Raw genomic sequence first — 121896 nt, forward strand, 5'->3', positions numbered from 1 at the left:
CAGCAGTTATTATGACTCATTGAACTGCTTACGTTTTTAATCATAGACTCATGCCTACCATCCTTCCCTTGTTCTCAACTAGCATCACACTGATTATCTTTGCATCAATTTTTCTATTTTTCTTTTTCAATTATTATATATCTATTATTCTAGTGTGCGTAAGCAGTTCAATGATTCATAATTAACTGCTGCTCGAATATGAGACCTTGCCTTTAAAGTCCACCTTTGTGTTTCTCCCATAGCACTCTACTGGTGTTAAGTGTTGTTATCAGAGATATAAAGTAGAGTTTAAGCTGCGTTGTTTGGCAGGAAGTTGTAGATAGGCATAAAAGTCATGAGCAGGTACTGTAGATGGAACTCATCTTGAAGGGAGGGCAAAATCTTCAGATGACCCTCCTCTGTCAAACATTGAAACAAATAATGAAGGACTTCAGTGTCCCACTGATGAAAGGTAGGGGAGTCCTGACTGGAAGAAAGGCTTCATTATTGCGGATAGGAGCAGCGGCATCTTCTTGGCATCAAGTCTATGGAATTTACAGATCCATTTCTAGACAGAACGCAAAGTCTTACATAGCCAGAGGTGATCCACCAGGGAGGAAGAATGAGGAGTTGCGGCGTGAAAGTAAGCGCTAAAATGTTCTTTCTCAAAGAGTGCCAGCTCCAAAGAAGTACAAGAAAACATGAAGGTGGAGTGAAACCAATCATTAATGTGCCTCATGCCACAACTGACTGTCATATAACAGAGGTTCAACAATCCTAAACCTCCCTGAGCTCTTGGAGAAGCAAAGCAGGGTAGAGACATCTGGGCCTGCTTGCTCTGCCATAGGTAAGACTGTAGTAATCTATGTAGCAAACTCTCATCTGAAACTCACAAGAACAAAGGTAGCATTTGAAAAATATACAACCATTTAGATACAATGAGTATGTTATACAAATGAATATGCCCCTCCCACCATACCTTAAGCGGAGTTTGGTGTATGCAAATAATGGGGTTAATATTTAACTTGTATAGCAGAAATAAATCAGCAAGAAGGTCCACCCCAAGATATTGAATGAAGGTATCAACCCATTGAAGTGGAAATGGACCCACCCAAGAAGAACGTACAGTGGGAGTAGAGGGCAAAGCCAGAGACTTACTCAAATTAAGAATAAAACTTGAAAGAAACCCATATTCTTCTATGAGCTCCAGTGCCAATGGAAGAGAGTGCTGAGATCTGTTAAGACCAACAGCAAGTCATCTGCAAACGCCAGAGCCTTAAGTGTATGGGAATGAACCGTGAAGCCCTGAACCCCCTCCTCCCTTTGGAGCATATACAACAAAGGCTCTAGAGTAAGCAGAAATAAAAGAGGGGAGAGGAGGCAACCTTGCCTCTTGCCTCGTTCAATGGCAAACAAATCCGTGTAAATGCCATTCACCAACAAGGGTTGTTATATAAAGTGTGAGTAGCCTCAGAGAACCACCCCTCTATACACATATAAGCCAATGTGTGATACATAAAGGTCCAAGTAACCTGGTCAAAGACCTTGGCTGCATCCAGACTAGCAAGCAAGAGAGGGACACTCTGATGTTGGCCATAAGTTAGTGTGAAAAGCACTTTACGTACATACATTCAAAATGGATTTCTGCTCCTGCACAAACAGAACCTGATCATCAGAAATCACAGTAGCAATGTGCTGAGAGAGGTGATCTGCCAATATCCAGAAAACAATTTAAGTCAACATCAATAAAGAAAATGGGCTTACCCTACCTCTCCCAGTAAGGACTACTCCCTGTACCCCAACTCCCCCCCCCCCCCAGTATGGTCCCAGGCTACCTTTAGTATCATTGATGGTATAAAGGATCCAGTGGTCAGGAGTGAAGCCTACTTGCTCCTGCCACTCACTGCTCTGGCCTGAAAATAACTACCACAACCTCTAGACCATGAATGAGTTGAATTATGCAATTTTATGAAGAACCTTGGTCAACAACTGGTCATGAGACAGTGGAAGTAGCATTGATTAGGGCTATGCAGGCAGAAAATCTTGCTTTTCATTTCTTTTTTTTTTTCTTAATTTTGTTTGGTTTTCATTTAATTTTCTTTTAGTGTGTGCTATTTATTTCATTTTAGCATATACTAAACCTATTTTTTTTTTTTTGTTACATTTGTACCCCGCACTTTAAAATATAAAGGGCAATTCTATAACTTGGGGCCTGCAGATAAGTACCTGTTGTGAGCATGTGTGGGCCAGAAGTAGAACTTGGAGGTTATTAGCACCCTAAGCGCTATTTTACTTTATATTACAGTTGTCTCTTATATTCTGCTAACACCAATTTGTTCAAAGCAGATTACTAGAAAAGACCGGGACAGTAACCCAGCAATTATATTAATTCAAAACAGTACCATAAAATAGTTACCATAAATTTACATCCAATATCTAAGTCTCAGCTAGAAAATCATCGGTCCACAACACATTGTCTTTGTATATGAGCTGGTATTGCATTTCAAGCCCTTGCCGCTAGGTAAGAGAAAAATGAAGTTATATATCTTTTATAATTAATTCCATTAGGACTCGGAAATTGTAATGTGGAACAATTTCTGTTGACCATCTGTTAGATCCAAAGAAGAAATAAATCAAATCACACAGGGGTCCTTTACTAAGCTGTGGTAAAAAGCGGCCCACGGTAGTGTGGGTTTGGATTTTGGGTGCGTGCTGGGTTATTTTTTTACTGCAGCTGGGGAAAAAAAGGCTTATTAATGGGAGAAGTAAATGGCCATGCACTAAAATTAAAAGTAGCGCACGGCTATTTACTGCCTGAGCCCTTACCGCCACCCATTGACCTAGCGGTAAGGGCTCATGCGCTACATGTTGTGATACTCATGCAGCACGCACCAATTTGGCCGCGCTGCTGATTGCCACCGGAATGCCTCCCATGGTAGAATCTGAAAATATTTTCTACCGTGGGAAACAGCGCACACCAACTTCGAAATTATTGCCAGGTAGGCGCACAAACCGGGCGGTAGTGTTGATATGACGTGCTCTACACATGCGGTAGCCCTACCGCCGCTTTCTAAAAGGACCCCGCATTTTATCTAGGTGCATGACCACTGAAAATCTTAAAGAGCATGCAACATAATTTATGTAAAACCCTTGCTTCAATTGGCAACCCATGTAATTGCATTTTTAAAGGAGTTACTGTATTGCAGGGGTTCTCAACCCAGTCCTCGGGACGCAAGCCAGTCAATGATGAATATGCATGTGATAAATTTGCATGCATTGCTTCCATTTATGCAAATCTATCTCATTCATATTCATTGTGGGTATCCTGAAAACCTGACTGGCTAGATGTGTCCTGAGAACTAGGCTGAGAAACCCCTGCTCTATCGTATTTTGTTTGAATGAAAATAAGTCTGATTGGCAGTGTTCTGAATTGTTTTGCAGCCCTTTCACCAATGATTGCACAGCCTAAATAAACAATGTTGGAATAATCCAATTGTGACAGTAATAAGGACTGCACCACCAGTGTAAACTGTTCAAAATGAATATAATGAAGTGTGTGAGTTCTATGGTGTGCAAATGAGAAGAGGCGAATATGAGTGGGACACAAGTGTGTCTTCCAGCAGTAACGTACCAAGGGCGGGGCAGTGGGGCTGGTCCACTCTGGGTGCAGGCAGCAAGGGGGTGCACGGAGCAGTTGTGCGGCTGTTGGCGCCGCTGGTTCCCTGCCCCCTCTGACCTTACTTCCTCCTCTGAGGCAGGGGACTGGCAGAGCCGACAACCGCGGAACTGCTCTGTGCACCCCCAGGTGGTGAGGATGATGCGCTTCACGGGGGGAGGTGGGTGATGTGCTTTGGGGGGAGGGGGTGATGTGCTTCGGGGGGGGGGGGGAGTGGTGCGCTGGGGAGGGGCATAGCGGTGACCTGCCCTGAGTTGCAGCCAACCTAGGTATGCCACTGTCTTCCAGTAGTATGCACAACTTATAGAATACTATAAGTTACATGTGCCCTTGTTGTATATAGGTGTGTTCAGTTATACCAGCTATATGGCTAACAAAAGTAGAAACGGTTCATATTTATGAATATCTTTTGGAAAATACTGAACAGTTGCCGTTCATTAAAAGTAGGAGGTTTTTTTTACCTATGATGATTTAAGGGTTCTCCCTTATGTTAGTCATCTAACGAAGGAGTGTTTCCCTTTGAATTGAGGTTTTTTCTCCTAATGAATAAACACATTTCAGGATTATCTGAGGATATCTTGTATTGTTCTATGAACATAAGCAATGATGTGATTATGTTCCTATAGCTGACCACCTCTTCAGTTGATCCAATACCATCTTGCTTAGTCAAAAATGCAGTCTTTTACTTCCTCCCTTTTATCCTTCTAACGATCATTGCAGGTTTTATCCCTGGTTGCTGGAAGGAGGCCTGGTCCGAACACTATTTAAGAATTCTAAACTGGATCCTTTCATCATTTCCCACTATTAACAAGTTTCCATTCTCCCATTCATTTCAAAAAGTTTGGAGAAAGTTGTGTTTGGACAGTTGCAGAGTTTTCCCAGAAAAACTATTACGCTTTATCCTAGACAATCTTGTTTCTATGCAGGTCAAAGCATAGAGTCTACCTTACTGTCATTGATGATATTCATGTGTTTTGATTCGGGTTCATCTGCAAAGCTTGTTCTTCTCACTCTTAGCTCTACCTTTGATCTGATAGGTCATTCAGTGGTCCTTTTACAAAGGTGCACTAGCATTTTTAACACGCGCTAATGATTAGCGTGCACTAAACTGTAGAGATGCCCATAGGAATATATGGGCATCTCTAGCATTTAGCGAATGCATATTTAACGCACGCGCTAAAAATGCTAGCGTGCCTTGTAAGAGGACCCTTCAACTTAACTCAAAGTGATTGGTGTTGGAGGTACAGAGTTTGATTGGTTCAAACTGTTTCTGCAGAACCAGACCTTTCAGGTTCATTAGATCTGTCATCACTTGTAGTGTTCCTCAGGAGTCTGTTATGGTCCTTCTGCTGTTCAACATGTTTATGTCACTTTTGCTGACTGCTATGTTCAAGTAAATTCAATTCAACTGAGGGCTTATATACCGCTAGTCCAGGTTCAGTGTGGTTTATATGGTTTAGGGTGTAATTAACAGAGGGATGCAGTGGAGTACTTGTAATAAAGATTTAGGTCTTTTTACCACCATCCCAATATTCATACATATCCCGGGAAAAGATTGGAATGATAAAAGACCAAGGCCATGTAACGTATGAGAAAAGCAATTTATTAACTTACCAATAGAGTGTACAGAATAAAAACATTTCTCATAGGAGTACAGTTTGCTTATACAAAAGTATTGGCTAAAAACTGTCTCAAACATTTTTTTTTTGTTACATTTGTACCCTGCGCTTTCTCACTCATGGCAGGCTCAATGTGGCTTACATGGGGCAATGGAGGGTTAAGTGACTTGCCCAGAGTCACAAGGAGCTGCCTGTGCCTGAAGTGGGAATTGAACTCAGTTAGGTGTGGTTAGGGTGGGGGTTGAGGTTGAGGATGTGAGGAGTGAAGCAGTGGTAGTGGATTAAGCATTGAGTTTAGGGAACATAAGGGTTTTTAACTTCTTCTGGAAAATGAGATAATTGTTCTCTAATCTAAGTTCAGTGGGTAAGGAGTTCCATAGGAAGTGCCGACTACTGGGAAGGGTGAGTCGAAAATTCTTTGGAGTTTGGTTCCTTTGTAAGGCTGAGAGGAGATAAGTAGCTGGTCTGTCAGTCTCTTAGAGTGGGCCAGACAGCACCTAAAATGTTTATGGTGCTAGTGAATCCTGCTCAGAGTGCCAGATACTCTGCTCATCTTGTTGGACAGACTGGATGAACCGACTAGGTCTTTATCTGCCGACATTTCCTCTGTTACATCCTAATGATCTTGAGTTCCTCTTACACTCTCTTTCACCCTTATGCTTCCGAGGGTGTTGCCCTCATACTGTCTCCTTTAATTTTCAGTTTGCAATTTAAATTCTGCCTGTTTCAGACACATTAGATTGTGCAGACTGTATCAGACTTGGCTTTGCACAGGAGTCTAGTGATATTCTTCATAGTTCCAGTTTATGGCAGATGAAAATGAGAGCTGCCATCATAAACTATTGGATTTACCTTATAGAACTTCTGTTAGTTCACCTGCATCCCGTGTCTACTCTTTCTATCCGGAAAGCAATGGAATTCTTGTAATTCTATTGATTCTTTTATACTGACAGTTCTGCAACATTGTTTTTCTGGTTACTAGTGCTAGGGTTAAAACCCTATGGTTCATGATCTCTGTTTTTTTCCAGACTAATACCTAGACTTACAAACAGTCTAGGCATGTTCTCTTGTTGTTGTCTTCTCCTACTTTTTATTTGCATAGGTGACTGTGCTCCTTCTCTTTGGCCCAGAACCCCTTAGTTTCTCAATCTCCAACTAGCAGTTATTAATGATTCTAGTCTGCTGGTGGATACATTCCAGTGCAGTAGAGGTTGGCTTCATTTCTAACACAAAAAAAAGGGAGAGAAATATAATTACGTGGATAGCCTGTGTGCCCTCCCACATAATTTGTTTCTCTTCCTCTTCCTGTTGTTTGTATCTGCTCAAGTGGTCGCTTTCATATTCCGCCAAAAACTTTTTGGCACGTGGCGCTAACTGAGCGGTAACTGACATTGTACGCACGTAGACCATTACTGCCTGGTTAACGCGTGAGACTTTACTGATAGATCAATGGGTGGCGGTAAGGTCTCATACCCAACATGGATGCGCGCCAAAATTTTATTTTGACACACGTCCATTTTCAGCCAAAAAAAAAAAGGCCTTTTTTGCAGGCGCGCTGAAAAATGAACCTGCGTGCGTCCAATACACGCGTCTACACCAGCGCAGGCCATTTTTCGGCGAACCTTAGTAAAAGGACCCCTGTAACAACCTAACTGAAAATAATTTGCACTGCCTCCATTGCATGGAAATGTATCTCATGAATATTCATTGTGGATATACTGAAAACCTGACTGGCTGGGGACATCTAAGGGAGGAGCAGCACTAAGCTTGACAGTAACCTGATTAGGGCCTAATGTTACAATATAATAGAGGTAGGACAAGAAGTGATGACCTTTTAGTCTCTTTTTATTGTATTAGCATTTATTGCTGCATGTTACCATTTTTATGTATGTTTGTCATCACTGATGTCTTCCTTTTTATTTCAGTTATGAATCAATGTTTGTTCTGTTGGGAAGTTGCACTGGTGCTCCATATACTATTTTGCAAGAGCATTGGAGGTATAGTATGTCGTTTTCTACAGTATAAATACTGATTTTTTAGAAGGACATCATATTGCAATGCTTCTTTTCAACATAGTTATTTAGCCATACATGTTAAAGTGACAAGTCCATTTTTATGGTGGGATAGTTTGTTGAACATATCATTCATAAGAGTGCCAAACATAAACTTTGTATGACATTTACTCACGGATATTCAGCCAGTGACAGTCAGTAATTTTTAAAGTGCTGACCCTGGCCCCAGATATTCAATGCTAGGAACCAGCACTGAATATCCAGGATCATGCAGGCACGTGCTGGCCACCAGCTCTTATGTGAATCCTGGCTGAATATCAGGGGATATCAGGCCTTCTCACCCACCTTAACATGATCCAACCCCCCCACCTTCCCAACTAAAGGAGCACACCCCAAAATAATCCAACACCCCTCCTGACACCCCAATCAGAGAAGCATCCCCCAAACTCATCTGATCCTCCTCCTGACCTCCCTAACCAGAGATGCCCCCTATATCTTATGGTACTACCTCTAGGATCAGCTCCCTAGTGGTAATAGCACAAGACTAATGCTAGGGGTTGAAGCTGACATTTTTCCACCAGAACTCCAAGGCGCAGGAGCATGTGAGGTTTGCTTCTGTCCACCTTATCCACTGGACCACCAGAGATGGTCAGGTAGGCCCAGGGATGTTGGGGTGGGCGGGGGAGGATTTCTGGTTGGGGAAGTTGGGAGGATGGTCAGATCAGTTTGAGGAGTGCTTCTCTGGTTGGGTGGTGCTTCTCTGGATGGAGGCTTGGGAGAAGAATGGGATCCTGTTGGAGGGAGGGAGGGAGGGGAGCAGATTGAGGACTACAGGCCAGTATCTGGAAGCTACGCAGGTGCATTCGGATATTCAGTGACAGCAAAGCAGGCAAAGTTAGGACTATGGTTTTTGTATGGTCCTATCTGCCCGATTTGCTAAGTGGACACTGGCATTTAATATTGCCAGTACCCTCATAACTGCTGGCTCTTTCTGTGACTCTGCCCCCATAATTCCCCTCTCCTGCCTGAATTTAAGATGGCCGGTATTTAGTTCTGATATTCAACGGCACTGCCCGGTTAAATGCCACTGAATATCGGAGGCCTGCCCACTGAGTGTGGTGGGGAGGAGCCTCTTCTGTCTTCTTAAATTGCTTGGAATATTGACTCCTTTAATTCACAATTTTGTTTAAAACTGATAGTGCATTGGTGCGCATGATCTTAAAAACATTTACAGTAATTCCTTTTTTATACCTGGCAGTTGTCAGGTCAGTTAGAATGAGGGTTGGGATCTGGTACTATGAACCTTTATTCAGAACTACTTGAAGATTTTCCCCTTATGTTATTTCTTTCTGCTCACTCAGTATACCTATAGGAGGCATATTTTCAAAGCACTTTGGGAGGCTAAGTTCCATAGGTTTCTATGGAACTTTGGGAGGCTAAGTGCTTTGAAAATGAGCCTGCTAGTGTGGTCATTTGTGTGACATACCTTGGCGGGGTACCTTCCAATCATGAGCCCTGAATCCAGCCACTATGTGCCACTTAAAAGGAGTGAATATGACTCCTCCCAAACCCAGGGCTTGTGAGTACTCCCCCTCCCCCCCCTCCCCCACCTACCTGTACTCCAGGGAGAAGAAAACCCACTTAAGGGACTGAGCCAGGGTTTTTTTGCATGGCAGTGCATACCACTAGTACTGAGTCACCAGCAGATAGGGTCCCACAATAGGTATGGCTTTTTGAAGAAAACGAATTAGTTGAAGTGCTCATGCTGGAGCTTTTACTGTTGTTGAATCTGTTTTACCAATTTACTTTCTCTCTCTTTGCAGGTATTTTAGATTGCAGTGGTTTTCTGTGGACTGAACCAGCCCCAGTTGTACTGATGGGTTCTAATATTTCCATATTTTGTACATCTACAAAACACAACAGACATTGTTCACAAGGGACATTTGTTTTCTCTTTAAATAATAAACCTCATAGAAATCAAGCGCACTGTATAAATGATACTACGGCACAGCTTCAGCTTCATAATGTTGAAATCCATCACTACACTGTTATATGCGAATTCAAACCTAATGGAAGTACTAAGGAATTAGTATGTGGAATGACCTTCTCATTAGGCTGTAAGTATAATTACTGGCTGGAAATATACACTAACACAGATGCTACAGCAGGCTTGTTCAATCTATATCCCGAGGGCTAGAACCCGGACCACCAAGTGCTTTTTTCTGGCCCTCGAAAGCTTGGTAATTCTTGTGCTGCTTACAGCAGGATTCTGTCATGGCTGTGGCCATGCCCTGCATCCAGATTCACTTTTTTCCCAGTAATCTGGCTCTTTGTTGTCTCCGGCCTGCCTTTTCCCTGCACGGTTGCTTCTGCTGCCTGTTTCCCTGTTATCCAAGCCTCGCTCTGCTGTTCCTGCACCCAAGCCTCATTCCTAATCGTGACATCATCAGCAAAGTCCTTTATAAAGCACCTTGGAACTTTCATGGTTTGCCTTTGCAGCAGGTCTCTTAACCTTGTCTTTGTGTTCCCTGTTTGGATCCAGTTCCTGCTTGGCTTTATTCCTTCATGTCTTGATTCCTGTCTAGCTTTGTTCCTGTGAGTCTTGTCTCTGAATCTTTGTTCCTGTGTGGCTTGCCTGTGAAGCCATGTACCTGAAAGCCTTGCTTCTAAACCTTGTTCCTGAAGCTTTACTTCTGGGTGGATTGTTTTTAACCCTTTATTTATGAATCTGTTGTTTGAGTCTGTGTGAGCTGCTCTTCCATTTAGCTGTGCTTTCTACCACAGCCTTGAGAAGTCCTCTCTGTGTGGTTCCCTTTAGCTCTTATTTGTTGAATTTGTTGTTTGAGTCTGTGTGGACTGCTCTTCCATTTAGCTGTGCTTTCTAGCACAGTCATGAGCTGTCTCTCTGTATGGTTTCCCTTTAACCCTTTACTTGCTGAATCTGTTTGAGTCTGTGTGAGTTGCTCTTTCATTTAGCTGTGCTTTCTGTCACAGTCCTGGACGGTCTTTTTGTGTGGTTTCTCTTTAACCCTTTACTTGCTGAACCTGTTGCTTGAGTCTGTGTGAGCTGCTGTTCCGTTTAGCTGTGCTTTCTAGCACAGCCCTGAGCTGTCTGTCTGTATGGTTTCCCTTTAACCATTTACTTGCTGAATCTGTTGTTTGAGTCTGTGTGAGCTGCTCTTTCATTTAGCTGTGCTTTCTGTCACAGTCCTGGATGGTCTCTTTGTGTGGTTTCCCTTTAACCCTTTACTTGCTGAATCTGTTGCTTGAGTCTGTGTGAGCTGCTCTTCCATTTAGCTGTGCTTTCTAGCACAGCCCTGAGCTGTCTCTCTGTGTGGTTTCCCTTTAACCCTTTACTTGCTGAATTTGTTTGTTTGGGTTCCAGTTTGGCCTTGCGGCCTGTGCGCTTGGACCATTTGGCAGTATATCAAGAATAAAGAAACCTGAAACCTATAATCCAGAAGCTGTGCCCCACTCTCTTTCTCAAGCCAGCTCCAACTCCTCTGTGCTCCAAGAGATTTTAAATCCTTGAAGTTCAAAATTAAACAATAGGAGTATCATTGTTGCTCATGTGGGAGGGGCTGACTTGATCCTTTCTCTTCCCCTGCCCTTCCTGGCTCACAGCATAGTTTCTGATTACAGCTTCTTTCTCTGACCAGGAAGAGGAAATTCCAACACTCTGGCAGGATTGCAGCACAGTTGTTTACATACTTAAAAACAGGATGAACGAGGTGAGCACCGTTTTTAGGGGCCTGTTTACTAAAGGGCATTAGAATCTGGGCTTAGCATGTTTTAACACAGGACTTTCCCATGAGCTAAACCCAGATTAAACATGGCACAATTAAAGGCATTTTTGAAAAACAATTTTCAGGTCATATGCTAATGTTCGCATTAGCGTGCATTAGCTGTAAAAAATTAACACAGAAGCACTTACCACCTCTAAGTGCTCCCACATTAACTCTTTGTTAGCATGTGCTAATGTGAACGTGCTAGCTTGTTAACACTCCCATGCCCATTCTCTGCCCATGACACACTCCCTCCAAAAATATTTTTTTAAAAATAGCTAACGCGCAAGTTAGTGCATGTTAACAGGCAAAATACCACAAAACCCTTTAATGCATTTTGCAGTCACCTGTTTTTCATGCAGTAAGCATGCATTAGAGCTTAACGCCCTTTAGTAAAAGGCCAGTTAGTGAGGGCTCCCCTCACACAATAAAGCAGCAAGACTACAACTAGGGACAAGGTGTACCATTTTGGAAAATAGTGCTACCAAGGTAGGATCACTTAAGGGATGGGGAGGTTCCATGGGTGCTGGCAGTTTCTTTTATTTAAAGGTTGCAGAATGGAGGAGACTTTTTTGGGGGGGGAGTTGTTGTTTTTTTCTTTTAATAGACTGTCAGCAAGGGGAGGCATACCAGGGAATTGGGCAATCAAAGATTATTTTTAAAGGGCTAGGGCTTGGAGGGACATGATTTTGTTTTAAACATTTGTGGACTGAGTGGAGGTACAACGAGGGGTGATATGCCCCTCACCAATAGGCCCCCAGGATATTTGCCTTGGTTGGGGTGGGTGGGTAGGGTGAAGGCTTTTATTTTTGCATGATGGGCAAGTTCCTTCAACTATCCCTGATAGTATCATATCATATGTTGATGTTCCTAGTGGTAAAGTTAGCAACATCTGTACCGGTGTTGTTAACTTTACTGGAATGAGGAAGATTGTGAATTTTGATGCAAACTGCCTTTTTTTCTATTTGCATAAGGATGAGTTGCTTTTCATGTAACACAGTTCATTGTTTTTTTATGGAGCATTGGGCCAAATTTTATTTAATTCAGCTTAGTGAATATTCCCCTAAGTTTTACCTGAGACAGTGGAGAGTGAAGTGTCTTGGTCAAAGTCATGAGAAGCATCAGTGGCATTCACACCTTTGTTTCACCAGCTTTCAGCCTATTGCTTCAAGCATTAGGTGGGTACTCCAGTGCTTTTAAAATCTGTTTATTAGCAAGTTTTCAAGCTAATCGATGTGCATAAGTGAAATATTCTAATATGGTATATGCAAATCTATTACGCAATAGGTGTCTACAACTAAGCCAGAAAAATTTAAATAGATTTTTAGAGCATTTTCTGGGAGAGCTTTACCCTTCTAAATGCATACTGTCAGAAGTGTTTTGTTTATATCTGAACTTTATTCCTTATGAGAAAATCCTCCTTCAGCAATGCATTAACTATAATGTGTATCCTTACAGATCCTCCAGACAACCCAACCAATTTAACTTGTGTCTTACATGAAAATTCATCTAATATGACATGTATCTGGAACACAGGGAAATATACCTTCATAGAAACAAACTACACTGTCCATTTAAGGAGGTAAGCTCCAGCAATTGTTGTGTAGGACTAGATTCTGTAAATGGTGCTCAAATTTGGGCAAAAAAAAATGAACGCTAAGGGGGGGGGGGGGGGGGGGGGGGGGGGTTCTATATATGGTGCCTAAAAAAATCCACACAGAAAACATTTCTGCCTAAGCATATTCTATAAGCAGAGCCTATATATAGAATACGCTTAGTTGATATCCCAGTGCCTAAAACTCTATGCATCCATTTACACCAATGAAAACATGGTGTAAATCCCAGCACGTAGATTTAGGCGCACTGGGCCATGTTCTATAACTACGTGCATAAATTTTGGAGTGCCCATGGAATGCTTATTTTCCCGCCCATAACCATACCCCTTTTTGCTTGCGCATGTTAGAACTTAGGCGCACTGCGTTACAGAATACGCTTAGTGAGTTGTGCACGTAAATTCTAATTAATGCTCATTATAGCTTGTTAAGTGCTGTTAACAATGCTGATTGGCTTAAGCCAATTAAGTTTATTTGTAGCATTTGTATCCCACATTTTCCCACCAATTTACAGGCTCAATGTGGCTTACATTTGCCGTAATGGCAGTTGCCATTTCTGGGTAGCAGAATTGCAAATGGTATTGTGTTAAGGTGCATACATACATGGTAACAAACATGGAACATAACATATATGGAACAGATCATGGTATATATATATATGCCATGTGCATATATATGGTAAAGAAGAATAAATTATGGTATTGCATGTAGGTTCCTGAGTAATAAATTGGATTGTAACATACATTAGGTCATTGACTATAGAGAGACCCTATTCAACATAAGGTTTAAAGTGGTATTGCTTGATCATTAATATCAAAGAGGTTAATCAGTTATGTGATAAGAGTTCGGTTATGCGAGTTGTGTGTCATTTATAGAATTACACTTACCCACAGATTCTATATAGCGCGGCTAGTGTTCTGTGCCAAAATCCTAGTGTATTCTATAACAGCTCGCATAACTTAATTGTTAGAGCCGGGATCCGTGCCAGATTTTGGGTGTGAGGATTTACACCAGCTGAAACCTGATGTAAATCCTTGTGTCTAAATTAGGCATGGATCTGCCATATTCTATAACACTGTATGCAAATTCTAAGAATGCCATGACTCACCCATGCCCCTCCCATGGCCACGCTTCCTTTTGGATCCACACTTAAAAATTTATACTTGCATGTTTATAGAATACTGACTGCAAAGATGTGCGCATAGCTTCTAATTGTTGACAATTGTATAATTTTTCTCCCTTTATCTGATTCTCTAGTCCCCAGAGTGGTCCACACACTCTGGGTAATACAGAGGACAATAATTCAGAAGGAAACTGCAGGTATGAGAAATCAGCTCTCAATCTTTATTGATACTCACCAAAAGCACTTATTACAAGATCATTTGTAAGCGCAATCAAAGGACATTCGTTTCTCATAGGGAGTGATCAGTCAGTGAATCAAACTGGTGTCACAGGTACTGAGATCTCCACAAGATTATTCCAGTTGTCAGTGTTTTATACCCTTTTGTTCTAACTTTAACATTTTTGGCAGTTTCGCCTTAAAATTAGTAAATCTATTTAGCAATTTTTGACCACCATGACAAATCCTGTCCTCAAGTTTTGGTCAGCCCTTTTCAAAGTTCTGTTTTTTTGCACCTGGCTAACTGTAAATCTATCTTTTGTAAAATATCACTGACCGCAGGTTCTCATTAAAGCCTAGTCCATCTGTCATTTCTACATCAGTTCTGCTATCTTTTGCACCTTTTGCCCTCCAAGCTGTCACAATCTGTGTAACAGCAATTCTGTGAAATTCTGGGTCAGACATAGTTTTATGATTTTAGAGGCCTAGTTGGCTGCTGTAAGACTCTTGACCTGTATTTCACTGAAGGCAACTGATATCAATATTCTTCACAATTAGCACCAGTAATTGATTGTTGGTGCCCATTTATTGGAGCTAATTGGTTCATTGTTCAATTAAATTGCACCTGCAAATTGGGCGTGTGCTCAAATTTACACGCACAATTTTGAGTGCCATATATAGAATTTAGGGGTTAATGTACAAATAAGACTGTCCCTCCCAGCATGCCTGTCTTAATAAATACATATTAAAATTGTAGGTAATCACATGAGGCACTTATTGTCTGATAAATACTTAAGAGTTCTTTTAGTAGGCTACAGCAAAAAGTGGCCTTAGCCGAAATTACGTGTATCCTGAAAACCTGACTGGCTTTGGGGTCCCAGCACAGTTTTGAGAAGTCCTGAGCTACAATAAATTCACCCACATACATGTATACATGAATGTATTTGCATACATCTATCTGTTCATATTATGTATTATGTTTTTAACCTAAAATTATTATCCACATTCTATATTTTCAAATTAAACTATAAATGCAAACTTTCTATTTTTGCCAATAATTAGACCCTCTTTTTTAGTTGAGTTACTATGAAATATGCTATATAATATGTCTGCTTTTCGTCTGCCCAGTGAAAGCAAAGTATACCAGGCAGAGTATCACTGTTTATACTGTAGTCTGGCTTTAGGGGGAGCTCTAGAAAACAGGAGAGCTCTGAAAGGCAGTGAGCTCTCTGGAACGCTCGGCTGATAGACCTTAGGAGCTCTGAATTGACAGGAAAGGTGCTCCTGGGGGGGAACAAGCAGTTTAGGAATTTTAATTTAATAAAGCAGCATGAGCTTTGAGGCCAAATGAAAAGAATTAAGCATCTGGTGACAATTAAGCAGCCTGCTGGTGAATGGAAGAAAAAGGCCAGATCTGTTTGTAGACAAGAAGAGAGAGGCAAGTGGGGCCAAAGTTCAGGAGGGTAAAGCTGCAAGACATAACTGCAACCTGATGATTTCAGGAGAAAGGAATATGGAAGTCGAATGCTGGCTTAGTGGACATGCTCTGAAATAAGGCAGGAGCTGAAATGTTATGACATATTAGGAAGGAATTAAGGAACTGCTGCAGATTTCTGGTTTGGGCAAGGACAGAAGGCTATATGTTGACTAACCAGCTTATTTTCGAAAGTGATAGCCGGCCATCTTCCGACACAAATCGGGAGATGGCCGGCCATTTCCTAAAACCGGCCAAATCGGTATAATCGAAAGCCAAAGTTTTGGACACACTCACCGGTATTCCATCGCGGAGGCGGCTAAACTTCAAGGGGGCGTGTTGGCAGGGTAGTGAAGGCGGGATGTGGGCGTGCTTACGAGATGGCCGGCTTCAGCTGATAATGGAAAAAAGAAAACCGGCGATGACGAGCATTTGGCCGGTTTTACTTGGTTTATTTATTTTCACGACCAAGTCTCAAAAAGATGCCCAAACTGACCAGATGACCACTGGAAGGAATCGGGGATGACCTCCCCATACTCCTCCAGTGGTCACCAACCCCCTCCCACCCAAAAAAAAAACTTTAAAACATTTCCTTCCTAGGAGGGGAAGCCAGTCGGCCAGCTCGTAAAAAAAAAAAAAAAGGATCTTGCTGATCAGTTATGTTATGACTTACTTGTTCTGGAGTGCTGTATTTTGTGATACTGTTTTGAGAAATGTTCAAGAAAAAGTTCATACAAATTTTAAAAAGTCCCTGCCATTCATTTTCCCTTGATAGCCGTCCCTGATGTGCACTTCCCTTAATAGCCGTCTTTCTCTCCGAAAGTGCACTTCTCTTAATGGCTGGCTTTCTCCCCAAACAGGGAAATCAAAACAGTTTTTGCAGTAGCACAGTAGGATTTGAACCAGCCACTTCTGCATTACAAGAGCCATGATGTAACCACTTGGCCACAGCTCCACTTACTTGGCTGTCTCTCCCTTTTGATTATACCCCTTCAGGTCTCTCTCAGCCAATCACAGTGCGTCAAGCTGTCTGTGAGTGGCTGAGAGAGACCTGGAGGGGTATAATCAAAAGGGAGGGACACCCAAGTAAGTGGAGCTGTGGCCAAGTGGTTACATCACTGGTCTTGTAATGCAGAGGTGGCTGGTTCAAATCCCACTGTTACTACAAAAAAAGCAGTATGCAAAAACTTTTGTTTTCCCTGTTTGGGGAGAAAGACGGCCATTAAGAGAAGTGCACTTTCGGAGAGAAAGACGGCTATTAAGGGAAGTGCAGGTCAGGGACGGCCATCGGCAGGGACTTTTTTCATTTGTATGAAGTCTTTCTTGAACATTTCTCAAAACAGTATCACAAAATACAGCATTCCTGAACAAGTAAGTCATAACATAACTGATCAGCAAGATCTAAACATCCAGACGTACCAGTGCACTATGAATGCTGGCCCCTCCCACGGCCAAATGCCTTGGATTTGGCCGGATTTGAGATGGCCGGTTCCAGTTTCCATTATCGCTGAAAAACAAAGTCGGCCATCTCAAACCCGGCGATCTATGGCATTTGGCCGGCCCCAACCATATTATCGAAACAAAAGTTGGCCGGCCATCTTTTTTGATAATACGGTTCCGGCCAGCTGTTGCGGTGCCGCCAAAAGAGATCGCCGGCGATCGATTTCGCCAGCGCCGTTTGATTATGCCCCTCTAAGTGAAGAGAGTTTAGTCATGGGGAAGCATTCTCCTAGTATTTTAAAAGGTTCAGGCAAGCTATCTGCACTACGAAACAGACAGGCAGACTGGTTAACCACAATGCCATTAAAATGATTTGAAGTTGGGAGTCATGTGGTGGTGGCTGAGGTGCTCTCTTATATGATCAAATTAATTGATCTGTGAGACTCTGGGTGTGGGTTATGGGGTGGCCCTGGGAATAACTCAGCCAGACAAAGTGTATAAAAGTGAAAATAAATATTTTATTCACTTGAGCCCTGGGACCTGTTACCCCACAGGCCAGGAACCTCAGATGCAACAGTTTATCTGGTTTCGTAACAGTTTTGAGTAGGCTTGCAAGTCTTAACAAGAAGCAAAAGTTGGCTTACCTCAGCCAGATAATAGCAGATAAATGTATTCTATAAAGGCGTAAACTTGGGCTTCAGGTCTTCCTTCCCTGGGCCTTCTTAGGCTCAGCCTGGCCCTGTCTTTTAAACTCCCCAATATTGACACCACCCCTCCTGGCTCACTTCCTTCTGGGGCGGGATCAGTGCTCTTGAGGTGGCCCAGGCTAGTTAGAGAGGGACTTTACTTAAGGGTGAGGAGCTGTGTTCTATAAACCCCATCACATGATCCTTAAAACTTTGATATCAAACCCTTGCTGTGCCTAAATGATACTGGGAAACTCTGCCCCCTCACACCATCACGAAGAGGCAAAACAAACCTACTGAAAACTTAGCAAAGACCCTGAAAGTTACAGAGCAGATGACAGTGCTTCAGTGTTTAGTACAAGATTGCACCTCTGTCCCCTCATGCACATAGTCACCCAAAACCCGGACTGGTGATTCCATACTTACTGCAGAGTTGGAATGAGCAGACTATTAAAGAAGGCAATGAGGGCCTGAGTGCACAAATCGTTAGCATATGAACAGACTTAGCAGCAATCTGAGCTGACATGCAGTTCATAGTGGGCTGCTTAGATCAAGTGGAACAAAAGTATAAGATGAGATGGCAGATATAAGAAAAGAACTGATCACTTTGATGTAACTATTGCTCCGCTGTCCCTAGACAATTTAGAGAACAGGTCTTATAGAGGGATCTTATCACATTGTTCAAAGGAGCGTTTAGGGCACAATTTGAAGTACCAACCGTGGTGTTGTTGCTGCAAAAATCATCAGCATAGGATATTTTTTGCAATCCCTGATGCAGGCACTTGGATGCCGAAACACGGCCCGTGTTGGGACTTTATAGTAAAGCCTACCTTTTGTCCTATTCCTGGAGGCCCATTTCTGCTTTTTGATTTTTTTTTTTGTTTTAATATAAAATATAATAAGCCTTCTCCCTAGTAGTGGCAATAATTGACAGGAATGGAATTATTCAGTTTGCTCTGCTGAAAATGCTTATAAATTGAAATGAGTTCTGTTGGAAAGTTTTATTGTTATGTTTACGTATAAGGTTTTAAACAAAGTGCACTGGAAAATGGTATGGTAATCTGTTGACTGTTCACTGAGGGGTCCTTTTACTATGCTGTGGTAAAAGGGGGCCTGAACTAGCGTAAGCGCATGCTTATGACACGCGCTGAGGCCTGCCTTTTACCGCAGCAGTTAAAGGCTGGCCATTTTTGGGAAAAGAAATGGCCGTGCAGTAAGTGAACCACTTGCTGCATGGCCATTTCAGGGGGGAGCACTTACCACCACCCATTGAGGTGGCGGTAAGGGCTCCCACGCGCTAACCCTGTAGTAACCGTTGCCCGATTAACGCTGGGTAAGCATTGGCGCTACAAAAATAGAAAATATTTTTGTAGCGCCGGAAGTGGTGCACGCTGGGGGTGGGAACTACTACCGGGCTCCTGTGGTAGCCCAGCAATAGTTCCGGATTGACACGCGGCAAGCCTGTTGCTGCTCGCCAACCCTTTAGTAAAAGGGCCCCTGAGTTATTACACTAGAGCATGTAAATACGATTCACCAGAGAATTTCCCTTGTATTTCTTTTTGATATATAAAGGAATGTTTGTGAGAAGAATGTACAATTAACTGTATATATGGTCTCTGAAGCACAGTTTGTATGTGGGCTGGGCATGTTAATGAACTGGGGCCCATGTGAATTAACTTTCTGATTAGACTAAGCATCACGGCTTAACATTTGTGCTGTTCAGAGACTGACAAATCAGGTGGAACAATTGAGAAGCCGTGAGAAAGGGAGATTTTATTGCTAGTTTGGAAAATGCACTTGAGATTAAGTTGGAAGTTTGCTATAAAGATTAATTGAAGGTTTGTAATTGCACTTGAGGTTAGCCAGTACAATGATTTGTAATGGTGTTTAAAAGTCACATGCTGTAATTTGAACCTAAGTAGGCAGAACAGCTAAGAGTAACTGATAAGCACAGCTCAGGAAAGTCCTTGAGGTGTTAGTGTCTAAGGATCTCAAGGCGACAAAACGATATGCTGAGCAGTGGCGTAGCCAGACTGCCAATTTTGGATGGGCCTGAACCTAAAGTGGGTGGGCACAAAATTTTCTCTCTATTCCCCTTCCCCAGCAAAATTTAGTCACACTAATCAGATGCATTTGTCAGTGCATCAGGTTTCAGAAAATAATTTATTTAATAGCCTAACACCCTTTTCAATGAGCTTTCAGAGCAGGGGTGTATCTGAACTGCGGCGGTAGGGGGGGCCAGAGCCAGAGTGAGGGGGCACATTATAGCCCCCTCCCCCGCCGCCATCACCTACCTTTGCTGGCGGGGGACCCCAACCCCCGCCAGCCAAGGTCCGCTTCCTGCTGCCGCTGCCTTTAAAAATATTCCTTCAGCTGGCGGGGGACCCCAACCCCCGCCAGCCGAGCCGAGGTCTTTCAAGTTCTGCTTCGTCCTCCTCGTGCTGTTCAACTGCTAAATCCAGTTTCGGAGTCTGACATCGCAGCACATTGTACGTGCAGGACGTCAGACTCACAGACTCTGTTTCTGTGAGTCTAACCTCCTGCACGTACAATGTGCTGCGACGTCAGACTCCGAAACTGGATCAGCTTTGAACAGCACGGAGGAGGAGGACGAAGAAGAACTTAAAAGACCTTGGCTCGGCTGGCGGGGGTTGCAGTCCCCCACCAGCTGAAGGAATATTTTTAAAGGCAGCGGCAGGAGGAAGCGGACCTCGGCTGGCGGGGGTTGGGGTCCCCCGTCAGCAAAGGTAGGTAACGGCGACGGCGGGGAGGGTTGACGGCAGTAGGGGGGTCCAGGGCAAAATCTGCAGGGGCCCAGGCCCCCGTGGCCCCACGCAGATACGCCCCTGTTTCAGAGGTCAGTATAATGCTGTTATGGTATCCTCTCCAGACCTAAGGAAGGAAGTATTGGTCTCTGAAACTTTATTAACACAGGTACCATATTACTTTATCCTAAATTAAAAATAAAATTATTTTCTTTACCTTTGTTGTATGGCCGTTTACTTTTTCTCATTGTGTTGCTCCCAGTCTCTAGATTCTGCTTTCCTTCGTCTTTCTCTTGCCAGGGTTTCCTGTCCATTCATCACCTATGGCTTTTCATCTTTTCCTCACCCTTGTTCTCCACATGCCCCTTCCTCTTATTCTCCAGTCTTTCCCTACTCTGTCCTCTCCCTCTTTCCATCCAGCAGCTCCCCTCTTTTTCTACCCATCCCTCCAGTGTCTCCCCTCTTTCTTTTGCATCCAGTGTCTCCTTTTTCTCCCTACCCTTCCATCCAGTGTCTTCCCTCTTTCTCTCCTCATCCTTCCACCCATCTACCCTCTCTCCTGATCCTTCCATCTAGTGTCTCTATCTCCCCTCTCCTTCTATCCAGTGTCTCTCTAGCTCTCTATCCTTTTCTGTTCAGTGTCCCCCCCTCTCTCTCTCCACATCCTTCCAGTCTCTCCCCTTTCTCTCTGCATCCTTTCATCCATCTCCCCTCTTTCTCTCCCTATCCTCCCATGTCCAGCAGCTCTCTCCCTTCCCTCCAGTCCCTTCTTCCTCTTCCTCCCTTGTCCAGCAGCTCTCCAGCCCCTTCCTCCTCTCCCTCCCATGCCCAGTAGCTCTCTCCCTTCCCGCCAGTCCCTTCTTCCTCTCCCTCCCATGTCCCAGCAGCTCTCTCCCTTCCCTCCAGTCCCTTCTTCCTCTTCCTCCCTTGTCCAGCAGCTCTCCAGCCCCTTCCTCCTCTCCCTCCCATGCCCAGTAGCTCTCTCCCTTCCCGCCAGTCCCTTCCTCCTCTCCCTCCCATGTCCAGCAGCTCTCTCCCGTCCATCCAATCCCCTCCTCCTCTCCCTCCCATGTCCAGCAGCTCTCTCCCTTCCCTCTAGTCACTTCTTCCACTTCCTCCCTTGTCCAGCAGCTCTCCAGCCTCTTCCTCCTCTCCCTCCCATGCCCAGTAGCTCTCTCCCTTCCCGCCAGTCCCTTCTTCCTCTCCCTCCCATGTCCCAGCAGCTCTCTCCCTTCCCTCCAGTCCCTTCTTCCTCTTCCTCCCTTGTCCAGCAGCTCTCCAGCCCCTTCCTCCTCTCCCTCCCATGTCCAGCAGCTCTCTCCCGTCCATCCAATCCCCTCCTCCTCTCCCTCCCATGTCCAGCAGCTCTCTCCCTTCCCTCTAGTCACTTCTTCCACTTCCTCCCTTGTCCAGCAGCTCTCCAGCCCCTTCCTCCTCTCCCTTCCATGCCCAGTAGCTCTCTCCCTTCCCGCCAGTCCCTTCTTCCTCTCCCTCCCATGTCCCAGCAGCTCTCTCCCTTCCCTCCAGTCCCTTCTTCCTCTCCCTCCCATGTCCCAGCAGCTCTCTCCCTTCCCTCCAGTCCCTTCTTCCTCACCCTCCTATGTCCCAGCAGCTCTCTCCCTTCCCTCCAGTCCCTTCTTCCTCTTCCTCCCTTGTCCAGCAGCTCTCCAGCCCCTTCCTCCTCTCCCTCCCATGTCCAGCAGCTCTCTCCTGTCCATCCAATCCCCTCCTCCTCTCCCTCCCATGTCCAGCAGCTCTCTCCCTTCCCTCTAGTCACTTCTTCCTCTTCCTCCCTTGTCCAGCAGCTCTCCAGCCCCTTCCTCCTCTCCCTCCCATGTCCAGTAGCTCTCTCCCTTCCCGCCAGTCCCTTCTTCCTCTCCCTCCCATGTCCCAGCAGCTCTCTCCCTTCCCTCCAGTCCCTTCTTCCTCACCCTCCCATGTCCCAGCAGCTCTCTCCCTTCCCTCCAGTCCCTTCCTCCTCTCCCTCCCATGCCCAGTAGCTCTCTCCCTTCCCGCCAGTCCCTTCGTCCTCTCCCTCCCATGTCCCAGCAGCTCTCTCCCTTCCCTCCAATCCCTTCTTCATCTCCCTCCCATGTCCCAGCAGCTCTCTCCCTTCCCTCCAGTCCCTTCTTCCTCACCCTCCCATGTCCCAGCAGCTCTCTCCCTTCCCTCTAGTTCCTTCTTCCTCTCCCTCCCATGTCCAGTAGCTCTCTCTCCCTTCCCTGTCCAGCAGCACTCCAGCCCCTTTCTCCTCTCCCTCCCATGTCCCAGCAGCTCAGCCACTTTCCCTCCAGGCCCGCCCATCCACATCCTTCACGTGCTGTCTGCCCTTTTGTCCTGCGGAGGCATCGTTCAGCGTTTCCTTCCTGCCCTGTCTTCTCCCCAGGCTCCCCTGCATCGGTCCCTGCAAGTGGAATCCTTCTCCTTTTCACTCGTCGCGCTGCGCTGCCATACACACAGGCAGCTTCGCTCCCCTCTGCTGTGTTCATCCGGCCCTAAACAGGAAGTGCATCAGAGAGGGCCAAATAGACGCGGCAGGGAGGAGCGAAGCTGCCTGTGTGAATGGCAGCGCAGCGCGACGGGCGAAAAGGAGAATGCACTTGCAGCAGCGCTTGGGGAAGACAGGGCAGGATGGAAACACTGAACACTGCCTCCGCAGGACAAAAGGGCAGCGACAGCGTGCGAAGGATGTGGATGGGCGGGCCTGGAGGGAAAATGGCTGGGCCTGGGCCCTTCCGGGCCCGCCCATGGCTACGCTCTGCTGAGGCTAGGCTGCATTGAGAGAGAGGCATGACCAGCAGAAGAAAGGAAGTGTTGATGCCCCTGTACAAGTCATTGGTGAGGCCCAAATTGGAGTATTGTGTTCAGTTTTGGAGACCGTATCTTACTAAGGACATAAAAAGGCTTGAAGCAGTTCAGAACAAAATGAAACACATGCTAAGGGGTTTGCGCCAAAAAACATACAAAAAGAGACTTGAGGACTTCAATATGTAACCCTAGAGGGAAGGAGGGATAGGGCTGACAGAGATGCCAAGTCTCACTGATGAGGAGTGCATCATACTCATTTGAAAGATTTCTCACTCTCACATTCGTTGAGCCCTATCTCTCACTCATCAGAACTTCACTACCAGTGTACTGATCTTGATCACTGCTTTCATGAGAGGCACGCCTTAGGAAGTAAACCAAGTGGTTCAATGAGTAGGAAGAAATCTGAGCACATCTTCCTGCCTACAGTTTCCCCTTGCCCTGTCCCTTTTCCCTTTACTGCAAGTACATGTGCTTTGAAAGCTATGAACATACTTGGGTGGAAGATGATTTTCAGCTCAAGAAAATTATCTAAATTGCTCCTTACTTTATATTCTTTCAGAGGTTCCAAAGAAAAGCCAATATTTAAGGCTGCCTTGATTCATTTGCAAAACAATAGTACACTTAAATCATTCTAAATTTATACCCTGGATGTACCCTGTGAAAAATTTCTTTGGCCTTTAGTCTCACTCCTTGGCATGGTAAATCACACTCTTTTGGATGGTTCACCCTTGGCATCTCTGGGGGTGCTATGATGCAGACGTTTAAATATTTGAAAGGTATTAATATGCAAACAACCTTTTCCAGAGATGGGAAGGTGTTAGAACTAGAGATTGCGGGGGGGGGGGGGGGGGGGGGGGGGGGGGGGGGGGGGGGGGGTCGACGTAGGAGTAATATAAGAAAGTACTCCAGCAGAAAGTGGCATGCAGGCATGGTGAAGCTTCTCAAAAACTTTTGGAAGAGTGTGGAAGCTGGAGGACCTTTATTCTGTGCATGGTCTGTTGATGACTTCACTGCTGTCCATGGAGAATACCTAGTAGCAAAAAGAGAGGGTTAAAAAAATGCAAATAAACACAACACAGAAAAAATGCACAAAGGGACCTTCAGGATTGTAACAATCAAGAGTCCTTTAATCAAAAAGAGCTGACACGGGCTGTGGTATGGCGCTCGTGCGCCTGCGCCAGGGGTCAAACGAAGGCAGACCGTCTCAAACAGAACTATGAGTAAAAATACTTAGATGTTATAAAAAAAAAAATTAAAAACCGTGTCTCGAACAAAAGGTTTTTGTGGTTTCGCTTGTCATTGACTACTGAAGATGCCTTTGACCCATTTTCTGCATGTAAAGCCATTGGTAAACAACTTGGCTTTACATGCAGAAAATGGGTCTGATAAATACTTGCATATATGAAATGGGCAAGGTTTAAAAAGGGGGAAAATTTTAGCATTGTAAATGAAAGCACAGGGTACCCTAAGTCCTATTTGCAGCCAGTTCCAGTTGACTTAGAAGCCCCAAATATATAGGAAGAAAATTGTTGTGTGACAAAGAGAAAGAAACAGATGTGATTAATATCTTAACAAGGAACTATGTGGTCTCAAAGGATTACACGCTGATACTGTATTTTGTTGATTTAACAAAAGGTCTCACAGTCTATAATACAAATATTCCATGTTTATGGAGGGCCAATATAGCTGCTATAATTCTACACTCCAAATGTGATAACTCTAATGTATCATGTTAGTGAACTTCATAACTTCTGTCTTCTTGCACCTCTAGTTTCATATCTAATCTCTCTGATGATCATTATCAACAAGTTTTATCATTTATACAAGAAGGAGTATGATGACTATGTTCCTGAAATATTCATACTACTATGTGTATGTTGAAAGACATTTCTTAACGCAAAACAACTTTTTCAATAGATTAGGGGATTAACATGTTAACCCACAGGATTTCCTTTGTGTGTTTGGCTTTTTCATGCAAATGTTAGCTACTTGAGGAACAAACATTTGCTTTAAAAGTTACTCGACTGTTTAAAAATGATAGCTATAGCCATTGACACGTAGCTCTCATTTTTGCAAAAACTAGCAGTTTTTGCATGCCAGGGTCCAACAATTTAGAAACAATTTGATTTGCATGTTTTTGCATCACAGCAGCTCATTATTTATAACATTTAAATAAATATTCACTTGCTAATTTTCAAAAATTAACAAAGTGATAGGTTTTTATTAAAATATGTTCTCAAAGTACAAGGAGGTAATTCTATAAAGTGGGAAACATTTGCACACTGATTGCATGCATAAATGATTAGAATAATGACAGATACACACATACCCACATATATGTCCAAACTCCACCTAAACACTGTTCTGTAAATAGGCACATATCTTACACAGTACATATTTTACAGGTAGGGGTATACATAAGCGGAGTTTGTGAGAGATCCACATTTACATGTGTAACTCCAGCATTGTATAGAATATAGATTTTGTTCACGACTGCCTTCATTAGTAACCGCTGAGTTCCGAATAACTCTTCCTCATTTGTTCGGGACCGCAATATCAAAGGGAGCAACCTTCCGTCTGAATTTCGGCTGCGGAACCTGAATTGGGCCCTGAACCAACCGAGTCACCTTTTCGGCCGTGAAGCAGGGCAGCCACGACGACAGCACTAGCATCACGTTTTTGCCCTTACCCCTTAGCCTTACCCAAATCCAACTCGACAGTGTTTACCTTAGCGGCGATGGCCAACCGCCGGCTGAACCCGCCTCGGGGCTGTGCCGTTGCTGCTGGACCGACTCAGCTTTGCGATCTGCTTATGTGGCGGGGGCCGCAGGGCGGTGATTTGGGAGGGGCCTGCTGCTCGTCCTCTGGTGCTTGGTCTATCCTATAGCAAACCCTGCCTGGAAAGGAGGAGAATTGCGGGCGTCCCAGCTGTGAGGATATTGAGCTCAGCAACTGTAGCGATGTATTACAGCACCTGTTTCCTGAGTGTTAACCACCGCAGAGAGCCCATTTGCGCCGACGCTGCATTGGAGGGTGTCGGAAGGCCTGTGCTGGTTGCCAATTGGCAATGCTGCTGGAACGGGGGGGGGGGGGGGGTTGTCCTCTGTGCTACCGGTTGTTGGCAGCTGGTCATCTGCGGCGGCTTTGTGTTTGGTGTGTGTTGCATGCGGAAAGGGCCCTGTTTCCTCCTGGACCGCCGATTCCATCCGTTGGTCTTCGCCTGCCTTCCTGACAGCCAGTCAGCTGTTTTCAGCAAAGATCGCATGTGGCCGGATGCTGAGAACTGTCTCAGCGAGTCAAGACCGCATTTTGGACTCCTTAATTTCTTTTCTTTTTGCTTTCTTCTCTCTGCCTACTTGTTTACTTATTTGTTTACATAATGTATTTGTATTGCGCTGGTCTGGTGATCGCCTTTCCAGTCTAATGTAAGCCACTTTGAGCCCGCATCCTGTGGGAAAAGGTGGGGTATAAATGCACTAAAATAAATAAATAATATAAATTATTGCATATCTCCAGTATTTAGGCGTGAGCATTTACACCTGCTCTGCGGGGCTCTTTTACTAAGCTGCGGAAAAAAGTGTCTTGTGCTAGTTTGGATGCGTGAAGCTGGCACACACTGGGCCATTTTTTTTACCACAGCCGGTAAAAAGGCCTTTTTTAAATGGGGCGGTAAATGGCCATACGTGGAGGGGCATAATCGAATGGGGCGTCCAAATTTTCCTGAGGGCGTCCTAGCAGGACGTCCCCGCGAAGGGGTGGGGAAACCCATATTATCGAAACAAGATGGGTGGCCATCTTTCGTTTTGATAATACAGTCGGGGACGCCCAGATCTCCACATTTAGGTCGACCTTAGAGATGGTCGTCCCTGATTTTCAGCGATAATGGAACCCGGGGACGCCGATCTCAGAAATGACCAAATCCAAACCCTTTGGTCATGGGAGGAGCCAGCATTTGTAGTGCACTAGCCTCCCTCACATGCTGGGGCACTGCAATGGACTTCAGAAAAAGCTCCCAGATGCATAGCTCCCTTACTTTGTGTGCTGAGCTCCCCAATCCCCCCCCCCCCCAAAAAAAAAAAAAAAAACCTCACTCCCCACAACTGTACACCACTGCCATAGCCCTTAGGGATAAAGGGGGCACCTAGATGTGGGTACAGTGGGTTTCTGGTGGGTTTTGGAGGGCTCACATTTACCACCACAAGTTTAACAGGTGGGGGGAATGGGACTGGGTCCGCCTGCCTGAAGTGCACTGCAGTACCCACTAAAACTGCTCCAGGGACCTGCATACTGCTGTCATGGAGCTGGGTATGATATTTGAGGCTGGCATAGAGGCAGAAAAAAATATTTTAACATTTTTTTGTGGGTGGGAGGGGGTTAGTGACCACTGGGGGAGTAGGGGGAGGTCATCCCCGATTCCCTCCGGTGGTCATCTGGTCATTTAGGGCACATTTTTGTGGATTGGTCATATAAAAAAAAGGACCAAGTAAAGTCGTCCAAGTGTTCGTCAGGGACGCCCTTCTTTTTTCCATTGTCAGCCGAGGACTCCCATGTGTTAAGCACGCCCCATGCCCGCCTTCGCTATGCTTCTGACACGCCCCTGGGAACTTTGGTCATCCCCACGACGGAAAGCAGTTGAGGGCACCCAAAATCAGCTTTCGATTATGCTGATTTGGGCGACTCTGGGAGAAGGACGCCTATCTCCCGTTTTGTGTCAAAAGATGGGCGCCCTTCTCTTTCGAAAATGAGTCCAATAGTAACATAGTAAGTGACGGCAGGAAAAGACCTGTACGCTCCATCCAGTCTGCCCAACAAGATAAACTCATATGTGCTACTTTATATGTATACCTGACCTTGATTTGTATCTACCATTTTCAGGGCACAGACCGTAGAAGTCTGCCCAGCACTAGCCCCGCCTCCCAACCACTAGCCCTGCTTCCCAACCACCAGTGCTGCCACCCAATCTCTGCTAAGCTTCTGAAAATCCGTTCCTTCTGATCAGGATTCCTTTATGTTTATCCCACGCTTTTTAAAATTCCGTTACCGTTTTCATCTCCACCACCTCCCTCGGGAGGGCATTCCAAGTATCCACCACTCTCTCTGTGAAAAAATACTTCCTGACATTTTTCTTGAGTCTGCCCCCCCCCCCCCTTCAACCTCATTTCATGTCCTCTAGTTCAACCGCCTTCTCGTCTCCAGAAAAGGTTTGTTTGCGGATTAATACCTTTCAAATATTTGAATGTCTGTATCATATCACCCCCTGTTTCTCCTCTCCTCCAGGGTATACATGTTCAGGTCAGCAAGTCTCTCCTCATACATGCAAATCCCATATCATTTTTGTAGCTTTTCTTTGCACCGCTTCAATTTTTGTTACATCCTTAGCAATATTAAAAGTAATATTAAAAGTAGCACACAGTGATATTACAAGTAGCACACAGCTATTCACTGCCTAAGCTCTTACCACCACCTATTTACTTGGCGGTAAGGGCTCATGCGTTACTCATATGATAATCAGGCAGTGAGCGCAATGTGGCCATGCTTCCAATTACAGCCAGGAACACCCCCACAGTAGAAAACAGATGATTATTTTTTACCATGGGAAACAGTGCGTGCCAACTTCGAAACTACTGCTGGGTGCCCGCACTACCCTGGCAGTAGTGTCAATTTGGCATGAGCTAAAACTTTTCTGTTAGAAACTGTAATATTTTATCTATCCTATATAATAAAAAGCACCTCCAACATTCTGAAGCTGACTCTGTGGCACTGTGGCAGTGTAGGGTTCATAAGTCTGTAGTTCAGCGTTTCATTGGCTCTCACTGTCCCCGCCCTCACGTCGAGGAAATGGAATGCTGCATAGTTGCCAAGCAAACAAACGCGACGTCACAGGAATGAAGAACCAATCAGACAGAACGGAACTTGGAGGCGGGAAGTGGAGTGGATTGAATCTCTAACAAACAATCATATACAGGGAGGTACGAACATCAGTGGAGGCAAGTGCACAGAACGGAAGGGAAGACAAACATTTAATCACTTTGTCACTCACACACATCACACACACACACTCAATCAATCAATCACTCTGTGTATCTCTCTCTTACACTGTCTGTAAAACACACTGTCACTCTCAGTCTCTCACATGGGCAACTGTATGTTGCATTCTCACGAGTAAGGAGCTCTTCTGATGTGATTGTTAAACTGATTGAAGGGCCTGAACAAGGAAAACTTTTACCACATTGTAACACAGTTTACACAAAAAATATTGTATATAAATAAATCTTACACATGTAAACAACAATTATATTCAGAATACAACCGTGGAAACATTAATGGCAGGAACTCATTACATTGCTAGCGCCCGTTTCATTGCGTTAAGAAACGGGCTTTTATTTTTTACTAGTTTTCTAATAATCTTATTAACGTACTACTGCCACCATGTATAATAGTGTGAAGAAAATATTTGCATAGGGGAAGGCAGGAAGAATGAAACTGTCAGAGTTGTTCAGTAATTTCTCATGTGCAAGACAGCACTGTGGTAAAAGTGTTAACCAAAATGGGAAAGGGAAGACAGTAGAACAAATTACTTACAGTGGTAACGCAGTTTAGAAGTCTGGCACCTGAAAACTTGAAGTATTACTGTACGGTCTAGGTGTATATGGTCAGAGAAGCAGCAGCAGCCACCACAAGCCAAGTGCCACAGAAATTTGCTAATTTTTAAAATGTTTGCGGACTGGAAAAATGTATAAAATTCTATAGCAGCACAATTTTTCAGATCAGAACGATTTCTTATCACCAAAAAATGATAGCGATTTGAGATATGTTCCCGGATATAATATTTGTTTCCATCTCAATATTTATTTGTAAGGGATAAGGGATGCAGAGTGCAGCCTATTCAAAAGGCGGCTATGGGGAGATATGATAGAGGTCTATAAAATAATGAGTGGAGTTAAACGGGTAGATGTGAAGCGTCTTGTTTACGCTTTCCAAAAATACTAGGACTAGGGGGCATGCGATGAAGCTACAATGTAGTAAATTTAAAACGAATCGGAGAAAAGGTTTCTTCACTCAATGTGTAATTAAACTCTGTAATTTGTTGCCAGAGAATGTGGTAAAGGCAGTTAGCTTAGCGGAGTTTAAAAAAGGTTTGGACAGCTTCCTAAAGGAAAAGTCCATAGACCATTATTACATTAGACTTAGGGAAAATCCACTATTTCTGAGATAAGCAGTATAAAATGTTTTGTACTTTTTTGGGGATCTTGTCAGGTATTTGTGACCTGGATTGGCCACTGTTGGAAACAGGATGCTGGCTTGATGGACCTTTGGTCTTTCCCAGTATGGCAATACTTATGTACTTATGTACTAATATCAGTGTCTGTTAGGCAGCCGATGTACGGTGCCTTAATTCTGAGCTATAGGAATCTAACTTTCGGATCCTCAATTTAAAGCACCTAAAGTTGGGCCAATTATAGCCTCACCTAAATTAGGTACCAAGCAACTAACTTTGGGGCCCTTTTACAAACAAACGGTAGGGCAAATCGACACTACTGCCCGGATAGCGTGCCCACCTGGCGATAATGTCAAAGTTGGCGTACGTTGTTTCCCACAATAATCAGCAGCATGGCCACATTGGCGCATGCTGCATGAGTACTGTGCATGTAGCCTGTGAGCCCTTACCACTAGGTCAGTGGGTGGCGGTAAGGGCTTAGGCAGGGAACAGCCACATTCTACCTTTAATTCTAGCGCACGGCCATTTACTGCCTCCATTTTAAAAAAGCCTTTTCCCCCAGCTGCAGTAAAAAAATGTCCCAGCGCAAGCCAAAAACACACATCCATGCTACTGCAGGCCGCCTTTTACCGCAGTTTAGTAAAAGGACCTCTTTATTCCATTTTTCGGATCTGCTCACTTTTTAGGCACCTAAATTTAGTTGCTTAGTACAGGTGTGGGGGGGGGGGGGGGGATTTTATTGTCAAATCTAAGGTGCCCTTTTACTAAATTTCATCGCATTTTTGCCCATGCTGCACCTTAACTGCAAAACGTAAGGTGTGGTAAGTGCCAAGCCTGTTCAGTAAATGCAGGGGACATTGCAAGCATTTAGCACACGGAGCAGACATTTAACACATAGGCCCACATGACATGCATCCATAGATAGCACACATACACCTGTGCTACCTGCCAATAAATATAATGCAGACCCCAATGTTGCCCTCAGTTAGAACATTGTAAATGCTGCAGTGGCAGTGCAGCCCTCCTCCCAATCTGCCCTAGCTCTTCACTCTAATCACCTCCCTCTAAGCAGGAACCCACCTCCCACCCTCGGCAAGACCCCCTAAAGGGCTACCCTGGCACCACCCCTGATCGCCTGAGCAGAGCCTTCCCCATGAGCAGAATTTCCCCTTCAGCTTGGAGAAGAGAAGGCTGAGGGGAGACATGATAGAGATATATAAAATAATGAGTGGAGTGGAACAGGTGGATGTGAAGCGTCTGTTCACGCTTTCCAAAAATACTAGGACTAGGGGGCATGCGATGAAACTACAGTGTAGTAAATTTAAAACAAGTCGGAGAAAAGTTTTCTTCACCCAACGCGTAATTAAACTCTGGGACTAGTTGCTGGAGAACGTGGTGAAGGCGGTTAGCTTGGCAGAGTTTAAAAAGGGGTTAGACGGTTTCCTAAAGGACAAGTCCATAAACCGCTACTAAATGGACTTGGGAAAAATCCACAATTCCAGGAATAACATGTATAGAATGTTTGTACGTTTGGGAAGCTTGCCAGGTGCCCTTGGCCTGGATTGGCCGCTGTCGTGGATAGGATGCTGGGCTCGATGGACCCTTGGTCTTTTCCCTGCCCCTCCATCCCCCTGCCCCTCTTGGGATTCACCTGGGGGTTCCCTGGTAGTGTAGTGTGGTAGCGTGGAAGTGGATCCTCTCCACGCCCACCCTACTGGCCACTGGTATTCAAAATGATGCCTGTGGTAGTTTTGCAATATGATGTAGGACAGGGGTGCCTTGTACCACCCAAGGGGTGCAGGAAGATGCCAAACAAGGTGCAGAGAAAGGGTTTGAAATCCAGTACATATCGTTTGTAAACAGTTATTTTATTCAACAACATGTAGAATTTATGTAGTACTGTAGCTTTAAGTATGACTCACTTAAAATTACTAATGTGATAACTCTAATGTATCACGTTAGTGAACTTCTTAATCTCTGTCTTGCACCTCCAGTTCCATATCTAATCTCTCTTCTGACCATTATCAACATGTTTTTTCATTCATACAAGAAGGAGTATGATGACATTAAGTTCCTGAGATAATCATACTACTATCTATATGTATGTTGAAAGAAATTTCTTAGAACAAAATAACACTACTGCAGTTAACAGTCACTAGTCGATATGTGATTCAGGAAGGGGATGCAAGGGTTTCATTGATCAGATAAAGGGATGCGGGAACCAGTAGGTTAACAAACATGTTTATTCATACAAAGAATAAACAATACATTCATACTCAAAATTAAAATCACAGCATAAGGCTAAATAAATTACAAAGGCATCTCTCTATATAAAACGCACCTCCAACGTTCTAATGAAGCCTCCACAAGTCCCAACGTTCTAAATCTGTGGTGGTGTAGATCAAATTCGCCCATGAGTGTTTGCCCCGCCCTCGCGTCCATCGTGATGATGTCAAAATGTGACGTCACGACATCACACGCTTTTTGCGAAACGAAACAATAGAGGAGAATGAGCAAAACACACGGTCAAGATTCAGGCAGCCATGTGGGGAGTTGCAGCGCGAGTGGGAGAGGGGAGGACAGACAGGCGCAGGAGGGCTGCAGGGCCGTCAGAGAAAAGAGGGGGTCAGCTGTTTGCCGGAAAGGGGGTTGGCAACGCTGTTGCGGGGCATACAGAGACAGGAACGGAGATTTTAACAGCCGCATTGGGGAGACGGTTAGGAGGAAGGGGAACGGGAGGGAGGGAAAGTGGGTGTGTGTGTAAGAGCTGCTAGCTCAGCGGCAGCGGGGCGGGGGGAAAGAGGAGGAGGTGGCTTCTGCCGGTATCTCTCACTCTCCCCCGGGGCACAACTGATTCACTCAAGGCCACACAGCAGTGGCAGCGACGCACAATGACCGGCATGCAGCCTCCCAATGATGTGACCGTGCGCGCGCTGGCTCGGCCGAAATCTGCCAGCCCCTCACTTGCCGCTGGCTGTGCCATGCCATTCCCGTTCCATTCCGCGCCGTGCTGCCAGCGATCTCTGTTGTTGGCTATCTCTGCTAGCTGAGCAGCGGTCATGGGATACTGAAGCAGACTTGGCTTGCAACCCCTTTCTTGCAAATGCCAGGACACTAAGAGGCACAGGTAGCAAGCTGTATGTTAACAGCCCTGCGTTGCACATTTAAACATATGCTTCTTCTGTTTTAAATAGTATGCAAATAACTTGTGCAAACAAAGATGTGTGCAGACAGGGGACCACGCAAGTCGCCATGGAAACATGCACATCCTTCCAGGTGTGAGTTGGGCGTAAGCTCAATGTTATGGGGGAGAATTCTAGAGAAACTTTTGTGAGGTTGTATGTATATTCGTTATGAACATTGCAATGCTGTTTTGATATTGCCGAGCGGGGAAGGAGCAGAATCAGACGGATGGGAACAGGTGGCAGGGGTGGTCCAGGGAGGGGTTTCTGGAACTAACACAGGGGAGGAAAGGGAGAAGGGAGGAAGGGGGGAAAGGCGGGAGGAAGAGGAGGAGGGGGGGGGGGGGCAAAGGGAAAGGGAAGAGTGGGGGGGGGGAGGGAGAAGGGGGGAAACACACTTTATCTCTGTCACACACACTGTATCTGCGTGAAACACACTCACTGTGTCTCACATATGCACTCGCACACAGTCATTCTGAAACACACACATTCACTCACAGATACACAACCACCCAGTATCAATCTCTCTCTGACACACAATCGCATAGTCACTCTCTCTCTCTCACACAGTCACTCTCACACACACACTCACTCAAACATACACACTACGAGGAAAACCTGGCTAGCGCCCGTTTCATTTGTTTCCGAAATGGGCCTTTTTTACTAGTATATTCATAAAAATAATAAGTGAGTGTCTGATATGTTTTGGTGAATGCCTTCTTCAGGGACTTTTTAAATGAACCAATGTAGAGATAAATCTGAGCCAACAGTACAATAGAATGTGTGTGTGTGTGTGTGCGGGGAAGGGGGGAGGGGGAATAAGTACGTACAAAAAGAAAAATGAGATGGAAAAAGGTAGAAGGTGGGGCATTTACCCACTCAAGGGTCTAAAGAGTTTTCTGTTAGTTGGGAGGCCAGAGAAAAAAGGGGGAACCCTAAGAAAAAGAAACAACATGTATAAATTAATAAGAAGGATAACAGTAGGCCATACCAAGTTTTTCATTAAAAAATCTTTAAACAGAATAATACCTTAGTGCACATTTCGTACCTAACTTTGGGTGTGAGCATTTATGCCTTCCAAAGGCTGGTGTAAATTCAGATATTCTTTGAATAAAGCATCTGATGTGAATTTTGTAGCCCATTTTTCTGCATCATCCTTCATGTCACCCCCCCCCCCCCCCCCCCCCGTGTGTGTGCCTATCTGGTGTGTTTGTGCGGAGGTCTCTTGTTCTTCTGTGGTCGTGGTATTCTGTAACACCATGCTTAAATGCTAGGAACACCCCTGACCTGCCCGTGCCCCTCCCATGGCCGTGCCCTTTGGAGTTGCCTGCTATGCCAGTAATTGATTGTTAGCACCTAATTGGTCAATTAGGGATCCTTTTACAAGTTGCAGTAGAGCTACCAAGCGGGTAGCATGCGCCAAATCGGCCTTACCACCAGGGTAGCATGGGAGCCTGGCAATAGTTCCAAAGTTGTTGTGTGCAGTTTCCTGTGGTAGAAAATAATTTTCTATCACGGAGTGCGTTCCCAGCGGTAATTGGCAGCGCAGCCATATTGCCGCATGCTGCCTGATTACTGTGGGGGTTAGCACATAAGCCCTTCTGGTAAGGGCTCAGGCAGTAAATAGCCATGCACTAATTTTAAAATTAGCACATGGCCATTTATTGACTCATTTGAAAAAAGGCCTTTTCCCCATCGTGGTAAAAAGTAGCCCAGCGCACGCCAATTTCATGTGCCAAAACTAGCCCAGGCCACTTTTTACCATGGCTTAGTAAAAGGGCCCCTAAGTTTATGCGCAGATCAGAAATCTGCACCCAAACTTGCGTGCCCAATTTTGGCCGATCTTTACTGAATTTCCCCCCCCCCCCCCCTTAGTGCATAGCATGCTTTTGGTGCTAAATGGCTTTAGCGTGCATACTAAGTTTGAGTGGATAAGCTCCATAAAATCTGCAAGTATTTAGTGGAGCAGTGAATTACATTTTTCATAACATTATTTCCGTAACTTGTGAAAGAAAACTGAAAATAAGCAAAGGGCAAATGTTACATCTCACAACTGGAAAAATCAATCTCATAGAAAAGTGATGGAAACCAAGCAAAGAGTGCATGTTCGATCCAATGGGAAGCCTGGAAACAAGTAAGTAGAATATGGCAGAAGGCAGTGTGGAATTGTATGTGACCTTTCAGGTATACAATTGCTACCCTAAAGTATTTAGAGCAGCGTTTCCCAAGTCAGTCCTGGAGTACTCCTATGCCAGTGTGGTTTTCAGAATATCCACAATGAATATGCGTGAAAGAGATTTGCATACAACGGAGGCAGTGTACGCAAATCAATCTCATGCATATTCATGGTGGATATCCTGAAAACCTCACTGGCATGGGGGTACTCCAGGACCTACTTGGTAAACACTGATCTAAAGCATACCGCATTGCAATACGTGCACTATAAATTACGCTATTTTTGGTATATTATTAACACTAGTAACATTTTGATAATGACTGACCTGATAAATCATTCCTAAATCATATAAAATTTGACTGACATATTTCTTTTTATAGTTTACAGACAAATGAAGAACGATTGTTTCTTATGAGCAATACTATTACAATAAATAAATTGCGAAAGGACAGAACGTACATAGTTAATATCACCATTCCAATAAATACATTGCAAAAGGACAGAGAGTACATAGTTTGGATTGAAGCCCAGAATGCTCTTGGTATGGCAACATCCAATCTTCTGCAATTCCAGCTTAATGAAATAGGTTGGTGAAGTATGTGCTGTCTTTCTTTAAGTTTTGTTAAGATTTAGATATCTTATTGTTGCAATGCCTGGAAAATACTTTATTTGTACATTTTGCATATTTGATTTGCTAGTATCTAGCCAGCAAAAGTGCTTTTGAAGTTATTTCCTGTGTTCCTTATGAATCACCTTCTGACACCTTCTCTTTTGTGTTTCCTGCTTCAAGAACTGTTGGGAAAAAGTGATGTCACAATGCTGTAGGGACCTCATGCACCATATGTGCCCAATTTTGGCACCATTAGGGAACCCTTCTTTAGGTAAAGGTGAGGAGACCGCTGGAGTAGCAGATACAAGTGCAAGGGAAGGGGGAAAGGCCTGAAGAGTGGCAGCTGGCGAGGTGTGTGGGGTTCTACAAAATAGAAAAGACAGAAAATATAGGGGGAGGGGTGCCAAGGTGGTTGAAGAGAATTGCTGGCACTGACAATCCTTTCCAAAGAACGTAACAGATAAAGCTGTGATGACAGGACTTTTAGGGCCAGATGCACTAAAATTAACGAGCCAGCAACGTGGTTTTTAAACTGGTTCTAGCCAGTTTAGCGAGCAAGTAGTAAACTGGGACATGCACAAAAGGGTTCTCCGAGCTATTTTCCTGTCACGGTAGCAGCTAACAAAAACGGAATACAAATGAGCTAATTACTATTATAATGTGAATGCGATGCACTATCATTTCTGACCCCATGCACTGTGGAAAACCTAACGGGAGGTCTGCACCTCTCGTTGGGGCTGTTGTGAGCGGGACCCATGCAGAGGAGGACGCCCATCGCAAAAATCGGAAGAAAAAAAAACGTCCAAGTGCTCGTCAGAGGCGTCCTTTCAAGTGCTAACACTTGGACGTCCTTCACTCAAAAATAAAAAGGACATCCCTGATGAACACTACCTGAAGAAAAAAACGTCCAACACTTGGACGTTTTTTTTCTTCAGATTTTGTGATGGGCGTCCTTTTTGGACGTGTTTTTCTTATGTGTCCAAAATGACCACTGCCGGAGAGAATCGGGGATTGGGACGTTCGAGGACGTCCAAATCAAAACTATTTGGACGTCCGTTTCGATTATGCCCCTCCAGGTCTCTCTCAGCCAATCACAGCGCGTTTAGCTGTTAGTACTGTTCTATTAGTTCTAATGGAAATGCAGGCTGGCAGGTCTGTCTGGTAGGCGGCCAAGACAAATTAACTAGTAGCTGTGTCTGTGTTTGGCAGTTTGCAAGTATAATAACAACTAATGGCCCAATATCCAGCGCTGGGCAGATCATTTATTTTTAAACACTGGTTGTGGCAGTTTTAAAAAAAATATATACGTATCTACTCGAATATAAACCTAGATTTTTTTGTCCAAAAAAAGAGCCCAAAAATGGGGATCTCGGTTTATATTTGAGTCTCTTCTTTTTCACTCCCCACCACCAGCATTTCTCTTCTCCCCACTAAGTCAAAAAGAGCTTCGGATAAGTATAACAACATTCTCAAACTTTAATGCAACTCTACCTCAGATTATATGCCTATGTGCACGCAGGGTGGTAATGATGACACCATTTAGCTCTTCACTGGCTTGCTGCTCTCTCATGTAGGTAGCTTCTTGAGGCTCTGCTCTGAAGTCCAGTCTGGTACACACTGTCAGTTTAAAGGTACAGGAACCTACTACTCCAACTTTAAGGAACACAAAAAAGAGAAACCTTTTCTCCCTCTCTAGCTCTGTGTGTCCCTATCTGACTTTCAGGCTCATTTTCGAAAGATAGACGTCCAAAAAGTGACATAAGCCAGCATTTGGACATCCATCTCACAGAAACATCCGAATCAATCAAAACCTCATTTTGGACATTTTTCTCCGAAATCCGTCAGAAAGACGTCCAAATCTCAAGGGGGCGTATCAGGGGCGTGTTCAAGGCGGGACTTGGGCGTTCCTAAGACTTGGACGTCTTTCAGCCATAATGGAACAAAGCAAAAACTTCCAGCACTAAAACTTAGACGTTTTGAGCTAGACCTGTTTTTATTATGAATAAGGAACATAAAGGTGCCCCAAATAACCAGATGACCACTGGAGGGAATTAGGGATGAACTCCCCTTACTCCCCCAGTGGTCACTAACCCCCTCCCACCCCCAAAAAGTGTGTTGAAGAACATTACTTGCCAGCCTCAGATGTCATACTCAGGCCCATTACAGTAGCATGCAGGTCCCTGGAGTAGTTTAGTAGTAGGTGCAGTGCACTTCAGACAGGTGGACCCAGGCCCATAACCCCACTACCTGTTCACTTGTGGAGGAAACTTTGAGCCTTCCAAAACTCACCAGAAACCCACTGTACCCATATATAGGTGCACCCTTCACCCATAAGGGCTATGGTAGTGGTGTACAGTTGGAGGTAGTGGGTTTTGGGGTGTTCAGCACACAAGGTAAGGGAGCAATGGTCAGATGTGTACCTGGGAGCATTTTATGAAGTCCACCGCAGTGCCCCCTAGGCTGCCCTATTGCTGTCCTGGGATGTCAGGGGGACTAGTCTACTAAAAATGCTGGCTCCTCCTACATCCCAATGGCTTGAATTTGGACATTTTTATACTTGGACGTTTTTTGTTTTTTTTTTCAAAAATGGCAGAAAAACAGACATCTAAATCAAAAAACGTCCAAATCACAGGACGTTCATAGTATTTTCGAACACAAAAGATAGAAGTCCATATTTTTGGAAAATGACCTTCTTTCCTGTTTGGAATTTGGGCGTCTTTGTAAAACGTCCAAATTCTGATTTAGACGTTTCTTTCGAAAATGCCCCTCTTTGTCAGTTTCTTCTTAGGTATAGATCATGTTCACTAGCTACTGAAACCAAAAGATGATTGTTCTAGCCTTGACTACAGTATCCCCTCTCCACTTAGCAAGCTGCTGTCAGCTTTGTGTTGTCTGAACACACCACACAAAATCACTTCCACAATCAGAACTGTATAAATTAAGGGGTCCTTTTACTAAGGTGCGCTGAAAATGGCCTGCGGTAGTGTAGACGCATGTTTTGGGCACACGCAGAATTATTTTTTAGCGCACTTACAAAAAATGCCTTTTTTTAAATTTTTGCTGAAAACGGACATGTGGCAAAATGAAAATTGCTGCGCGTCCATTTTGGGTCTTAGACCTTACCGCAAGCCATTGAACTAACGGTAAGGTCTCATGCGGTAACCGGGCGGTAATGGTCTACTCACGTCAAATGCCACTTGACTTGCGTAGCTGCCGAGTGCCAGAAAATAAAAATAGATGCGCGCCAAAATTGAAATTACTGCAAGGGCCACTCAGTAACCGGACGGTAACTCCAATTTGGCGCTTGTTGGGCACACGTAGGCGCCTACATGGCTTAGTAAAAGGGTCCATAAAGCTGTAAAAGTCTTGGAAGCACAGGATTATCAAACAGGACCTCCACTGCTTTCTCTTGTATTCACTCAGAAATACAGTTCACGTTAACTCACTTCCCAGTCCTCAACATTTCAGTTGCTGTTTCTCCCTACCAGATTGCAACATTCTATAAAACCTTCAAAGCAGAGGTGTAGTTAGGTGGGACGCCAGGGGAGTGACTGCTCCCCCAAATGGACTTCCAATGGCGCCTATTTTTCAGTCATCTGTCATGCCTATGTACTGCGTAAAAGTCCACTCTTCGCTCACCTTGGCATCGCAACCTGGTTACACTTCTGCTTCAAAGTTTATATCATAAAACCTCTTCTTATTCACAGGCTTGATCATGCTAGAGAGAATTGAATAGTTCTGAAGCTGCTCTCCTTAAACATTAAAGTTCCAGTTTTCGACTCTCATGCTGCAGAACAAGGCAACCCAGCAGAACCAGATTAATCATCTTATAAATTATTTCTGGTTTCTGATAAATCAGGCTAGAAACTAATTTAGTATGAAGAAGCTTCTGAACACCATCAATTTCTACAAGTCAGAAATCAGACTGAACCTTTTCCTGAGACAAAATGGATTTTTTTTCCTCTTAATTTCTCTTTGATTTGGTCTTCAAAGTCTGTAACCTGTTTTTGTTTTAGGCAAACATAGAATAAAGTGGGACTGGATGAAAGAGAGAGAGAGCTTTCTCGTGTTTACCACCACACTTATGGAATGAAATACCAAAAAATGTACATGTGAAGGTTAACTTTAAAAAGTGTAAACCTTTACTTAAAAGTTTTTATTTTTGTCAAGCATTTAATATTGCTGATGGAGAGGAAATAAGGATTTAAGTTCTGCACCTCTCGTTTAGACTACTGCAATCTGCTTCTTGCTGGCCTCCCACTTAGTCACCTCTCCCCTCTCCAATCGGTTCAAAACTCTGCTGCCCGTCTCGTCTTCCACCAGGGTCGCTTTACTCATACTACCCCTCTCCTCAAGTCGCTTCACTGGCTCCCTATCCATTTTTGCATCCTGTTCAAACTTCTTCTACTAACCTATAAATGTACTCACTCTGCTGCTCCCCAGTATCTCTCCAAACTCGTCCTTCCCTACACCCCTTCCCATGCACTCCGCTCAGTGGATAAATCCTTCTTATCTGTTCCCTTCTGCACTACTGCCAACTCCAGACTTCGCGCCTTCTGTCTCGCTGCACCCTACGCCTGGAATAAACTTCCTGAGCCCCTACGTCTTGCCCCATCCTTGGCCACCTTTAAATCTAGACTGAAAGCCCACCTCTTTAACATTGTTTTTGACTCGTAACCACTTGAAACCGCTCGCCTCCACCTACCCTCCTCTCCTCCTTCCTGTACACATTAATTGAGTTGATTTGCTTACTTTATTTTTTGTCTATTAGATTGTAAGCTCTTTGAGCAGGGACTGTCTTTCTTCTATGTTTGTGCAGCGCTGCATACGCCTTGTAGCGCTATAGAAATGCTAAATAGTAGTAGTAGTAGTAGTAGCAATGTTGAAGATTCTGTATCGTCCTAGTCTCTAGAATGAATGCTTCGAAAGATTGTGATTAGGTCTTTCCTATCAGATAATGTGGCGTTCCTTTTCTTTATTCAGTTGTCGTAGGGGCTCTTTTACTAAAAGGTTGCCATGCGGCAACCTGGAACTACCGCTGGCCCAACATGGGTGCTGGTGGTAGTTCCACCCGCAGTGCATGTCATTTCCTGTGCTAGCGGAAATATTTTAAAAATATTTTCACAGGGGGTTACCCGGTGGTAATCGGGCAAGTTGCAAGCTGCCTGGCTACCGCCGGGTTAGCGCAGGAGCCCTTACCGCAACCTCGGTAAGTGGCAGTCAGTTCTCCCCCCGAAATGGTCGCATGGCAAGTGCAAACTTACCGTGCAATTTCTCTTTTTTTTGGCCTTTTTACTTGCTGTGGTAAAAAGGGACCTGGCGCGTGGCAAAACTGCTGCTACCGCTAGTCCAGGGACACTTTTACCGCAGCTTAGTAAAAGGGCCCCTTATTTTTTACTTGTTAACCGCTGTGGTCTGGTCATTTTACTATTGTTATGCTGTTAACAAAATTGAAGATTTTATGTTAAACTGTACCTGCTGTACATCGCCTTGGGTGAATCTTTTCATAAAGGTGGTTAATAAATCCCAATAAATAAATAAACTGCTGTAGAAACTTTGGGATGCAGATTACACTATTTTTTGACTACAGAAATATATGTAATTTTTTTAAAAATGTGTTTATTCCAGTAATCCCAGCTGCACCAGTTATTACCAAGATTGAGACTATAGATAATTCTACACCCCATGCCATGGTCCACTGGGAAAATAAAACATCAATCGAGAATGTGCATTGTGAAATAAGATACAGAGCAGCAAAACACCCTACTTGGAGCATGGTATGTTGTGATTTTACAAATGATACCTTAATGGGGTATATTTTGTATTAATTCTCAATTGACTTGAAATAAATTGTATCTGGGTATAAACTATTAATCAATAACCTTGATTATACTATGAGGTAATAAATATGTGTTTGGTCTTGGAAATAAAACAAAACAAAAGGAGGAAAAAAACTCATGTGAACGTGAGCAACAAACAAACAAAGAAGTGAGGTAGATTCAAGGAGGATATCAAAAGGTCTTTAATATAAATAGCATAAAAGTGACCCGACATGGCCGTGTTTCGGCAGAAAGGCCTGTCTCAGGAGTCAGGTTGATCTCTTATGTTATGGCGAAAAAGCTTAACAAAAGAATAAAGGCAATGTCCAGGCTGTTGAATTTCTGTGAAATCCTCGGTAGGAAAAACCGCTGAGCTGCAACACCGTTTGACCTTGCACATGTAAACATGCTCCTGTAACTGATCACTACAGGAGTAATTTTAAAAGGGGCGGCCAGAACCTGTATAAATGGTGGCATTTTAATCATTTATGTGCATAGGTGGGCACTTACACGTGTAAATGACCTCTTATAAAGTACTGATCATCGTAAAAGTACACATCTTGTTTTCATGACTCATACTTTTACTGTGGGCTTGCAAATGGGTTAAGTTTGGGCAGAAAAACAGAGCGGGGTTAACACTCTCCACAGCAAACGAACCCACCAAGAATAGGGTGGAGAGGGCCCAATATCAAGAGATCAGTCACCGCACACAAGGGTAAGATGCTCCAAAAACCTTTATTGGGCAGAGCATGGGTGGAGCATACATATACATGCATAAATGATAAAATACTATAACCTGCACACATTCTTGCTATCATCTAGATGCAAACCACAATAATGTCCTGGAAAACGCTCACTGAGGTGCAAAAAAAAACCAAAAATAAGAGCTACTCAGAACTCTATATATGCCACATAATAATAATAACGTGAAAAGTGGCAGCTCTCAGTATGCTGACAGGCACCAGAGCCTGAATCAATGAGTAAATGAGCCTAAATAGTTCTTATTTAATCTCCCTGGTACATCCTTGAGCTGGCCCCTGAATTAAATTAAACCACATTAAATCTGTGACTAAACCTTCTAACTATATTGTGCCAACGGTGTCACAATCAAAGTTCCAATGGATCTATGTCCCCAAAATCACTCATCAAACGCTCTCGAGTCTACACAGTCAATGAACAAGAGTCAATTATCTGTGTAGACTTGAGAGCATTTTTCTTATTATTTTGCATATATGCAGAGATATGAGTAACGCTTATGTTTCTTTTTTGCACATCAGTGAGAATTGCCAGGAAATTCTTGTGGTTTTCTTCTGCTGTTTTTTCAGGACATGGGTTTTTCTTTAGTGAATCATCTAGACACAGGCATTTATACTAGCCATAGGACTGGTATAAGTGATTGCAATTTACATCAAGGTGCATTTTTGGCCACGTACGCTAATATTTTATTTTTTAAAAGTAGGCTACGGATGTAGTTGTAAGGAAGCGGAAGAGCCCAGGCAAGGGTAGCTGTATGTGTGTATATGCCAGTAAGAATTTGTGTTTATGTATATATTTTATGTTACCCCCTGGATTCTATATAGCGTGACTTAAGTTGCGTGAGCAAATCCAGTCATATTCTGGATTTGCATGTTCAACTTAATTACTTAACAAGCCTATCAGCGCCGATAATTGCCACTTAACAAGCAATTAACACAAATTGGCATTAATTAGAATTTACGTGCAGAAATGTCTACGCGTATCCTATAATATGATTTATTTATTTAGATTTTGCTCACACCTTTTTCAGTAGTAGCTCAAGGTGAGTTACATTCAGGTACACTGGATATTTCTCTGTCCCAGGAGGGCTGACAATCTAAGTTTGTACCTGAGGCAATGGAGGGTTAAGTGACTTGCCCAAGATCACAAGGAGCAGCAGCAGGATTTGAACTGGTCACCTCTGGATTGCAAGACCGGTGCTTTAACCACTAGGCCACTCCTCTGCGCATATATTCTAAGTTGCATAGTTGAAAAAGGGGCCATGGGTGTGAAATGGACAGGACATAGGCATTTCTAAAATCGATACACATTGATGTAGAATACACCTGGTCTGCGCCTAATTTAGGCGTCAGCATTTATACCTGCATAACTGCGCACAGCTAAATTTAGTCACGTGGATGGGCGCTCAGCGTATTCTATAAACTGCATGGAAGTTTAGGCTTATTCTATAAGGTATACCTAAATTTAGGCATACTTTACAGAACACGCCTAGGCGTATTTTGTCTCAATGCTGATTTTCTAGGCATGATACAGTGGTGGAAATAAGTATTTGATCCCTTGCTGATTTTGTAAGTTTGCCCACTGACAAAGACATGAGCAGCCCATAATTGAAGGGTAGGTTATTGGTAACAGTGAGAGATAGCACATCACAAATTAAATCCGGAAAATCACATTGTGGAAAGTATATGAATTTATTTGCATTCTGCAGAGGGAAATAAGTATTTGATCCCCCACCAACCAGTAAGAGATCTGGCCCCTACAGACCAGGTAGATGCTCCAAATCAACTCGTTACCTGCATGACAGACAGCTGTCGGCAATGGTCACCTGTATGAAAGACACCTGTCCACAGACTCAGTGAATCAGTCAGACTCTAACCTCTACAAAATGGCCAAGAGCAAGGAGCTGTCTAAGGATGTCAGGGACAAGATCATACACCTGCACAAGGCTGGAATGGGCTACAAAACCATCAGTAAGACGCTGGGCGAGAAGGAGACAACTGTTGGTGCCATAGTAAGAAAATGGAAGAAGTACAAAATGACTGTCAATCGACAAAGATCTGGGGCTCCACGCAAAATCTCACCTCGTGGGGTATCCTTGATCATGAGGAAGGTTAGAAATCAGCCTACAACTACAAGGGGGGAACTTGTCAATGATCTCAAGGCAGCTGGGACCACTGTCACCACGAAAACCATTGGTAACACATTACGACATAACGGATTGCAATCCTGCAGTGCCCGCAAGGTCCCCCTGCTCCGGAAGGCACATGTGACGGCCCGTCTGAAGTTTGCCAGTGAACACCTGGATGATGCCGAGAGTGATTGGGAGAAGGTGCTGTGGTCAGATGAGACAAAAATTGAGCTCTTTGGCATGAACTCAACTCGCCATGTTTGGAGGAAGAGAAATGCTGCCTATGACCCAAAGAACACCGTCCCCACTGTCAAGCATGGAGGTGGAAATGTTATGTTTTGGGGGTGTTTCTCTGCTAAGGGCACAGGACTACTTCACCGCATCAATGGGAGAATGGATGGGGCCATGTACCGTACAATTCTGAGTGACAACCTCCTTCCCTCCGCCAGGGCCTTAAAAATGGGTCGTGGCTGGGTCTTCCAGCACGACAATGACCCAAAACATACAGCCAAGGCAACAAAGGAGTGGCTCAGGAAGAAGCACATTAGGGTCATGGAGTGGCCTAGCCAGTCACCAGACCTTAATCCCATTGAAAACTATGGAGGGAGCTGAAGCTGCGAGTTGCCAAGCGACAGCCCAGAACTCTTAATGATTTAGAGATGATCTGCAAAGAGGAGTGGACCAAAATTCCTCCTGACATGTGTGCAAACCTCATCATCAACTACAGAAGACGTCTGACCGCTGTGCTTGCCAACAAGGGTTTTGCCACCAAGTATTAGGTCTTGTTTGCCAGAGGGATTAAATACTTATTTCCCTCTGCAGAATGCAAATAAATTCATATACTTTCCACAATGTGATTTTCCGGATTTAATTTGTGATGTGCTATCTCTCACTGTTACCAATAACCTACCCTTCAATTATGGGCTGCTCATGTCTTTGTCAGTGGGCAAACTTACAAAATCAGCAAGGGATCAAATACTTATTTCCACCACTGTATATAGAATCTAGTCCTAAATGCATAAGGACTGATCTTGTCACTGCTTCTTCCTCCGGGAACATCTATGCATATACCCCCGGATTGTATATATCACTTGTAGTGTTGTGTGCTGAAATCCAACCGTAGTCTATAACAATGCATGTAACTTAATTGGCTTAAGCTAATCGGTGATGATAGCGAGTCTTAATGAGCAATAATGAGCGCTAATTGATAATTAGAATGTATGCGCAAAACTCGCTAGGCGTATTCTGTAAGCACTGCGTCTAAATTGTAATGCGTGCAGCCAAAAGAGGTGTGGTTATGGGCGGGGAAATGGGCGGGGAAATTTTGGGCATTCCAAAATTTATGCACTGTAATAGAATATGCCCCTGTGCACCTAAATGTATGCGCCAGCATTTATGCCACGTTTCCCTTGGTGTAAATGGATGCGCATAGTTTTATGCACTCTGATATCAACTAAGTGTATTCTATATACCGCGCCTAAATATAGGCGCCGCTTACAGAATACGCTTAGGCGGAAATTTATTCCACGTGGAGTTTTCAGGTGCCATATATAGAATCTGGCCCATAGAGAGGTATTCTATAAACGGTAATCAAAAATCAGCACGGGAAAAAATCAGTACTAAGCAGTATTCTATAAATGGTGCTCCAAGATCAGTGCTGTTTATAGAATAGTGCTGATTCTCGTGCTTAAAGTTCAGCGCTGATATTTACGTCAGATAAAGCCTAGTGTAAATGGCGGCACTCAACACATGGCATTTTGGCACTTAAATAGTGCTATTCTATAAAATTAGCAGAATGCCCCTGACTCGCCATCCCCTGGCCCATGCCCCTTTTGAGTTGCGTGCTATGGGATTTAGATGCTCGGGGTTCTAGAATAGCTCGCAAGCAGATACATGCGCATATCCAAATGAGTGGCAATTAAGTGTAATTATTGATTGTTAAGGCCCATTAATTCATACTTGATAGCTTGTTAACTAATTTAGTTGCGCACGCATCTTGGATCTGCGTCAAAATTTCGGCCCCATATATAGAATCTAGGAGATATTTGAGGCTCATTTTCAAAGCACATAGACTTACAAAGTTATATATGTTACTATGGAACTTTGTAAGTCTATGTGATTTGAAAATAAGCACCATTGTTGCATAAGAGAAGGCACAATTTTTTCCTAGCACCTACTTATGTGCATATACCCCAGACAGCTTTATAAACCCCTACTTGAGCATATAAAATGCTATTTACACCCCCGTTACTCATGAAATTACCTCCATGAACTATGAGTAACGTAACAATAGACAGACCTTCAGTTTGAATCCCAAAGGTTCTTCTGGTGGAGTTCAGAACACCAAGGTTTAACTATAGTTATAAATCGCCTACAACTGCTTGCAGTACTTAGGAACCCTTTTACTAAGCTGTGCAAGCGTCCATGTGCACCCAGCGTGCACCAAAATGGAGTTACCGCCCGACTACCACATGGCTCATGCAGTAAATTCATTTTTGGCACATGTCCAATATGCGCGGCTGAAAAATAATTTTTATTTTCAGACACGCGTATTGGACGTGCCCCAATTGGCATTTGACGCACGTAGGTCATTACCGCCCAATTACCACGTGAGACTTTACCGCTAGGTCAATGGCTGGTGGTAAGGTCGGAGACCCAAAATGGACGTGCAGCCATTTTGATTTTGCCGCACATCCATTTTCGGCAAAAATATCAAGGAGGATATCAAAAATTTACAGAAAATGGATCGGCATGCGCCCAAAACCCATGCCTACACTACCGCAAGCCATTTTTCAGCGCACCTTAGTAAAAGTGTTTTTGTGTCAAAATTATGGGCCCTATTAAATAAAGGCTTTTCCCCATTCTTCACCAGATTCTATATATTGCGCCTAATGTTCCGCGCCAAAATGCAAGTGTATTATATAACAACATGCTTAACTAAATTGGCGTAACAAGCCAATCAGCATTTTTTAACAGCACTTAACAAGCAATAATGAACACTAATTGACAATAATTAGAATTTACACGCATAACTTGCTAAGCATATTCTGTAACGCACAGTGCCTAGATTCAAATGCACGGAGCTAAAAAGGGACATGGTTATGGGCAGGGGAAATGTGCATTTCATGGGCATTCCAGTATTTACATGCACTGCTATAGAATATGGCCCTCTGCGCCTAAATCTATGTGATAGAATTTATGCCACATTTCCCTTGGTGTAAATGGCTGCACGAAGTTCTAGGCACTGGGATATCAGCTAAGCGTGTTCTATATACCACGCCTAAATCTAGGTGCTGCTTATAGAATATGCTTAGGCAGAAATGTATTCCACGTGGATTTTTCAGGTGCCATATTTAGAATCTAGCCCTTTATGACTATGGAAAAAGATATGTATTGTATTCTTCTGCTTGCGCCAATCCATCAAAGCTAAGTTCACTGAACAGGGCCTTCTGTTGTACTCATAGGTTGAAGGAGATGAAATTCCCTCAGAAAATAGACTCCAGGTGAGGCAGAGTTTGGAACCATATACAGAGTATGAATTTCAGGCTCACTGCAGGCAAACTTTTGGCAGAAAGTACTGGAGTGAATGGAGTGCATCTTTTAAACACACAACACCAGAATCTGGTGAGATGGGAAATAGTTACTCTTCAATATTTCTTTCTAGCATCCTAGTTGAAGTAATGTTGTTGCAATGCTAGTCCACATGAATGCATGGAAATAAAGTTTAACAAACAAAAAAAAAAATGTAAGATTTCACCTTTTTTATTGGACTAACAATAATTGTTTTGCTTAAACTTGTATAGAGTGTTTAGATCCAAAAACAGAATTGTAGGTTTGTATATGCAAAACTACAATAGTATTGTGTAAAAGGCTGACTGAATGTAGGGGCCCCTTTACCAAGCTGTAGTAAAAGGGTCCTTGCGCAAGCAGCGGCGGCTGTTTTTCGCCACGTGCCAAGGCCCTTTTTACCACAGTGGGTAAAAAGCCTGAAAAAAAAGAAATGGCCATGCAGCAAGTTCGCACGTGCTGCGTGGACATTTCGGGGGTTGCACTTACCGCCACCCACTGAGGTGGCATAAGGGCTCTCGCGCTAACCTGGCGGTATACAATTTTTTAAAATTCTGGCAGCGCCGGAAATGCCGCACACTGGGGGCGGAACTACCACGGGCGGCCGCATTGGGCAGGCGGTAGTTCCGGGTTGCTGACTGTGCTGCCTTTTATAAAGTATTTATGGCACCGCAGGAAATATATGTGTAGTTGGTGGTGAGCATATCAGAAGAGCCGTTTTGCAAAAACAAACGTTCCAGAAACTGCGTCTTTCAGGCACTTTACATATGAGTAGCACTACACATAAGCGGTGATTTTGTATGTGCTGTCATTTAGACATGTGAGTAGCGATTAAGCACAATTGCACACTTGAACTGAGCCAATTAAGGAACCAAATTCCAAAACTCAATTTTTTTGAAGTACTGAACTGCCATTACAAACTATAGTATGTACATAATCTCTGTGGACAAGCTCCCTTTGGATAGCTGCTCTCTAAAGCTCAGGACAGACCCAATAGGGCCTCCTGAGCATGCTGTCAGCATTACACAGTGGTATTCAACAGGGTTTACCCACAATGCAGCTAATCTGCCAGTCTGTATAGTCTTTGTTATTAAGAGCAATGCTCCTATAATGTGTAAATGACAAGTCAACAGTTTGCAAACATCAAGACTGACATCACCATGAAGGTGAGACCAGGACTCAGAATTGTACTTCTTCCCAGAAGCCTTCAGTCAGGCTAACAGCATTGCATAGTGCTGTTCAGCAGGGTCTACCCACAATGCAGCTAACCTGTTCGCCTGACTGAAGGCTTCTGGGAAGTAATACAACTCTGACCCTTGGTCTCACCTTCACAGTGAAATAAGACGATGTCTCCCAAGTCTTGGCTTGCCATTTACATGTTATAGGAGCATGTTATGCTTTGCTTGTTCACTAGGATAGAAGGGTGGTATATCAGAAAGCTAACTAAACTATGACCTATATGTACATAGAAGAAGGGCTCTGACCTAAGTATAGATAGGGACTGATGAAATGCAGCCGAAAAGATTTGGAGGGGAGGGGAATTTGAGAATAAAGACATGACTAAATGTATGTAAATGTAGATGTTTTATTAATATTTTTCTATTGTTATTGATGCAGCACTTTCAGAAATGCTTGACGTCTGGAGATTTTTTGGCACAACATACAGAAATGGTAGCCAAGAGCTAACTGTGTTTATAAAGGTAATATCACTTTTTATAGTTACTAAGAGGTGAATTCTGTAAATCACGCCTAAAAAATTGGCGCCAAAAAAATGCTTAAGCGCTATTCTGTAAGCCGTGTCTAAAGTTAGGCGCGATTTATAGAATAGCATTTAATTCCCAGGAGTCGCACGTAAATTTAAGAGCATCCATTTGCACCAATGAAAACATGATGCAAATGTTCCCCTCCCCTAAATTTACATGCAGAACCCCCTTATTCTATAATTGCATATGTAACCCAAAACCGTACTCGTGATCTGCCCCAAACCACCCTTTGCCCTCCCATTTTCAAAAGGCGTTTGACAAAGTACCTCACTGAAAGACTCCAGAGAAAACTGGAAAGTGATGGGATAGGAGGTAGTGTCCTATTGTGTATTTAAAACTGTTTAAAAATAGAAAACAGAGAGTAGGGTTAAATGATCAGTATTCTCAATAGAGAAAGGTAGATAGTGGGGTTCCCTAGGGGTATGTGCTGGGACTGCTGCTTTTTAACATACTTATAAATGATCTAGAGATGAGAGTAACTAGTGAGGTAATTAAATTTGCTGCCGACACAAAATTATTCAAAGTTGTTAAATCGTTAAGAGGATTATGAAGACTTACAAGCGGACCTTGTAGTAAAAGCAGTTAACGTAGCAGGGTTTAAAAAAGGTTTGGGTGGCTTCCTAAAGGAAAAGTCCATAGACCATTATTAAGATGGACTTGGGAAAAATCCACTGCTTATTTCTAGGATAAGCAGCATAAAATGTATTATACTGTTTTGGGATCTTGCCAGGTACTTGTGACCTGGATTGGCCACTGTTGGAAACAGAATGCTGGGCTTGATGGACCTTCGGTCTGTCCCAGTATGGCAATACTTATGTACTTATGTACAGAACACACTTAGCTAGTTGTGCATGTCAATCTTAATTAATGCCAATTAGTGTTGATAATTGCTTGCTAACATCCAATTGACAGTTCTGACTAGCTAGTTACCCGATTAGGTTATGCCCATTGTTATAATACACTTCGATTTCTGCACCGAAATTAAGGCGCCATATATAGAATCTTGGGCATAGCGCCTAAATGCAAGGGGCACATTTAGGGATGAGGCATGGGTGAGGCTCCCACTTATATGCATACCTTAAAGAATGCTGTAAATTATGTGTGTCCCTGCAGCATTCAGGTGCTTGCAGTTCGCTACACCTCCGACACGCCCCCGGGAACTTTGGTCATCCTCGCGACGGAAAGCAGTTTGGGACGCCCAAAATCAGCTTTCGATTATGACAATTTGGGCGACCCTGAGAGAAGGATGCCCATTTCCCAATTTGTGTCGGAAGATGGGCACCCTTCTCTTTCGAAAATAAGCCTGAAAATGTGCATCGGAGGCAATGGGAGACAGTGACTTGCCCAAGGTCACACTGAATCTGGAGTTACACATATGTATCTAAACTCCATTCTGCTGGACCTGCCTGCCCCAAATTAAGCAGTCAAACTACTCTCACGCATTATGTTTATGACTGAAGCCAACCTTTTGTTTCAGGATTCGTCCCTAAAAGGACTAGCAAGACTATAAAAGCGGCCATATATAAATATATAAACTGTTAATTTGCAGCCTTTTACTCCAGACGTTTCCAGAGGAAGAATTTTAAAGTACGAAATATTCTATGAAGACCAGGGATATAAGACAACCAGCAATTTCTGTAGCACATCTGAATTGCAATGCAAAATTGTGGTGCCCCAGACAGTACACACTGTCAACGTAATTGCATATAATTCACAAGGACCTTCCAAGCCAGCAAAACTCCCTGTGGAGCTGGGCTATAATAGAAGCAATAGTAAGTGCATATAAACTTTAAAGGTTTAAAAAAATGTTGCATACTAGGTATGGAAATGGGTCTTCCATTTGATATACTTCCTTTCTGTGGTACGACCAAAATGGTTGTACCAAAATCGGAGAAAAGTATATACAGGTACTTTCTCTGTCTCTAGAGGGCTCAAAATCTAAGGGGCCCTTTAACTAAGCTGCATTAGGTGCTAACATGTGCCTAACACAGGGGTCCTTTTTAGGAGTGAAGCCTGTGAAAACTGGGAATACTTTAATCAGTGGGATTTGAATTAGAGACTTAAGTTTATGTATTGTTAAATAACTTCTGGTTTTTAAAAGAGAGAGAATGTAATCAGAGGTATTATTTCTAACTAATATTGGACAATAAATATGTTTTCAATGAAATGATTTGACTATACACTGTATTGGCCTTGAAGAAGCCAACCAGATGATCAATGTGGAATAATGAATTAGACGAGTAATATCTGGGGATAATCATGTTAATACCACATTTATTTTTCTGTTTATTGTTTAATTGATCTCCTTGTCTTGTTTCACTCTCCCTATTCAGTGGTCTAAGGAAGAGAATAGAATTACCTGACTGAAATAATTCCTACATATTACTTTCTCTGTATTTCCAGCAAGTTGTTTTATCGCTTGTAAAAATTTAAATGGTTATAAATAAAAAAAACAGGGGTCCTTTTACTAAGCTGCGATAAACGTGGGGCCTGCGCTAATGTCAGCATGTTTTTGATGTGCGCTGAGGCCCCCTTTTACCGCAGTGGATAAAAGGCTGTCTTTTGTTCTCCACAAGAAATGGCTGTGAGGTAAGTGAACCGCTTACTGCGTGGCCATTTCGGGTCGGGGGCGGGGGGAGCACTTACCGCCACAAATTGAGGTGGCGGTAAGGGCTCCTATGCTAATCTGGCGGTAGCTGGGCAGCATGCGGCGTTGCCCAATTTGATGTATGCTACCCGTGTGTTATCCCTACCGCTGCTTAGTAAAAGGGCTCCCAAGTTGGGTGAATAGCGCATAGCACCAGGATCTGTGCCTAATTTTTGGGCACGAGGACTTACACCAACTAAAACCTGGTGCAAATCCTTATACGTAAATTAGATGTGGATCCCCCAAATCCGATAATACTGCACGCTAGGAGTGGGAACTACCGTTGGGCTTCCGCAGTAGCCTGGCGGCAGTTCTAGATTGGCCCGTGCCAAGCCCATTACCGCGCACTAACCCTTTACCAAAAGGACCCCCATAGTAAAAATGGCCTAATATTGGGCGCGCTATAGGCCACCTATAGTTTTGCCACCTATGCGCACTAAGCCTGCAGTAATTATGTTTTGTATTTTGTCAGGGGCAGAGACTGGGCATGGGTGTTCTAATTATCTAGCACATGCACATTACCACTGCCTAACTCTAACAGGAGAGCCCTTGTAGTTGGTAAGTGCTCCTGTGTTACATTTTTTTAAATGGCCATGTGCTAATGCTAACATTAGCATATGGCCATTCATTAAACAAATTCAAATAAGCCTATTCTGATGGCTGCACTAGAAATGGCTTAGCATGCAGGAAAGTCCCATGTAAAGGCATGCTAAGCCCATTTATTAGCACAGTTTAGTAAAAGGAACCCAAAGATATGATAGAGGTCTATAAAATAATGAGTGGAGTGGAACGGGTAGATGTGAATTGCTTATTTACTCTTTCCAAAAATACTAGGACTAAGGGGCACGCAATGAAGCTACAAAACAGTAAATTTAAAATGAATCGGAGAAAAGTTTTCTTCACTCAACGTGTAATTGAACTCTGGAATTCATTGCCAGAGAGTGTAGTAAAAAGCAGTTAGCTTAGCGGGATTTATAAAAGGTTTGGGATGGCTTCCTACAGGAAAAGTCCATAGACCATTATTAAAATGGACTTGGGGAAAATCCACTGCTTATTTCTAGGATAAGCAGCATAAAATGTATTGTACTGTTTTGGGATCTTGCCAGGTACTTGTAACCTGGTTTGGCCACTGTTGGAAACAGGATGCTGGGCTTGATGGACCTTCAGGCTATCTCAGTATGGCAATACTTATGTACTTAAGTGTTTTTGTACCAGTCTTACAGAGAAATATTATACTTGATTCAGCTTCATAGGACCATAGCTAACATAGGGGTTCTTTTACTAAGGTGTGCTAGCATTTTTATCTCGCGTTAAAATCTAGTGCTAGATGCTGACACATCCATTATATTCCTATGAGCATCTCAGCATTTAGCATCAGCAAAAAATGCTAGCACACCTTAGTAACTTGCATACTGCTTAATCACAACAAGCAGCTATACCCACCCTATCTAACATGGACAAATAAGAGAGGAAATTCAGAGCAATTTCTATGAATACTTTTATCCCTGAAACCGCAGCCACAGGTTTAATGGGAAAAGACTTTTTTTTTTCAGTTTTGGCTAGATCCTTAAGGAGCCCTTTTACAAAGCTGCTGCAAAATGTGGCCATAGTGCATCCTTTTGCAGATCTTTCCCACGCACGCTAAGGCCACTCTTTGCCAGGGCAAATAAATGGCCGATTTTCTATTTTCTGCATTAATGTCCACATGCTAATGTTGCCATTAGCACATGGCCATTATCGCGTGGGCCCATATTGCCACCCATTTTGCTTGTAGCGCTGCCTGATTACCAATGGTTAACCGCCGTGCAAAAAATTCAAGCCCTATTTTACCCAGTGCGAGAAATGGCGCATGCTGGGGCTGGAACTACCGACGGCGCCCCCGTTGGGCCAGCAGGAGCTCCAAACTGGTGCACGGTAGCCCTTGCTGGGCTTACCGCCGCTTTGTAAAAGGGCCCCCCTTAGTGAGAAAAATTAACGAATTTGACGCAGGAAATGCAACTGTACAAAGTCAGATGATACAGTATGAGATTTTACTTCTAAAGTAGAATCTAGCCACACCCCTAGGCTTCGTACTATAAGTTGCCCTCGTAAGTGGAAGCCTCGCCTATAATGTGCCCATGCTCTGCTCTGGTGTATGTCCCCCTTGCAAATACGGGTCAGGCAAGATAGTTACATACTAGGTAGAATACTCGATTATATGTTCCTTTGAGCGCATATATGCTAGCATTCTAAACACGGACACACACACACCCTCAAATCTATAAATGGCGCTAAAAATTGTGCACACAATTTAATTGAGTAAGAAGCCAATTATTTGAGTGGAATTTAATTGAATAAGAAACCACACCTTTTTCAGTAGTAGCTCAAGGTGAATTACATTCAGGTACTCTGGATATTTCTCTGTCCCAGGAGAGCTCATAATCTAAGTCTGTACCTGAGGCAATGGAGGGTTAGGTGACTTGCCCAAGATCACAAGGAGCAGCAGTGGGATTTGAACCAGCCACCTCTGGATTGCAAGACTGGTGCTCTAACCACTAGGCCACTCCTCCACTAGGTGCTATTCTATAAAGATGCATGTGCAAATGTTTTTGCGAGCAACTGAAAAGGGGTCATGGCGATGGGAGGGTCTCGGGCGTTCACTAAAGCTGCGCGCAGTATTATCAGATTTGGGGGATCCACACCTAATTTACGTATGAGGATTTGCACCAGGTTTTAGTTGGTGTAAGTCCTCATGCCCAAAAGTTAGGCACAGATCCTGGTGCTATGCGCTATTCACCCAACTTGGGGGCCATTTTACTAAGCAGTGGTAGGGATAACACACGGGTAGCATACGTCAAATTGGGCAACGCCGCATGCTGCCCAGCTACCGCCAGATTAGCACAGGAGCCCTTACCGCCACCTCAATTTGTGGCGGTAAGTGCTCCCCCCGCCCCCGACCCGAAATGGCCACGCAGTAAGCGGTTCACTTACCTCACAGCCATTTCTTGTGGAGAACAAAAGACAAATCAACACTACCACCAGGAGAGCGTGGGCATCCGGAGGTGATTTATAAGTTGGTGCCTGCTGTTTCCTGTGGTAGAAAATATTTTTCTAATTTCTACCATGGGGAGCATTCCCGGTGGTAATAAGCAGCGCGGCCACATTGGCGTAAGATGCATGGTTACCATGTGAGTAGCATGTGGGCCTTTACCGCTGGGTCAACGGGTGGCGGTAAGGGCTCAGGCAGTAAATAGCCGCCCACTGCTTTTAATTTTAGCGCTCAGCCATTTACTGCACCATTTTAAAAAAAGCCTTTTTTCCCCAGCCGTGGGTAAAAAATGGCCCAGCGTGCAGCAATTTCACATGTCCAAACTACTACAGGTCACTTTTTACCACAGCTTAGTAAAAGGGACCTTTCGAGCACCGTTTGTAGAACAGCTTTCAGCATGGATTTTTGACAGTGCCCAAATTTGAGTGCCATTTACTGATTCTAGTCCACAACGGGTGCATAAATGTTAGCACCTAGCTTATAGAATTTTCTTAAATTCAGCTAACCCTAGCTATAATTGTCCTCTTTCATCCTCAACCAATGTTTATTTAGCTCGTGCCATTTCAGCCTGGCTCAAGGCAAGTTAAACATTTATCTCGCTGCACCTCACGCCTGGAATAGACTTCCCGAGCCTGTACGTCTAGCCCCGTCTTTAGCCGTTTTCAAGTCCAAACTCAAAACCCACCTCTTTACCACTGCTTTTGACTCCTAACTCACTTACCCTGTCCTTTATCCTCACCTCTTTATTCCCTTACCCTTAATTGTTCTGTTTACCTGTCTTATCTAGATTGTAAGCTCTTTGAGCAGGGACTGTCTTTTGTGTATGGTGTACAGCGCTGCGTATGCTTTGTAGCACTATAGAAATGATAAGTAGATAGATAGATAGATATAGTAAGTATTTTCCTGTCCCAGGAAGGCTTACAATCTGAGGGGCCCTTTTACTAAAGGGTTGGCGCATGGCAACTGGCTTGCCGCACGCCAATCCGGAACTACCACCGGGCTACCGCAGGATCCTGGCCGTACTTACCACCCCCCAGCGCATGCCATTTCCAGCACTACAAAAATATTTCTATTTTTGTAGCGTCGGTGCTTGCCTGGCAGTAATCACCGCCGGGTAAGTGCTACCCCTTGAAATGGCCGCATTGCAAGTGGTCACTTACCGCACAGCCATTTCTTTTCCAGCAATAAAGACAGCCTTTTACCCACTACGGTAAAAGGGGGCCTCAGCGTTTGTCAAAAACATGGGCCAACGCTAGTGCAGGCCCCTTCTTATACCGCAGCTTGGTAAAAGGACTCCTAAATTTGTACCTGAAGTAACAGGGGTGAAGTGAATTGCCCAAGGTCACAAGGAGCGGCAGCAGGATTTGTTGCTTGAACTACTGGGTTCCTCCTTCACTTGAGCAAGATCTTAGGGTGCATCAAAATAAATTTTGCCAGCAGCAATCAGTAAACAAGTTTTCTTTGTCATAATTGGATTGGTTGTAGACAAACTGGACAAAATATAGCTAAAATACTGGCATTAATATGTTTTAATGTTAACATTATCTTTCTATTGCTTATTTTTTTATAGGCTAATAATTTGTAAATAAACATTGCATTTCTGCTGCAGATTTACCATCTCCTAGAAATATGAGGGTTATATCTACTGCTCAGAATGGAATTCTTATCACGTGGGAGTCACTTGAAACATCCGTTCTTTGGTTTATAGTGGAATGGATTTCGATAGCTTGTGATAACCAACAGGAACATTTCTCATGGAAGAAAGTTCCCAAGAACCAGACTTCCACCTACATACAAGGTAAGACAAAACACTTAGGATAAAGAGCCCTGTGGTAGCAGCGGAGGCCATTTTTCCTGCACATCAGGGCCCTTTTTACTGCAACGAGTAAAATGCCCCCTTCCTCAAGAATGACCATGCAGTAAGATAACTCTTACTGCATGGCCATGCGGCAGGGAACACTTACCGTCACCCACTGAGATGGCGGTAAGGGCTCCCATGGTAACCCAGCAGTAACCGGGCAGCGTGCGGCAATGCCTGATTACCGCTGGGATAGCGCCACGCTAGAAAACGTTTTTACAGCGCGCCAGAAATGGCATGCACTGGAGCCGGAACTACCGCTGGCAGCTGCATTGGGCTGGCGGTAGTTCTGGGATAGCATGCAGTAAGCCTGTGTGGGGCTTACCGCCACTTTGTAAAAGACCCCCCCTCAGTTTGATTCTTTGATTCTGCAGTGCCAGGGACCTCTTTTTGGGTCTCTTGTCTATCCAGAACATGCAAGGATCACTGGCATGGTGAAAATTCTTAATACTTTTAGATCCCAGGGAGTGAGGTGGTTAAATGCTGAGAAAGAGCAATAAATAATACATTTTACAAAATGTGGTGGATGCCAACCCAAGGCAGTGAAGTTAATAACATTTGTGTATGGGATGGCGTATATCAGTCTTGCAAACACCCACAGAAGGTGATCTCTCCACAGGAGAACCAAAGACAAACGTACAAACAGTGGATCCAAAAAATGTCCTCTCACAGTTGGTGTCTTCCTAAACAAGATATCTTATTTTTCAAAAAACCTTCTGAACAATGATGATGGAAAATCTTCTACAAAGAATAGTTTTTAAAAAGATCGTTGTAGGATAAAGCTTGCTCATGGCACTTCAAGCAGGCTGCTTGTTCTCACTGATGGTGACGTCCACGGCAGCCCCTCCAATCGGAACTTCACTAGCAAAGGCCTTTGCGAGTCCTTGCGCGCGCATGCGCGGCCGTCTTCCCGCCCGAACCGGCTCGTGTTCATCAGTCTTCTTTTGTCCGTGCTCTGTACGGTCGTGTTTGTGCCATTCGCGCCGCTTAAGTTGACCCTCGCGCGTCTTTTGACTTTTCGCTTTAAAAAAAAAAAAAAAAGGGATTTCGGAGAAGGGCCTTTCGGTCTTTTTCCCTTTCCCGTATTTCTAGTTTTGGCCCCGTTAAGCTTTCTTTCATTTTCGGGGTAGGCCCTTTTGAGGCCTCGGGTCGAGTTTGTTTCTCCCCCTCTTTTTGGTGCCTTACCGCAATTACAAGTTTTGATTTCACCAGCGTGATTTTTCCGCCCATGTCATCGAAGTCTCCCAGCGGCTTCTAGAAGTGCACCCAGTGCGCCCGGGTAATCTCGCTCACTGACAGGCACGCGTCGTGTCTTCAGTGTCTGGGGGCTGGGCACCGCCCGCAGGCCTGTAGTCTTTGCGCCCTTTTACAGAAAAGGACTCAGGTAGCGAGATTAGCCCAGTGGAACGTTTTGTTCTCGGGCTCTTTGTCGGCATCGGCATCGGGAGTATCGAGTGCGTCGACGTCGACAGCGTCAAGACCTCCGCCCTCGGCCGCGACTGTATTGATTCAATCGAGGCATCGACCCTCTGCATCGTCGGGGCCGAGACATCGGAAGGCTGCGTCGGCGTCGGTGGTACCGGGACCTCCACTAGTGCTGATGTCGTCGGACGGTGGTGCTTCGACTGGAGTGCAGGTGAGGGCTGTCCATTCCCCTGCTGGTGGCGGTGAGCCTTCGGGTGGGTCTCCCCCTACCCTGAGGGCTCCTGCGGTACAGCCCCCCCCGAGACCGACCTTCTTCGGCCTCGGCCCCGAGGAAGCGACGGCTGGATTCTACGTCCTCCTCGTCGGTACCGGGAAGCTCCGGTGACATGCTTCGTTTGAAAAAGTCAAAGAAGCATCGACACCGGTCTCCTTCCCGTGTCGGTACCGAGAGCTCTGGGTCGCCGAGGGAGTCGGCACCCAGTAGGCATCGGCACCGGGAGGACCGCTCACCCTCTGTTCAAGAGGTGTCGATGCGCTCCACCTTGGACAGCCCGGAACAGCCTCCACGCCCGGAACAGACTCTGACTTCGACACCTGCATCGGCTTCCATTTCTTTCTCCACAGCCGCTCTGCACGAGAGTTTCCGGGCCGTTCTCCCAGAGATCCTGGGAGAGCTGTTGCGCCCTTCCCCTCCAGTACCGGGGGTGCTTGCGCCGCCGGTACCGTCGAGTGAGGCACCGGCTGGCCCCTTGCCCGGGGTGAGGTCTCCGACATCGGTACCGCTTGCGGTACCGACTGCGGTTGCCTCCCAGGAAGGCTCCCCGATGACGTCGGCGGAGGGAGCTTCGCTGGTGCGGGCGAGGAAGTCTACCTCTCGACGCTCACACCGTGGCCGTGGTTCCACGGAGTCGAGCCGGGCACAGCTTCAGACACAGGTTCGTGAACTTGTGTCTGATACCGATGGCAAGGCCTCGTGGGAGGAGGAGGAGGACATCAGATATTTCTCTGACGAGGAGTCTGATGGCCTTCCTTCTGATCCCACTCCCTCCCCTGAAAGGCAGCTTTCTCCTCCCGAGAGTCTGTCTTTTGCGGCCTTTGTCCGGGAGATGTCTACGGCCATCCCTTTCCCAGTGGTTGTGGAGGACGAGCCCAGGGCTGAAATGTTTGAGCTCCTGGACTATCCTTCTCCACCTAAGGAAGCGTCCACAGTACCCATGCATCATGTCCTAAAAAAGACATTGCTGGCGAACTGGACCAAGCCTTTAAGTAATCCCCACATTCCCAAGAAGATCGAGTCCCAGTACCGGATCCATGGGGACCCAGAGCTGATGCGCACTCAGTTGCCTCATGACTCTGGAGTTGTGGATTTGGCCCTAAAGAAGGCTAAGAGTTCTAGGGAGCATGCTTCGGCGCCCCCGGGCAAGGACTCTAGAACCTTAGACTCCTTTGGGAGGAAGGCCTACCATTCTTCTATGCTCGTGGCCAAAATCCAGTCTTCCCAGCTCTACACGAGCATACACATGCGGAACAATGTGCGGCAGTTGGCGGGCTTGGTGGACAAGCTCCCTCCTGAGCAAGCCAAGCCATTTCAGGAGGTGGTCAGGCAGCTGAAGGCGTGCAGAAAATTCCTGGCCAGAGGGGTGTATGACACCTTTGATGTTGCGTCCAGGGCCGCTGCTCAAGGTGTGGTGATGCGCAGACTCTCATGGCTGCGTGCCTCCGACCTGGAGAATAGGATCCAGCAGCGGATTGCGGACTCGCCTTGCCGTGCGGACAATATTTTTGGAGAGAAGGTCGAACAGGTGGTAGAGCAGCTCCACCAGCAGGATGCCGCTTTCGACAAGTTCTCCCGCTGGCAGCCTTCAGCTTCTACCTCCACAGGTAGACGTTTTTATGGGGGAAGGAAGACTGTTCCCTACTCTTCTGGTAAGCGTAGGTACAATCCTCCTTCTCGACAGCCTGCGGCCCAGGCTAAGCCCCAGCGCGCTCGCTCTCGTCAGCAGCGTGCGCCTCAGCAAGGCCCCTCGGCTCCCCAGCAAAAGCAAGGGACGAGCTTTTGACTGGCTCCAGCAGAGCATAGCCGACATCAATGTGTCAGTGCCGGGCGATCTGCCGGTCGGGGGGAGGTTGAAAGTTTTTCACCAAAGGTGGCCTCTCATAACCTCCGACCAGTGGGTTCTCCAAATAGTCCGGCAAGGATACACCCTCAATTTGGTTTCCAAACCTCCAAATTGCCCACCGGGAGCTCAATCCTACAGCTTCCAGCACAAGCAGGTACTTGCAGAGGAACTCTCCGCCCTTCTCAGCGCCAATGCGGTCGAGCCCGTGCCATCCGGGCAAGAAGGGCTGGGATTCTATTCCAGGTACTTCCTTGTGGAAAAGAAAACAGGGGGGATGCGTCCCATCCTAGACCTAAGGGTCCTGAACAAATATCTGGTCAAAGAAAAGTTCAGGATGCTTTCCCTGGGCACCCTTCTTCCCATGATTCAGGAAAACGACTGGCTATGCTCTCTGGACTTGAAGGACGCCTACACGCACATCCCGATACTGCCAGCTCACAGACAGTATCTGCGATTTCAGCTGGGCACACGTCACTTCCAGTACTGTGTGCTACTCTTTGGGCTCGCCTCTGCGCCCAGAGTGTTCACAAAGTGCTTGGCTGTAGTAGCAGCGGCACTTCGCAGGCTGGGAGTGCATGTGTTCCCCTATCTCGACGATTGGCTGGTTAAGAACACATCCGAGGCAGGAGCTCTACAGTTCATGCAGATGACTATTCGCCTCCTGGAGCTACTGGGGTTTGTGATAAATTATCCAAAGTCCCATCTTCTCCCAGTGCAGAGACTCGAATTCATAGGAGCTCTGCTGGATTCTCGGTCGGCTCGTGCCTATCTCCCAGAGGCGAGAGCCAACAACTTGTTGTCCCTGGTCTCGCGGGTGCGAGCGTCCCAGCAGATCACAGCTCGGCAGATGTTGAGATTGCTGGGCCACATGGCCTCCACAGTTCATGTGACTCCCATGGCCCGCCTTCACATGCGATCTGCTCAATGGACCCTAGCTTCCCAGTGGTTTCAGGCTGCTGGGGATCTAGAAGACATGATCCACCTGTCCACGAGTTTTCTCAAATCCCTGTATTGGTGGACGATTTGGTCCAATTTGACCCTGGGACGTCCTTTCCAAATTCCTCAGCCACAAAAAGTGCTGACTACGGATGCGTCTCTCCTGGGGTGGGGAGCTCATGTCGATGGGCTTCACACCCAAGGAAGCTGGTCCCTCCAGGAACGCGATCTGCAGATCAATCTCCTGGAGTTACGAGCGGTCTGGAACGCTCTGAAGGCTTTCAGAGATTGGTTGTCCCACCAAATTATCCAAATTCAGACAGACAACCAGGTTGCCATGTATTACATCAACAAGCGGGGGGCACCGGATCTCGCCCCCTGTGTCAGGAAGCCGTCAGCATGTGGCTTTGGCCTCGCCGTCAGGGCACGGTGCTCCAAGCCACATACCTGGCAGGCATAAACAACAGTCTGGCCGACAGACTGAGCAGGATTATGCAACCTCATGAGTGGTCGCTCAACTCCCAAGTAGTGCGACGGATCTTCCAGGTGTGGGGCACCCCCTTGGTAGATCTCTTTGCATCTCGAGCCAACCACAAGGTCCCTCAGTTCTGTTCCAGGCTTCAGGCCAACGGCAGACTGTCACCGGATGCCTTCCTCCTGGACTGGGGAGAGGGTCTCCTGTATGCTTATCCTCCCATACCTCTGGTCAGGAAGACTTTGTTGAAACTCAAGCAAGACCGAGGCACCATGATTCTGATTGCTCCCTTTTGGCCGCGTCAGATCTGGTTCCCCCTTCTTCTGGAGTTATCCTCCGAAGAACCGTGGAGATTGGAGTGTTTTCCGACCCTCATCACACAGGACGAAGGGGCGCTTCTGCATCCCAACCTCCAGTCTCTGGCTCTCACGGCCTGGATGTTGAGAGTATAGACTTTGCCTCTTTGGGTCTGTCAGAGGGTGTCTCCCGCATCTTGCTTGCTTCCAGAAAAGATTCCACTAAGAGGAGTTACTTCTTTCTATGGAGGAGGTTTGCCGTCTGGTGTGACAGCAAGGCCCTAGATCCTCGCTCTTGTCCTACACAGACCCTGCTTGAATACCCTCTGCACTTGTCTGAGTCTGGTCTCACTTCATGAGAGGTTTGCTTTTGTCAAAGCCCCCCGTCAAACCTCCTACAGTGTCATGGGATCTCAATGTCGTTCTCACCCAGCTGATGAAACCTCCTTTTGAGCCACTGAACTCCTGCCATCTGAAGTACTTGACCTGGAAGGTCATTTTCTTGGTGGCAGTTACTTCAGCTCGTAGAGTCAGTGAGCTGCAGGCCCTGGTAGCCAAGGCCCCTTACACCAAATTTCATCATAACAGAGTAGTCCTCTGCACTCACCCTAAGTTCTTGCCAAAGGTTGTGTCGGAGTTCCATCTGAACCAGTCAATTGTCTTGCCAACATTCTTTCCCCGTCCTCATTCCTGCCCTGCTGAACGTCAGCTGCACACATTGGACTGCAAGAGAGCATTGGCCTTCTATCTGGAGCGGACACAGCCCAACAGACAGTCCGCCCAATTGTTTGTTTCTTTTGATCCCAACAGGAGGGGAGTGGCTGTGGGGAAACGCACCATATCCAATTGGCTAGCAGATTGCATTTCCTTCACTTACACCCAGGCTGGGCTGGCTCTTGAAGGTCATGTCACGGCTCATAATGTTAGAGCCATGGCAGCGTCGGTAGCCCACTTGAAGTCAGGCACTATTGAAGAGATTTGCAAAGCTGCAACGTGGTCATCTGTCCACACTTTCACATCTCATTACTGCCTGCAGCAGGATACCCGACGCGACAGTCGGTTCGGGCAGTCAGTGCTTCAGAATCTGTTCGGGGTTTAGAATCCAACTCCACCCCCCTAGGCCCATCTTTATTCTGTTCCAGGCTACACTCTCAGTTAGTTGGATAAATTGTTAGGTCAATCTCAGTTATGTCCTCGCCGTTGCGAGGCCCAATTGACCATGTTTGTTGTTTTGAGTGAGCCTGGGGGATAAGGATACCCCATCAGTGAGAACAAGCAGCCTGCTTGTCCTTGGAGAAAGTGAATGCTACATACCTGTAGAAGGTATTCTCCGAGGACAGCAGGCTGATTGTTCTCACAAACCCGCCCACCTCCCCTTTGGAGTTGTGTCTTCCCTTGTCTTTGTCTTGCTACATATGAGACTGACGAACACGAGCCGGTTCGGGTGGGAAGACGGCCGCGCATGCACGGTGCGCATGGGCGCGCAAGGACTAACAAAGGCCTTTGCTAGTGAAGTTCCGATTGGAGGGGCTGCCGTGGACGTCACCATCAGTGAGAACAATCAGCCTGCTGTCCTCGGAGAATACCTTCTACAGGTATGTAGCATTCGCTTTACTGCCAGGCGCACATGTTAGCCAGGCGGTAATGCCAATTTGACATGCACTGCACGCACGTAGGCCGTTAGGTGCCTTTGTGAAAAGGCCCCTAAGCCCATTTCCAGTGCAGCAGTATGTAAGGCATTTTTAAAAACTTTTTTTCATGTCTGCACTAATATTTGCATTAAAACACACATTGCCTGAAAACGAATCGGAGAAACTTTTTCTTCACTCAACGTGTAATTAAACTCTGGAATTTGTTGCCAGAGAATGTGCTAAAGGCGGTTAGCTTAGCGGAGTTTAAAAAAGGTTTGGACGGCTTCCTAAAGGAAAAGTCTATAGACCGTTATTAAATGAACTTGGGGAAAATCCACTATTTCTGGGATAAGCAGCATAAAATGTTTTGTACATTTTTGGGATCTTGCCGGGTATTTGTGACCTGGATTGGCCACTGCTGGAAACAAGATGCTGGGCTCGATGGACCTTTGGTCTTTCCCAGTATGGCAATACTTATGTACTTAAATTGTGGGAGCATTTAACTGCCTCCTATTTGGGAGGTGATAAGTGCTCCCAAGGTTTAAAAAAATCTTTTTTTATAATATTTAAAGTACACACAACAAAAAATGATCCAGAAATGGAATTATGAGAACGAACATAAAGGAAAATCAATTAGCCCAGATCAAGGAAGAAAACACTATCAACTTAATAAGACATTAAGGGATCCTTTTGCCAAGCAGCTCTAGAAAGAGGCCAGTGCTGTCATTATTTCTATTTTCTAGCACAGGGATTGGTGCGTTCTGATCACAGCGATACCATGGGACAGCGATACCATGGGACACCTCAGTGTGCCGTGTGGTGCTGCTGTTTTGCCATGCACTACCCGCATGGTAACTAGTAAAAGAACCTCTAGACTAGGAAATAAATTTAGGCTAAGGAAATCAATTTATGCTATCCAAAACCTAAATATATTTTGGCATATACAGGGGTCCTTTTACAAAGGCGCGCTAGCATTTTTAGCACGTGCTAAAAATAAGCGTGTGCAAATTCCTGGATTCTACATAGCATGCCTAGAGATCCGCACCACAATCCAGGCATATTCTATAACAACAAATGTAACTTAATTGGCTTAACAAGTTAATTAGCGTTGATAACAACACTTAACAAGTAGTAATGAGCGCTTTTTGGCAATAATTAGAATTTATGTGCACAACTCGCTAAGTGTATTCTGTAATGCAGTGCGCCTAACTTCTAATGTATGGAGGCAAAAAGGGGTGTGGATATAGGCAGGGAAATGGGCATTTTGTGGGTGTTCCAAAATTTATGCACATAGTCATAGAATATGGCCCTCTGAGCCTAAATCTACATGCCGGGATTTACGCCACATTTTCCTTGGTGTGAATGGTGGCACTTAGTTTTAGGCGCTGGGATATTGACTAAGTGAATTCTATATACCGGCCCTAAATCTAGGTGCAACTTATAGAATACGCTTAGTGGGAAATGTTTTCCATATGGATTTTTTAGATGCCATTTATATAGAATCTCTCCCTAAATGTTAGAGACGCTTATATATTCCTATGGGCATATCTAGTGTTTAGCATGTGCTAAAAATGCTAGCACGCCTTTGTAAAAGGACCTCATAATTATAAGTACTCTCAATATCCTCAAGAAACTGTTCTAATTGCAAAAAATCCCCCAAAATGAATTCTTTACCCTGGAAAGTAAGCATGCATTTACACGGAAACTGTAGAAAAAATGTTGCAACCAATGCAACAACTCTAGGTTTCAAAGCTAAAAAAAAGCCTTGTGCCCGAGTTGTGTTGCCTTGGCTATATTGGGAAAAATACAAATTCTAGCATCACAAAAAGTGATTTTTTTTTCTGACAATACCACTTCAAAATCATAAATTTATCAAGCTCAGAGGCCAATGTGACCAACAGAGTGGATCTAGTATTTATCATATCTTAAGTATCTTCTAAAAAAGCTGTTAAGTCAACTTCAGATGGGACTAATTGGTCCACTTCTTTTGGTCAGTTTGAAGCTTCTTTTTTCCAGATAAATAATAGCAAATTAAGAACAGAGAGTGTGTCAGCTACAGCTAATCCTAGGATCTCCTTGAGGTATTTCCTCAGAAGAATCTCAGGTGACAATAAGTAAATACCCAGAAAATTAAGGAAGAGAAGGTTTCTAGCTCTATTTGCATTTTCCATTATTTCTAATTTCATGCGAACGGGACTAGTGCTGGGCAGACTTATACGGTCTGTGCCAGAGCTGGTGGTGGGAGGCGGGGTTGGTGGTTGGGAAGCAGGGATAGGGCTGGCCAGACTTATACAGTCTGTACCCTGAAGAGCACAGGTACAAATCAAAGTAGGGTATACACAAAAAGCAGCAAATATGAGTTATCTTGTAGGGCAGACTGGATGGACCATCCAGGTCTTTTTCTGCCGTCATCTACTATGTTACTATGTATATGGATTTTTTTAATAGTTGAGACAAAGGAGCTTGTAGAAAAGAAACCTGCCCCTCCATTACTGACACCCACGTATCCAAAATTGTAATATTAGAATTTACATTAGATAATTTCTCAACTACCTCCTGGGAACAAATTACATTTTGAGAAATGACAACTTTAAGCATTTCCTCCACACGCTGATTGCATTCCCACAAATCAAATAATTTCATGTTTGTCCCCCTTAACGTGAGGCAACTGTTAGGAGTCAACAGCTTGCATTAGTGTAGGCAATTCAGAAAAGGATAACCTTTGTATAGCCACCCCAGTCTGTTGAACCTCGGTTGGAGGTGGGATGACCAGTTAGGACTCCCCAACATTGCAGGAAATAGGAGGAGTACGATCTGGTGGACTTTTTGTTTTTTATCATGAATGTTTACTAAGAAAAATCATCATGCCAGCAGGTAGGCCTTGTAAAATCTAGACAAGCTGCTAGCAATGTTAGAAGGCTGCTACTGGCCATGGCACATAGTCAACAACAGCGGATTCCAACCTGTTTATATTCCCTCGATGCTGAGAAAGCATTTGATAAGCTAGAATGGGAATATATGTTCACCGTGTTAACTCATATGGGATTTGGTGGGTGGTCTCTTGGGGCTATAAGAGCCCTGTATTCTGGCCCAGAGGCAGCAGTACTAATCAATGGAGTGCAGTCACAAATATTCCCAATAACCAAGGGGACTAGGCAGGGATGCCCTCTCTCCCCATCGCTTTTTATATTAGCCATGGAACCCCTCTTACGAGCAGTCAAACAGTCGGAGGAGATTCCAGGGGTGAGAGTTGGGGGAGAAACAATTAAGGCCTTATCTTTTGCAGATGATCTCCTGATTGTCACGACTCAGCCACAGGCTGCATTGGGGAAATTGCTGGATATGATTCAAGAGTTCGGGAGACTATCAGGTTTCACTCTAAATGTGCATAAATCAATAGGCCTCTGGGTCTTTCCTACCACAAAGGGCACATGGGAATCGGGCACCTCCCTATCCTGGGCAGAAAATAAAATTAGATACCTTGGCACATGTATAACTCGGGATATGTCAAAATTATATTATGAGAATGTAACCCCCTTGATGGAAATGACATGTCGTAAATTGAGATTATGGACAGATTACCCCCTGTCCTTAATGGGTAGAATAGCTTTGTACAACATTCTGCTGGTGCCGAAATGGATTTACACTTTTCAGACATTGCCACTTTTCCTCAAACCAGAAGACGAGAAAAAATTGAATAAACATCTGCAAAGCTTCCTATGGAGGAGGAAGAGGGTCCGGCTCTCTGTAAACAACTTGTGCGTTCCAGTGGAACATGGTGGGTTGGGTTTGCTGAGCATTCGCTACTTTACCATAGCTAGTGGCATGCGTCATATATCAGACTGGTTTCGAGCCACTTCGAACTTTTCAGCTACCTCAATAGAAACAACTCTCACTCGGAACACTCATTTCAGTTGTTTGCTCCATGTGGGGGGCGGTCCACTCCCTCCCATATTGACTGAGTCACACATTCTTCCTACAGCAAAGGCAACATGGAGATGGATTTGCCGCCACCACCAGTTTTCAGCGCGAACTACTCCATTTATATCAATCTGTGGTAATCCTAAGTTCCCCCCAGGAAACCTTTATCCTGCGTTCCTTAGATGGCAGAGACATGGGCTAATCTATTTAGTACACGTTCTAACGGAGGAGGGTCAGATGCGAACGTTTGAGGATCTATGAAACCAGTTTAAGCTGTTGCCCTCTGATCGTTTCCATTATTACCAGCTGCAACACTATGTTTGGAGCATTCCTTGGGTAACTCTAACTGAAGATGTCCAGGAGGAATTGTCCTCCGCCTTCTCTTTGCAAGCACAAACGAAAGTGCCAATGCGGCTGCATCATAGACACATTAGAGACTCAGTACAGGAACCTAACTTTACTGCATTGGCAACAAGTTGGAGAGAGGAGTTGGCAGCGCCCGTGTCAAGGTCAACTCTTCAAGACTTTGTTCTGCGCATCAAAAGCTCCTCCAGGCTGGTGTCGTATCAGGAGATGGACTATAAGTTTGCAATGCGAATGCACATGCCGCCTCGGCGGGCATTCTATGTGGGAGTGTCCCCAGATGGCGCATGTCCCAAATGTTTGGCCCCGGGTGTCTCCTTGGGTCATATGTTTTGGTCCTGTCTGAAGATAATAGCCTTTTGGAATGCTCTTTTACTTTACATATCTGCTCTGTGGCACTCTACATGGAGGCGTACCCCCCTCCTATTGTTTGGACATCCATCTTTGAAAGGCCCTCTACCAGCAGGGTTTAAGGGATTTGTGCATCGATCCACAATAATAGCTAAATCAGTCATTTTGAAAGAATGGATTTCACCTAAAAAGCCTACAGTTCAACAATGGCGCAGCAAAATGATTGAATTTATGAAGTTTGAATGGAGAATGACTAGGTCTGATCCGAAATTCGCTTTTTTCCGGGTTTGGCCTCCATTTTGGCAAACCCTTACCCCGGCGGGGAAAGGACATCTCATGAACATGTAACATCCTGTGTTGGACTTAGTGTATTTAGTGGTAATCGTGTATCTCCCTTTTCTGGGGGAGGAGGGGGGGGAAGTAATTGTATGTATATTTATATTTGGGTGAGTCTGCAGGGATATGAAAGTTACAGGAAGTTACAGGTCATGTTATATTATCTGATGTGTACTCTTAATCCTGTACCTTATTTTTGCTGCACCATGATTACTTTGTTGTTATTACTTGCACGACTTACAATAAACAGAAATTGAAATTAAAAAATGTGAAAAAAAAAAAGAAACATCATCATGCCAACAATACAGCAATATGCAAAAATGTTTTTTTTTTTTTTACAATATAAACCATCCCCTCCACATCCCCCCTGCCTATTATGCAGTAGACATTAAACGATGTTGTACCAGTGTCTAGAACGCAGGTCACCTGTAAGCTGCCATTTGTTCCATTAACATAACAAATTTGAGCTTCTGGTGCCATCTAGTGGTAGAAAGCATATCAGTGGATTTCCACACCTGCAATAACATCTCTTGCTTCAAATATGCAGCACTTCACCACTAAATAGAAATCCATCTGAACAGTGACCAGAATTAAATTCAGAAGACAAAAGTTTTTTTAGTAAAAACCACATAACACCCCGTAATAGCCACAAAGGCTGCATGAACACATGATCAGAAGGCCACAATGATTGGACAGTCGCACCATATGTGGACCCTAGACCCCTCATCCCCTCCAGCATAGAGTCCGCTTTAAGACCTCATTTCTGCAAAAGTCGTGGAGTAACATACCAAGTCATCAACAATATTAGTCGAGCTGAAACAGAGTAAAAGTTAATGCAATGAATTACTTCTTACCACACCTTATCAGAAACACAACCACCCAAATCCGCTTCCCACACTTCCATATAAGGAAGTTTGGAAATTTTGTATTGTTTTGTTTAATATTATATAAACAAGGTATTAATCCCCATGAAGATTCTGGTCTAGGCCAGAGAACTTCTATCACATTCATGCCCCTCTGAATCACTGACTGGAAACCCCCAGAGAAGAAACAATGGCAGATCCCTGCAGCACTCCACTATTCACCTTCCTCCACTGAGAGAAATGGCCATTTAACCCTACCCTCTGTTTTCTGTCAAATAACCAATTCCTAATCCACAACAGAACTTTGCCTCCTATCCCATGACTCTTTAATTTTCTCAGGAGCCTCTCATGAGGAACTTTGTCAAAAGCTTTCTGAAAATCTGGATACACTACATCCACCGGCTCATCTTTATCCACATGTTTATTCACGCCTTTAAATAAATGAAGCAAATTGGTGAGGCAAGACTTCCCTCGGCTGAACCCATGCTGACTCTGTTCCATTAAACCATGCTTTTCTATGTGTTCCAAAATTTTATTCTTTATAATAGTTTCCACTATTTTGCCCGGCACTGACCTCAGGCTTACCGGTCTGTAATTTCCCAGATCTTCCCTAGAACCCTTTTTTAAAAAATCAGAGTTATATTGGCCACCCTCCAATCATCAGGTACTATGGACAATTATAATGGCAGATTACGGATTACTAACTGGAGATCAGAAATTTCATGTTTGAGTTCTTTCAGTACCCTTGAACATTCTTTTGGGCCTAATAGCCTCTTTCACTTCACCTTTTAACCATGCTGGCTATCGTTTTCTCTTCTTTCCACCCGCCTGGTTAAATCGTTTGAATATCGGGCAGGTACCTTATATCAATCAGTGTAATTGCCTGTGTGAGATTTGGTAAGTCTGAGCACTGCAGCTCTCAGATTTACTTACATTAACATTACATTTCACACTTCTATACTGCACTATCCCCAAAGAGTTCACTGCGATGTACAATCTAATGAGGCAGGGCAAAACCCTGGATGTACATCAGTTTCAAGCCACAATTAAAAATTCAATGTAACAATCTAAAAGAAATCATAAAAATATGTTTTGAGAGCTTTTTAAATGAAGAATTGTGACATATCTGCCAAATATTCAAGGGCAGTAAATTCCACCAATGTGATAACTGGTAAGAAAATGTACCGGTAAATTGAATTTTATAGGTCATGCCCTTTGGACCGGGCAGTTGTAAAACAAAAGGCAGTCTGCTACCTAATGCCATATTCATAACTGCTCGTAAATACTTCTCAATAGAATCATATGAATTTGAAAAATAAGTACATAAGTATTGCCATACTGGGACAGACCAAAGGTCCATCAAGCCCAGCATTCTGTTTCAGTGGCCAATCCAGGTCACAAATACCTGGCAAGATCCCCAAAAAAGTACAGAATATTTTATGCAGCTTATCCCAGAAATAGTGGATTTTCCCCAAGTCCAATTTAATAATGGTCTATGGACTTTTCCTTTAGGAAGCCGTCCAAACCTTTTAAAAATTCTGCTACCATATTTTCTGGCAACGAATTCCAGAGTTGAATTACACGTTGAGTGAAGAAACATTTTCTCTGATTTGTTTTAAATTTACTACATTGTAGCTTCATCGCATGCCCCTCAGCCGTCTTTTCTCCAACCTGAAGAGCCCCAGCCGCTTTAGCCTTTCCTCATTTGGAGGTCGTCCCATCCCCTTTATCATTTTCGTCGTCCTTCTCTGCACCTTTTCTAATTTGACTATATCTTTTTTGATTATCTTTTTGATAGAATTAAATTGATTTTGGTTTCTGTAATGTCTAGGATATAAAATTACAGCATATAAGGAATGCATTAAATACTTTTTTTTTTTTTTGCAGAATTCACTAAGCCAGGAAGGCGCATCAGAATTTCATTATATGCCATCTACCCTAATGGCATAAGTAAACCATGTGCAGATTATGGATTTTCAGTGGAGGATAGTAAGTATTATTAAAAATTCAGTACTGCTACTATAGTTTTAGGGCTAGAGTTACTAAATTCTACCATGTTAGTACAAGTTAATACCGTTAATGGGATAGTAGTAAATAGATCCCTTTGCATAAAATGGGACCTGCAGTATATGACGCATATAAAAACGTGATAGTGTCTTTTAGTAGATTTAGGGATCCTTTTACTAAGCTGCAATAAGCACCAACGCATGCTTACTGCAACAAAACATGGTATACTGCAGGATGCACTTAGGTGTCCTGCGGTAATTTTTGCATGTGTGCGCTACCCACATGTTAAAAAACAAAGGGGCCCTAAATACTGCTGTGGTAGTTGAAGGTTCCACTATTTATGTTTGTGATGCAGCATTGCAATATAGTTTTATATTAGACTAGACTTTGAGCCCATAAAAACAGGCTATTATAGGAAGGGGGGGTTGAAAGGCCCGCCCCCACCGCCGAGTTCGCCGCTGCCCCTCCCCCTCCGAGTTCGCACCCCCCCACCGAGCCGTCACCACCCACCTTCCACCCGGCTGGGCCCTCGCTCCGCTATTGAAACAGCGAGGGTCCGGGAACGCAGCACTGAGCTCTGCTGAGCTGCCGACGTCGGCCTTCGTTCTTCTTCTCTGCCTGTCCCGCCCTCGTGTGACGTAACGTCGTCGAGGGCGGGACAGAGGCAGAGAAGAAGAAGGAAGGGCGATGTCGGCAGCTCAGCAGAGCTCAGTGCTGCGTTCCCGGACCCTCGCTGTTTCAATAGTGGAGCGAGGGCCCGACCGGGTAGAAGGTGGGTGGCGGCGGCGACTTGGGTGGGGGGAGCGTTAGACGGCGGTGTCCCTCCCTCAGCAATGCGCAGTACAGACCCTCTGTGTTCCGCCCCCCGTCATCACGTATTGACGTGGGGGCGGGGCAGAGAAGGTCTCTACTGCGCATTTGCGAGTGAGTACGGTCACTCGCCGTTTATATGTTTGATGGTCATAAATGGATTTCAATACACTGAGAGAAGCAGTTTATGAGTGACTTTAGGGAGGGGGGGAGGAGAATGCTGGGAGAAATGTTTGATGGTAGATTGTTCTATTCTATGAGAGTTGCACACACATTTGTACTGTGTATTGTATCTCCATTTGTTACTTGGAAATATTCTTTCTGAATTACCATCAATAAAACTGTTGGGAACTTTAAGGGGGGGGAGGGGGGAGGAAGGGAGGGAAGAAAATGTAAAATGTTCTTGGAGAGCGAAGTTAATTGTTCTTTTTCTCTGTGTTAGCTTGCAAAATGGAAGTTGTCTCTTCAATAAAATATATTTAAACATAAAAAAATAAAGGGGCCCTTTTACTAAGGCGCGTAGGCAGTGGTGTGCTGGAGCAGGCTCTCACAGGCTCGCGAGAGCCGTTTGTTAAGTTTTTAAGAATTTTGGGAGCCGGTTGTTAAAGTAGGCCTCCCCATGGCTACTTTAACAACTGACTCCCAAAATGTGGGCTTGGGCCCCCTCCTGAATTCATTTTTACTTTGCTGGCAGTAATGCTGGCCCCACCAGCCAAGTAAATAGACTGCTGCTGCTCCCTGCTCCTTGTTTCTGACTCTGAGCATCAGGCTGAGGCTTTTCATGCAAGCGCAAGAAGGTTCCATCATGCTGCTCAGAGCCAGAAACAAGCAGCAGAGAATGGTGGCAGTCCATTTATTGGCTGGTGCGGCTCGACAAAGGTATGCCTAGCGTGCCCACACAAGGGAGGGGAGAGAGAGGCATGTATTCCCCCCCCAAAAAAAAGAATTTCAGGGCCGACTATGCCTGGAGAGAGAGCCCATTGTTAAAAATTTACCAGCACACCCCTGCGCGTAGGTGCCTACGCGCATCCAACATGCGCCAACTTGGAACTATCACCCGGCTACTGCGTGCCCCGGGCAGTAATTCCATTTTTGACACCCGGTTAACGCACAAGACCTTACCACTAAATCAATGGGTGGCAGTAAGGTCTCAGGCTGAAAATGGATGTGCTGGTTTAAATTTTGCCGCAGGTCCATTTTCGGCCACAAAAAAAAGCCTTTTTGCGCAAGGGAGTGACGCATGTAAGGACGTGCTAAGGCCACTTTTTATCACAGATTATAATAGGTCATCGCATTTTACCACAGAAAAACTCCAAGAAAATAAATATGATGTGCAAAAACTGAGCTGAAAAAGATTTGTTAAATGACATGACTAATAATATAGGGCCCTTTTACTAAGGTATTGTAAAATTTGGCCTTAGCACATTTTAATACAAGACTTTCCTGTGCATTTAGCTCAGATTTAACACAGCACTTTTTAGTGCTTTTTTTTTTTTTTTTGCTTTTTTAATTTGCAGGTCATGTGCTAATGTTGCCATTAGTGCAAGAGACCTGCAAAACATGAATGTAGGAATGCTTACGACCTCCTATTTAAGATGTGCTCAATATTCCTGCGTTAATTCTGCACCATCCAGTTAGTGCGTGTGAATCATAGTGCACTAGCCAGATAACACAGGAATGCCCACTCTCTGCCCATGACATGCCCCCTCAAAAAATATTTAAAAAATAATAATTAACGCACACTTGGAGGGGCATTTTCAAAAGGGATGTGCAAGTTGCGATTTGGATGTTCTCCGAGGACAAGCAGGCTGCTTGTTCTCACGACTGGGTGACGTCCGCGGCAGCCCCCACCAACCGGAAAAAGCTTCGCGGGACGGTCGGCACGCAGGGCACGCCCACCGCGCATGCGCGGCCGTCTTCCCGCCCGTGCGCGACCGCTCCCGCCAGTTCCTTTTTTTCCGCGCCTGGAGAGAGTCGTGCCTTCGCCGCTCTCTCTGTTTCAGCCGCCGGAAAGCCGTTCGCGTTTACGCGAATCGCCTATTTTCTCTTAGTTTTTTAGTTATTTAGTACACCGCGTGCTCCGGTTTTTTTTTCTCCTTTAAAAAAAAAAAAAAAAAAAAGTGAAGAGCACGCGCTCCTTTTTTCCCTCGTTTCTAGCGGGGGCGCCGCGTTGCGGCCTAGTGGCCGCACGGTCGATTTCTTTTTTCGAGGTGTGATTTCCGCCACCATCGACGACTTTAACTTCGCCGACGCAATTTTTCCGTCGATGTCCTCGAAGGTCCCGAGTGGATTTAAAAAGTGTGGTCGGTGCGGCCGGCCAATCTCGCAGACCGACACCCACGCTTGGTGCCTCCAGTACCTCGGGCCGGAGCACAATATCAAGTCGTGTTCTCTGTGTCTCGGTCTCCGGAAACGGACTCAGGTTGCGAGGCAAGTTCTACGGGACCGTCTTTTTGGAACTTGCGCCGGCCCCTCGACGTCGACCTCGACGGCATCGGTATCGACGCCCGGTCCTTCGGTACCGGTATCGATGCCCGAGAAATCGGCACCGATGGCATCGACCCCAGGAGAACAGGTCCCGTCGGCCCGCCGGTCCTCCGGCGAGGGTAGAGGTGAGAGGCCGCGTGGGCAGTCGGCCCCGGTCACTCCCTCAGCCCGTGGCCCACGGGACCGAACCCTGTCTGACCCGGTTCCTCGAGACCGAGGGGGATCGTCCTCCTCCTCCTCCATACCACCCGGCACCGGTGACGGGCATCGCAAGAAGACTAAGAAGCACCGTCACCGGTTGCCCTCGATGCATCCGGACATCGGAGAGGAGTCGACGCCGAAGCGTCCGCGTCGGGAGGAGAGGTCCCCGTCAGTTGTGGAGGTACCGACGCGACAGGGTCCCGGCACTTCGGTGCCGTCTCCTGGCCCCCACCAGATTCTGGCACCGACACCTCTACCGGCCCCACCGCCTTTCCCGGCAGCGGGCCTGGACGAGTGCCTCAGAGCCATCCTTCCAGGGATCCTGGAAGGGCTGATGCGCCAGGCTGTGCCGGCGCCGGGGGTGCTTGCGCCCTGGGTGCCGATGACTGTGGCGCCGGCGAGCTCTAGCCCAGCGCCGAGGCCGTCGACACCGCCGCCGTCTCGACCGCCACGCAGGTGGAGTCCCCGTCGACGTCGATGGAGGGAGCTTCGTCCCCGCCAGCGCAGGAGTCCACCGCTCGACGACACCGAGGCCTCGGTGCCTCGACGTCGAGCCGGGCCCGGTTCAGGACACAGCTACGGGAGCTTATGTCCGATACCGAGGATGAGGCCTCGTGGGGGGAAGAGGAGGACCCTAGATATTTCTCCTCAGAAGAGTCTAAGGGCCTTCCCTCGGACCCCACGCCTTCACCGGAGAGGAAGCTCTCGCCTCCTGAGAGTCTCTCCTTTGCCTCCTTTGTGCGGGATATGTCTATTTGCATTCCCTTCCCCGTGGTCTCTGTGGATGAGCCGAGGGCTGAGATGCTCGAGGTCCTCGACTATCCATCACCACCTAGAGAGTCCTCCACGGTACCGCTGCACAATGTCCTCAAGGAGACACTGCTTCGGAACTGGATGCGACCATTAACTAATCCCACCATTCCCAAGAAAGCAGAGTCCCAGTACAGGATCCACTCTGACCCAGAGTTAATGCGGCCACAATTGCCCCATGACTCGGCGGTCGTGGATTCTGCTCTCAAGAGGGCACGGAGTTCGAGGGATACCGCCTCGGCGCCCCCGGGGCGGGAGTCTCGCACTCTGGACTCGTTTGGGAGGAAGGCCTACCAATCCTCCATGCTCGTGACCCGCATCCAGTCATACCAGCTCTATACGAGCATTCACATGCGGAACAATGTGAAGCAACTGGCGGACCTGGTCGATAAGCTCCCGCCGGAGCAGTCCAGGCCTTATCAGGAGGTGGTCAGGCAGCTGAAGGCGTGCAGAAAGTTCCTGTCCAGGGGTATCTATGACACCTGTGACGTGGCATCTCGTGCTGCGGCCCAAGGTATAGTGATGCGCAGGCTCTCATGGCTGCGTGCCTCTGACCTGGACAACCGCACCCAGCAGAGACTGGCCGACGTCCCTTGCCGGGGGGATAACATTTTTGGTGAGAAGGTCGAGCAGCTGGTGGACCAACTGCATCAGCGGGAAACCGCCCTCGACAAGCTCTCCCACCGGGCGCCTTCAGCATCCACCTCAGCAGGTGGACGTTTTTCCCGGGCTCGGCAGGCTGCACCCTATTCTTTTGCAAAGCGTAGGTACAACCAGTCGGCCCGAAGGCCTAGTCAGGCACAGGGACAGCCCCAGCGCGCTCGTTCTCGTCAACAGCGTGCACCTAAGCAGCCCCCTGCGCCTCCACAGCAAAAGCCAGGGACGGGCTTTTGACTGGATCCACGGGAACATAGCCGCCCTCAAAGTGTCCGTACCAGACGATCTGCCGGTCGGGGGGAGGTTAAAATTTTTTCACCAAAGGTGGCCTCTCATAACCTCCGACCAGTGGGTTCTCCAAATAGTGCGGTGCGGATACGCCCTGAATTTGGCCGCCCTGCCACCAAATTGTCCTCCGGGAGCTCAATCCTTCAGCTCCCATCACAAGCAGGTACTTGCAGAGGAACTCTCCGCCCTTCTCAGCGCCAATGCGGTCGAGCCCGTACCACCCGGGCAGGAAGGGCAGGGATTCTATTCCAGGTACTTCCTTGTGGAAAAGAAAACAGGGGGGATGCGTCCCATCCTAGACCTGAGAGGCCTGAACAAATTCCTGGTCAAAGAAAAGTTCAGGATGCTTTCCTTGGGCACCCTTCTGCCAATGATTCAGAAAAACGATTGGCTATGTTCCGTGGATTTAAAGGATGCATATACTCACATCCCGATACTGCCAGCTCACAGACAGTATCTCAGATTCCGCCTGGGCGCAAGGCACTTTCAGTATTGTGTGCTGCCCTTTGGGCTCGCCTCTGCCCCACGAGTGTTTACAAAGTGCCTTGTGGTGGTGGCGGCGTATCTACGCAAGCTGGGAGTGCACGTGTTCCCATATCTCGACGATTGGCTGGTCAAGAACACCTCGGAGGCAGGAGCCCTCCGGTCCATGCAGTGCACTATTCAACTCCTGGAGCTGCTGGGGTTTGTGATAAATTACCCAAAGTCCCATCTCCAGCCAACCCAGTCTCTGGAATTCATAGGAGCTCTGCTGAATACCCAGACGGCTCAGGCCTTCCTTCCCGAAGCGAGGGCCAACAACCTCCTGTCCCTGGCTTCGCAGACCAGAGCGTCTCAGCAGGTCACAGCTCGGCAGATGTTGAGACTTCTGGGTCATATGGCCTCCACAGTTCATGTGACTCCCATGGCTCGTCTTCACATGAGATCTGCTCAATGGACCCTAGCTTCCCAGTGGTTTCAGGCCACCGGGAATCTAGAAGATGTCATCCGCCTCTCCACCAGTTGCCGCACTTCGCTGCACTGGTGGACCATTCGGAACAATTTGACACTGGGACGTCCATTCCAAATTCCACAGCCCACGAAAGTGCTGACGACGGATGCATCTCTCCTGGGTTGGGGAGCTCATGTCGATGGGCTTCACACCCAGGGTCTGTGGTCCCTCCAGGAAAAGGATCTGCAGATCAACCTCCTGGAGCTCCGAGCGATCTGGAACGCGCTGAAGGCTTTCAGAGATCGGCTGTCCTGCCAAATTATCCAAATTCGGACAGACAATCAGGTTGCAATGTATTACGTCAACAAGCAGGGGGCACCGGATCTCGCCCCCTGTGTCAGGAAGCCGTCGGGCTGTGGCGCTGGGCGTGCCAGTTTGGCATGCTCCTCCAAGCCACATACCTGGCAGGCGTAAACAACAGTCTGGCCGACAGACTGAGCAGAGTCATGCAACCGCACAAGTGGTCGCTCCATTCCAGAGTGGTACGCAAGATCTTCTGAGAGTGGGGCACCCCCTCGGTGGACCTTTTCGCCTCTCAGACCAACCACAAGCTGCCTCTGTTCTGTTCCAGACTTCAGACACACGGCAGGCTAGCGTCGGATGCCTTTCTCCTCCATTGGGGGACCGGCCTCCTGTATGCTTATCCTCCCATACCTTTGGTGGGGAAGACCTTACTGAAGCTCAAGCACGACCGCGGCACCATGATTCTGATAGCGCCCTTTTGGCCCCGTCAGATCTGGTTCCCTCTTCTTCTGGAGTTGTCCTCAGAAGAACCGTGGAGATTGGAGTGTTTTCCGACTCTCATCTCGCAGAACGACGGAGCGTTGCTGCACCCCAACCTTCAGTCCCTGGCTCTCACGGCCTGGATGTTGAGGGCGTAGACTTCACTGCGTTGGGTCTGTCTGAGGGTGTCTCCCGTGTCTTGCTTGCCTCTAGGAAGGATTCCACTAAAAAGAGTTACTTTTTCAAGTGGAGGAGGTTTGTCGTTTGGTGTGAGAGCAAGGCCCTAGAACCTCGTTCTTGCCCTGCACAGAACCTGCTTGAATACCTTCTGCACTTATCAGAGTCTGGCCTCAAGACCAACTCAGTAAGGAATCACCTTAGTGCGATTAGTGCTTACCATTATCGTGTGGAAGGAAAAGCCATCTCTGGAGAGCCTTTAGTCGTTCGATTCATGAGAGGCTTGCTTTTGTCAAAGCCCCCTATCAAGCCTCCTACAGTGTCATGGGATCTCAACGTCGTCCTCACCCAGCTGATGAAACCTCCTTTTGAGCCACTGAATACCTGCCATCTGAAGTACTTGACCTGGAAGGTCATTTTCTTGGTGGCAGTTACTTCAGCTCGTAGGGTCAGTGAGCTTCAAGCCCTGGTAGCTCATGCTCCATATACCAAATTTCATCACAACAGAGTAGTGCTCCGCACCCACCCGAAGTTCCTGCCGAAGGTGGTGTCGGAGTTCCATCTTAACCAGTCAATTGTCTTGCCAACATTCTTTCCCAGGCCGCATACCCGCCCTGCTGAACGTCAGTTGCACACATTGGACTGCAAGAGAGCATTGGCCTTCTACTTGGAGCGGACACAGCCCCACAGACAGTCCGCCCAATTGTTTGTTTCTTTCGACCCTAACAGGCTAGGGGTCGCTGTAGGGAAACGCACCATCTCCAATTGGCTAGCAGATTGCATTTCCTTCACTTACGCCCAGGCTGGGCTGGCTCTTGAGGGTCATGTCACGGCTCATAGTGTTAGAGCCATGGCAGCGTCAGTGGCCCACTTGAAGTCGGCCACTATTGAAGAGATCTGCAAGGCTGCGACGTGGTCATCTGTCCACACATTCACATCACATTACTGCCTCCAGCAGGATACCCGACGCGACAGTCGGTTCGGGCAGTCGGTGCTGCAGAATCTGTTTGGGGTGTAAATCCAACTCCACCCTCCAGGACCCGAATTTATTCTGGTCAGGCTGCACTCTCAGTTAGTTGTTCTTCGTAGGTCAATTTCTGTTGTTTCCTCGCCGTTGCGAGGTTCAATTGACCTGGGTTCTTGTTTTGAGTGAGCCTGAGAGCTAGGGATACCCCAGTCGTGAGAACAAGCAGCCTGCTTGTCCTCGGAGAAAGTGAATGATACATACCTGTAGCAGGTGTTCTCCGAGGACAGCAGGCTGATTGTTCTCACCTACCCTCCCTCCTCCCCTTTGGAGTTGCGTTTTATCAATTTTGCTAGTCATTCAACTGGCGGGAGCGGTCGCGCACGGGCGGGAAGACGGCCGCGCATGCGCGGTGGGCGTGCCCTGCGTGCTGACCGTCCCGCGAAGCTTTTTCCGGTTGGTGGGGGCTGCCGCGGACGTCACCCAGTCGTGAGAACAATCAGCCTGCTGTCCTCGGAGAACACCTGCTACAGGTATGTATCATTCACTTCCTTGCAAAATGGCAAAATCTAGGGGCAGGGAAACCCATATTTTCAAAACAAGATGGACGTCCATCTTTTGTTTCGAACATACCATCAGGGACGTCCAAATCTTTAAATTTCACCGTCCCTAGATTTGGACGTCCCTAGACATGGTTGTTTCTGATTTTCGGCGATTTTTGAAACCAAAGACGTCCATGTCTGAAACAACAAAATGCAAGCCATTTGGTCATGGGAGGAGTCAGTATTTGTAGTGCACTGGTCCCCCTGACGTTCCAGGACACAACTACTCCCAGGAACATAGCTCCCTTACCTTGTGTGCTGAGCCCCCCAAAACCCACTACCCCCAACTGTACACCACTACCATAGCCCTTACGGGTGAAGGGGGGCACCTATATATGGGTACAGTGGGTTTGTGGTGGGTTTTGGAGAGCTCGCTGTTTCCTTCACAAATGTAACAGGTAGGGGGGGGTATGGGCCTGGGCCCGCCTGTCTGAAGTGCACTGCAGTACCCACCAAAACTGCTCCAGGGACCTGCATGCGCTGTCATGGACCTGAGTATGACATCTGAAGCTGGCATAGAGGCTGGCACAACATATTTTTAAAGATGTTTTTTTGAAGTTGGGAGGGGGTTAGTGACCACTGGGGGAGTAACGGGAGGTCATGCCCGATTCTCTCCGGTGGTTATCTGGTCATTTCGGGCACCTTTTTGTGCCTTAGTCATAATAAAAACAGGTCTGGGTGAAAACATGCATGTTTTCTTCAGGGAGATTCTTGTTTTTTTTTATTATGGGTCAAGGACGTCCAAGTGTTAGGCATGCCCAAGTCCCGCCTTCGCTATGCCTTTGACATGTCCCCTTGAACTTTGGCCGTCCTTGTGACGGAGTGCAGTTGGGGACGTCCTAAACTGGGTTTCAATTATACAGATTTGGACGTCGAAAGATGGATGTCCTTCTCTTTCAAAAATGAGCCCATTAGTCTGCAAAAACTGTCAAAATACCACAAACCCCTTTAATGCATTTTGCGATAGCCTGTTTTCCCCATGCTAATGCTGCACTGAACCCTTTAGTAAAAGATCCCTTTAGTTATTTATATATCATGAAAATCACAACCAGAACATGAAAATGTTGCAAATGTTATCTTTATTGATGGGCACCAACTGGCACTTAATTTGTGCTAATTGGTGCTTGATTGAAGTTGGGACGGATCTCCCCTGTGCGCTATTCTATAACTTGGCACCTAACATTTCCCGCGCACCATCCAAAAGGGGACATGTTCATGGGAGGGATATAGGCATGTCATGGGTGTTCCCAAAATTTAGGCGTCAACTTACAGAATAGTGCCAATCCACACCTAACTCTGGGCGCCAGATATACACCTGTTTCTATTAGGCATAAGCCTGGCATCCAAAGTTAGACGCAACCTGCTCACTTTGCCAGTATTCTATAAAGGTCAGGCACCTTTTAAAGAATAGCTCAGTGTGGATCTTTTCAGCACCTAACTTTCAGTGCTAAATATAGTCTGTAAGGATATTCAGCAGCACTATCAGGATAATATATCAGGACAATGCTGGAGCGGTCTATAAGGATATTCGTGGATGTATCAGGATAATGCTGATGTGGTCTGTGGAACTATCAGGAGAATACTGAGTTGGACTTTAAGGATATTAAGCGGCAGCATCAGGGTAAAGCTGAGGCAGTCTGTAAGGATATTCAGTGGAACTATCACGATAATGTTGAGGTGGTCTGTAAGGATGTTCAGTGGAATTATCACAATAATGTTGAGGTGGTCTGTAAGGATATTCAGTGGAACTATCAGGATAATGCCAAGGTGGTCTGTAAAGATATTCAGTGGAACTATCATGATACTGTTGAGGTGGTCTGTAAGGATGTTCAGTGGAATTATCACAATAATATTGAGGTGGTCTGTAAGGATATTCAGTGGAACTATCAGGATAATGCCAAGGTGGTCTGTAAAGATATTCAGTGGAACTATCATGATACTGTTGAGGTGGTCTGTAAGGATGTTCAGTGGAATTATCACAATAATGTTGAGGTGGTCTGTAAGGATATTCAGTGGAACTATCAGGATAATGCCGAGGTGGTCTATAAGGGTATTAAGCAGTACTATCAGTATAGTGCCGCTGAACATCAATGGACAGAGCTGCCTCAGGAAATTATCCTGATGACTGATGCCTTTATCTGCATTATTTCCTTTGACTATCAGGCCCAGAATCTTTATAATGAATAAAATAGATATTGTAGTCTGAATCCTTGACAAAATGAACAGTGAGAGAGATTTGCTGGAAGTGGACATTTTCCTTAGAACTTTCCAAAAGTCCTGCAAGGCCAAGAATCTAAAATATGGGGTTATCTACCCATTTCCCTCATAGTAGGCTTTAGATATTATAGGACAGGCTTTCTTAGGAATTTGTAGTACTTCTAATAAATATTTTTAAAAATAAGTTCAACAGCTTATAAAAATTAATTAAATTAAGGCTGCAGCTCCTAACCACATTTTCTAACAAGTTAATCATGAAAAACTAAATTCACTTTAGCCAAACAGCTGTTCCTATCTTTGACCAGTTTAACATTTTGTTTCACAACGTTCAGTCTTCTTTTACATGTACCAAGGGGTACATTTTGAACCAGTTCAGCCATTTTTAAGCTACTGACCGCTGCAGGCTGAAATGAGTCCGGATATTCAATGCCGAGCCATATCCAGCTTCCAGCATTGAATAACCGAATATATATGGTCACTGCAGGTTAACCAGGCACTAGCCAATATTCAGATTGGTGCTCGGTTAGCTCGGTGGAGAAAGTTAGGACAGCCTATAAGGTATATAAATATATTAAATTGAATCAACTACATAGAACATGTAGGAGCCCTTTTACAAAGCGTCGGTAAGCCCAATGCAGGCTTACCGCACATTATCCCAAAACTACCACCGGCCCAACGTGGCTACCAGCAGTAGTTCACGTTTGAGCATACGCCATTTCCAGTACTCCAGGGAAAGTTTTTATAGTGTGGTGCTAACCCAGCAGTAATCAGGCATTGCTGCGTGCTGCCTGGTTACCGCGAGAGCACAGTAGTCAAAAGTAGAGGCTGACAAAGGACGAATCACAACTGGAGATGTAAATCCAACAGTCTTTATTAATATTCTAAAAAGGTGGACCCAACACGGGCCTTGTTTCGACGCACGCAAGTGTCTGCATCAGGGGTTCAAACTGTAAGCTCTAAAACGGAGCACAGGATTGCAGTCCTGCTGAAGTTTAGAACTGCAGATCTTAAACAAATAATGTTATATTCGAAGCAAGCTGACCAGCTTCTTACAGTCACTGTTGGAGCTAAATTCTCTCTTTTTTGTCAATTTAGCTCCCACAGTGACTGTAAGAAGCTAGTCAGCTTACTTTGAATATAACGTTATTTGTTTAAGCTCTACAGTTCTAAACTTCAGCAGGATTGCGATCCTGTGCTCCTTTTTAGAGCTTACTGTTTGAACCCCTGATGCAGACGCTTGCGTGCGTCGAAACACGGCCCTTGTCAGATCTACCTTTTTAGAATATTAATAAAAACTGTTGGATTTACATCTCCAGTGGTGATTTGTCCTTTGTCAGTCTCTACTTTTGACTACTGTGTTTCCTCATCGTAGAGGTACTTCTCCTGTTGTGTACTTTGCGTTACTGCGGGAGCCCTTATCGCCATTGCTCCCTGCTGCATGGCCACACAATAAGAGTTATCTTACCACATGGCCATTGTTTTAGTGGCGCTTTGCCTGCTGCGATAAAAAAGGCCCCGGCACACGGGAAAAATGGACCCCGCTGCTACTGCAGGGCCCTTTTTCCCGCAGCTTAGTAAAAAGGACCCCATAATGCGTTAATCTGGAAAATATTTGCTATTTACCATTTAACCTAAAATACATTCATTTTCTATCTTGAAGAACCCATCAAAGGTCCTGACATCTTACAGCAACGAGTAGCTGGAGACAAGGTACACATTGAGTGGGAGGATATTCCTGTGTGTAAACAAAGAGGATTTATTACTAATTACACAATTTACCTGAGGAATGACAATGATTCTTACAATCATTATGGTAAGTAACTTATAAATTACTGCATCAAGTGCATGAATGTCACCTTAAAGACCTACTATGTCCTCATAAAGATGTTCATTGATCTTTAAGATTTTAGACTCTGTAAATGTTTTATAGCTAAGGCCTAGACCAGTGATTTTCCCAACGTTTTACTGTGACAGAACCCCTAAAATAGTTTTTCATACTACTAGCCGTTAAGCCCGTTAAAACGGGTGAGATTTCCAGCTACCCCTCCTCGCCGCCGCTCCCTCCCTCCTCCATGCCGGGCCCCCTGCACTGACCTGACAACGCCTCTCACCTCCGTGTGAAAGCGCTGCAGGCAGCAGCAGATCGCTCTGCTGCTGCCTGCAGCGCTTCCACACGGAGGTGAGAGGCGCCGTCAGGTCAGTGCAGGGGGCCCGATACGGAGGGGGGCGGGGGCGGGGATGGGGGGGAGGGTGGAGGTTGGTGCGCGCGATGTTCGTTTCCAGGCTCCAGCAGCAAGGTCCGACAGTCCGACTCCGTTTCCCTCTCTGTTCCACCCTCTGACGTCATCACGTCTTGACGCGAGGGCGGGACAGAGAGGGAAGTCTCTACTGCGCATTTGCAGGTGAGTCGGTCACTTGTCATTTATATCTTTGATACATATATGTTCATACAAACAGATTCTATAATCTAATTTCTTAAAGAACCCCTGAAGAGAGTTTGAGGAACCCAGTTTGGGAATCACTGGCCTGGATACTAGGAAGTTATTTAGAAGAAGAGCAAATCATAACAAAAATTATTAGTGCACTGAGAGAAAGCAGGTTCTGAAAATATTATTATTTCCTGTACAGTTTCGTAGTCCTCAGTTCTGCCAAAAATGCTCAGTTGTTAGAAGATATTTACTGTGATACTTCCATACAAGAACAGATAGAACTCTGTTCAGTCAAAGGTTGGGAGCAGAGTTTTGCAGGGACATCCGTGTGGCCGATTTTGTACGAATGATGCCAGCCAAGACGTTTCTGTTCCTGCTTTTCTGGCATTCATATTTTGGATGTTTTAATTTGGAAAATGGGTTTTATATTTAAATCTCTTTATTAAATTCAAATTTAAACAAAGATACACCTCTTTGAGTTGATACATCCATTTCAAACATCTAAATGAAACATATAAAGAACATTATTACAAAAATATTAGTCTTGAGAAATGGAATTATAGTCCACAAATAAAAAATGGGAGATTCAAGATGGTGTATAAGCCAAAGGAAGTTAGCATAACTAAGTAGGTTAAAGGAATACAAGCATCGGTTCCTAAATTTTTTCGGGATTCAACGTTTGGACTAAAGCCTGGTTCTTCTTCTTATCAAGGAAGGACCGCAATTGTTCAGGTTCAAAGAATATATATTTTTCCTCCTTGAACAGCAACATGCATTTACACGGAAATCGTAGCTGGAAAACCGCCCCAATAGCAAGAGATTCCTGTTTTTTTTCGCCTCTGCTGCATCCATCTTGCAGTATCTGGAAATATAGAGACCTTGCTTCCTTTAAAATCCGGGTGAATGTTTTTAAAATAAAGTCTCATTAAAGATTCTTTATCTTGTAAGAAAACAAATGTTACTATCAAGGTTGCTTTAGTCTCTGTATTATCCATTGATTGCTCCAGTAGGTTAGTTAAGTCCAGCTTCTCAGGTGAATTAACTTTAGAAATATCCTGTTGTGGGGTAGTTTTTATTTCCAGATAATGAATTTTTTGTAGTGGGGGTAAAGATTGTTCTGGGTATTTAAATACCTCTTTCAAGAATTTTGCAAACATATCCTTGGGAGTGACAAATTTAGACTTTGGAAAATTTAACAGTCTTACATTCAGGTTTCTTGATTGATTTTCAAGGTTCTCTAGTTTCCTATGAATTAATATTCGATCCCCTGAAGTTAAGGCTTGATGTTGAGAAATTTTTTCTATTTGTCCTTCCAAGTCAGTTTGCTTTCTCAACAGCCCTTCAGTTTGACTTTTTAAAGAATTTATCTGCGTTGCATTATTCAGGGAGACGGTAATAAATGAGGTACAAACCTTGTGAAGAGATTCCAGAGCCGTCCATATCGTCTCCAGTGAAACCTCTTGGGGTTTAACCAGGGGCTGCATCGCCAAAACACAAGAAGTAATTTCCTCTTGTGTAGTTGTTGATGGCGGTTCCTCCACGGTTTCCCCCACTGTTGTTCCGGGCATTCGCTGGGTTCCCTGAGCCAGCCCTAAGAGTGTATCAGGCGTCGCGATTACCCCGGGAGCGCACCTTCGGTGGTCAGAACAGCGCTTCCGGGTGCAAGCGGTGGCGTCGGGGTCAACGGTCCCAGCGGTCTCCTGAGCAGGGCTCTTCCTTTCCCCGCTAATAGAAACGCCCGCAGTTGGGGTGGAAACCAAAAATGCTGACAGAGACTGCTGCCCAGGCAAGGAAGGGATCTGCTTCGGGAGGGGTGGTCCCCTCGGCTTCCCTTTCCTTTTCGGCATGGTTCCAGTGGAAAAAGGTACATTGCAAAAGTAAACCTCGGGAGCGTCTTAGTCGCACGTCCTGCTAGGTCGCCATCTTGAATAAATGGGTTTTAATTTTGGGCGTTTTCAGTTCAAGAATGTTGTTCTCAAATATTTTCGAACAGGAAATCTCAATGTTTTTCCTGTTCAAAAATGGATGTGAGGTGGACTTTTTATTATTTTTTTTTAAATATTATGAGCAGGATGTTCCAATTCTGAACTGGGCGTTCTTTTGAAAATGCCCCTCCTTGTCAAATAACTAAGATGACAATTTTCAAAGCCACTTATGCCAGTAAATAGTGATTTATACATGTGTATTGGCTATATGAAAATTGCTCTATTTGAGTTCATCTATAGTGTGTGTTCTACAGAATACTGCCTATAATTTTAGCTGCATTTGGCGAAGCCATTCTTGGTGGCATATGTAGGTCAGTGGAGGAAGAGTTATGCACATGATTACGCTATAAAATATATATATGGGTCAGTGTGCTAAAAAATACTACCACTATACTACTAACTACTTATCTCACCTATATAGTGCTACTAGATGTACACAGCACTGTACACAAACAAATAAGAGAAAGTCTCTGCTCGACAGAACTTACAATCTAATCAAAACAAACAGGAAAAATATGGGATTAGGTAGTTTTATGACAATTATTAAAACAAACTTGGGTATTAAACAGGGGAATAAGGGGTTAAGGGTTAAAAGCAGCCTCAAAAAAGGTGGGCCTTTAGGTTAGATTTGAATAGGGACATCAGCAGAGCATGACCCCCCCCCCCCCCCCCCAAACTCAGGAAGTCTGTTCCAGGCATACGGTGCAAAAAAGAGTCTGGAGCTGGCAGTGGAGGAGAAGGGTAGAGATGAGAGTGACTTACCTGATGAATGGAGTTCCTGGGGAGGGGTGTATGGAGAGATACTGAGGAGCTGCAGAATAAATGCACTTGTAAGCCAGTAAGAGGAGTTTGAACCATATATGGAGATAATGGGGAAACTTCATGTTGAAATGCATTGGAAGCCACAATTTTTTTCTTTTGGTGGTGGTGGTTGGTGGGGGGGTTCTGAGTTTTATCATGGGAAGCCTCCCTTGCTGGAAGATTTTGCAAATTTGCAATTGTACATAGCCTGCTACCCACAAAAGTTTATTTTGCTGTGATACACATGTAAAGCAGCTAATGGATTTTGAAACATTGAAACACAGAAAAATGAAGGCACATAAAGACTATCCAGCTTATTTTCGAAGGAGATCGCCAGCCATCTTCCGACACAAATCGGGAGATGGCTGGCGATCTCCTGAAGTCGGCCAAATCGGTATAATCGAAAGTCAATTTTGGCCGGCTTCAACTGCTTTCCATCGCGGAGCCAGCCAAACTTCAAGGGAGCGTGTCGGTAGGGTAGTGGGGGCGGGACGGGGTGCCCACGAGATGGCCGGCTTCGCCCGATAATGGAAAAAAGAAAGCCGGCCTTGATGAGAATTTTGCCGGCTTTACTTGGTCCCTTTTTTTTCACGACCAAGCTTCAAAAAGGAGCCCAACTGACCAAATGACCACCAGAGGGAATCTGGGATGACCTCCTCTTACTCCCCCAGTGATCACCAACCCCCTCCTACCCAAAAAATTAAAAAAAAAACAAAACTATTTTTTTTCCTAGCCTCTATGCCAGCCTCAAATGTTTTCCTAGCCTCTATGCCAGCCTCAAATGTCATACCCAGCTCCATCACAGCAGTATGCAGGTCCCTGGAGCAGTTTTAGTGGGTGCTGTGTACTTCAGGCAGGTGGACCCAGGCCCATCCCCCCCCCCCCACCTGTTACACTTGTGGTGGTAAATGTTGAGCTCTCCAACCCCCCCCCCCAAAAAAACCCAGTGTACCCACATCTAGGTGCTCCCCCTTCATCCCTAAGGGCTATGGTAGTGGTGTACAGTTGTGGGGAGTGGGTTTTGGGGGGATTTGGGGGGCTCAGCAGACAAGGTAAGGGAGCTATACACCTGGGAGCTATTTTTGAAGTCCACTGTAGTGCCCCCTAGGGTGCCCGGTTGGTGTCCTGGCATGTGAGGGGGACCAGTGCACTACAAATGCTGCCCTCTCCCACAACCAAGTGGCTTGGATTTGGCCGGGTCTGAGATGGCCGGCTTCAGTTTCCATTATGGGCGAAAACCGAAGCCGGCCATCTCCAACCCGGTGATCTCAACATTCATGTCGAGATTTGGCTGGCCCCAACCGTATTATCAAAAAAAAAGATGGCCGGCCATCTTTTTCGAAAATACGGTTGGCTCCACCCATTTACGGAGCCTGCCCTGGAGATGGCTGCCCATAGAGATAGCCGGCCCCGTTCGATTATGCCCCTTCATATGGCCTATCCAGTCTGCCCATCCATGCCATCTACTATCCTTTCCTCTCCCTTAGAGATCCTTTGTATTGTCCCATGCTTTCTTGAATTTAGATACCGTTTTCATTTCCACCACTTCCACCAGGTCCACGCCCCCTGCTGTTCCCCAGGAGTTAAGTACATATTGATGCATGGATGACCAGTGGGTTTCCAGCATTTCAAGCGGACCCCTCGCTGCAGGATTTTGGTAGCATGTGATCTGCTTGTTAAGGAAGTGCAGTGAGTGCAGGCTGCTGACAGTGGGGGAAGATGCTGGATTGTTTCCATAGGCTGAGCTGGGATGTTGCCACTGGTCTTGAACAATATTTCCTCCGGGAGTTTCAGCCTTGTAAATGATGTTAATTCTCCACTTCTACTAGTAGCAAGAGCTGGCTTGTAATTAATCCTGCTCTTGATTTGTAATTGGAGATGCATTGAAGTGAAACAGTGGATTCTTAAATACCTGTAGGAGGGGGTTTATCCTACCCACCCTAAATAAAACAGTGCAAAACAATTTAAAAGTCGAATCTTCAGCTTCTGAGTTAACTTTGAGACACATCTGCTGAATTTTTGGCCAGTTTTGTGTAGTAAAATCATTCTGAATGCTATTGGTTCTGCTCACCAGAAAGTCCAGATCTTAATACTTTTTATAGGATATTGAGCATTCTTTAAGCATTTTTCTGTAGGTTCAGGTCCTGTCATGTTATCTGCAAGCTCCAGAAAGTTGTTCTTTCACTTATCTAGGACGCACTCTTGTGACTTTCTAATAATTGCTGTTGGCACTAGGTCGAGAAATCCAACATCTGGCTCACTTTTTGCCTTATTTATTTATTTACTTTTTGCTTTTTCATAAAATTGCCTTTGAATGAATGTGTGAGGCTTTTGTTTTTGCTTGTATTTGTATCGTTCAGCTGTGCTTAGGGGCATTTCGAGAATTAGCATCCAGAGCTGGTGCAAGGGTAGTGGGCACCCTAGTCTAACCTTTAGCCTTACCTCCCCTCTCAACTCAACTGTATTGTTTAGCCAGCCCTGTCCTCTCCTTACAGTGGCTCTTTCATTTGCCAGGCCGTGGGAGCAACTCAAAAAAAATTTAAAAATGTCCACCTCTCCTTTCATACATGCAGCTCGTCTGCATGTATGAAAGACATCTGTAGCATGCACAGAGCAGCCACGATTAGCGATGGGTTGTTGTGCGCATGCACAGCTCACCGACTGGATTCAACCCTATCGCATGCAAACGAGCTGATCGCAAAAGCAGCGACCAGCTCATTTGCAAGCGATTCGCTTTGAGAATCCCTCTGTATTTCCAAATCGGTAATTTTTACTGAGGTGGAGATAAAAAGCAATTCTTTACTGGGACCTTAGTGCATCTGGGCCTGAGTCAGTCATTTAGGAAGTTCTGAAGTTTGCAGAATTGAGGTCTAAAATTGAATGTACTATGATAAGACCCAGCAAAAGGCTAATTTAGGGAAGGATCTAAGGGAAATTGGCTATGAAACCAGTTATCATTCCCCTAAAACCTGTAACAATTAAGCATGCCTTGATGTCACACTACTGTCATGATGAAGGGTTAATATGATCATATAGATATAAAATGTCAACACAGTATAACATATATTATCACATTTTGGCACTGTAGCCATTAGAAGTGAGTACCACTGTATTTTATTTACTAAATATCCTTCATCACTCTTCATTTTCCCCTAATAAACTCCAGTATTTCATTTATTTGGCTTGGTAAACTTATAACCTTGTCATGGCTGTTACTGGCAAAATTCCCTGGACCTCAGCCCTAAAAAAGTGAAGCTTCTGGAAAAAATAGTAGTGAAAACACTGAAGGCAAAAACCCAAACACATATTTTATGGAAACTGGATAAATGTTGGTATATGTATTATGAATGATCTCAATTCGAATTCTGATATTTTAAAATCATTTTTTCATGAAGTTGTTGATGCATCAATGAAGTGGTGGATATTTGAGAATCTAAGTCCTGGCGTTGATTATGCTGTCTACATAACAGCTTCCACAGCAGCTGGAGAAGGGCCCCAGGGAACAATCAGAGTAATTAGACTTGGTAAGTCAGGGTTCCTCTTTCCATTTTTTTTTTCATAAACAGATTCAAGCATGGCATATTGAATTATTCTTACTCATGAATAAGACATTGATTGTCTTCTACACTAACAAACTAGGTGGACTTGGATATAGGCCTAACCTGACACTCGGTGCTTTTAGTACAGGGAGCAGTTTTTAAAATGTGGTGTTTGCTGTTTCTTTCAATATTTGGTTGGTGGGTACAAATACTTGGGGTGCAATACAACCAAGGAAAGTTTGTGTGGAGCTTTCAAAATGCAAGCTCTGTTCATACTTTCCTACCCTTTACCTAACCCTGTCCCTTTGCTGCCTTTTTTTTTCTCAACAACATGAATACTTCACTCATAGGTTCCCAGTAGCTAGTTCTTATAACTGCACAGTTCATTCATCAAATCATTTCAATATTATATTTATCTTAGTGACCTCAGTTGTGCACATTGCCAACTATTTGTTGTGGCAATGGGTCATGCACACAGATCTTCATCGGCTCACTGTACTACTAGATTATTTTTATAATTTTAACTTTGTTTATAACTCTATATTAGCTTTTTCATCAAATACTCATCTTGTTTAGAAGTATCAGACCCAGGGGTTGTTGTTAAGTGTCCGACATGCATGTTTCGCCCTTCCCTAGGGCTGTCTCAAGGACTGACCCCCTTTGCCGTCTTAGCGTCAGCTCTGCTTTATAGTTAAAGGGTTGTTCCCCCACAAAGTTGTAAGCAACTTCACCCATAGACCATTAATCAGTGAAAAAAAGCTTAGCAAACTGCCAAAATGCTATGTCATTGCACTTGCAGATACAGCATTTTGACCCCAGCTCCAGAAAGCAGATTAACAATCAAAATGTAACAAAGGAAGTACTTTCAGAGATTCCGATCCAATAGGATTCACCTATGAGCTTTTGTTGGGAAGTATAAAATCTAAGAACAGTAGGGGAGCCATGTCCTTCCTCCCCAAGAGGGGGTCCAGATAGAAGGGTTTTCCTCCACAAGGCAGTCCACCTAAGAAGGATGTAGATGAGGAGTGAGTGTGGAACCCCCCCACTCAGGGGCCCACCAGAGTTTTAACTCCCTGCTCAATGGACTAAAGTAAGGAGCAGGAGAAATAATAAAGCAGAGGCTCTCTATCTGTTAATCACCTGTACCCTGGATCCTGAAGGAAAAGACTGAAATATTCCCAATTTGTACTAAACTATTAAGAGAGGTCAATCTGATCAGACAGCTGTCTCTCTGAGGCCCCAAGTGTCTTAAGGCAGAAGGGGGCCCTTTTACAAAGGCACATTTTTTGGTGGCCTGTGGTAGTGTAGATGCGTGTATTGGACGCGTGCTGGATCATTTCTCCACTGCATCTGGAAAAAAGGGTTGGTTTTTGGGGGGGCCGGGAAATGGACGTGTGGCAAAAAGAAAAACAGCGTGTGTCTATTTATGGCCTAAGCCCTTAACGCCACCCATTGACTTAGCAGTAAAGGGCTCACGTGTTACTCGCGCGGTAACTGTCCAGCATGTGCCAACTGCCAATTACTGTTGGTAACGCCTCTTGCGGTAGAAAATAGAACATTATTTTCTGCTGCTGGTTTTTGGCGCACGCTAAACTCGGAATTACTGCCAGGCTAATGTGCTAGCCGGGCGGTAATGCCGATTTGATGCACGTTGCGTGCACATAGACCTTTACGCACCTTTGTAAAAGGGCCCCAATTCTTGTCACTAGGAAACTAGGTCATAAACCTTAATCAGAGAAGAGTTAAGATAAAAGCTACTGATATCTGTAAGTCCCAAACAGGGAAGGGATCAAAGGCTGAAGGCAGTAGAATTCCTGAGTGCTAACTTCTTGTTTCTCTTAGGGAATAATTCACTCAATCAGGGCAGTAGCATAGCTAGGACTGAATGGGCCTGGGGAGGAAAAAATTAAGATGGGCCCCCGTATGACACCTATGGAACTTAGCCTCCCAAAGTGCTTTGAAAATATGCCTCCAAATCTCCCAAGGTAGTGGGGATGGGAGGTAGGAGAGGAGGGGATAGAGAGAAGAGGAAACCAGAGCTCCAGTAAATAAACCCTGCAAAAAGCAAACACAATCCAGACCTATATAGAGTCTCAACAATCTGAATGGTTCTAAACACGAGTGTCTGTTGTTGGGGGTTAAATAATCCTCAAAATTATCAGTGTAAGTGCTTTCTCTGCTAAACGCTCAAAGAAGCTTAATTTTAATTATTTTTTTATTATAATAAACTTTGTTTGTCTCCCTGGTTTCCTTTTTCTACTTTTTTCTACCTTTTGTTGGTCCTCCCTTAATTCCTTTTGTTCTGTATTTTTTCATAGGGGACTTTTTCTCCTTTTTGTTTGTCTTAACTCTGTTAGCCTTTTATATAATGTCCACACTGTTCACAAGTATACTAGAATGGAATACGTTACTAATGCAAAGGCACTTCTTCTTTCTCTTGCTTTATTTTTCAGATCAGAATGCTAGAGTTTTTAATGATACAACAGTTTTGGTGGGAGTGGTCCTTGCTGCCCCTGTGCTTGTTTTCGTGGTTATGCTGGGGTCTAATCAAAGGATTCGCAAAAGGTATTGTTTTTTCTATTTTGTAAGCACTTCTGCTTTGCCCAAGGTGGTTTCTCTAGTTCATATGAATCATTTGGACTTTCTGCCTGGGTTTTGGGAAACAGAGTGTCACAGCAAGTTGGTGAGTCTGCATCAGTTGGATGTACAGTGGGCCTTGTGGACTTGTTTTGATGAGGACTAGAGATTTTCAGAAGTCAGATCATCTTTCCATGTTGTTTAGTGGGCCTAGGAAGGAGGAGAAGGCGTTTAAGATGACAGTAACCCAGAGGATTAATCAGGCAACTCTGACAGTGTTCCTGATGCACAAATGCAAAGTGGTTCATGGTTTGAGAGTGTCTAGGGTGCAAGTGTCTTCATGGGCAGAGCATAGTCTAGTACCACCGCAGAAGACCTGTAATGTAGCCATGTGTGTGTGTGTGGGGGGGGGGGGGGGGGGGGGGGGGGGGGGGGGGGGGTCCCCTGTGTGCCATTGCTAGTCATTATAGACTACAGAGTCAGATTTGGTAGGATACAGCTTTCAGGGGAGGCACATTACAGGCAGGTTTGTCAGGGTCCTGACCTCATTAGTCACTGCTTTGTTACTTCCCATGCATCTGGATTGGTCTGGAGGGATGAAGAGGAAGGTGAAGTAAGGTCTTACCAACTAATTTTCTTTCCTTGAGTACCTCCAGACCAGTCCAGAATCCAGCCCTTGGGGTTCACATCCTGCAGACCTGAAAACTGGCAACTAAGATTTAATGCTAAGAAATGTAGGGTCATACACTTGGGTTACAGTAATCCAAGGGAGTGGTACAGTATAGGGGGTGAAGTGCTTTTGTGTATGGAAGAAGAGCGGCACATGGGGGTGACTGTGTCCGAAGACCTTAAGGTGGCCAAGCAGGTAGAAAAAGCGATAGTCAAAGCCTGAAGGATGCTTGGGTGCATATGGAGAGGGATGACCAGCAGGAGAAAAGAGGTGATAGTGCCCTTGTATAAGTCTCTTGTGAGGCCCCATTTTGGAGTACTAAGTGTATTTCTAGAGACCACACCTACAGAAAGATATAAACAGGATGGAGTTGGTCCAGAGGGCGGCTACCAAACTGGTAAATGGTTTCTGTCATATAACATATGGGGACAGGCTCATGGACCTCAACATGTATACACTGGAAGAGAGGGGATATGAGAGATGTTTAAATACCTCAGTGGCGTAAATACACAGGAGGTGAGCTTTTTTCAAATGAAGGAAAACTCTGGAATGAGAGGGCATAGGATGAAGTTAAGAGGAAACAGGCTTAAGAAGAATCTAAGAAAATATTATTTCACAGAAAGGGTGGTGGATGCGTAGAATGGCCTCCCGGTGGAGGTCGTGGAAACGAAGACTATATCGGAATTTAAGAAAGTATGGGACAGGCACATGGGATCCATTAGGAAAAGGAGGAGCTAGTGGTTATTGAGGAAGGGGAGACTGGATGGGTCATTTGGTCCTTATCTGCCGTCAAAATTCTATGTTTCTATCTGCTCAAAGTAAAAATTCCCATGGTTTCCCTAGGATTACTTCTTCCCATGATCCAACTCAAAGACTGGCTTTGCTCTCTAGTCCTAAAAGAGACATACACCAATCTATTACATGTCTTTGATAGGGTGAACAAACATGTGGATAAAGGTGAGCTGGTCGATACTGTGTATCTGGATTTTCAAAAGGCATTTGACAAAATATCTAATGTAAGACTCCAGAGGAAATTGGAGAGTCATGGGATAGGAGGTAGTGTTCTATTGTGGATTAAAAACTGGTTAAAAGATAGAAAACAGAGAGTAGGGTTAAATGGTCAGTATTCTCAAGGAGAAGGGTAGATAGTGGAATTCCTCAGGGGTCTGTGCTGGGGCCGCTGCTTTTTAACATATTTATAAATGATCTAGAGATGGGAGTGACTAGTGAGGTAATTAAATTTGCTGATGACACAAAGCTATTCAAAGTTAAATCACAAGAGGAACTTACAAGACTGGGAGACTGGGCATCCAAATGGCAGATGACGTTTAATGTTAAGCAAGTGCAAAGTAATGCATGTGGGAAAGAGGGACCCAAACTATAGCTATGTAATGCAAGGTTCCACAGTAGGAGTCACCGACCAGGAAAGGAATCTAGGTGTCATTACTGAAACCCTCTGCTCAGTGTGCAGTGGCGGTTAAGAAAGCAAATAGAATGTTAGGTATTATTAGGAAAGGAATGGAAAACAAAAATGAGGATGTTATAATGTCTTTGTATCGCTCCATGGTGCGACCGCACCTCAAGTACTGTGTGCAATTCTGGTCACTGCATCTCAAAAAAGATATAGTGGAATTAGAAAAGGTACAGAGAAGAGCGACGAAAATGATAAAGGGGATGGGACGACTTCCCTATAAGGAAAGGCTAAAGCGGCTAGGGCTCCTAAGCTTGGAGAAAAGCCTGATGAGGGGAGATATGATAGAGGTCTATAAAATAATGAGTGAAGTGGAATGGAATGGGTAGACGTGAATCGCTTCTTTACTCTTTCCAAAAATACTAGGACTAGGAGGCATGCAATGAAGCTACAAAGCAGGGGCATAGCCAGACCTTGCCGGGAGGGGGGCCAGAGCCTGAGGTGGGGGGGTACTGTTTAGCCGCCCCCCCTCCCCCGAGCCGCTGCCACATTGGACCCCCCTGCCGGCCTGCTGACGATCCCCTTGAACCCCCCTCCCGCCACCAACTCTCCTCCGCCTGCCGTCGCCACTGCATCAGATACCTTTTTTGCTGGCGGGGGTCCCCGAACCCCGCCAGCCTAATAGAGTCTTCTTCAGCACCGGAGTAGTTCAATGAAGTTCCTGGTGTGATCAGCTGTTTCGATGCCTTATGTCCTGCACGGGGCTACATGCACGGTGCAGGACGTAAGGTGTCGAAACAGCTGATCGCAGGAACTTCGTTGAACGTACTCCGGCACTGAAGAAGACTCTCTTCGGCTGGCGGGGTTCAGGGACCCCCGCCAGCAAAAAAGGTATCTGATGCGGCGGTGGGGCAGGCGGCGATGGCGGGGGAGAGTTGATGGCAGGAGGGGAGTTCAAGGGGATCATCGGCAGGAGGACCATGGCCAAATCTACGGGGGCCCAGGCCCCCTCAGGCCCCATGTAGCTACGCCACTGCTACAAAGTAGTAAATTTAAAACAAATCAGAGAAAATATTTTTTCACTCACCAGGTAATTAAACTCTGGAATTTGTTGCCAGAGAATGTGGTAAAGCAGTTATCTTAGCGGGATTTTAAAAAAGTTTGGCTAACTTCCTAAAAGAAAAGTCCATAAGCCATTATTAAGATGGACTTGGGGAAAATCCACTGCTTATTTCTAGGATAAGCAGTATGAAATATATTGTACTGTTTTGGGATCTTGCCAGGTACTTGTAACCTGGATTGGCCACTGTTGAAAACAGGATGCTGGGCTTGATGGACTTTCGGTCTCTCTCAGTATGGCAATACTTATGTTGTTATGTTCTTATACTTTCTGCTCACAGGAAGTCTCTCTGTTTCTGCTTTGGGACTCTACATTACCAATACAAGGTCTTGCCATTCGGCTTGGCCTCAGCTCCTCGTGTTTCCACAAAATGCCTGATAGAGAAGCTGCAACACTCTACACTCTACAGGTGGGATATACATTTCTTCCCTTACCACGACAACTAGTTGATCAAAGCAAGCTCCCAACAGTCAGCGCAGACTTCCATTCCCTCTGCCATACATCTTGTTGAGTTCCTTGGATTTGTAGTAAATTACCCCAAATCACAGCTTCAATCAGTTCATTGGGGCTCTCCGGGACACTGTTCAAGGAAGAGTCTTTCTCCCACAATTGAGAGTAGCCACTATAGTGCATCTCTCTGCTCAGATTTCCAGTTCCAAAACAAGTTTATGCTTGTCAGATGTTTTGTCTACTCGGCCACATGGCTTCAACGGTCCATGTAACACCATTGACTTGGCTTCACTTCCGAATACCTCAGTGGACTTTCTCCTCTCAGTGGTCTCAAGCCAAGGGACTCCTCTCAGCCCATATTTGGGTTACCCCACAACTGTGCCAGTCTCTACAGTGGTGGATGGTTCCACAAAATCTCACCCAGTGGCTTCTGTTTCAACCCCCTCCACATCACAAAATGCTTACCATGGATGCCTCCATGGTAGGCTGAGGTTCTCATCTCAATGGCCTTCATACACAGGGTTCTTGGTCCCCGTGAGAGAAACATTCCTTAAAGCTTTCCAGAACCACCTCCTCAATCAGTTTTTGTCTGCACAGACAGCCAGGTAGTAGTGTATTATCTGAATCAACAAGGGGGAACAGGGTTTTTTCTCCTCTGTCAACAAGCAATCCAAATATGGACTTGGGCAACTTCTCAAAACATTTCTATAAGGGCCTTTTACCTAGCTGATATGCAGAATGCTGTGGCAGACAAACTGAGCAGAGCCCTTCAGCCTCACAAGTGGTCCTTCAGCATGGCTGTGGCTCATTGAATCATCCAGCAGTGGGGGGCCCAGTGATAGACCTCTTTGCTTCTCAGAACAACAAGCTTCCTTGCTTCTGCTCCAGGCTCTATGCTCCCAACCATATAGCCCTGGATTCTTTCCTACATCTTTGGAGAACAGATCTTCTATACACCTTTCCCCCATTGCCCCTCATTGGAAAATCCCTTTTCAAATTGTGTTGAGACCAAGGGACCATGATCTTAATTGCTCCCTACTGGCCATGACAGATCTGTTTCCCTCTTCTCCTAGAGTTGTCGAACAAGGAACCGTTGAGGTTAGATCCCTTTCCAACCCTGATAGCACAGAACAAGGGGTTCTTCCTGCATCCAGATTCCTGCTCACTGGCTCTAATGGTGTGTTTCTTGATGACACACACTTAATTTCTTTAGATCTTCCAGACAATATCTCTAGGGTACTCCTAGCCTCCAGGAAGTCTTCTACACAGAAATGTTACCACTTCAAGTGGAGAAGATTTTCTCTCTGGTGTACAGCCAGAGCTCTTGACCCTACTATGTGCTCTCTTCCTTCCCTTATGGAGTACCTCCTCCATATTTCTAATTCTGGCCTCAAAACTAACTCAGTTAGAGTACATTTGAGTGATATTAGTGCTTACCACTCAAAGGATGATACTAAACCAGTTTCTGTTCATCCCTGGATTGTTAGATTCATGAAAGGTTTATTTCATACCAAACCACCTCCAATGGCGTGGGATCTTAATTTCATCCTCACATCTCTCATGAAGCCTCCATTTGAACCACTCCATTCCTGTTCTCTGAAATTCCTCACTTGAAAAGTACTGTTCTTAATAGCACTTATTTGAGCAAGAAGAGTAAGTGGACTTCAAGCACTTATGGTAGACTCACCTTACACCAGGTTCTACTATAACAGAGTTGTTCTCCAAACCCACCCCAAGTGTTTCCCTAAAGTGGCATTGGGGTTCTACCTAAATCAATCCATTGTACTTCCTGTCTTCGTCCCTAAGCCACACTCTCATCCTGGAGAAGCAGCAAGTGTGCTCTAGCATATTATCTGGTGCATACTAAACCTCATAGGAAATCCTCCCAACTTTTTATATCTTTCAACCCTAACAGATTGGGAATTCCCATTACCAAACATACTATCTCGACTTGGCGGGAAGACTGTCCACCTTATAATTGAAAGAGAAAAACGCCTAGATTTCGACCCAAATCGGGAGATAGACGTTTATCTCACAAAAACGAATAAATCGGTATAATGGAAAGCCGATTTTGGACGTTTTCAACTGCACTCCATCGCGGAAGCATACAAAGTTGACGGGGGCGTGTCGGAGGCGTGGCGAAGGTGGAACTGGGGTGTGGTTATCGGCCAAGGAGAGATGGGAGCCTTTCGCCGATAATGGAAAAAAAGTATGCGTTTGTAGCTAGAATTTAGGACACTTTTCCTGGACCCTGTTTTTTCACGAATAAGGCCCCAAAAAGTGCCCTAAATGACCAGATTACCACCAGAGGGAATCGGGGAGGACCTCCCCTGACTCCCCCAGTGGTCACTAACCCCCTCCCACCACAAAAAATGATGTTTCACAACTTTTTATTTTCACCCTCAAATGTCATACCCACCTCCCTGGCAGCAGTATGCAGGTCCCTGGAGCAGTTGTTAGGGGGTGCAGTGGACTTCAGGCAGGTGGACCCAGGCCCATCCCCCCCTACCTGTTACAATTGTGCTGCTTAATGCTTAGTCATCCAACCCCCCCAAACCCACTGTACCCACATGTAGGTGCCCCCCTTCACCCCTTAGGGCTATAGTAATGGTGTAGACTTGTGGGCAGTGGGTTTTGAGGGGGATTTGGGGGGCTCAACACACAAGGGAAGGGTGCTATGCACCTGGGAGCTCTTTTACCTTTTTTTGTTTTGTAAAAGTGCCCCCTAGGGTGCCCGGTTGGTGTCCTGGCATGTGAGGGGGACCAGTGCACTACGACTCCTGGCCCCTCCCACGAACAAATGCCTTGGGTTTATTCATTTTTGAGCTGGGCGCTTTCATTTTCCATTATCACTGAAAAACAAAAACGCCCAGCTCACAAATTGTCGAATAAAACATGGATGTCTATTTTTTTCGAAAATACGGTTCGGTCCACCCCTTCACGGACCCGTTCTCGGAGATAAACGCCCATGGAGATAGACGTTTTCGTTCGATTATGCCCCTCTGTATCTCCTACATGTATTCTCAGGCAGGGTTGATCCATCATGGCCATGTCACCGCTCACAATATAAGAGCCGTGGCAGCTTCAGTAGCTCATTTCCGCTCTGCCTCCATTGAATAAATTTGCAAGAAGGCAACATGATCTTCTATACATGTTTTTACTGCTCACTACTGTCTGGAGTAGCATTCCAGGCAGAATAGCTGGTTTGAACAAGCAGTCCTGCAAAATCTTTTACTACTTGAATGTCAACTCCACCCTCTAGGCCTTTTTTTTTTCCGCCAGACTCACTTTCTGATTCAGTCACCAAGTTAATTATTGACATTGTGACCCTGGCAGCTAGTGAGTCCCACATGTGTGAATATTATACCTGCTTGTCCTTGGAGAAAGCAAAGTTACTTGCCTGTAGCAGGATCATTGTTTATTACAATTTCTGTGTGTAAAAAATGTGAAGTATAAATCTTATCATAGTGCCAGTCTTGTATACTGTTCAGTACAATGTTGGAATTCTCTTCCTTTGGAGTTAAGAGTGATCTCCTCTTATTTTAGATTTCGTAATTTGTTGAAAGCTCATATATTTTCTACCTACTTGATCTAGTTTTTGACCAATGCATTGATATGGTATGGTTCGGGTTAGCATGTTTCTGTAACCGTTGTTTGCCCGGTGAGTATCAGGTAGGTTATTAAAAGTACTTTTTGGACTGTTGGAGTCAGGGCCAGAGCGAGCTGAAAGGCTGTATGGCACAGCAATTCCACACACTCCACACCTAAAAAGGTAGTCTAAGCCAATGTTTGTAAACTTCACGCAAATATTTACTCAACTTGGTGATATAAAATATTAATAAACCATTTCTCTCAGCAACTACAGGTATTTACAGTCACACAAAGTGTTCACTAAAAACTTCTTTCCAAAGGTGGTATCGAAACAGTATGTAGTCCCTGGTTAGGTTAGGATTACTGAAAAGAGTGAGCCCTGGTAGAGAGTCACTGGGTAGAGAGTTACTGGGAGGTCCCTGGGTGGGAGGAAGCCCAGCCCATGGAAGGATTTATGGAATAAAAATGCAGAAAGATAGTGCCCACGTTGGGCTAAGTGACAGCTCTGGGAGGAGTTAGGAGTTAATAAATGTAGTTGTATGTGAGAGCACATGGTCTTTTGGTTGTCTGAATATCCCCTCCCAATAGTTCTGGAGGAGAGAGGAGAGTCCTGTAAGAAGGAGTGTGACCTTTGGCTGACAAGGAGGGGAGGCTACTACACAAAGTGGCAACTAGAAGATTAAGAGTGCTATGGGTGGGCAGAGAAGAGTCCCAGCCCAGGAGCAGCGGGATTGAGGCCAGGGAGAGCTCAGTCCCAGGTCCAGGGTGGATCTAGAGAGGGATCACTATTGGAGAAGAGTCAGACAGTAAAGGGTCTAAGCCTACTGGAGATAATTTGATTGAGCGAGGAGAAAACAGATTTGGGATTTAGCACTGCCTCTTAGGATAGTCATGGACAGCAACAGTTGTTTATATGTAAATAGTCCTGAAGTATCTCTGTACATACACCCATAAAGAAAGTGGTAGTGCTCCCCACGGAACGGCAGAAGTCTAGGATTAAATTATACGAGAGCTATACCATTGACTATGTTGGAGATCAGTTCACGTTTCTGTCTGTCTGTTGTGGAAGTTCAAATAAAAGTTGAGTTTATTATTAAGCCTTTGGAGTGATGCATGGTTCCTGGACTGAAGAGCTGAGTGGAACCCAGAACTGGTAAAGTGTCTCCCAAACCCCCAGATTGTTATTCCGGACCATTGACCCACCACAGCTTGACTATAAGTGGACTGGAATTGAGGTGTGTGTGGTAAGAGTGGCCCATCTGAAAGCAAAGACTCTGCGGTTTGAAGTGAGAAAGATAGTGAACTTCTTTTGAGGCCTGGGTCTGGAGCTAGAACTGGGTGAGACCCGGGTTACAAGTATATAACTCAGTTACTTTAGCAGAAGTTAGCTGACACTCAGGTGTACTAGTAAACATGCGCTCTAGAAAGCTCTTACTGGTTCCAGTTCCAGAAAGCGTTGATGTAAGATAGATGGATGTGTTCTCTCAAGAAACTGACCCTCTTTGAGCCTACAGGTACACAGTTTTGGTAGAGGCTCCCTTCCTTGAATTCTCTGCCAGATACTTCTTCTGGCTAGATGGTTCTCCCACTGCTCCTTTTCTTAACGTCTGCTCTGAAGGTAGTATGGAGGTCCCAACTCTTCTGGGATTCTTCTTAGCAGCTTTATAGGTTCTACCACTGATTCCCCATGTCCTTCTCTCCCCTGTACACTGACTATGTTAGTCACAAGCTCCCCCCACCCTTTTTTTTTTTAGTGTTGCAGTGGCTAAGGGAGCAGAAAGCCAATGATATGGCCCCTCCCTTGAACTAGATTCCCTCCAAATGGTGGTGTCTCATACTCTCATTAATGGGCAGAGGATGTACCCTGATCCTTTCTGGAAATTAAAAGAGCCTTCCCAGTCAAAAGGTGTAATAGTTTATTCTACATTTCTATGAGTAAACCTTCTGAAAAATCACACCTTTTGGTGTTGGTTACAATATAAGAAAAAAACATACTGAGGCCTCCATCAAAGATTCCAAAAAGTAGATCTGTTTCTCATAGAACATTTCCATGTCCAATCAATTTTGTTGATTCTGTTGTTTAATTTTTAATAGCCTTATCTAAATGATTAATTATAAATTTAAATATTATGATGCTCAGTACATCCCTATATTGGGAAATTATGGTGTCAGATGAAAATCATCGCACCAATAGTGCCAAAATTCTTATTCTTATTGAAACTCTACAGTATATAGAAAAAATATATAAAAGATCACTTATCTCAGACAGATGCACTATTGGTGGTGTGTATCTTTGAATTGTACTCCCAACTGCAATTTCTTCAATCAACTTCACCCTTGTTTCAACATGGATCCTTCAATAGCGACTTAAAGTATGAAACTTAAAAAAAAAACCATTTCTAATATTCTAAGATAAAATTGCCTTTCAGCAAAACTCTCCTTTAATTCCAAATCCAAGAGTAATCCAAACTCAAGTCACTATCAAAGCGCTCTGATGAAGTCCTGTAATCCTCCAATAGGAAACAACTCCTCCTCTTACTATTCCTGTAAATTCAATCTTCTTCTTGGAAAAATTTCAGTCCAATTCTATCAAAGGGTCCAATGAACTAAAAAGTAAACACTGTGAATTCTTCCTTCAGTACTCCACTTTCTCGGTCTCAGCATGGACCATGTTTTTTTACTAACTGCTTCGTCAGGAGACCAAACCTCCACAATCACATTAATATTAGAAAAACCTTGTTTCATACACTTTTCTGCTATAACGTCACCTTACAAAATTTAAAACACTCATTCCAACTGCTGCTTCCGGATGAGAGCGAGCCTCTCGTGCTGTGGTGTCTTCCTTCTGAAAAATGCCTGCACATGCACTGTGAATACCCCTTTGATTTTAAAGATGCCCCATTCCCAAGGGGTGAGATTAACTTGTAAATGATACACTCCAATCCACTTCTTTATTAAGTCCATTGGGCATCATGGTGTCCCATATATATATATATATATATATATATATATATATATATATATATATATATATATATATATGAACTTCTGTTTCTTATAAAACAATTTATTTTGAATATCTCCTCCAGAGTGAGCATCCAACTGTATTAGAACCACAAATCGAAAGTCTTCCAGTTGATGTTGTTTCTCTGCCCAATGTTCTACCATGGCGGTTTCTAAACATAGTAACCTGTTACTTAAACGTTGGGCTATGCGATACTTGATTTTTCTAACGGTTTCTCCTATGTACCACATCCCAGAAGGACACTGTATCGCACACACCACATGCTTGGAGTTGCAATCTGTGGTACAATTCAACCAAAAATATTTGTTGGGTTTAACCACCCAAATATTGTCTGTTATCATCCACAATGAATCCCCTGGTTACATGAATGATTTGATCGACCTCCCTACCAGAAACAGATCTATTTCTTCACGAACTTATCTTAACCTACACCTTCCCAATTGTAGAGGAATTACATACAAGACCTACTACGCATCCAGTTTCTCCTTTTTGGGTAGCCAGATTTGGAACGCTCTACCCAGACCAATCCGATTAATAAACGGTTACTTACTCTTTAGAAAAATGCTGAAAGCTCATCTCTTTAAGCAAGCCTACCCTAATGACCCAACATAATCTTACCAACCTCCACTCCCAATTCTGTTCTGACTTAGATATCGACCTGCCATCTTCCTCTTCTCCATCTCTCCTTACTTCTATCCCTCCTTACCCCTTTTCTCCCAAATCATACTATCCTATCTTGTCTAACCTCTCTTTTCCTAGTCATATATTATCAAGCTCAACTTATCATACACTACCAAGCCCAACTTTACATTGTTTCACTACTGTTTTTGAAATTTCTATTCTATAACTTTGTATTGCAAATTACTATGTAAGCCGCATTGAGCCTGCATTGTGTGGGAAAAAGCGGGGTACAAATGTAATAAATAAATATCATCGCATACTTGCAATATGTACAGTGATTGCATTGAAAATGTTCCCCTCAATGGCTGGATGTAGAAGGTACCCTATGATGACTATTGAATAATTTCCTCAGATTAGGACCCTCAGTGAACGCAAATGTGGGAGGCTGGTCAAATTCTTAATGTAAGGAAAGTAATCCCCAATATCTTGGAATAGAATTTTGTATTTGTTGCGTTGGAGCATAATAGAGTAAAACATATGCGATCCTTGAATCTTCCTCCCTCCTAGTTTTCTGTAATAACCAGCAGTGCTGGGTATTGCTGACTCATTTATATGCCCGTTTCACTACTTTATGGAGATATCCTCTGTTCTCAAACCTCAGGTACATATGTTGTGCCTGCTCATTATCCAGTTATTTGTTAATACCTTTAAAGAAATCTAGTAAATTGGTAAGGCAAGACTTGGTTTAGTAGGAATGAGTCAGATTAGGTTCAGCAAAGGCAATAGCTTTAACTATTTTCCTGGCACTAACATCAGGCTTTACCAGTCTATAGATCCCCTATCACCCTGGTGCCCTTTGTAAAAATTGATATTGCACTGGTCATCCTCCAGTCCTTGCCATTTTTAAATGATAGATTACAGATTACTAGTAACAGGTTAGCCATTTCATGTTTGAGCTCTTTCAAGATTCGGGGGTAAATGCCATCCGATACTGGTGATTTGTTGCTCTATAGTTTTGTCTTTTTACATAATCTAGACTTAGGAGTGATGTACCTTAGTTTATTTATTTGTTGCTCTGAATCATGTATTTATTTATTCATTCATTTTATAGTCCTCTCCTCCCATTACCTCTGTTTTGCTTGTCAGTTGCTGAGAGGATTTGGTTTAAAGTACTGTCATTTGTTCGCCAGGCTCTAAAAGGAAAAGCACCATATTATCTGAGGAATGTGTTGCAGGATGAGTATTGAGATCTGAGGCTGCACATCTACTGGTGGTTCCCTCTCTCAGAAAGTTTCATCTTGTGGAGATGAGGAAGTGTGCTTTCTTGATTGCTGGTCCTGAGAGATGGAACCACTTGCCACAATATATTCAATTAATGCCTGATATAGTTAGTTTTTAAAACACAGCTTAAATTCTTGCTATTTAGGCAAGCATATGGCATTGATGTCAAGATGACTTCATCTGCTATTTATAGTGATCAGGTTTTTTAAGTTAGTTAAAATATTGTTTGTTACTGTAATATGTATTTTTAATGTTTTTTTATTGTTTCGCATGTATCCCTGCTTAGTTTTAAGTGGGTTATAAATAAAAAATCAATAAATAAGAAAAGGTTTATAACAGCATTTGATGAAACATAAAATTAAAATAACAAAACATAGAAATCTGACAAAACTGCAAGAACTGGCTCTCCAGAACCTGGGGACTCTGCAGCCCCCATTGTTACTGGGTCAGGAGGATCATTCCCCTCAATCACTCTCAAAGAAGGTATTTGGTGTGAGTATGACCCAATCATTTAAGCACTTCCCCACAGGTGTTCACCGTTTCTTCTACCTCACCATTAAACCAACCTGACTGTGACTAGTAAGGTACAGGTTGTTAGTTTGACTAGTTTCACGCTAGAGCACATTTCTTACACAAACTGGTTCAGTTCCCTTTTTCAACTGAGTTTTAGATATTTTTATTTGTATATTTTATTTGTGAAATGGATAGATATAAACAGCTCAATAAAGGAACATGCAGCATCTATTAAATTATCAAACATAACAAATCAAAGACACTTAGGTCCCTGTTTACTAAGCCATGCTGTAGGCATGCTAGCGTTTTAGCACACACTAAAAATTAGCACGCGCTAAAAATACTAGCACACCTTAGTAAACAGGGCCCTTAACCAAAATCATCCAATTCTTTCTGTTCCAAATTCCAACAATATGCGTTTATTATTCTCTCTTTACTCTAGTTCCCTCTATTTCCCCTCAAATGCCCCCATATCCCTCATGGCCTCCCCTCCCCCCCCCCCTTATCTCAAAAGACCTTACTAGTAGGCATGCTTTTAGATATTTTTAAAATTAAAATTCAGTTAGATTTACCCAGCATGATTGTTTGTTTGGCATTTATGTTCTGAGAAATTTGTAGGTGATAATTTAAATACTCAGTATAAAAACAATCAAGCACTTTCACTATAGTGTTTCCAACAACTGCTGTCTTTTGTTTTCCTTTAGAATTCAAACAGTACTTCTGCCATGGATGCCAACATGGTTTCTTGAAGATTTTCCCAATATGAAAAACAGCACTGCAATAACGTCATTAAAGGTAATGCCATTGCCAAAAGAAATAAGTCTAGAATTGCATAGTGGCTTCAAAGAGTATGTTGTATAACGCCATGACTTGAATGTTCTTCTTGCAGTTGGTCACAGAACACTAGGAGGGAGAGGTTTATTGAGCTGTGGGGGGGAGGGGGCATGAGGGTATTTGAGGTGCTTGTGTGGGGCTCAGATGACATAGTAACATAGTAACATAGTAGATGACGGCAGAAAAAGACCTGCACAGTCCATCCAGTCTACCCTACAAGCTAACTCATATGTACTACTTTTTGTGTATACCTTACCTTGATTTGTATCTTTTTTCAGGGCACAGACCGTATAAGTCTGCCCAGCACTAGCCCCGCCTCCCAGCACCGGCTCTGCCATCCAATCTCCGCTAAGCTCCTGAGGATCCCTTCCTTCTGAACAGGATTCCTTTATGTTTATCCCACGCATGTTTGAATTCCGTTACAGTTTTCATCTCCACCACCTCCCGCGGGAGGGCATTCCAAGCATCCACCACTCTCTCCCTGAAAAAATACTTCCTGACATTTTTCTTGAGTCTGCCCCCCTTCAATTTCATCTCATGTCCTCTAGTTCTACCGCCTTCCCATCTCCGGAAAAGGTTCGTTTGCGGATTAATACCTTTCAAATATTTGAACGTCTGTATCATATCACCACACTGTTCCTCATAAGAACATAACTGTTGCCATACTGGGACAGACCAAAGGTCCATCAAGCCCAATATCCTGTTTCCAACAGTGGCCAATCCAGGTCACAAGTACCTGGCAGTCCCAAAACAGTAAAACAGATTTTATGCTGCATACCCTAGAAATAAGCAGTGGATTTTCCCAAGTTCATCTTAATAATGGCTAATGGATGTTTGTTTTAGGAAATTATCCAAACCTTTTTAAAACCCTGTTAACCTAACTGCTGTTACACATGTTTTATCAACAAACTCCAGAGTTTAATTACACATTGAGGGGCTCTTTTACAAAACGGCAGTAAGCCCAACGCGGGCTTACTGCTCGCTAAAAAGGGAAGTACTGCCAGGCTACCGCAGCAGCCTGGCGGTAGTTTCCAGACCCAGCGCGCGCCATTCCAGCGCTACAAAAATATTTTTATTTTTGTAGTGCTGGTGTCACAATGTTAGGAGTAAAAGTGAGCCCTTGTGCTGATCAAAGGACCAGCAGTCAAAAACCCAACGCTTCACCTGCAGCGACCACTGTTCCCCAACGGTTGAGCCCCTAGGTTCAGGTGGTCAACATGACTTAGGAAGTCGGACAAGGAAGAGGATGGCTCAGACAGAAGGAGGCAAAGACAAAGCAGAGTAGAACTCAGTACCGGGCAATAGTCAAGGCAGGCGGCGGTCCAGCAGTAGTCGGTTCCAGGCAGTAGTCAGGTCAGGCAGCGATCCAGCAGAGGTCAGGTCCAGGCAGCGATCCAGCAGTGGTCAGTTCCAGGCAGTAGTCAGGCCAGGCAGTGATCCAGCAGTGGTCAGGTCCAGGCAGTGGTCAGGTCATACAGAACAGCAACAAGATAAACGCATCAGACATCAAGAAGGTTGTAGCTGAGGCAACAAAGTAGGGAGAAGAAGTTCCTGGTTTCAAAGTGAAGGCATCTGACATCAGAGTAGGCGTGCTAAAGTGTAGGTGTGCCTAAAGTGTGGAAGTCAGAAAGGAAGTATACAGTTCGTTTTAGGGGAGAAGGCTTGGCTCCAACCTTGATGTCTCAGGTACGTGATAGCCGGTATGTACCCGGCGTTAATCGGGCAGTGCCATGTGCTGCTCAGATACTGCCAGGGTACCGCGGGAGCCCTTACCGCCATTTCTTTAAAAAAAAAACCTGCCTTTTACCCACCATGGTAAAAGGGGGCCTTGGCGCAGCTTCGTAAAAGGACCTCTGAGTGAAGAAATATTTTCTCCAGTTGGTTTTCAATTTACTACTGAGTCCCCCTAGTTCTAGTATTTTTGGAAAAGTAAAAAAGTGATTCATGTTTATCCATTCCACTCCACTCAGTATTTTATAGACCTCTATCATATCTCCCCTTAGCCATCACTTCTCCAAACAAGAGCCCTAGCTACTTTAGCCTTTCCTCACAGGGAAGTCGTCCTATCCCCTTTATCATTTCATTGCCCTCTCCACACACCCCCCCCCCCCCAAGACAGTAACAGTATATACCAGGATCTATGACAACTTCAGATATGATGGCCATTCCTATTAGAGCAGCAAGCTGGTCCCAGGAGTAGGCTAGTGGTCAGTTCAGTGGGCTGTAGAGCCTCTGGCTCTGGCCCCCTCCCACCGTGAGGTCTGGTAACACTCCTGGCTAGTACACTTGTGATGGAACATGTGAGCCCTTCAAAAACCACTATATACCTGCTGTACCTACATCTAGGAGACACCTGCAGGCTTCAGGGCTATTATAGTGGTGCAGTGAGATAAGTTGTTTTCTTTTTCTGTTCTTCAAGGACTCACAATACAATATAAGGGGATTACAGTGAAAGTTGTATTTGGGACCTTTTATGTGAAGTGCACTGCAGTGACATCTAGGCTGCCGCACTGCTCTGCCCAGATGTCTGTTTGGCCAGTCTACTAGAAATATTGGCTCCCAGATATCCCAAATGCTTGTTTTTGTGTGTTTTCCCCAGGACTATTTTTTCCGAAAATCGTTCTAGTCGTCACTTGATTTTTGGACGTTTTTCATAAAATGTCCCAAATTGGACTTAAACGTCATATCGACAATGCTCCTATGTATATACTGTTTCTATGATCTAATAGACTACCCCAAGCAGTGACCCAAAAAGTATCAAGGTGCAAAAAAAGTTATTATTTTATAAAATGCAGATTTATTAATGTGGAGGCAATAATGAGCCATCTTATGAACAATGCACATCCTTAGGGGGGCAATAATTAAAACATGCTTATCTGGAGTGACATGTGTAGGTTTGATTTAAAAACCACATGCATTATTATGTAGCCTGCCCTCTTCCAGCCCCTTTCAAATACTTCCCTACAGGCAAAATTTCCTGCACTGTAGAATGATGTGGGTAGTTTTAAATACTTTGAGGGAGTGCAATTTTCAAAACCCCTTTTATTAAAGTTAAATGTTTTGTATTTGCAAAAATAGCTTTGAAAATTATTCTCGGTTTTGTAAATTATTGTTTTTTTTTTATTGTGTCTTGATCAGACATAAAATACTAGACTAAGCTTGATAAATAGGCCTTTAAATCCTGTGGTCCTTATCTGTCCACATGGTCCAACTAGTCCAATTATTGTTTTTTTTTATTGTGTCTTGATCAGACATAAAATACTAGACTAAGCTTGATAAATAGGCCTTTAAATCCTGTGGTCCTTATCTGTCCACATGGTCCAACTAGTTCCTGCTTCCTGCTTAAGTGCCATAGACCCCATTGATCTCTAACTTTTCTTGCCTTGGACAATCTCTATTTTGTGTATATCATTGTGGAGTGCTTTTATTACTACCTTTAAAGCAGAAATTTTCAAGCTTTTTTGTCTCATGGCATACTTACATGGCGCTAAAATTGTCAAGGCATACCACCACACATAGTCCATCATTTTATCTTCTTTCCCTTCCCCCTCCACACATGGTTCAGCATTTTACCTTTTTTCCTCCCCCCACCTCCACACATGGTCCAGCATTTTACCTTCTTCCCTCCCCCCACCCCCAGACATAGTCCAGCATGTTTGCCTTTCCCCCCCCCTCACCCCCATCCGTACCTCCATACATGGTCCAGCATTTGACCTCTTTCCCCTCCCACCCCCACCCATAGTCTAGCATTTACCTTCTCTTACACCTGCACCCACAAAAATAGTCCAGCAACTCTCCCTCTTCTCTCCTGTCCCCTCTCCAGCCGACGACCAGGCATCTCTCCTTGTCTCTCTTTCCCCCCTTCCCACCCCATGTACCTTTTAAATGGCTTCTTGTCTCTAGCAGTCGGCGACAATGATTCATACAGCCTGCTAGCACCAACCCTGGAGCCTTCTTTTCTGACACTTCATGCCTATGTGGAAGCAGGAAGTTACGTCAGAGAGAAGGCTCCTGGGTTGGTGCAAGCAGGATGTAGAACTAGAGGACATGAAATGAGATTGAAGGGGGGCAGACTCAAGAAAAATGTCAGGAAGTATTTTTTCACGGAGAGAGTGATGGATGCTTGGAATACCCTCCTGCGGGAGGTGTTAGAGATGAAAACGGTAAAGGAATCCTGTTCGGAAGGAAGGGATCCTCAGGAGCTTAGCGGAGATTGGATGGCAGAGGCGGGGCAGACTTATACGGTCTGTGCCCTGAAAAAAGATACAAATCAAGGGGCTGGTGGTTGGGAGGTGGGGCTAGTACTGGGCAGACTTATACGGTCTGTGCCCTGAAAAAGATAGATACAAATCAAGGGGCTGGTGGTTGGGAGGTGGGGCTAGTGCTGGGCAGACTTATACGGTCTGTGCCCTGAAAAAGATAGATACAAATCAAGGGGCTGGTGGTTGGGAGGTGGGGCTAGTGCTGGGCAGACTTATACGGTCTGTGCCCTGAAAAAAGATACAAATCAAGGGGCTGGTGGTTGGGAGGTGGGGCTAGTGCTGGGCAGACTTATACGGTCTGTGCCCTGAAAAAGATAGATACAAATCAAGGGGCTGGTGGTTGGGAGGTGGGGCTAGTGCTGGGCAGACTTATACGGTCTGTGCCCTGAAAAAAGATACAAATCAAGGGGCTGGTGGTTGGGAGGTGGGGCTAGTGCTGGGCAGACTTATACGGTCTGTGCCCTGAAAAAAAGATACAAATCAAGGGGCTGGTGGTTGGGAGGTGGGGCTAGTGCTGGGCAGACTTATACGGTCTGTGCCCTGAAAAAGATAGATACAAATCAAGGGGCTGGTGGTTGGGAGGTGGGGCTAGTGCTGGGCAGACTTATACGGTCTGTGCCCTGAAAAAAGATACAAATCAAGGGGCTGGTGGTTGGGAGGTGGGGCTAGTGCTGGGCAGACTTATACGGTCTGTGCCCTGAAAAAAAGATACAAATCAAGGGGCTGGTGGTTGGGAGGTGGGGCTAGTGCTGGGCAGACTTATACGGTCTGTGCCCTGAAAAAAGATACAAATCAAGGGGCTGGTGGTTGGGAGGTGGGGCTAGTGCTGGGCAGACTTATACGGTCTGTGCCCTGAAAAAAGATACAAATCAAGGGGCTGGTGGTTGGGAGGTGGGGCTAGTGCTGGGCAGACTTATACGGTCTGTGCCCTGAAAAAGACAGATACAAATCAAGGTAAGGTATACACAAAAAGTAGCACATATGAGTTATCTTGTTGGGCAGACTGGATGGACCGTGCAGGTCTTTTTCTGCCGTCATCTACTATGTTACTATGTATGAATCATTGCTCCCTGCCACTGACCGCTAGAGACAAAATTTACTCCATTCTGGCACAAATTAAGCATTCCCACAGCACACCTGGGGAGCAGCTGTAGCATACCAATGTGCCACAGCACACACTTGTTGAAAAATGCCGCTTTAAAGGATAGTGTATACAGTGGGGGAAATAAGTATTTGATCCCTTGCTGATTTTGTAAGTTTGCCCACTGACAAAGACATGAGCAGCCCATAATTGAAGGGTAGGTTATTGGTAACAGTGAGAGATAGCACATCACAAATTAAATCCGGAAAATCACATTGTGGAAAGTATATGAATTTATTTGCATTCTGCAGAGGGAAATAAGTATTTAATCCCTCTGGCAAACAAGACCTAATACTTGGTGGCAAAACCCTTGTTGGCAAGCACAGCGGTCAGACGTCTTCTGTAGTTGATGATGAGGTTTGCACACATGTCAGGAGGAATTTTGGTCCACTCCTCTTTGCAGATCATCTCTAAATCATTAAGAGTTCTGGGCTGTCGCTTGGCAACTCGCAGCTTCAGCTCCCTCCATAAGTTTTCAATGGGATTAAGGTCTGGTGACTGGCTAGGCCACTCCATGACCCTAATGTGCTTCTTCCTGAGCCACTCCTTTGTTGCCTTGGCTGTATGTTTTGGGTCATTGTCGTGCTGGAAGACCCAGCCACGACCCATTTTTAAGGCCCTGGCGGAGGGAAGGAGGTTGTCACTCAGAATTGTACGGTACATGGCCCCATCCATTCTCCCATTGATGCGGTGAAGTAGTCCTGTGCCCTTAGCAGAGAAACACCCCCAAAACATAACATTTCCACCTCCATGCTTGACAGTGGGGACGGTGTTCTTTGGGTCATAGGCAGCATTTCTCTTCCTCCAAACACGGCGAGTTGAGTTCATGCCAAAGAGCTCAATTTTTGTCTCATCTGACCACAGCACCTTCTCCCAATCACTCTCGGCATCATCCAGGTGTTCACTGGCAAACTTCAGACGGGCCGTCACATGTGCCTTCCGGAGCAGGGGGACCTTGCGGGCACTGCAGGATTGCAATCCGTTATGTCGTAATGTGTTACCAATGGTTTTCGTGGTGACAGTGGTCCCAGCTGCCTTGAGATCATTGACAAGTTCCCCCCTTGTAGTTGTAGGCTGATTTCTAACCTTCCTCATGATCAAGGATACCCCACGAGGTGAGATTTTGCGTGGAGCCCCAGATCTTTGTCGATTGACAGTCATTTTGTACTTCTTCCATTTCTTACTATGGCACCAACAGTTGTCTCCTTCTCGCCCAGCGTCTTACTGATGGTTTTGTAGCCCATTCCAGCCTTGTACAGGTGTATGATCTTGTCCCTGACATCCTTAGACAGCTCCTTGCTCTTGGCCATTTTGTAGAGGTTAGAGTCTGACTGATTCACTGAGTCTGTGGACAGGTGTCTTTCATACAGGTGACCATTGCCGACAGCTGTCTGTCATGCAGGTAACGAGTTGATTTGGAGCATCTACCTGGTCTGTAGGGGCCAGATCTCTTACTGGTTGGTGGGGGATCAAATACTTATTTCCCTCTGCAGAATGCAAATAAATTCATATACTTTCCACAATGTGATTTTCCGGATTTAATTTGTGATGTGCTATCTCTCACTGTTACCAATAACCTACCCTTCAATTATGGGCTGCTCATGTCTTTGTCAGTGGGCAAACTTACAAAATCAGCAAGGGATCAAATACTTATTTCCCCCACTGTACATTTTAGTAGTTTGTAATGATAGTTGAAACTACAGTAGGGGAACTAGATTTGTAAAAAGAATCAATAATTTGTTTGTCAGACTAATAGAGGATCAGGGCCACCGAGAGACACAGCCGGGCCCAGGGCAGGACTGGACCACAGTGCGTGCACATGCACACACCCCCATACCCCCCCACCTGCCGCGCTGCACCCACACACCCCTACACTCGGGCTGCTGCCCCCTCACCTTTGTCTGCTCCCTTGCTCTGTCTTCTCCTGCACTGCTTCTGTCCGTGCCTGGAGTCAGGACCTGTATGATTGTATTAACGCAATATCACATTAATGCAATCATCTGGATCCTGGGCGTCACACAGGAGCAGGAGAGGACAGATCCAGAAGCAGGCAGGAAGATGTTTGCCGGTACCAGGCCGGTACCTGCCCCCTCCCCCCTTTGGTGGCCCTGATAGAGATATGACTACTTAAGTGGTCTTAGAAAAATACTTGTTTCAAAAGATCTAAATTATTACTTCTCTGGTAACCATCTTGGTTAGAGTGTAATGTGTTTGACATTGTACAGGTATTAATTGTCTAATTAGTTAAACACAATTACTTCATTTCAGAATAAAAATCATTATTTTGCATTTTAACTATTTTCTAGGCAAAGAATGAATGTGTTTCTTTGAGTTCCATTCTACCAATCCCTTTTGATGAGGATCCAATAATTATGGAGGTCCAAGAAACTGTAGTTCAAGAAGAGCACAACTCCAATGACACAGACAAGGATCATAAAAGCATGGACAACTCTGAGAATACTTTGCTTGTGGATACTACAAGTACTGATCTACCTGAGCAAGCCAATGGGTACAAACCTCAGATTTCTGATAGACATGCAATGAAAAGTTTGGCTCATGATTCTAACAGAACACCCCATGCAATCTCTGACACAGTAGAAAATGTGCAGAGTTTAGAAAACCTATGGTCGAAAAGTGATACCAGCCCTCGTTCTTCACTGTGGAACAGTGAATTTGGGAATAATACATGTAATTTTAGTGAAAGAGAGGTGATAGATCCTCTCAGTTTAATGACAGCTAAGAGCTATGTACCTTTGGAACACAAATGGGAAAAGCAGTTCTCTGGTGATTCAGCTGAAGAGCAGACTTTGCTTCCGGATGAGATGGTTGTTTGCTTAACCTCTGTGAATGAAGAGCCCCTGGATACAAAATCTTATTTTACACAAGTAGATTGGAATGTATTCCAGAAGGAAATAATTTCAGTTAAATAGAAGAAGCTACAAACGTCTGGGTTCACTGAGTAAAACACCGCCATTTTGGATCACTGTACACAGGAGTGAACTACTACAATGGGTGTTGGCAAATCTCCAGTGGTATCATGGAAATAGTGGTATATAGTGTTTCAAACCCATACAGAAACATACCTTGAACAGCAGCAGAGTGACAACCCAAACTCAGATGTCCACTTATTTCCTCCTAAGGGAATTATGGTACAATCCTGGGGAGTCTGTTGATTTTGTTAGCCTTTAGTGGAGCCTGTGTGCTTGATCCCTAAAACATGAAGTTCGAAATCTCTGAAAATGAAATGATTTGTGACAAATAAGCATAATACCAATGGCAAGCTGGTAGGCTTAATTTTTTGTCCTCCAGTGTTTCTTATTGAGATTAGAATCACATTTGCCACAAGTTGTAAGTCTTTGTAATCAAAAAGGAGCACTGTTGAGACCATTTATTTTCAAGTGGATCTACCTTTAAAATCATAGGTGTTTAAATTATTACTCTAGTACTAATCATTCCTATAGCACTACTAGACATATACAGCGCTACAGAAATGAAAACTAAGATAAGCTGCTGCATTCTGTTCTCTCTCTACATGCAGATGCCTCTCACACTTTCACATTTTATATTTCTTAATTAAAGTAGCTTACAGTTCTCCAACTTCTCTCCTCTGAACTGTGGTGCACTGCTGTTATTCACTCACAGCTCACCATTGTGGAACCAAATTGCTTTGCCTCTTTCCAAATGAAGGAGTCTGCCACTGATTACGACTTATGAGTTTTCCTCAACTCCTTTCAACTAACTTTGTTTATTTGTTTACGGATGAGATATAAAACCAATCCTTGACTCACATCGGACCACAGGTGACGCATGTGATACCCACATTTGTTGAAGTTGCAGAATTGGTCCTTCCTATCTCATTCTTTCTTTTCTTGTGCTTGTGTACACTTGGTTTCCAAGTTTTAGCCAATCAAGTGGCAAAGTCGCCTATATCTGACCCTGCCCAGGGTTATCTTATTCCAACTGTTGAGGTCTGTGTTGCAGATGTTAAAGTTGTGCTTGAGGGTGTCCTTGAATCTGAAACATAGTCTTCTCTGTGATCTCTGACTAATTTTCAGATAGCTGTTGGTGGAGGTGTACTTATGAAGGCCTAGACCATGTAGTTTCAGTGCTGCTAAATATCTAATATAAAGAATTAATCTACAGACCATAAGAGGTGAAGACCTTTTTTTCTTCTGTGGATTACAATGATATAAGCAAGGCCATTTGATGTCAAGCAAGTACCTCACCCCTCCCTACCTTCCTCTGGGCAGGTAATTGAAAGACAATGAGTCATGCCATTCACTGTTTACAATGAGTGTGTTCAAAGAGCCTCTAGAGACTTTTAGGTTGCAGAACTATTTCCATGTGACAGGGGCAGGGTACCTAGCAGTGGCGTACCAAGGGGGGGGGGGGGGGGGGTTGGTGGGAGCAGTCCATCCCGAGTGCACGCCGCTGGGGGGGTGCAGCTCGCCGTCAGCTTCGTTCGTTTCCATGCTCCCTCTGCCCCGGAACAGGTTACTTCCTGTTCCGGGGCAAAGGGAGCGTGGAAACGAACGAAGCTGACCGGCGCGTGGCACCCCCCCCCCCAGTGGCGTGCACCCAAGGGGGGGGTCTTTCACTGGGGTGGGGGATGTCCTTTCACCGAGGGGGGTCGCATCGGCGATCCGCCCCGGGTGTCAGCCCCCCCTAGGAACGCCACTGGTACCTGGCAGAGGAGAGAGACAAAATTCTGCAATCAGGACAGGCAGGACAGGATAGGAGAATGGCATATTGCAGGGGGTCGGTGGGAACGGAATCCTGAATTCTTTGAAGTAAGATAAATATTGTTTTACTGAGGATGTGATTATTTACCAAAGAACTGAGGATGTATCTTTTAGGTAAATGCAATATATATTTTTTTTGTGCGCCTTTTGGCAATTGTAACAAACGACATATCCTGCAGGACGTATTCCTGTATGATGTGTTCCTTAGAAAAAAAACAGTTCTTTGTACTTCAGGGCTGGAAACCCTATATAAATGCCTGGTCTGGAAGGTGAAGGGGGGTGGGGGGGGGTCGATGAAAATCTTCCCCAGCCTCTATTAGGGCTAAGGAATATACGACCATTTCCATGGCATTTCCCTTTTGTTTATGCTCCCTCACCATCCTGTTTCTTGTGCGCTGTTCCTAACCTTTTTATTATTTCTTATTTTTCCTGTTCTTGGATTAGAATAAAACTTTAGTAACGTAAGAAGCTTCTTTTGTTTATAGTTGTTTTTGGTACTTACAAGGCCGGTGATGCTAAGAAACCAGTTGGGGAATTTGTATGGGTGAGGTGTTGGGTTTTTGCTTCTGAGACGCAGCACCAAAAGGCCCAAACATAGCCGAAGAGCACAAATTTGGGAATTCCGGTGTCCTCTATCCTTATGACACGGCCAGCCTACTATAACTGAGATTTCACCACCATTCCCAGTACCTAGAAATCTAGCACATTTTGAGGATTTCCCTTTTGGGGTTCCTGTCTTGCTTCCTTATATTGTAGATGGATCTCAAAGAAAGCAATTTATGATTTCCTTCAGAAAAATGAACCAGAAAACTTGTGTGCACATTATTTTGTGAAATGCTGAGGAAAGGTGTTCAAGCTTTTTTTTTTACATTAATACTGCACATTGAAATTTAGAATGAGAGCCCTGAAAAACCCCCCATTGTATCAGTTCCATTGGTATTACACAGAAAAAATGGAATCTACACATGATCTGGCCTGGTTTTTGTGGATGATACACACCAAAAGTAGGTAAGTACCAACATTCTTCATTGTCTTTTAACGGTGGAGCTGGCTCTTCATGGCCATTATCCAGCATGTTCTACATGAATGTTGTAAAGTGTTGTTTTCTCTTTGATTTTCTTCTCAAAGTCTGTTACAATAAAATGAGATGAGAGAGAGCTTGCTCTTTGTTGTTAGGTAGTCATGTTCTGGGTGTCTGGAATGGTAGCAGAGCCACCCAGCTATTGGACTTATCCTTTTAGAATTCCTTATCCATAATGCTCAAGAATTCTCTGTCTTCTACTGAAAGAGTTGGTTTGTCATCATCCTTGATGACTTGGAACACTGAGTTCCCTGGATGTTCTCCTAAATCTGGTAGAAAGGTGTCCTGACAAATCGTTGAGCCAGGGTGTGGTTCTTCCCAGCAGTAAGCCTCCTTCATGTGCAGATGGTTAGGACAAGGCTTAAACAAAGTGGTGTTCCCATTTTCCAAGACACACATTTTGAAGATACCTACACTTGATCTCCTCAGTCTCTTAAGGCAGATGTCACCTACTATCACCTATCGCATGGGGAGTTGGTAGGCATATGGGGTGTCAAGTGGACCTGCATGTGACCCTCAAACTCTGATCAATGTTGATGCATCTCTTCCCAACAAGAGTAAGATATTGGCTTTTGGATCCAAAGGCTGCAGATACTCCTATAGGTTGGAGATGAAGATGGTGTTGCGCAACCTCTGGTGTGGGAATTCCTTCTCAGTTATCAGGTATCTGATTACATTGAATAAGAGTAGGTAGATGGGTCTTGTTGCTACCTTCACAAACTATCATGTAGCCACTTGCTCTTATCCCTGTCCTCTTTGTCATCCTTGTACAGGTCTTGAGGTGGTAGGGATAGCAAGCTCCTTGGATGTCAAACTGGTCAAAGAACTCTGTCCTTACCAGGGACTGGTTACTGTGCTCATCTATGATAACATACATTTTTACTGCCTTTTCTGGTTGCTTTTATGGATATACCTTGGCTACACATATCTTCGTGCATGGCTGTCCACTGCAGCCTTCTCCACACAGTTGTGTACAGTTTCGAGTAATGTTCTGTGGTGACATTTGCTCTAACTCCTTCTCCACACCATGGCTTGACTCTGAGGTTGGGGTTCCTATAGATGTAGGCTTACTTGTCAGGGTGTAAGGTGCTAACATGTTGGTCACTATTGCACTTCGTACACTTTATGGCTGCTTTACAGTCTTTTGCCATGTACATGGATGAAGAGCAACATTTGTAGCAGATTCTGTACTTTTTCAACAGATCTTGATGTTCTCTTAAGGGTTTCTCCCTAAACCCTCTACATTTCTTGAGAGGATGAGATTTCTTATCTATAGGACACTGTCGATCAGTAGGTAGGATTGCTGTGGGTGGCACATCTGTCGTGTGTACAGCTATAGGCTTCTTGGTGTTGCCGTACTTCTTGACCTGCCTTTCACTAGGGAAATAGCCTGTCTTGACTGTTTCAGGTACATCAAACATGAAGCTGGGGTCATTTCTCCTCTTTGCCAAATCTTGGATGAACTTCACAAAGACTGTGAATGGAGGAAACCTCTCTTGATGGTTGTCTTTATACTTGGCGCCTACTGATGACCATTTTTCTCTTATGTCATACAGCAGCTTTAATATTTATGGCCTAAGCTGTATCCAAGTATTACAGGCCAGGAAGGTTTTGTTCAGCCTTGAGTGCTTCCAGTTCCTGGAGGAGATCTCCTAGTTCTTGTAACTTGTCATTAACTCCATTTGTCACCTTTGGATAACTCCTTATTCTTTTCATCAGTGCCTGTTGGATACCTTCTGGGCTGCCATAGTGCTGGTCAAGTCAATCCCACATTTCTTTCAAACTTTTTGAGGGGTCATACAAATATGCATCTGGTAATCTCTTTACACAGTTGGCTGACGCAGTTCTCAGCCACTTTCTCATCAGGCTCATCTCTTGCATTGGAGTGAGCCTCATAATTGTTGTGGCATCATTAAAGTTAGATTTCCACCCTCTATACTTTTCTGAGCAGTCATTGAACTGGTAAAGCCCCATGTTCACAATCTTTCTGTAAGCCATGTATGTTGCTAGATCTTCTCTCTCTCTGAAGTTTCTAACACACTGGCAGTAGGTGCCTGTGGCTGGCTGTGTGTTGGGGTTGGTCTGAAGTCAGGCATTGTCACGGTCGTTGACGTCCATGCCTTGCACATCAGTGCCCCACTCCATCTAGACCCATTAGATTTACCTGCAGTTCTAGTCAGTGACCTGTGGGGTCACTGTACAGTGGTGGAGGCCAAGCTGGTG

At 44.9% G+C, this 121896-nt stretch overlaps 1 protein-coding gene across 1 annotated transcript; it reads left to right on the forward strand.

Annotated features, from left to right (window-relative positions):
• The first annotated feature begins 7201 nt into the window (after positions 1–7201).
• Positions 7202–117175, forward strand: IL23R (interleukin 23 receptor). Its single transcript, XM_030206678.1, has 16 exons — positions 7202–7271; positions 9110–9403; positions 12530–12653; positions 13942–14004; positions 36154–36359; positions 42012–42160; positions 48551–48710; positions 50271–50353; positions 51966–52188; positions 57701–57889; positions 72554–72655; positions 85261–85413; positions 92211–92339; positions 94808–94919; positions 108318–108408; positions 116157–117175. The coding sequence occupies exons 1-16, from the start codon at positions 7202–7204 to the stop codon at positions 116778–116780; spliced, it is 2772 nt and encodes a 923-aa protein (XP_030062538.1). The 3' UTR covers positions 116781–117175.
• Positions 117176–121896: the final 4721 nt, after the last annotated feature.

This window comes from Microcaecilia unicolor, chromosome 6 (genome assembly GCF_901765095.1).
Source record: "Microcaecilia unicolor chromosome 6, aMicUni1.1, whole genome shotgun sequence".
Taxonomy (NCBI): Eukaryota; Metazoa; Chordata; class Amphibia; order Gymnophiona; family Siphonopidae; genus Microcaecilia; species Microcaecilia unicolor.

Excerpts from the sequence above, each read along its gene's own strand:
- IL23R (XM_030206678.1), top strand. The coding sequence starts at position 7,202 with ATGAATCAATGTTTGTTCTGTTGGGAAGTTGCACTGGTGCTCCATATA. Across the intron at positions 7,272-9,109 it reads ATTTTGCAAGAGCATTGGAG|GTATTTTAGATTGCAGTGGT; the intron begins GTATAGTATGTC and ends CTCTCTTTGCAG. Across the intron at positions 52,189-57,700 it reads GGGCTATAATAGAAGCAATA|ATTTACCATCTCCTAGAAAT; the intron begins GTAAGTGCATAT and ends TTTCTGCTGCAG.